Genomic DNA, 144,179 nt, shown 5'->3' on the forward strand with positions numbered 1-144,179 from the left:
AGGGAAATCACCAGGCATTTATTGCTAATTTGGTACTTCAGCCAACCCTTACTGTAAAGGATTAAGACTGCTCATATGAAGGATGCAGAGTTGGTAAAGATCATGGATAAAGTGCAGAGTAGATTGGGGGCAAATTTTAATATCTCAGATGATGGAACTTTGAGATTTCATACCAGGTTATGTGTACTCAATGACGCTAAGATTAAAAGAGCTATTCTAGAAGAGGCGCATAGTTCCCTATATATAGTGCATCTAGGAAGCACTAAAATGTATAGAGATCTATGGGAATCCTTCTGGTGGAACAATTTGAAGAGAGAAATTGCCTAATACATGGAGCAGTGCCTGACATGCCAGTAGGTAAAGGCTGATCATCAGAGGCCAGCAGGACCATTACAACCACTTCACATTCTCAAATGGAAGTGGGAGCACATATCTATGGACTTCGTCACGGGGTTGCCACCAGCACTACATAGGCAAAATGCCATATGGGTAGTCGTTGACCGTTTGACAAAGACTGCCCATTTGCTTCCAATTAGGGCTAACTACTCCATGAATAGGTTGGCTAAGTTTTATATCCAGGAGATAGTTAGACTTCATGGAGTACCAATGTCAATCATATCAAATCGAGACCCACAATTCACATTTGAATTTTGGAAGAGCTTAGAGAGAGCCTTGGGTTCCCAGTTGACTTCTAACATGACATTCCACCCCCAAACCGATGGATAGATAGAGAGGACCATTCAAATATTGGAAGATATGTTGTGGGCTTGTGTTCTGGACTTTGGGGGCAGTTGGATTCAGTACCTGCCACTAGTGGAGTTTGCTTACAATAATAGCCATCAGACCACTATTGAAATGGCACCGTATGAAGCGTTATATGGTCGAAGGTTCCAAACTCTACTTTACTAGTACGAAATTGGTGAAAAGCATAGTTTGGGACCGGAGATTGTACAACATACTTCTTAGAAAATCAGGCTTATTCAGGAAAGAATTAAAACAGCTCAAAGTCGGCAAAAAAGTTTTGCAGATACCCACCAGCGAAAGTTGAAGTTTGGTGTAGGAGATAATGTATTCTTGAGAATTGCACCAATGAAAGGAGTTATGAGTTTTGAAAAGAAGGGTACGCTAAACCCTAGGTATATTAGGTCATTTGAGATACTGCAAAGAATCGGTCCAGTTGCCTACAGGTTAGTGTTACCCCGAACATTATCCAAGATCCACAACGTATTTCATGTGTCTATGTTGAAGAAGTACGTCCCAGATTCGTCACATGTAAAAAGTTATGAGGCACTAGAGCTTGGAGATAATTTATCTTATGATGAAGTGCCAGTTCAAATCCTAGATCGGAAAGAGCAAAAGTTACGTACTAAGAAAATTTCGTTGGTAAAGGTACTTTGGAGGAATCATGTAGTTGAGGAAGCCTCATAGAAATTAGAAGAAGAGATACACCAGAAGTATCAGCAATTAATTGATGAGGCCCCAATGCTAAGTAGTTTAGTGTGACTGCTCAGGTAAGTATTCATTTGTATGTAAGCAGATTTTGTGGAGGGTAATTAGTCGGGTTTAATTAATTGTAAATCTAAATGTGATGGTTTTTATGTTGAGTGGTTTTGGGAGAGTTTTTGTTTAGGCCATTTGTAATCTCCCAGAGCCATTCATGTAACCACGGTATTCTTCCACCATAAGTGAGGATTATTAATAAAATTTGAGACTGGACAACTATGTGGGTGGCTACCGGCTCTTCCTAGAGTCGGGTGAGAATTTTAGTAAATTCCAGAGTTTGGGCTGAATCTTGGTTAGCAAATTTTAACCCCCCCCCTCTCAGCTCACTCTCTCTCCTCTGTCCATCTCTCTCTCTCTCTCTCTCTCTCTCTCTCTCTCTCTCTCTCTCTCTCTCTCTCTCTCTCTCTCTCTCTCTCAAGATTTCTTAGTTGTGTTGGCCTAAAATGACTTTTCAATCTTATTTTGATAATAACAAATAAAAGATGATTTAATATGTGTTGGTTGAGTGATGATGTTTCAGGATTGCTTATAGACAAAGTTCAAAAGAAAAGGAATGGAAAGCTTAGGACTCAAAAGCCACATTTATATGTAGAGAGGTCCAAAGGAAGCATAAAGCAACACCAACATAAGTAAAGAGAATGTGGAAACTTAAAAGCTAACTCAAGCTTAGGTCAAATGGGACATAAAGAAAAATACATTGGAAAAGCTTGAAGATTAAAGTTTTAGACTTTAAGACCATTGTTGTAAGTACTACATGTTTAAATATCTTATGAAATATGTTGAAAGCTATTCTAGGATTATTCATTGACTTAGAGACCCTATTTAAAACCCCAAAAAATATTTTACGAGAAATCAAAGCAAGAGAACAAAAATATTTTTGAAAACTAAAAATGAAAAAAAACAGAAAATGGTCTACCTAGACAACTGAGGTTGACTGCCAGAAGACTGAAGAGTCACCTCAGAAGAGTGAAGTTTAACTTCAGTTTACTAAATAATTTCTTCAGAATACTGAAGATTAAGATCAGTCTACTGAAGATTTTCTTGAAGGAATACAGAAGAGGCAGTACACCCTCAGAAGACTGAACCTCCAGTTCAATCATTTGACCCTATGTCCAAACTAAAATTTTCAATGTTTTAAGGTACTTCAAAAGACTGAGCCCGACACTTCAGTCTACTGAACACTGTTAACAGTTAATTTTTTTTAAATGTTTTAAAATCCAAATAATGGTTTCTTGTGCCCCAAATTTTCTAAAAACTTGGAAGATACTCCAAGTAATCTTGGGCAACACGAAATTACTTTTAGAAGCCTATAAATACATGGTTTTGCAAATCAAATTATACACCAATATTTAAAAATTTTGTTTCAAAGTTGAAAGCACACTTGCTCTTTCAAAGCTCTTTCTTGCTCACTCATTGCAAAATCTGATTTGCTGAGAATGCTGAAGTGCTGATCCATCCTACTATGATTTCTACTGCTGATCCTCATCTAGGAAAGAATATTGGTGAAATCTTACTTGAGCTTCAATCTTATTTCAATTTGATATTTAAATATTGAAGTATCTAGTGTTTGAAATTGTACTAATCAGCTTTGTGTGAGAGTGTATTTGTACACCATCTTATTTCTTGTCTCTTGTAATTTTTTGACAATTCCAAGTTATTGGATCGTTGTACAAAGTGAGGGGTATCGCTTGGATAGGCATTGCTCTAGCCTATTGAAGGAGTGACCGAGTGTGGGGTATCTCTTGGAGAGGCGTTGCTCTAGCCTATTGAAGGAGTGTCTAAGTATGGGGTATCGCTTGTAATAGTTTGTTCCGCCTAGAAAGGAATGGTATAGTGGAATCCTTAGGTGGTATTGGCCTAAGGCGAGGACATAGGCTGGGGATAAGCCAAACCTCGTAAAAAATGTGGTGTCACTCTCTTTCCTTACTCTCTTTAAATTCTAGCATATATTAACTCTATGGTTGAATTTAATTTTTGATCATATACACAACATGGATTGGATATTAAATAAACAAAAGATTAATTTGATTTTGGGATTTGCAGAAACTAAAAGAAAGTATGTTGGTTGATCAATACAAATTGTGGAAACTGTAAAGGTGTACGTTGATTGGTTAACACCCAAGACTCATTAACTGAAAGTTTATTTAAAGTCCAAATTCTTGGAAGGAGTTTTGAATTTCATATTGTGCATCATATTGAGAAATCAATTTCATTCAATACAGAGCTTGAAACAAACTCTATATTCACAAGGCTATAAAAGATGAAACTTGTCAAAAAGTTACTTACCATATATTAATTGGGTATTTTATGGTTGATTACTTTAATTGAAGATTGGTTGGTTGAATGTTTAAGTTGGGTTTACTTGTGGTGTGTTGGTTTGTGGATTGATTAAGTGATTAAAAAGTTTTGCTATGTGTTTGTTAAATAAACAAGAGATTAAGAATCCATAAAATGAATTAAAAGAAAATTTTAATAACCCAATTCACCCCCCGCCCCTCTTGGGCTAACTCCTCAACTTTCAATTGGTATCAGAGCAGGGTTGTAGCAAATCCTAATTAGAAGCTACATAAAGATCTAGATGGCACACCTAGGAGTAGTTGCCTTTGGAGAGGGTCAATCCTTAACTAGGCCTCCCATCTTTCGTGGTTTAAATTATACATTTTGGAAACAAAGAATGAGGATATATATTCAAACCATGGATTGGAAAGCATGGAAGGTTGTCACACATGGTGACTAGATTCCTACTAAACCCGTAGATGGCAAAGAAGTTCCTAAAGAAGAAAAAGACTTGACCGACAATGATTATAAAATGATGCAAGTAAACTCTAGTGTGATGAATGCACTATATTGTGCCTTAGACGTTAATGAGTTTAATAGGGCCATGGCATGTATGTCAGCCAAAGAAGTTTGCGACAAGCTAGAAGTGATCTATGAAGGAACTATAGATGTTAGACATAGTAGAATCGACATGCTCACAAGCGAGTATGAGGCTTTTAAGATAAACCCGAATGAAATCATAAAAAATATGTATACTAGGTTTACACATATCATAAATTCCTTAAACGCTTTTGGAAAAACGTACTCAACTTATGAAATGATTCGGAAAATCCTTAGAGGACATCCTCCAATATGGGAACCAAAAGCCACAGCTATAATGGAAGGAAGAAATCTTTAAAACACCTTACTAGATGAACTTATAGGATCCCTTCTTACATATGAGATGGCTATGAATGAAAGAAGTGGAAAAACTAAAGCTCAAGAATCCATTACTTTTAAAGCATCAAACGAAAACTCTAATGATGAAGATGAAGAAGAGATGGATGAAAATGAAATAGCCTTCATATCCAAGAAACTTCCAAAAATTCTTAGAAGGAAGAATAAATTTACAAGAAAAATTCGAAACTCAAAATCAGATGAAGAAGAAGAAAAGGAAATCAGTAAAAGGAAAGCAAAATTTGAACCTCCAACATGCTATAATTGTAAGAAAGTTGGACATATAAAATCAGATTGTCCACAACTTAAGAAAGATTCCAAAAAGAAAAGGAAAAAGGCAATGAAAACCACTACTTGGGATAATATGAGTACAAGTAGTTCAGATAATGAATCAAGTGACCAAGAGGTTGTTTGCTATATGGCATGGGATGATGATGAAGGACAAAACTCCTCATCTAAATCATTTAATGATTATAGTAGTGACTCAGCAGAAGAATCCAATGATGAAAGTATGCCTTTTTATGAAGAACTTCAAAATGAACTATTCAAGGTGCATAAGATCTTAGTTAATGTGACTAAAAGATATACATCATTTAAAAATAAGAATGAAGGTGTAATGAAAGAGTTGGAATCTCTAAAACTTGCTAAAAGTGAAAAAAACAAAAAGTTAAAAATTCATAGACTAGAAAGCAAGAATAAGAAGGTAATAAAAGAACTAGAATATTTAAAGTACAAAACTTCTATGGATAATGAAAAAGACTTATACATTTCTGAACTAGAAAATAGAATCAGCAAAATGTCTCAAAATCAAGAAAAGGGTAAAAATATATAAATTTAGAAATCTATGATCTTAAGAGAAAATTTGAGGATCAAAACAAAATCATCTACAACTTCACTAAAGGAAAAGAAACTCTTGATAGAATGATTGGTGCACAAAGAATGTCTTTGAATAAAGAAGATATAGGGTTCAATGGAGTTGAAAATACAAGGAAAAAGAACCTTTATATGGGGTACTTTACAAAAGCCTCCAAAGACTATGCTAGCACCTCTTCTAATGCTTATACTCACACTATATGCTTCTTATGTAAGAAGAAAGGACAGATAAAGTTTGAATGTCCATTAAAGAGGAAAGATGTGAAAATTAAACAAGTTTGGAAAATAAAGGAAACATCTCTTGTCAAACCATCCGGACCCAAGAAAGTATGGGTACCAAGATAAAAGACTAGTTCATAAACCAATGATTCCATAGATTTTAGGTATTCCCTTTTAGAAATTAAGAAAGCTACTTAATCCAATTCAATACAAGGATAATGAACTAGTTGAAATAAAGAAAAGCTTATAAGATAATTGACAAAATCACAAAATGTCATTGGTAGCCTCAAATCAAAAGAACCTTAATTGAACATGGCTTATATTCAAAGACCAAGCAAGCTATATGTCTCAAAAGGCAATGCTAAAAAGATTCTTTAAGCCTAATAATTTGATAAAACATAGTAAGGAAGTAAATTAGGAAGGTTTCAGGATAAGAATAGAAAGATTTTTTTTAAATTTACAGACTTCAAACGACTGACCACTAGCACTGAAGGATCAGACGATTGAGGTGCTACCGCCTATTCAGTTTCCTAATTCTAAAAATCTTCAGAAGAATGAACTAAAGCTTTAGCCTTTTGAGGTCATAGGAACTATATATTACTTTAAGAACTTATTGACGACCATAACATTGAAACAAATAAAAACAAAAATGGCATGGTTAGCCAAAATTATAGGATGATTTGTACAAGGCTTAACTTAGAAAGTACTAAGATTTGGAAAGCAATATGAATTTTGGGAATTCATATGAAATCAAAAGAAAAAAAAATTTTGAAGAAAATTGAGCTTATTGCATGAGTATTTTGATTAAGAAAAGATATTTGAGCAAAATGAGAGGTATTTAAACAAAATGAAAGATATTTGAAAATGAGAGATACTTGAGCAACATAAGAACAATTTGAGATAAATTGTAGCACAATACACAAATGATAATAATATGCTCCAAGATTATATGATATGTTGATATGCTACATGCTTACACGCTAAATGCTAATATTCTGATATGCATATGTAGTGAGATACTATTGATATGATGAACTAAATACTGAACTATGACTATGCTAAAATGCTGACATGTATGATATCTTAATGACTTAACATATACATTGAAATTATTGAGAATGATTATGAAGCATGAATCTTGGTATGATATGATATTAGTATTGATATCAATGAAATATATCGATATCCATGAGTATGTTAATTGATACTTGAGCATAACAACATATTTGTATTCATAAGCATGTTATGATATTGATATGATATTGGTATTATTCTTAATATAGGTATCCATAAGCACTTACATGAAATAAATTAATAGTTGAAGCATAGCATGATAAATTTAAAAGCACAATTGGTATCTTCATGAATACATAGTTCACAATTCACGAATGAAAGTCTAAATTTATTGAATATAAAATACATTTCATTCCGGGGGGGGGGGGGGTTAGACTTGTTAAATAATGATATCATGATTTATGTTTATTACTAGAAATCATTAAAAATTATGAAATACAATCTTTTGTATTTTTTCATGCTACTTCAAGACTCTTTGTTAAACTTATTATACATGATACAAGCAAATTTTCTGTTTTGAGTCTTCACTAGATCTATCTTATTGCCTTAGTATTTATATGTTTTTATTGATATCTTACTCTTTTTGATTGATGTCAAAAAGGAGAGAAGTTTTAGGCAAAGATTGAGCATAATAGCTAAACTTTAGAACCTTTATGATGTATTAAGAACTCTTGATGAAAATATTTAAGTTGCTTACATTGCTTTGAGTTGTTTCTATGCTTGTAATGACTCTTTGATGGTTTTTTGCTTGTATTATGACTTTTTGCTTTATCCCCTCACTCTTTTTGAATGATGACAAAGGGGGAGAGAATAGTCTAAGCAAAGATGAATTTTGAAGCAAATATGACTTTTGAGAATATGAATTGTGTGATATGAGCAAATATGAACAAATGACTGTTAAAGCAAAATATGAGCAAACATGATGAAACATATATGAATGATTAAAATGAATGTTAAAGCAATAAAAGCACACCATATATGCTATAATGAAATATAATGAGTTGTGTGCATTTATATGCTTGAAGTACTTAATTGGTGTTCATATGCTTTACTTTTGATTATTGTTTGAACTTTTTGATATCATCATTTTTCAAACTTATTAAAAGAAATGCTTATTGTAAGGGGGAGCCTTTTCTAATGAACCCTCATCATTGCTCCTTATTTGTCATCATCAAAAAAGGGGGAGATAGTTGGCCTAAAATGGCTTTTCAATCTTGTTTTGATGATAATAAATAAAGGATGAGTTAATATGTGTTGGTTGAGTGATGATATTTCAGGTTTGCTTATAGACAAAGTTCAAAAGAAAAGGAATGGAAAGTTCAAGGACTCAAAAGCCACATTCATATGTAGAGAGATCCAAAGGAAGCGTAAAGCAACACCAACATAAGTAAAGAGAATATGGAAACTTAAAAGCTGACTCAAGCTCAAGTCAAATGGCACATAAAGCAAAATACATTGGAAAAGCTTGAAGATTAGAGTTTAAGACTTTAAGACCATTGTTGTAAGTACTACATGTTTAAATATCTTATGATATATGTTGAAAGCTCTTCTAGGGTTATTCATTGACTTAGATACTGTATTTAAAACCCCGAAAAATGTTTTATGAGAAATCAAAGCGAGAGAGCAAAAATGTTTTTGAAAACTAAAAATGAAAAAAAAAACAAAAAACAAAAAATGGTCTACCCAGATGACTAAGCTTGACTGCCAGAAGACTGAAAAGTCACCTCAGAAGACTGAAGTTTAACTTCAATCTATTGAAGAATTTCTTCAAAAGACTGAAGATTAAGTTCAGTCTGCTAAATATTTTCCGGAAGGAATACAGAAGAGGCAATACACGCTCAGATGACTGAAACCCCAATTTAGTCATCTGACACTGTGTCCGGACTAAAATTTTCAATGTTTTAAGGTACTTCAAAAGATTGAACCCGACACTTTAGTCTACTGAACACTTTTAACAGCTAATTTTTTTAAATGTTTTAAAATCCAAATAATGGTTTCTTGTGCCCCAAATTTTCTAAAAACTTGGAAGATTCTCCAAGTAATCTTGGGCAACATGAAAGTACTTTTAGAAGCCTATAAATACATGATTTTGCAAATCAAATTATACACCAAGATTGAAAAATCTATTTCAAAGATGAAAGCACACTTGCTCTTTCAAAGCTCTCTCTTTTTCTCACTCATTGCAAATTCTGATTTGCTAAGAATACTGAAGTGCTGATCCATCCTACTCTGATTGCTACTGCTGATCCTCATCTAGTGAAGGATATTGGTGAAATCTTGCCTGAGCTTCAATCTTATTTCAATTTGATATTTAAATATTGAAGTATCTAGCCTTTGAAATTGTACTAATTAGCTTTGTGTGAGAGTGTATTTGTACACCATCTTGTTTCTTGTCTCTTGTAGTTTTTTGACGATTCAAGGTTATTGGATCGTTGTACCAAGTGAGGGGTATCGCTTGGAGAGGTGTTGCTCTAGCCTATTGAATGAGTGACCGAGCGTGGGGTATCGCTTGGAAAGGCATTGCTTTAGCCTATTGAAGAAGTGTCTAAGTGTGGGGTATCGCTTGTAACAATTTGTTCCGCCCTAAAAGGAACGATATAGTGGAATCCTTAGGTTGTATTGGCTTAAGGTGAGGACATAGGCTGGGATAAGCCGAACCTCGTATAAAACATGGTGTCACTCTCTTTCCTTACTCTCTTTAAATTTCAGCATATATTCACTGCGTGGTTGAATTTAATTTTTGATCATATACACTGCGTGGATTGGATATTAAATAAACTAAAGATTAATTTGATTTTGGGATTTGCAGAAACTGAAAGGCAGTATGTTGGTTGATCAATACAAATTGCAAAAACCGTAAAGGAGTAAGTTGATTGGTTAACACCCAAGACTCATTAACTGAAAGTTTATTTAAAGTCCAAGTTCTTGGAAGGAGTGTTGGATTTCTTATTGTGCATCATATTGAGAAATCAATTTCATTCAATACAGGGCTTGAAACAAACTTATATATTCACAGGGCTATAAAAGCTGAAACTTGTCAAAAAGTTTCCTACCATATCTTAATTGGGTATTTTATGGTTGATTACTTTAATTGAAGATTGGTTGGTTTAATGTTTAAGTTGTGTTTACTTGTGGTGTGTTAAGTGTTGGTTTGTGGATTGATTAAGTGATTAAAAAGATTTACTGTGTGTTTGATAAATCAACAAGAGATTAAGAATCCATAAAAAGAATTAAAAGAAAATTTTAATAACCCAATTCACCCCCCTCTTAAACTAACTCCTTAACTTTCAAGTTGTTTCTCGGCCAAATCAAAAAATGACCACCATATTCGGGTCTCAGCTTTGCTCCAAAATATTTTAACTAGAGTGGATTAGTCATTAGGAAGTCGTAGGCACCACTCTTGGGATAAGGTAAGGGGAATAGATTATGTCAGGTACTTTAGAAAATTTACTCGATTAAATTGAAGCACGTGAATTTAATTAAATTTGTGTTATTGAAAGTATGCCCAATTTAAATTGGGTATGTGAAATTAATTATATTTATGTCCAGTTTTTATTTTAAAAATATGCCTAAGTCAAGTTAAAATTCAAGGATTTGATTATATTAGATTTTTGGGAATATTTTGGAATTGAATTAAATAGGTGAAATTAATTTTACCCTCATTGTCAGCAAAAATATATTTTTCGCAGGTAGTTATTATATTATGAATTATCACTCAAAATGTGTGGCATGAGTATAATTATTTCTATCACAAAAGTGAATAATTATTTTTATCACAAAAGTGAGCTTGTTAGAATATTTTATTTCTATTCAGAACAAGTACGATATGATAATGATTTTCATAAATGTTATAAATATTATGGAATTATGATATGACAATTCAGTCGGCTTAATGACGTGTTCAGTACGATATGACAGTTTAACCGACTTAATGTCGTGTTCAGTACAACATGACAGTTTAGCCGGCTTAATGTCGTGATCAGTATATTATGATAGTTTAGCCGGCTTAATGCCGTGATTAGTATATTATGACAGTTTAGGCCGCTTAATGTCATGATCAGTATATTATGACAGTTTAGCCTGCTTAATGTCATGATCAGTTATGGAATGATGATTTTATACAGAAATATGATTTGATAGTTCTATACAGAATTATGAAAAAATGAGATTTATGTTATAGGTATATTATATGAATTGTATTATATGGTATCAGAGTCCTGATGGATCAATTATGTTCAGAGCACGACACCGTTGTTGTTATGATATAGTTAGTGCCACCACACTTCTTAAATAGAGTGTAGGTGATTGGATAGTCGATTGGGCCATGGAGAGTAGGATGCCCTCTTGAGTCTGGACCAAGGTAGGGGTGGCCAATCGTACATACAGACGCATTATGTTTGGCTTAGTGTGGTAGGCCAGCCATTGCTAAGTCTCGCCTACGAGCTACACTACCTGATCATGTGGGGTTATTACATGATATTATATGATTGTCCATCCAGGGAAAAATTCGGTTATGTATACGTATATCAGATGATTTATGTACTCATAGAAACTTATTATGATACAGTATGTATTTTCCATATATATATATATATGTGTGTGTGTGTGTGTGTGAGAGAGAGAGAGTACAAATTTACCAAATTTATCAATTAAAATTTACTGTTTAAAGTATATATTTATGCTACACAGAACTCATGTTACCACACACTAATAATAATCTATTCCTTCTTACTAAGAGGTGTCTCACCCCAATAAATTAAACATTTTAGGAAATCCAGGTAGTCGAGCGTAATGAGATCCGAGATAGTGGAGGCCTAGGTACTGTAGTTCAGGGTAAGTGTTTTGAGATAGGAATATGTTTTGTATAACTCAGGATGTATTAGGGATTTATGGAGAAATGTGTATGTATTTATGGTAACATTAGAACTCTAGTATTGTATATGAGGATTATGTGTATTATGCTTCCGCTGTATTGTTAGTATGTATTTATAGATAGGTGTATCCCCTGTACCCCACTTTGGATTCGGGTTAGTATAATTTTGGTATCAGAGCATTTTTATATTTATAGCAATATAATTTTTTGGTTGCTACATAGTGCCTCCATCAAATTTTATATGGAGTCATGACCAATCACGTGCCAAAGACAGGGATATGACAAGATGCTTAAAGAGGCAAGAGATAACTTTTCTAAAGTGGCTCGAATGATGAAAAAATATTCACACAAAAAGAGAAGGGATGTTTAGTTTTAAGGAGACATGGGTCTTTTGAAACTAACACCTTAAATATGGAAGAAGATTAGTAAAAAGATAGTGCATAGGGGATTGATCCCCAAGTATGATGGTCCTTTTGAAATTTAAAAGAAGGTGGTAAATGATACTTAATATTGAAGATACCTGATTGATTGAAGATTTGCCTAATTTTCCATATGAATTTCTTAAAGCCTTATTATGAAAACCTCTTAAATGAAAATAAGAGGCAAGCAAAGAGAGATCCACCAGTGAAAAGTAAACAATTTGATAGGGATGTTAATGGTATCCTTGATCACAAAATTGAGATACAAAGCAAGAAGAATCAAAAAACCCATTACTTGGTAAAATGGAAGGGTTTGCCATAAGTAGAAACAACATGGGAGTGGGATGTGACTCTATGGCATTTTAAGAAATAGATAAGGGACTATGTTAATAGCCTCCCAACAAGGACATTGGTGCCTTCTAGTGGGGTTGGTTTGTCAAAAACTTAAGTAGCTTGACATTGCCAAGAGACAAGGCCTTGACAACTTATGTGCCTAGGTAGTAGCTTAAGATGGCCTGTCATGGGTTGTCGTAAAATTCAGTGGTTGGTTAGTTGATGTTGCTAGAGAGGGAACACATAAATGTTAAGATGCCTACTCAATATATGGTCAGGGATGGACATGGTAAGGGGGATGATCATTGACCAAGTTGATTATGGTGGCTAGTTTTAGTTGACATGGTCAAATGGTTAACTTGGTCATTACAAGTGCTTCATTGAATATCCTGCGAGTATTGAAAGCCAACAGTTTAAACTGAGATATTTGAGCCTAGGGTTGTGTTATTAGTTATTATTTGCGAAAATGGAATGATTAAAGTAATAATGTGTATTTATAGTTAAATTAAGAATGAACATGTGTAACGACCTCAAAATTCATACCAATTTTTTTTCATTTTAAAATATAAACTATAAATAGACTGATAATCATATTACCCTGATACCCTTGTAATGACTACTGAAATACACCTATGCAGCGGAAATTATAAAACTGTACAACCATATACACAATACTAGAATTCAGTATTTCCCCAAAATATACATACACAAAAACATAACTCTACAGTATCATCTATCAAAACTCCTAAGATCTACCCAAAAATACTTTTCCCCGAGAAACACTTACCCTTCAAACAAGGCAGTGCAACCGACCTCCCTATCTCCAAGCTTGATCTACTCATCTAGTTAGATCACCTGAAAATTGTTAAACTACTGGGATAAGACAACGCTCGGAAAGACAAAATATGCTATTACCAGTGTGTGGAAACTAAGTTTACATAAATAATTTACTTATAAATAACTGAAATTGAGATAGTCTGTAAAATTATACCCAGTATAACTCACATCTATGTGGCTTAAAATATATCTGTAACATCTAAGCTTTCTATTTAATCATACTTCTAGTATTATAATATATCTGCTGTTATCCTGTAAATCTGTATGTATATATATATATATATATATATATATATATATATATATATATATATCTATGAAAACTACCCTAGAAATTTGTATGTCATGATTTAACCCCTTATGACAGGGTTGTGCGGCCTGTAGGCGAGACTTAACACTGGTTGGCCTACTAGGATAAGTCAACTAATACTCTATCAATCCTCAGGCCAACCTTACTGCAATCCCTCCAAAGGCTCGATAACTGGTCTCTCCCTTGTCAAATTGGCCACCTCTACCCAGAACACTGGGGAGTCTGCAATCCTTCCAAGGCACGGTTGATGGAAATCCACACACTATCTGAGATATGTTGTTGCACTCTGATTTGAAATAGCTATGGTACCGTGCTCTACTGACTGAATCTAACTGAAATAATTCATTAGGGTATGATACTATACAATACTAATATAAATAATTATTTTACTATTTTATCATAATTCCAAAATAACCATAACACTATAAAACAGATCTAAAAATACTGTAATATCTTATTGAAATAACTGTATATCTGACTGAATAAACTGTATTATCTGAGTGTTATGGTTTTGAATTCTAGAAATCGTGGTTTTCTGTAAACGCTATAAAATATCTGTCTATAAAATATCTATCTGTAAAATATATGTCTGTAAAATATATGTCTGTATATACACTGTAATTCATAATTCTGTAAGATCTGGTAAAGCATATTTCTATGCATAAATACTGTAAATCATGATATTCTAAAAAACTATATAAATTCAGAACTATTCTGATATTAACTCAAGCCACACAACTAAATAAATTAAAACCCCTATACTGAAATCTGCAATCTGATAATGAAGATAATTCATATTTTGTAGAATTTACCCTAATACACACACACACACACACACACACACACACACACATATATATATATATATATATATATATATATATATTACTGATAAAATTCTTAAAATTCCTAGCATAACATATTTCCCTTACCTGACTAACTGAACTCGCCTTCTAATTCTAACTCACGCCCACGGCGTTCATAATTCCATAATCCTGAAATTATACACATACATATTTTCCTGTTAATTAACAGAATTCCCAAAATAATTTTCAAACTCACATTTCCTAAATTCATAAACTATTTATCATTTACCTAGGTCCCTGAGGAAAACACCTTCTGAAAATCTTAGCCTACTTGCCGTGAATACACCAACCCAAAATTTTACAAAATCACAATTTCTCAATTTAACCTCATGAATACATTCACATCTAAGCCTATACCTTAAATAATTTAATAATTAATCCAAAAATGCCCAAATAACACCCTTACCTCAATTTTGGAATGGTGCCCCAAAACCCCAAATTGAAATTCTACTCTACCTACGTTGTAGAGAATCCTCCCAGGAACCCCGTTGTGGTTTCTAATCGTAGAAATGAGGCTTATTGGAATAGAAATTGTAGAGAGAGAAGGGAGAGGGTCGTGGGTTTCTGAAGAGAGAGAGAGAGAGAGAGAGAGAGAGAGAGAGAGAAAGAGAGAGAGAGAGAGAGAGAGAGAGAGAGAGAGAGAGAGCAATTTAATTTGTTTAACAAAATGAAGCTCTCTCGGTTCTTTATAACTTTCAGCACTAGCCAAAAAACTATCGCCGGTTTACTATGCTTCTCAGAAAATCGTTGCCGATTTCTATTAACCGGCTCCAAAATTACCGTTTTACCTTTATCCAGCCGCGTTTAAAACCCAAAACCGTCACCGTTTTTCTGATTCCTTCATAAAATCGTCGTCGATTTTCTTCTGTCTGAGCCAAAAATCCATTTTTCCATTTCCTTTTATTATTATAATTTCCAGGTCACTACATTCTCCTTTCCTTATAAAATTTCGTCCTCAAATTTTACCATCTTTGTTATACAACATCCCCTGAGGAAAAATTGACTACTTATTTTATTAATTGCCCTAACTTATGGCAGAGGAATACCATCGTTACATATACAATCTGGCCATACAGCGTTGGTGGCAAACCTGTGACAAAGTTCATAGATATATGGTCCCACTTTTCACTCAGGGATGTGGTGTAATGACCCGAAGAATAATGGTATTTAAATAATAAAGAAAGAGGAAAATGGAATAGTAAAAGGGGGCAAAAGCCGACTTTGTCGACGAGCACGAAGCGTTCGTCGACAACATGGCACTTTGGGCTCGTCGACGAGAAGATACCAAGAGGGTGTTTTGGCGACTCTGAAGTTCGTCGACGAAGGGTGAGATTTTGTCGATGAATTAGCTACCTGACCTCGTCAACAAAGTGACGTGGCTCGTCGACGAAGGCCAGTGTATAAATAGGCCTAACCTTCATTTTATAGTCGAAAATCTTGCGAAAATCTTCTTCTCTCTCCTCAATTCATCCCTCCTTCCTTCTTTCTAAGATCACGGGCCGGATTCTCTGCGGTTCGATGATCTAAAGCTACCACAACGCTCTTGGGAAAGTTCTCTGCAAACCTACCGATGTGGATCAATAATGGAGTTACTTTGGAATTCATCCCTAGTTTAAGGTAAGGCTTTTTATTCAAAATTTGATTCTTCCATAATTATAGGAAATGTTGTACACGAAGAAATACTGAAATTTAGTTGTGAGAAATGTTGATTTCAGGGTGTTGAACGAGGAACCCTACGAGTGTAGGACGAGTGTATTTTTGGGGGCTTTCTTTACAGAAATCAGGTAAGGAAATAAACTAAAGCAGTTATTTTTTCATGAAAATTATTATTAAATTATTAGAAGAATTATATTAGGGAAAGCATGTATTATATTTTTATATTATTAAGAAAATGTTTATTTGGGAAAATACTGCTATGATATTGAAATGTATGTATTAGTATGAAATGAAAAAAAATATGATTTTAGAATAAAATGTATGGTTTTATTCAGCATGATGTGGCATGAATATTATTTTACATGAAAAGTATTATGTTATGACAATTTTACGAATAAAGTATGTTTTCAGAAATGATGGAATATTGCAGTACATTATGGTTTCAAAATACATGATAAATAGATTATTTATTTAGAATAATATGTATGAAATGTTCGGTGCAAGGCCGTGATTGATAGCCGGCGTAAGGCCGTTTATTATGTATGATTTCGGCACACGGCCATATTTATGAATGTTTTGGAAGTGGTTTAGTGAAGATGTCAGCCCATTGTTCATTTGTGCACACAAACTCAAGTGTGGCATCACCTTTTTGTACATGATCATGAAGAAAATGATATCTAATCTCAATGTGTTTAGTTCGTGAATTTGAGATAGGGTTCTTTAAAATATTGATTGCACTAGTATTATCATTTTAATCAGTATTGTATCGTAGTGCAACCCAAAATCCATAAGTTGTTGTTTCATATAAAGAGTTTAAGCACAACAACTTCCAGCCGCAATATATTATGTTTCAGCTGTGGATAAGGCAATTGAGTTTTGTTTCTTAGAGAACTAAGAAACCAGAGATTGTCCTAAATAGTGACAAGTGCCGCTAATACTCTTCCTATCAACCTTACTACCGGTAAAGTCAGCATCAGTATAACTAACAATCTCAAAGGTCGTATGCTTAGGATACCATAATCCTAACTCTATATTTCCAACTAGATACCTAGGGATTCATTTTACTGCTAATAGATGAGATTCCTTAGAAGCAGCCTAAAACCTAGCACACATGTACACACTAAACATAATATCAGGCCTACTAGCTATAAGATATAGAAGACTCCCGATCATGCCATACAAGGCTTTAGACAACCAGTATGCATGATTTGGACATTTATGATTTCCAAAACCGGGTGGTTGTTGTACATACACTTCTTCTTTAATATAGCCATTAAGAAAAATGCTTTTAACATCCATTTGAAACAATTTAAAATTTTTAAAAGCGGCATAAGCGAGTAGCATACGAATGGCTTCCATCCTAGCAATAGGAGCATAGGTTTCATCAAAATCAATTCCCTCTTCCTGATTATAACCCTGGGCAATTAGTCTAGCCTTATTCCTAGTTACTACCCCATTCTTATCTTTCTTATTTCTATATACCCATTTGGTTCCTATAATTGTATAATCATTAGGCCTAGGAACTAAGGTCTACACTTTACTTCTTTCAAATTGATTATGTTTTTCTTGCATAGACATTACCCAATATTCATCCTCTATTGCTTCTTTAATATTTGTAGGTTCTTCTTGGGACAAGAAAGTAGAATGATTCACTAGGTTTTTCAAGGAGGATCTTGTGGTCACACCACGGGAAGGTTCACCTATGATTTGATCTATAGGATTGTTTCTAATGAATTTCCAACCCCTAGGCAGCTCCTGAATTTTATTGTAATTGTTATTATTTTCAGATGATTTATCATTTATTTCTGAATTTTCATTCACATTGTTTTCAAGAGATAGCTTGTCTAAGCATTTTCTAATGTCAATATCATCTTCATCATCTTTCTTAGAAAATGGATTATATTCATCAAATACAACATGAATGGACTCTATGACAGTTAAAGTTCTCTTATTAAATACTCTATATGCTTTACTATTAAGAGCATAACTTAAGAAAATACCTTCATCAGATTTAGAATCAAATTTCCCTAGATGCTCATTATCCCTAAGCACAAAGCATTTACAACCAAAAAAATGAAAATAGGAAATATGAGGTCTATGGTTGTTCCACAATTCATAAGGGGTTTTATTAAGTGATGGTCTAATCAACACCTTATTCATGACATAACATGCATTATTTATGGCCTTAGCCCAAAAATATTTAGGTAATTTATGCTCATTCAACATGGTCCTACCCATTTCTTGTAATGACCTATTCTTTCTTTCTACCACACCATTTTGTTGAGGGTTCTAGGTGCAGAAAAGTTGTGTGATATACCCTCTAAGTCACAATAATCTTCTATGCCTTCATTTTTAAATTTAGTGCCTCTATCACTTCTTATGTGAGTTATCTTATAGCCTTTATCATTTTGAATTCTCCTGCAAAGCTTAGTAAACTCTTCACATGATTCATTTTTATGTGAGAGAAATAGCACCCATGTAAACCTAGAAAAGTCATCAACAATGACAAAAGCATATGATTTACCACCAAGACTTTGTACAAAATAAGGACCAAACAAATCCAAGTGAAGCATTTCAAGTGGTCTAGTGGTAGATATAAATTTTTTTTTCTTAAAGTTAGATTTTGTTTGCTTACTCATTCGACATGCATCACAGATTTTATCTTTCACAAATGGTGTTTTAGGTAAGCCTTTTACTAAATCTTTTCTCACTAGTTTTGACAATAAATCTATGCTAGTGTGTCCTAATCGCCTATACCATAACCAACTAGCTTCATTTATTGCAGAAAAACAAGTTACTTATTGTGAAGCTAGATTGTCAAAAGTAGTAGTATATACAATTTCATGCAGATCTGCAATGAAAAGAATTTTATAATCTGATTTATTTTCAACTATGCATTTATCATTTTCAAAAGAAATCTTACATCCTTTATCACATAATTGACTAATGCTCAACAAATTATGCTTCAAGTCATCAACTAATAAAACATTATCAATAATTAAAGAATGATCCTTACCAACCTTACCTACGCCAGTGATGCGTCCCTTTGCATTATCGCCAAACGTCATGTACCCTCCATCCTTGGGAGTGATTGAAGCGAATATTTTCTTGTTGTCAATCATGTGCCATGAGCACCTGCTATCCAGGTACCACCTGTCCTTGGAGGAGGACGATCTCAAACACACCTGCAAGATAGATTAAGTAACTGACACTGGTCCCCAAATTCTATTGGGTCCATGGGGGTTAGTGACTGGATCACCCTTAACTACCCACACCTTTCTAATTTTTACACGTCTATTTCTAAGTGAGCAATCAAATTGAATGTGACCGATTTGTTTGCATTTAAAAATTTTCATTATACACTTTGGATCTTTATGTGGGATTTGAGATTTTGATTCACGAGTGAAATGTCTCAAGTAAAGATTAGGTCATCTAACATTCTCAATGCCATTAAAACCAAGACCCTATTTACTAAAAAAAATTCTTTGGGCTCCAAGTAGTTTTTCAAAATTGCATTGGCCCTCGGTGAATTTAAAAACAATTTTGGAGCTATCCTCCAATTTTCTCTCAAGCTCAGCAATAATCAAATCTTTTTCTTTCAAAATCGAAGCATAAAAGGTTTTTGCAATTCCAAACAATTGTGACCAATTTTCGCATCTCTTTTTCAAATCATCATTTTCTTTGGTCATTTTATTCAACAGTTTAGAGATATGAATATATTCAAATTGCAATTCTCTAAAAGTAAGCATGCTATCAGATTCATAATCATCAGAAGAATAATATGAAGCTAAAGAGCAAGAAAATGATACCTCATCATCATGTGCCATCAAGCAAAGATTAGCAACCTCTAAGTCGTTGTGGCCTGAGTCTGAGTCACTGCTACTTAGTTTATCCCATGAAGTGCCAGCTTTCATAGCTTTCTTCTTTTTCCTAGCATCCTTTTTCAGTGGCGGGCAATCCGGCTTGATATGCCCAACCTTGTTGCAGTTATAACATGTAGGAACATTTGACTTATCCTTTATTTTACTCGATTCTCCCTTATCAGATGCAGACTCCCTATATCTTTTGTATGGTTTTCTATTTTTCCTGAAGAATCTGTTGAATTTTTTAGTTAGCATGACCATATCATCCTTAGAGTCAGGTTCACTGCATTCACTAGACATATTAGTGGAAGTTTTCAATGCAGTCACCCTTTTCGCCCTATTATGTTCATTGAGTCTCTCATTTATAGCTAATTCATATGTGATCAGAGAACCTATCAATTCATCTAATGTCATGGCCTTAAGGTCTCTACCCTCATAAATGGTCGTAGCCTTTGCTTCCCAAATAGGAGGAAAACCTCTAAGAATTTTCCTAATCATCTCATATGTGGGATAGGTCTTTCCTAATGCATGCAGTGATTTTATAATGTGCGTGAATCTAGTGTACATGCTCTGAATGGACTCACCTACATTCATCCTAAAAGCCTTATATTCACTAGTCAGCATATTTATCCTGCTATCTTTAACATCCTTAGTACCTTCATATGTGACTTCTAATTTATCCCAGATCTCTTTTGCAGTAGTACATGTCATAACTCTATTAAATTCATTCACATCAAGATCAAAATACAAGTTATTCATAACAGTGGCATTTAAACTAATAGCTTTCATATCATCATCATTATATTCTTCCTCAGTTTTTGGAACTCTAGTTATACCTCTGTTTTCATAGGAACACAATTTCCCTAAGAGACAACTTTCCACACCTTCCAATCTATATTAAGAAGGTAGATGTGCATCCTCTATTTTCAGAAGGTGTAATTAACACCACTGAAAATCGAAGGTCGTGAGGATGATGGTTCCTCAAGGAAAGGGGTCACGGTGCTATGAGTCATCTAAGATCTTTTGCAAATTAAATATTAGGTTTATGCTACGTGGCTCTGATACCAATTTTTAGTTTTACCGTAATCCCAAGAGGGGGGTGAATTGGTATTTTCAAAAATAATGCCCTAAGTCAATCCCCTAACAGCAGTATTACATAACCCTAAGGTCAATCTAGTGTAGAAAAATTAAATCAATTTAAATATACAGTGGAAATTAAAATGCACAATTGAATTGACTAAGCATGCACAAGAAAACTGTAAATAAATACGACACCCAGATATGTTATCAAGGTTCAGCAAACTGCCTACGTCCCCACCTTGGCTAACAAGCACAAGGATTACCACTATAAGGCTCACTTAAACGGGTGGAGCGCACCTAATACACCGGGTCAATTAGCGAGGCTGACCTCAACAAAAACAATCCTTCCGGGCTGGATTATCGCTCCATCAGGCCACGCCTGGAATACAACAGTATTTTCACAATATGACAAGGTACAATAATTATGTTTCTCAGTAAAACAGATATATACCAAACGTAATCAATCGTATACACATCAATAGTATAGGCAATGTAAGCTCAATGATGTGAATATTTGTGCAAACAACACTCAACAAGATATGATCACCAAAATGTTCAAGAGTGTTCCAATCAAGTTATATCTTTGAAACAAGTTGTATCAAATCTCAATAAAAAATCAGGGTTTCAAAGATGCTAATCAAATATTCAAACTATCTCAAAAATATTTTCCTTCAATACAATGAGCACAAGAGTAATTTGAAAAATATTTTAGCTTGTAGGAAATATTTTTGCACAACAAAAACAAAGTTATAGGAATCTTACAATAACAATGCAATGATCCTTAAGCTTACTAGTTTATCCTAATACAAGATTTATAAAGTTCAAATCTGTGAGATAAAACTTAGCCAAACTCCCCAAAATCAATATCAAATAATCAATCAATACTATGGGAGTATTAGCAATATCTAGTAATCACAAGCACAATCAATAAACTCTCACACTACTAAGATGTATCAAGGGAATGAAGATTTGAGAGTATTTGGGCAAGGTAGGATTTTGAAAATAGAGAGAATTTTTTTGCTAATGATTTTCTTATTAGTTGCTAATTCAAACAAATGAACCCATATGTATATACCAAGGTCAAATTATGACCGTTTAGGACATGAAAGGTATTATTAGGAAAGTTTTAAAGCACATTAGAACTTTTAACCTAGTTTAACCCTTTTAACCTTGGTAAATAATTAAGTAACCCGAGAGGATTCGGGTGGCTGAACTTTAGTTCGATCGCCTGAATAGACTCATCTCAAAAAGGCCTTTTAAATGGTTTGGGTGTCCAAGTTCAAACTTGGTTGGCAGAACAAAAGTCAGAAAGATTTAGTGCACGGTTCAGGTGCCCGAAAATATGTTCGGTTAATCAAACCAAGGGATTTGGTCGCCCGAGGCTTGTTTTGAACTAAAAAGTTCAGCAGCCAGAGTTGGTGAAAAGTAACTTTCTAAGGGTTCGGTTGCCCGAGGAAAATAGGGTCATTTTAGGTTTGGTCGCCTGAAGCCTAGTCAAATCGTTGACTTCCCAACGGTTCAGTCGCCCAAGGTGATTTGAACACCTGGGGTTTGGTCGCCCGACCTCTCTCATTTTATGCTTATTATGTTCAGTCTATGTCAATTTAATTCCCTGATTGAGCAAGTTATTATGGGGAGTGATTGTGCATTAGTGTTGGGACCTAAGGTCTCACTAGGGTCTTACTGAGCTTACAGTATATCTTATATGCATGACATGCAAGTAATTATTACAGACCTTATATCCTAATTACAATTACCTACCCATATTACATAAAATGAATTACAACATGAAACTAATCTTTAGGGTCTTTATGCTTTGCTTTCATGTGCCATTACTTAATCTGCTAAAATGAACCTGCACATACACTTGAAAGCCATCAAATCCCTGATTATTTGTCATTATCAAAATCGGGTGTGATCTATATGGTCAACAAAAAGGATGAAACCCTCTCTGTTATTGTATTTGCATTAAATTTTTATTGGGTTTATAATATAATATGATCTATAATAATGCATCAGCATGCATGATAGGACTAAATGCTCAAGAGGCCATAAATCGTCTATTAGGTCCCTAAAACATCACTTGCAAAATCCCCTTAAACTCGCAAGTCATATCTATGCAAATAGGGGTAAAATTTAAGCAAAAACAGGACCTACCTTTAATTTTGAAAGGGCTTTGGCAGACTAAACTCAGTGCGTTAAAAACGTCTTGATCGACAAAATAGGTAAAAGTCAATGAGTTGACTTGGCTCTAGTGACCGATCCAAAATAAACTAACCGTCCACGGTCGACTGAACCTTAAAGTTAACTTTTCCCACTGTCTCCGGGCGACCGAACTTGTAGTTCAAAATAGGCCAGGGCGATCGAATAGTAAGGTTTGGAAAACCGAATAACTCACCGAGTGACCAAACCTCAATCGTTTGGAAAATTGCCTTGGCTTTAATCAACCGGACTCACCCTCCCCAAACCCAAAAGTTAACCTTTTCTCTGTGTGTCTGTTTGGGCGACTGTCCCTAAGGACCAGGCGACCGAAACTCTCGAGTTGCCACATTTTTATTGCTGTAATTGGGGTTAAAACTTGATAAAACATTTTTAAAATACCAAATAAGTCCCTAATGGCTATAATTTGTGGAGTACCTATAAATATTCATTCATTTGCTTTGATTAGCAACAAGACTAGCAAATAGATTAGCAAAAAGTTCTCTCAAATTTTTACACTCCTATTTGCTCATACTCCATAATTTTTCAAGAAAATATTGTTCATACTCTCTCAAACTCTTATTTGCAAAATCCATCTATGATAAGAGAGTGTTTATTACATTCTTTTCATTTGCATTATTGTTGCAACTTGAAGAGTGAATATATTTGTGTGCTTCATACATTATCTTAGAGCCAGTATACTCTCTCATTCATTATGGGTGAAATTATTTTTTAGATAATTAGCTTGAGTTGATCCCAGATTATTTCATTGATAAATATTATCTTGGGATAATTCTTTTCAGCTTGAAGATCTTTGCATCATTGTTGTAAGATTCAAAAGCTAGATTTTGCGCTTATTGCAAAATATTTTTGAGAAGCTAATCTTGACTATCTTCTCATTTTATTGCTGAAAATATTTTGTGGAGATAAAGTTATTAGAAGTATAGATCTTTGACATATCATCTCTTACATCTGGTGTTGTAAATGATGTCGCTCCACCCGGTAAACGAGCATTAGTGGAATCCTCTTACTTGTGAACTTGAGGCGGAGGTAGTATTCGTCGATTGCCGATATCATATCATGTGTTCCTTTAATTTTTGCACTTCAATTTCCTTATATGTATACTGTTATTCATTGTCTTATTTTACATACATGGTTTGAATGTTTAAGAAACAGTGAGATTGGTTTATTTGTTTAAATACTTGCTCAGTAGTTTTTCTGTGATATTGGGAAAAGTTTAGACAGACTTTAAGTTGTGTATTATTGCTACTGGGTTAACTAAACCTAAGAAGAATATTTTTTTAAATATCCAATTCACTCCCCTCTTGGGATTACACCAACGTCAACAAAATCATTGTATATATAATTTTCAATAAATAAACTAAATGAAAAAATATCCCTAATTTGCACTAGTTTTTCATTTTCATATAGAGTAGGATTGTTCTAGATTACTAAAAACCAAGTTTATAAATAATATTAATTAAAGTAATTATTAAGTAACTCATATTTTTATTATGAAATATTTTGATAAGCATTGTATTGAATATTTTCATATTCTAATTATATTCTAATTTATTGAAACTATAAAGTTATTTTGATTATTTTTATTTGTTAAGATTTAATAATAGCATGAATAAATCACTAAGTGATTGATGGTAAAAAATTCTAGGATAACAAAAAGGGAATATATCAATTAATTGCTATTTGTTTAAAGGATATAAATTGGGTTGGAGTATATTTTTAATATTTTTCTACTAAGTGTGCATAATCAACCAGCAGTTCTAGCTATTATCTATCATAATATTTCTTTTAAATTTTTTACTTTCATAATTTTTAATTTTTTTAAATTTTTTACTTAATAATTGAACCTTAAGACATTATAAATTATTTAAATCAACCATGTGAGAAAATGATTCGGTCAAGGATTAAAAAGTATGCATAAAAGCTTCTTATTTTAAATATTTTCCTATACACTTTTTTGTTTTGTTATACTTTAATAAAAACACGCCTCAAGTTTGTGAAAAAATTCCTCTTCATCTTCATGTGAACCTCTTTGTTACAATTCAAAAATAATTCAATATAGCAATATAAAAACACAATAAACGTTTTTTGAAAATAATTTTTTTACTTTTCTTTTTATTTTAAAAATTATAAAAATGACGCATCAATTTTCAATTTCTTATCATCTTTAATACTATAAAGAGGATTCTCCCTTTGGTGTCATCTTTCAAAAATGTCAAATTTATCCCTATAACTACCAATAATTATTCCAAAATACTCTTTAACTGCTCGCAACTATTCCAAAATATCCTTATAATTATATCAAAATTATTCTCATAACTACTCATAATTATCCCAAAATACCTCTATAACTATTTACAACTATCCCAAGATGTCCTTATACTATTTAATTTTTTGTTACTTTTTTTATAATTTTTTAAAAATTTAAAAAATAGAGAACCTAAAGCATACGCATAGTGCGTGCCCATGGCTAGTTGATTCCTATACTATATAATTTTAAAAAAAAAAATAAGGGATAGTTTATATATATATATATATATATATATATATATATATATATTGAAAATATATTTATTTTTTTCACAATGTTTACCCGGATCTATTTTTTCTTTAAAAAACATCACTTTATTTTTAGACTAAGAGGATGTTTGTTTTACAACATATTATTTGTAGATTTTTTGTGTCAAAAATATAGTTATTTTTTATATATTGACTAGGCAGATATTAAGGATATAATAATAATTATTTTATTTTAAAATGCAGGTCATGATTCCCATATTTAACTTTTAACATGGGCGTCATCTTACAGTACAAATTAAATAGAACCTATTTTATAATGCTAATATTTCATGCTTGAAATAAAAGAAAACATATTAATAGATATTTGGTGAACAAGAAATTCACCATTTTATTTATTTATTTATATATTTTTGGAGTATCCATATGTGCATGGGCCCCAAATTCGTGTCCACGGGTCTCAGCACGTTGACCAACTATGGCTCCATTTAATGGAAATCATGGGCAAGGAGTGGGGCGGAACCACAATGATTCGAATCCTATGATTGACCCACTTGGCGGTTCAGAAGTAGAACGGTGGGACCCACTTTCCTCCTTAGGTTGTTGGGATGATCGATGACTGTGTCTTGACTTTTGAGTCTCGTCCTCGCTATGCTTTTGTATGGTTTGAAGAATCAAATGCTGCCCATCTCAGTTATATTGCTCAATCAAATCCTACCACATCGTGGAGTGTTTTACCGTTTTTAATTTTATTTTATATAAAAATATTTAAGAAAAGTTTTTTGAGGAGCCTTATTTCCTCAATTGATGCGTCCTTAAAAATTATGGATCATATAACATTTTTTAAGCAAAAGACATTGGACTATTAAACATTTTTCAAACAAAGGGCATTAGATGCGCTAAGTTGAAATGAAAACGGAGAAAATGAAAACGGCTTAAATGGAAACGGAAAATTAAATGGCCTTAAAGAGGATAAGTTGTAGATGAAAATGAGCTGCGGAGAAGCCAACTTTCATGCACTGGAATGATAATGCCCATGTGCTAAAATAACCCATTAAATATCTCAATTACTCAATTCCTTTCCTATTCATTCAATATGACTATATTGTACTAATTATGTATCTAAGAAAAATTTTGTCTAAGAAAGTAGGATTTAAGCGGTCCATTGTGACCCTCACTTCCCGGAGAATTTACCTGGTATAATTTAGTACAATCATCATTGAGCCCCACTGCTACGTCATTAGATACGTCAGTAGTGCCACGTCAGCACTCGGCCCCACTGTCACAACAGCGTCAGATCATCATTGGGTCCCACCTACCACGTTAGCAATTAGTTAACGGCGTTAATTAACGTGTCGTCAAAATATTTTGTTAAGTGGGAGTATATTCCGTTAAATTTAATGGAAAGTTGACCGATTTTGATCAGAAGTTTAGACCAGGTTTTCAGAGTCATTTCAAGTCTGTTTTTTGAACGACTTGAACCATTTTTTAGATTTTTGGTCATTCCAAATCCAATTGTGCTATCCATTTGAGCTGATTCCATTTCTAGATTAAAGAATCGAGATGACGAATGAAAATAACTCAAAGATCGAGATGTTTAACAGCACCAACTTCGGTTTCTGAAAGATGCAGATCGAGGACTACTTGTTTGGTAGGGAGTTGCACTTACCATTGAAGGGAAAGCCAGAGTTCATGAAGGAGGACGAGTGGGAGTTGCTTGATCGAAAAGCTCTCAGTGCTATCAGGATGAAGCTGGCAAAGTCTATTGCCTTTAATATCAAACACATGACAACCACCAAGTCTCTTATGGATGCGCTCTCCAACATGTATAAGCAGCAATCAGCCTCCAATAAGGTACACTTAATGAAGAAGTTATTTACCATGAACATGTCTGTAGATGAAAGTTTTAGTAGACATCTAAATAATTTCAATGAGCTGTCGAATCAACTCGCCTCAATTAAAATAAAGTTTGATAGTGAGATTCGTGTCTTACTGATTCTTAGTTAGTTGCCTGAGAGTTGGAAATGTATTGTTAATGCGATCAGTAGTTCCGTAGGAAAATCAAAACTAAATTTTGATGAAGTCATCAACATGATTTTGACGAAAGAGATCAGGATGTCAAACACTGCTTCCACTTCAAGTTCAACATTGAATGTGGAAATCCGAGGGAGAGGTTCATGGAAAGGAAGTAGGCATGGCCGATCAAACAATTGCGGCAGATCTAGGTCCAGGTGATCCAAATCCAGAAATCCCAAAGGTTCCCAAGGCACAAAGAATATTTAGTTTTAGAACTATGGAAAGTTTAGTCATTTCAAAAACCAATGCAAAGGTCCAAGAAAGGAATATAAGGCGTAAACACAAGGAAATGTTGCTTCAAAAGAAGGTGATATGTTGATATGCTCTTTGGAGAGCAAGAAGGAGTCTTGGGTCTTAGACTCGGGAGCCTTATTTCATACCACTTGTAGTAAAGATTGCCTAGAGGAGTATATATCAGGTGACTTTGGTAAGGTATACCTTGGCAATGATCAACCTTGCAACATAACTGGCAAGGGAATTGTGAAAATTAAGATGAACGGGGTGTATGGAAGTTGAAGGATGTCAGATATATTTCAGAGTTGAGAAATAACTTGATTTCAGTTGGTCAACTGACAGATGAGGGATACATCACAACATTCATCGGCGATGAATGGAAGATTTCAAATGGTGCACTGTCGATTGCACGAGATAAGAAAAGTATGCTTTATGTGACTTCTAATGCATGTATGTCTACTTCAGTTGCTACAGGAAATGTCGATAGCAACATTTCGCATCAACAATTTAGTCACATCAGTGAGAAGGGATTCAAAGTGATGCACTCAAAGGGAAAGTTGAGTGAACTATGATCAGTAGAGATTGATAAATGCGATGATTGTATACTCAGAAAACAGAAGAGAGTTAGTTTTCAGACATTCACCAGTACCCCAAAGAAGAGAGACTTGAACTAGTCCACTCAAATGTATGGGGACCGACGACCGTCTCATCCCCAGGTGGAAGGAATTACTTCGTGACGTTTATTGACGATCATTCTCAGAAGGTATGGGTTTACTTACTGAAATACAAATCTAATGTCTTTGATGCTTTTAAGATTTGGAAAGTAATGGTTGAAAATGAAACTGGTTTGAAAATCAAGAAGCTGAGAGCCAATAACGTTGGTGAGTATGATGACACCAGGTTCAAGAAATTTTGTTATGAGCATGGTATCAGGATGGAAAGAACTATGGTAGGTATGCCTCAACACAACGGCGTAGCCAAGCGGATGAACCGAACATTGACTGAAAATGTAACGCCTCGAACCCGAAACTAGAGTTCGGAGTGTTATTTGAAATATAACTCTAATTCCACCTTGTGACGCCCTAACCCGCCAAGTGGGGCCCGGGTGCCACATGTTCTATTACCTATACCTGGCTCCATATCAATTACGCAGCGGAATTAATAACAACTCCTCAATAATATATTAGAGTTTCTACATCTATATAATCTCAAGAGTATACACCAACATCCAGTATTCACAACATTCACAACTCTGAAAACATAAATATATTACAACCCCAAAAATTATAATCAAAGTTTATACCCTCTCTCTTTATCAAAAATGTAGAGACCCAGAGAATTATAGCAAATAAATAATAAAAGAAAGAAAAAAGAAAAAGAAAAAGGGGGATTCAGTAGGGCCTCATCAATGAGTGCAGAGTGCTCGTCGACGAACAGGCTTATTGGGCTCGTTGATGTGGACGCTTGTCTCGTCGACGAGAACTTACCGAGGGTGGTTTAGAGGAGCCTAAAATTCGTCGACGAGGATTACGAGTTCGTCGACGAACTCTCTTCATGGACTCGTCGACAAGGTGACATGTATCGTCGACAAATCCGTACCTTATAAAAGCACCAACCTCAGGATTTCAGCGAGCAAATCTCATGCAGCTGGTCTCTCTTTCTCTCTAAAATCATCCCTCTCCCCTTCTCTCTAGAATTCAGGCTTTGTTAAAGCCTAGATCGACGATCGGAAAGTACCACACTACTCGGGGGAAGATTCTCTTCAAATCTGCTGGAGTAGTTTGTCGGTTAGGCGAACTTGGACACAATCCCAAAACCAGTGAGGATTGATAATAAGATAGAACACCTGATGTAAATGACCAGCAGGGAGAGGGCCGACGCAGACGGCAGCCACCCCGTCCCCGGAGACGACCTCACTGCGGCACTGAGTAGTGTAGCATTGTATTTATTTCATTTGTATAACATTGATTATTTTCATTTCATTTGTATAGCATCGTCGTATTATTTATGTATAATTAGGAATGTTTATTCATTTTCTCCAACATATATATAAAAGCATGGGTTCCTATATACACTCATACGCATTTTCACAATGCTCTCTCACCATAGCTATAATTTTTTTCAATTTTTTTTTTTAAAAAATATTCAAAAGAGTGACACTAAAATTTACGGTCAACATTTAAGTCAATATTTAAAATTTTTAATTATATTGAAATAAAATCTTATTTTTGGTAATATGGGATGTGGATTCAAAATTTATTATTCAAACGGATCTTCCTATAAGGATGAAAAAGTGAAGTCCATTATATGTGTGTGTATATATTTCAAGACATCCAAACAGAATTTTAAAAAATCAAAATTAGTAATGGGCGAACAAGCTAACCTGAATTGGAGCCTGTTGTGCACGTATTCCTGAATTTGGTTAACGCGTGACAAATCTCGCAGTTTGGTCTTGCGATATTTACTTAAATCTCATAGGACCAAGCTGCAAAATTTAAATGACCAGGACTATCAGGTTTTGACGCATGGCAAATTTCGCAACTTGGTGCTGCGAGATTATGTAAGCATTAAACTAGGAAAATTTTTCCCAAACAAAGTATTATTTTATATTTTATTTTAAAATTATAATAAAATGGGAAAAAAACTCCTTTCTTGCCCATGCAACCAGGTTAACTTAGTCGGATTCGTGTCAACTCGAATCTTTTATCCATATGCACATTACACTGGGGTCAAATCCGGCCCGATCAGACCCATTTTTATTATTTTATTTTATTTTCAAATATATATATATATATTTTAAAATTCATTAAAAATGACAAACAAGCTCAAAAAACTCCCAAAAATTTCTATATACTCATAAAAATATTAGAACAATTTTGACATCATTAATTTCTAAAAATTATATATTTATTTTTCATATATTTTGGGTTTTCAATAATTTCATGATACTTGAACAATTGTAAGTAATTCATTTTTAAAATTAAAACATCTTAAAAAAATAGATAAAAATCTCATAAAAATAGAAAATTCATTCTAGCGACTAGGTGAACCACTTTTGGATTCCTACATTGTGTGAATCTCTTGAAATGATTGCACAAGTCTTTATTTATCAATCATTTATGCATTGCTAAATGCTAATTGCTTAACATTGGTTATTAAAAATCTAATTCAAAGTAATGATGAGATAGAGATAAGATTTTATTGAAAAGTGGTTTTTTCCCTCGGCCTGAAGATTCCTAACTCTTGAAATTGGATGGTTGGTGGAGATTAAATCGAATAAAGCAAGATGCAAGATGTTTGTAGAAATTCTGACCTATAATCGGATAGGAAAAAGATGTTACTGCATAGTGTCTTTGTGCATCTATATCTAGACAATGTAGGAGTTGATTCCTTGAAAATCAGATGATCCAGGGGTATCAATGCCTTGACCAAAAGGATTGGGTTGGAAGGAGTAAGATTCTCCTAGTGTGCTACAATTATTTCACTGATGAGAATCACCAGCTTTCAAGTCAATAACTATTTTCATAAAGTCTTCTTGTTTTTAATGGATCGATGATAAAACCATAGATTTTTTTTATTTTGTTTTCATAATTTTTGTTCCTAAATAGTCCATACCTCATAAGGACATGATGAAATAATAATTGTACATGAATTTAATAATTTAAAAATTCATTCATGCAAAAGTTAATGTTATTCCGGCCAACATAAAATAAGGAAAAGGCACACCCAAAATTAAGAATAATTATTTCTTGTATACTCCATCATAAAGAGCTGTATTGGATAACAAGCAAATATAATTCATATTTCTAGAGAGGTGCTCTGATATTTCACTCGTTTCACAACAGAATCAGCTTCAATCAAATAATGTTTCTCAAGGACTCCCAAGCCTCTTCACCTTCACATTAAACAGAAATGTAACATAGAGAATCTTCAGCCAACTAATCACACATTCCGATATTGCAAAGGGAAACATCACCTGCCTCGTAAACTTCATGGCACATTGATTGCAAGTATTGTTCTCCATCAACATTTCAAGAATCTAGCAGCAACATGTTCTGCAATTGCCATGCTTGAAGTTAGGCCAGGCGACTCAATTCCAAAAAGGTTCACAAGACCAGGTAACCCATGGGTCTCCTCTCCCTGTATGGACAGGAAGTTTGGAGTCAATAACTGAAGAACTCAGACACCAAGAACCAGCTTCGATGAAGATGATGATGAAAAGAAATGTGACAAAGGAGCATAAGAAATCGTCCATAGAAACTAAAAGAACTAAAGGAAACAAAAATCAAAACACCACCCACTAGTCATGCTGTAAGCCTGAAAAGAACAATCCTCTGAAGCAGCCAGCAGCAAAAGCCAATGTCGAGGCCAAAAGCTGGATCCTATCCCAAAGCATAGACAAAGACATCTTTCCCGTGAATGTATGTGCATTTTGCTCCAACTGAATCCCCCACAAAACAGCGAAAAAAACATACACCTCTACAACGTCAAACCATCTCTACTCCCAAATCCAGAAAAAGAGATGGCCAAAAGATCCTTCAACAACTACGGACACACCAAAGTCTCTCCAAAGAAACCAAATAAATTATTCCACACCCTCCATGAAAAAAAGCAATGAATTAACATAAACAAAATACATCCAGAGATAAAAGCCTTAAAAGGCCTCCAACTATGCAACAAATTGTTAAGCTAAATAAAATCCTTGATCTTATAGGGAACTTTGGCCTTACAAATAATATGAAAAATCAAGAAAAAGATAGTAATGTGTCAAATGCTCAAAACTAAATTGCAAGAATACTCCCTCGAAGAACCATTATATTATTTAAACTTATCATTTAATTTGACCCAAAAAAAACAAGTAAAATAATTATGGTGAATGGGTTTGTCGCAGAAATTTCATATTAAACTAGTCAAAAAATTCTTAGGACTACTGATGTAGGACAAGTGAGAAACAAAAATAAAAGAGAACTGAGGGAGAGAAACTGAGAAGAGAAGAACAAAGAAGGGAGAAGGAAGGAGGATGCTGCAGCCAAGAAACAGTTTTACAATGAGATTGAAATTCTAGAAAGGTAAAAAACCTTGAAAGCAATAGTTTTAGGGGATTATTCAGTCTTGGAGGAAAAGACATTCTTCAGGAGCTTGTTATGTTAGATGGTCTTGCAGAATGGGAGGCATTTTCAAAAGAAGATGTAAGTAGAAGAATTTAGTTGATTAATGAGTTTGAACAACTTCTTCTGGAAGTTATGAGTTGGAGGCAAAGTCTAGGAAGAGTGGGATAATGATGACTGTAATACGAGATTGTTTCATAGGGTGGGCAGTGACAGAGAGAAGGAATTTTAATGAAAGAACTGGAGGATGATAGGGGTTTGGTAAAAAGGAATCCATGTTATACTGTGGGTCTGACTACATACTTCTATCCTGAGGATGTATGAAAAGCTATAATTGAGAGGTGGGATTGGTGCCCTATCTTGAGGGACAAAGCGGATTGTCTTGAGAGGCCTTTCGAGGAGGGGATTAGAGTCACTGTGTTCATATGGATAGAGAGAAAGCTCCAGGACTGGATGGGTTTATAATGGGTTTTTTCTCAGGATTGTTGGGATTTTTTAAAAGTTGTCTTTTTAGAGTCTCGTGATTTTTTTGACAGCAGGGGTGGTTGGTAGAAGTCTTGACTCAACATTTATTACCCTGGTCCCTGAAAAGGATGGTGCTACTAAAGTCAATGACTTTAAACTTACTAGTTTGGTTAAAAGTGTTCATTAGATTTGAACTAAAGTTTTATACAAGGGATTAGCAACGATCTTGGTGGGGACCACTCCCATAATCAAAGTGCTCTTATTGGTGAAAAACAAATCCTTGATGCAGTGTTGGTGGCTAATGAGGTGGTTGAGGATGCTGTTAGAAGAAAAAAGAGGGGCTTGATTTTGAAATTGGACTTTGAACCTATGCTTGGGTTAGTTGGGGTTAAAAGGTTTTGTAGAAAGGAGGAAGTGGATCTGTGGTTGTCTCTCTGCTGTTATCTTCTCTAAAGTCTAAGTTAACAGGGTGGCTAAGTCCTATTTTCAAGCTTCAAGGGGTCTGAAGCAAGGTGATCCGGTGGCTAAGTCCTATTTTCGAGCTTCAAGGGGTCTGAGGCAAGGTGATCCCCTATCACTGTCCCTTTCCACTAGTGTGGCAGGCAAATGCTTCAAGAACATTGATTGATAGAGGGGTTGGAAGAGGCTTCATGGAAGGGATTAAGGTGGGCAGGGAGGACTTGCACATTTCTCATCTTCAATTTGCAAATGATGCTATTTTCTTTCGAAGGATAGGAATAACTTCCCTAATGTGCTCCCTACTGTGGAGGTTTTCAAGAAGCTGTCGAGGTGAAAAATTAATTTCTCAAAGAGTGGCCTGGTGAGATCAAGTATGGACCTGACCCCGTTTTGAGAGAATTTCTAGGAGATTGGAAGGGTTGAAAGGACCATTTTTCACTTTAGAGGGCTGCATTACTCTCATTCATGACCGTCTCTTCCATTCACTTGCATTATTTATCCCTTCTTGTAAAGTTGGAGATGGAGGAGAGAAAAAGAAAAGAAGAGAAGAGAAGAGAAGAAGAGGAAAGAAAGAGACTGAGGCGGCAGTTTCCTGGAGACTTCCATACAGCTCCAGGCCTGCCCTCTTATATATTAATAATAATGGAACTCCAAAAGATTAAAATACCCCCCACTCAAACAAACTAATTGCTGAAATAACCTATTATCTTCTAACCCTCCCCCTCAAGCTACAGGAGTATAAATATCACCCAGCCCCAGCTTGTTACAACCATTAGACAAGGTAGGCTTAAATAAAGGCTTTGTGAAAACATTGCCAAACTGATCCACAGATTTCACAAAAGGAGTCCTCATGACCTTCAATAGAACATCCCTCACAAAATGACAATCAACTTCAATGTGCTTTCTCTCATGGAATACTGGATTGCTAGCAATATAAATGGCATCTTGATATCAAAAAACATATCCATTGGCTTCGATATTGAAAACCCCCTGTCGGATATAAGAGATATTAGCCACATGAGCCCACTCACAATATGAGTCATAGCTCGGTATTCTGCTTCAGCACTAGATCTTGCTACAGTAGTTTGTTTCTTACTACACCAAGTAACAAGATTACCTCCCATTAATGTACAGTATCCAGTAGTAGACCTTCAATCATCAACAAAGTCAGCCCAACATGCATCAGAGTATCCCATGATCTCACTATTTTTATTACATTTATATAATCAAACCTTTTCCAAGAAATCCTTTGAAATGCAACATAATCATATAAACAGCATCCCAATGTGGTTGTTTAAGATTTATACATAAAGTGACTCACCACCCCTACTACAAGAGATATGTCAGGTCTACTGACGGTCAAGCAGATCAACTTGCCAACCAACTTAGATACCACTTTACCCAAAAGTTTAAGCTGTGAGGTTGTGGGCCAAAAATGTATATCTATTTTTAACACTCTCCCGCACATGCAGCCCGACAGCACGTGGAGAGACAAAAAATAAACAAAACCCGTTGCAAGGAATGCAATAATTTTCTAAACACCACACAATAAATACCGGCAACAAGACTAGAACCCAAGACCTCCTGGTCTCCAGCTCTGATACCATTGTGTAAAGTTAGGGATGGAGAAGAGAAGAAGAAAAGAAGAAGAAACAAAGAGAAAGGCTGAGGCTACAGTTTCTTGGAGATTTCCGTACAGCTCCAAGTTTTCCCTCTTATATATTAATAATAATGAAAGTCTTAAGGATGAAAATTTCCCCACTCACATAACCTAATTTCTGAAATAACCTATTCTCTTCTAACATCCCTTTTCAGAATCTTGGTGTGTGTGTGTTGCCCGCAGATTAGATAAGTTGATGAGAAAATTTTATGTGGTTGAGCGATAGCAAGCAAAAGAGAGATCATTTAGTGGATTGCAACATTGTGAGTACATTTAAAAGGAAGGAAGGCCTGGGTCTAGGTAATTTGGTGTATAAAAATATATCTTCGGTGGGAAAGTGGTTATGGTGTTTTCCCTCGTAACCCAACTGTCATTGGCACAAGGTTATTTGCAGTAAATTTGATCTTTCAAAAAAATGGATGGGATGCTATTGCAGGAATTAATATCGCTTACTCTAGTCCTTAGAAACTTGCATCTCAAATCTATCTATCTTTATTTCCTTATATCCATTATAAAGTGGGAAATGGGGAGAGAATCCATTATTGGGAGGACAGTTGGATCAGAATCTGCCCTTGTCTATTGATTTCCCTTGCTTTTGTTTCATCTTTCTAATCTTCATGAGTCTCCTATTGTGGCCTATCTCATTTTGCAAGAGGACAGCCTTTCATGGGATTTTTATTTTGGGAGGAACCTCAATGAGTGAGAAACTAATAAGCTTGCTTCTTTGACTATTATGCTTGATTCTTTTTTGTCTAGATAGGGAGTGATAAACATGCTTGAAATCTTGATTTTTCTAGGGATTTCTCATTCAAATTTTTTTTCTCTCATCTAATCCATGATCCTAATGCTAGTTTCTTTGGCCTCTATTCTCTAGTCTGGAAAGCTCAAGTTCCTTCAAAACCAAGGCATTTTCCGAAGTTGTCATTCTTGAGAAAATTAATATTAGTGATCTATTTCAGAAGCAAAAACCTAACAAGGCTCTTTCTCCCAATGTTTGTGTTCTCTGTTTCAAGAATGGGGAAACCTGGTCTCACTTGTTTCTACATTGTCACTCCTAATGGGGAATTTGGACTAAGTTGTTTGGAATATTTGGATAAATTGGGGATGACAGGCCTCTTTGGATCATTTTTGTATTAGCATGTTTGGAGGCTTTGGTAAGAGAAAGGAGAGGTAAATTTTATTACTGTTTGGCTTATTATTTGGTGCATTTGTGATAGGATTGGCAAGTTAAACAATTGAGAAAGTAAGCGAATGATAAAAGAGAAATGCAAAAAAAATAAATACAAGATAACATGGTTTGGCCTATCGCCTACATCCATGGGCGAATATGGCAAAATAACTCCACTATTGGGAAGAGATAGAATATAAAAGCATCTAAGATGTTATGCTGTTTAACACACTTTCCAAAGATCCACAAAGACACTTATATATACATCCTGTCAAGAATAACTCCCTCTTAAATCAAATTAATTCTTCCTCAAATCAAGAATGCAAATTAACTCTCTTTGAGCTCAATTCTTTAACTTTATTTCTTCAAAAAATAAATAATAATAATAATAATAATAATAATAATAATAATAATAATAATAAAAACTCTTCATTTCAATTAGAGAATAAATTCTCAATTTATTACAAATAACTCCTATCTTGAATGAGAAATTTATTACAAAACATGAATGCATTGACCAAGGCATGGGAAGACAAGTACCGTCTCACTTGAATGAGAGCTTAAATAAGAGATTTATGTGAAGCATTCATATGGGGCTAGTCCATCATTTATAAATCTTCCCCTATAGTCACGTATGGATGATAATTTTCTTCTTCCATCTTCTCAATCTTACGTCCTCATAGGCATATTTCAAGAACAGCAGATTTCAATCAAATCCAAGCAATGCTTGAAAGTAGCCAACGCTAGAGACTTTGCCAACATATTTGTAGGATTATTAGCAGTTCCAATTTTCTTTAGAATAATTTATCCTTGTAAAATAATATCACAATCAAAATGATACCTAACATCAATATGTATTGTTCTTTCATGAAACATTGATTTTTGTCAAATGAATAGCACTCTAGTTGTCAAAATGAACTATATAAGTCTTGTCCCAACAAGATGTAAGCTCACTAATCAAATCCCTTAACCGAATAGCTTCTTTGACTGCCTCTATTATTGCCATGTACTCTGCCTCAATAGTGGTAACACAACAATATGTTGTAGCCTTGTCTTCTAACTTATGGCACTTCTTCCAAGAGTGAATACATAACCAATAATGGATCTGCTCTTGTAAAGATCCCCAGCAAATTCCAAATCAACATAACCAATAGCACTGGACTTATGTCTCCGAAAATCTAAACAAGTATCAAAAGTACCTCTTAGATATCAAATTATCCATGTAACCACTTGTCAATGCTCTTTACATAGACTAGTGTCACGAGCTAAGCTTGTTCAGGGCATTATGCTTGCCTATGACCTCTTATCTCGTGTGCTTGGGATGGGTTTCCATTATGTAAATACTAGTGTAGGGTTATTTTCTGCTAGTAGAGTCTTTGTATGCCAAATAAGGCCATATGACTCCTCGGTCACTTTGATGTTTCCTAGTGCTAGGATGATAATTACATAAAAATCTCTTTAGGGGAGGGTGAGTGTTCATCAGTCATTGTAAAACTCACTAGATACTATCAACGTGTTTAGCCTACTTGCCTCCCTCACTAAGCACACAATGTCAACGGAGGTGTGGTTAATGAATTATGTTTGCTTCAATGTTTACTGCTTGCTTGCCACTGCTTTCATGAACGCTTACTGTTTTTGGTGCCATTTGATTGAATGCTAATGAAAGTATTTCGTGGATGAATCTTGGTAAACGATAGGCTGGCTAGTTAAACAAGAGTGTTTTAGCTAACGACACACGGCCCTTCACAACGGTGTGAAAATAGTCAGACCGTGGCACTTGGTATTAGAGCCCAAGGTTGAGTTGCTACGTGAGTTCGATTGCCTTCGTTATGGGATTTGGAAAGCTTTGGTAAGTGACCATAGCACCAAACAATGCTGAGGATCAGCGTGCTGGAAGCACAGGTTGAGGCAACAACCAATACTGTGGCCACGGAGGTGGCTCAAATGAGAGAACTTGTTGATGAAGTTATGGGATCACAAAAACATCAAGCAAGTTTGATAGGCGACATGTCAGAGGACTTTCGCTACATAGTTGAAACTTTGCAGTCGCGGATGGCTGATCTGGATGCAAAGGTGAATCTAATGGTTCTTGCTATGGGGAACTCCAACACTCTAGGAGTTAGCAAGACCAAGGTACCGAAACCCAAGACGTATGGGGGTGCCCGAGATGCCAAGGAGTTAGAGAACTTCTTGTTTGATGTGAAGCAGTACTTTCACGCTGTGAGGATGGCCTTATAACAGGCAAAGGTGGATACTGCAACCATGTACTTGGTTGGTGACGCCAAACTATGGTAGCGCACCAACTACAGAGAAATTGAAAATGGAAGTTGTGTAATCGATAATTGGGTAGACTTGAAAAGAGAGCTCAAGGCCCAATTTTTTCCTGAGAATGTTGAGTATAATAGAAGGAGAAAGATGAGAGATCTCAAGCATACGGGGTCGATCAGGGAATATGTGAAACAATTTTCTGCTTTAATGTTGCATATTCGGGATATGTCGGAGAAGGACAAGTTGTTCTATTTTCTTGAGGGGATGAAACCATGGGCAAGAACTGAACTTCATAGGCAAAGGATTCAAGACTTGTCAACTGCACAAGTTGCTGCAGAACGCTTGACTGACTACACTGGTGATGATACCACTTCGTCCAAACGGTTTGGCGGAAAGGGAAACAATGGAAAGTCTTTCAAGAAAGGCAAACTCAAGAGTGGGGGAACCGACTCTAAATCATCAACCTTAAAGGAAGTTTTGTCGTCTCAAGGATTCAACACACCCAATGGAAAGGGGAAGAGTAAATTTTCATGCTACTTGTGTGGTGGATCTCACAGAGTGAATTGAGTGTCAACACAAGGGATTACTCAATGTCTTACAAGCTTCCACTTCGGGAAAAGTGGTGGAAAGCGAGGAGGAAGAGGATGATGCCCCGAGGGTAGGTTCAGTGCAGCTAGTGAGCCCATTGGAAAAGCAGGCGAAAGCACCGAAAGTTACACGAGCAAAAGGGTTAATGTTTGTGGACTTGAGGATCAATGGGAAGAGTACACGCACTATGGTGGATACGGGAGCTACTCATAATTTTGTTTTGCAGTTGGAAGCATGGAGGCTCAACTTATCCCTACAGAAGGATACAGGATGCATGAAAGCAGTTAATTCTGTAACCCAACCGACTCTAGGAGTAGCCAAGCAAGTGACTGTGAAACTTGGACAGTGGGAAGGTCAAGCGAATTTCACAGCGGTGCCATTGGATGACTTTCCAGTCATTCTAGGAATGGAGTTCCTAAGGGGGACGAGGGCAGTGCTGATGCCTTTGGCTAATTCCCTATGTTTGATGGGAGATCACTCGTGCATGGTGCAAGTCGTTGCGATGAAAGGAAACAACGGGAAGTCCCTTTCAGCCATACAACTCAATGAGGGATTGGGTCAGGGTGAGCAAACACGTCCAGCCACAGTGGTGGTAGACAAAGAAGTAGGCTAAGAGCTGGAGCCTACGACCATCCAAGCGGTGTTGGATGAGGATAAGGAGGTGTTGCCAGATAAGTTGCCTCACAAGTTGCCTTCACGATGGATTGTGGAGCATGAGATCAAGTTGTTATCAGGAGTGAAACCACCAGCTAAAGGGTCATATCAGATTGCGCCTCCAGAGATAGTAGAGTTGGGGAAACAGCTTGATGAATAGGAAGCGGGATGTGTTCGCCATTCCAAAGCACCGTTAGAAGCATCAGTGTTGTTTCAAAGGAAACATGAAGAGCATCTACAGAAAGTGTTTGACAGGCTGAGGGGAAACAGTTTGTATGTGAAGAAAGGGAAGTTCTCTTTCGCTCAGTAGAGCAACAAATTCCTTGGTCATGTGGTTGAACAAGGTCGTATCCGGAAGGGTATGGAGAAGGTAAGGATGATTCAAGAACGGAAGATCCCCACGACTATGAAGGAGTTGTGTTCCTTTCTTGGCCTTACTAGATATTGCAGGAAGTTCGTTGAGGGGTATTCGTGGAGAATGACTCCAATGACAGAACTACTGGGGAAGTATTGTTGGCCGCACACGCAGGATGATGTGGTTGATTATACCAAAACTTGTCTCACTTGCCAACAAGACAAGGGGGAGCAGAAGAAGTATGGTACTTTCATGGTAGCACCAAAGTACTGTTCAGCAGAGGAGACGACACAATTGTTCCTTACGACTATTGTGAAACACTGGGGTGTTCCCCAAGTTATTATTTGTGACCGAGACTTAATGTTCACTGACAACTTCTTGACAGAATTTTCAGGATATTCAGGTCACATATTGAAATCTCTTCGAGTTCTCGCTGACAGACAGATGGACAGATGAAGAGATTCAGAGAGCTACTAGATGAGTACCTGCGCTATTTTGTCAACAAGAACCAGAAGAATGGCATGCAACTACTTGATGTGTCTCCGTTCTGTGGCAATGCCCAAAGGAGCTCAACAACCAACAAGAGCCCTTTTGAGCTTGTTACAGGCCAGCTGTCGCTGTTACCTCACACAGTGGGCGAGCGGTACAAACGAAAGAGTCCCAGGGCGAACATCTTCACCAAAGAATGGAGACAGAATGCAGAGTTTGCCCGAGCCTATCTGGAGAAAGCTTCTAAGCATATGAAGAAGTGGACAGATCAAGGGAGAAGACCGCAGTTTCATGTTAGCTGCCTCAAGCCGTTCAACGCCAACACCAATGACCTGAGTAGAAGTCAGTCGAACAGATCAAAGTTGAAGACAGTGCAACCTGACAAACGTGAAGTTGAAGAGATCTTTGCAGACAGAAAGTTCATATCCTTAAAGCGACAGAAGTTCCTAGTGAAGTGGAAATGCCTTGATGACAAAGAAATCAGCTGGATTTCTGCAAAAGATATTCAACCGTTCATGGACAAACTAGAAGTGTGCCTACCGCCAAAGTCTATGAGAACGTCGACCGCATAAGTGGGGGAGAATGTCACAAGCTAAGCTTGTTCAGGACATTATGCTTGCCTGTGACTGCTTATCTCGTGTGCTTGGGATGGGTTTCCATCATGTAAATACTAATGTAAGGTTATTTTCTGCTAGTAGAGTCTTTGTATGCCAAATAAGGCAATATAACTCCTCGGTCACTTTGATGTTTCCTAATGCCAGGATGATAATTACATGAAAACCTCTTTAGGGAAGGGTGAGTGTTCATCAGTCATTGTAAAACTCACTAGCTATTGTCAACGTGTTTAGCCTACTTGCCTCCTTTGCTAAGCACACGATGTCAACGGACGTGTTGTTAATGAATTACGTTTGCTTCAATGTTTACTGCTTGCTTGACACTGCTTTCATGAACGCATACTGTTTCCGCTATCATTTGATTGAACGCTAATGAAAGCGTTTCGTGGATGAATGTTGGTAAAAGATAGGCTGACTAGTTAAACAAAAGTGCTTTAGCTAGCGCCGCACGGCCCTTCACAACGGTCTGAAAAGAGTCGGACCGTGACAATTAGCCATGTACCCACTCACAACATTAATGGCATGTGAAATGTCTAGACGGGTAGAAATCATAGCATGCATTAGACTTCCAAAACAGCTAATAGTTGGAAGTGAGTAGCAAGTGGAGTGCTGATTGGTTTGGCATTTGTCATGAAGAAATGCTCCAAATATTTTTCAACATATTTCTTGTGTCAAATACAACAATCCTTCCTTTTGATTCTTGTAAATTTCCATGCCAAGTATCTTTTTTTGTTACTCCTAAATTTTTCATTTCAAATTCCCCAGCAAGTTGGTCCTTAACTTGTTGATCTCAGATTTATCTTTAGAAGGAATAAGCATGTCAACAACATATAACAAGAAGTAAATAAAAGAAACATTTTTATGTTTCTTAAAATACACACAGCTATCACACTTGCTCCATGAATAACCATTGTCCAACATAAACAAATCAAACCTTTTATACCACTAACAAAGAGATTGCTTCAATCCATATAATGATCTTTTTAATAAACAAACATGGTATCAACAATAAAACCTTCAAGCTAACGCATGAAATTATTTCCTCGAGTCTACCATGCAAAAAAGTTACTTTAACATCTAGTTATTCCAATTCCAAATCATTCACAGCAACAAGAGATAATAATACACGTATAGAGGCATGTTTAACAATAGGAGAAAATACATCATTAAAATCTAACTCTGCAATTTGACTATAACCGTTAGCAACTAACCGTACCTTATACCTTGCATCCTTAACTCCTGGAAACCTTCTTTATTCTAGAAGACCCATTTGCAACCTAGAAACTTCTTTCCTTGAAAGGCTTTACTAATTCCAGGTGTTATTCTTGTGTAAAGACTCAATCTCCTCTTGCATAGCCACTAACCACTTAATGGAATCAACACAAGAAATTACTTCTGAATATGTTACGACCTATCCAGCTTCATAGGTTTCTTGTGCAACCGCTAAAGCATAGTCAATAGGATTAGAATGACAAAATTGTTCAAAATTACGATACCTCGAAGGTAATTTGATCTCTTTTCTAGGACTCTGTTTGGCAATGCTATAAGATTCTTCGTGCTACATTTTTTCTACTTTAGTAGTGTTCTCAACTAAGCCAATTTAACTAGGAGTAGTCTCCTGCAAAGTAATAGTGTCATCTTCTATCTCCACTTTCTTGATGCTATTCTTAACTTGATTAATTGCAATGGTATCTTTCTCCTTCTTTGGGTTAAACATTAATGCCTCATCAAAAATAACATCTCTACTGATAATAAACTTGGGTGACTTGGAATCAGAACACCAAATTCTATAACCATTCACCCCAGCTGCATAACCAAGAAAAACACATTCATTGGCTCTTTGCTCTAATTTCCCTTCATTAACATGCACATAGGCACGACATCCAAAAAATTTTAGATTAGAATAATCAACAGATTTACTAAACCATACCACTTATAGGATCTTGAACTCTAAGGCTAAGGGCGAAGAATAATTTCTCAAATGGCAAGCAGTAAAAATAGCCTTTACCCAATAATCCCTCAATAAATAAACATTTGAGAGCACACAAGCAGCTCTCTCCAAGAGGGTTTTGTTCATGCACTCAACTACCCCATTCTGTTGTGGTCTGATTGTCTTATGTCTGACAATGCTTTCATTTTTAAAAAATTCTTCAAGTTCGAGTGAGCAAAATTCCAATTCATTATCAATTTTGTTATGTCTGATTGTCTTATGTCTAACAATGCCTTCATTTTTAAAAAATTCTTCAAATTCAAGTGAGCAAAACTCCAATTCAGTATTAGTTCTAAGTCGCTTGACCTTCTTTTCAATATGTTTCTCGATCATTGCTTTTCATTGCTTGAAATATCTTAATACTTCATTCTTATGCTTCAAAAAGAGCACCCATGTCTTTCTTAAGTGCTTATCGATGAAGGTAAGGATGTATCGAGCTCCACCTTTAGAAGGAACATGGGAAGATCCCCTAAGGTCAGAGTGTATATAGTCCAGATTACCTTTGGTTTTGTGGGTACTAGTGTTGCAAGTGACTCTCTTCTGCTTTCCAAACACACAACGTTTGTAGAATTCAATATTTACCTGTACTTCAGCCACAAAAAAAACCCTCTTTTTGCTCAGTAATATTAGCCCTTTGTCACTCATATTTTTCAACCCCATAAGCCATAATTTGGTAATATCAGAATTTGGCAGAGGATTGAGTAACAACAACACTTGAAACTATAGCACCTTGCAAGACATAAATTAGGAAGTAATTTCTTTGCTTTTAGAATAACAAGGACACCTTTTCTGACTTGCGTAACTCCACCTTCAGGGGAGTACATCTACCCTTTGGAATCAAGGGCTCCAAGAGAAACTAGATTCTTCTTCAAATTCGGAACTTGTTGAACTTCAGGAGAGTTCATACACACAATTATACATTTTGATTCATACTATTCCGATCCCAACAATTTTCCAAGTTGCATTGTTGCCCAACAATACAATCCCAATTGAAATTGATTCATATGAGGAAAACTAAACTTTATTGGGACATGTGAAATGAGAATGGTGAATCTATCAACCAATGATCTTTAAAGCATGCATCACTACTAGTGGAAAGAACAAATTCAGCACCTTTGGATTAATTATTGGCAACACTTGCCTCGACGTCTTTCTCATTCTTTCTTTGATTTTGGCCTTGTTTGTTCTCTCCATTCTTTGTCTTCAACTTGTAGCAATCTACCTTGATGTTGTTATGGAAATAATTTATGATAAATTAGGCTGTAAATAATTTAGTTGAAATATTTTAGTTTATATTTAGATTGTATATAGCAGAAAATTAGGCTGTAAATAATGCCGAAAATCTAGCAGCATTTAGGAGCTGAAAATGTGCTGAAAATTAGGCAACAACTATGTAAATTTCTTCTATATATAATGAAAGCAAACCCGATGGAAAGGGCATTCAGACCAAAATTAACATGGTATCGAAGTCCCTCTTTTGATTCCGTTGTTTTGGTCTTAATCACAGGGTGCGATTCTCATCGCTGTTTAAGCAAGTTCTTTCTTGCTTTTCGTGGGTGTTGGCCTTCTCTGTGGTGTCCACTTTGGTGGTTTTGAGTTTTGTTGGGGGCTGCCGGAATTTTTTTTTTAGTTGCACACGCTATCCTTGGTTGCGAGCAACTCATCTTGATGTTTTTCTCGTGGTGGCTGGACATCTTTGTGGCTGTCGCCAATTTCTGTGGTGGTCAGCAGCTTCGACTTCTCCTGGTGTGATCAACGAAGGTGCTGTGTTTCTTCCTCTGCTGTGTCGTTTTCACACAAGGCAGGTATTTCGAGATAGGCTTCTGTGTTTGATTTGGACTTTTGTAATCCGGTAGTGTCTGTGGACCTCTTATTATTTATATTTGGACCTGATTTGAGTTAGGCTTGCCATTTATTTGGTAGACTGCTTGGGCTTCTTTTTTTTTAGTGCCTTTCATCATGTCTATTGAAAAGACTATTGTTCGATTTACTAGAAAGAATTTCCCTATGTGAGAATTCCAATTTAAAATGTTCTTGAAAAGGAACGAATCATCAAATCATATTGATATTTCTGCTCAAGTTCCCACTAATGAAAAGGAATTTGCACAATGGGAGGTCAATGATGCTAAGGTGATCTCTTGGCTGTTGGGGACGATGGAGTCTCACCTTGTGACCAATCTTCGCTGTTTTACTACAGCTCAGGCTACGTGGGATTATCTCCACCGTATTTATCACCAAGATCACAGTGCTCAGAAGTTTCAATTGGAGTTGGAAATTAGTAATTACAATCAAGGTAATTTACCTATTGAACAAATTTATTATGGTTTTATTAACCTTTAGAACGAGTATTCTGCTATTGTTCATGCTAAAGTTTCCCCCACGGCACTCACAGCTCCCCAAGCAGTTCATGCTGAGAGTCAATGCAATCAATTTTTTAAGAAACTTCGACCTGAATTTAAGCCTGTTCGAGCCCGTTTATTGAACCGTAATCCAATTCCTTCTTTGGATATTTGTTTAGGAGATTTATTGTGTGAAGAACAGAAGTTATCCACTCAGATGGGTATGACTTCTGAGAAGGTATTTTCGGAGGTTGTGAATGTAGCATATGCAGCACAAGGGAGAGGGAGGAACAAGTTGCAGTGCTTCAGTTGCAAGGAGTTTGGTCATATTGCTCACAACTATCCTAAGAAAGTTTGTAACTATTGCAAGAAAGAAGGCCATATCATCAAAGACTGTCAAGTGCGGCCTCAAAATCGCCAATCCCAAGCTTTTTAGGCTGCTGTTCAATCCTCTTCTTCTTCTTCTACGCCACCCACTATAAGCTCTTATTCATCTATTCTTACACCAGCAATGGTCCAATAGATGATTTGTGTATGCTTTTGCGGCCTTAGGCCTACAAGATACAGCTATTAACTTAACTTCTTGGATTGTTGATTCGGGCGCTTCTAATTATATGACTGGTAATATGACGGGTCTCCATGGTGTTCGTAAGTATAGAGGCACGCAAAATATTCAGATTGCTGATGGCAGTATTCATCCAATTACTATTGTTGGTAATTTGGGCTCTTCATTTCGCGATGTTTTTGCCTCTCCTGGATTGTCTACCAATTTGATTTCTGTTGGACAATTGGTAGATAATAACTATGATGTTCATTTTTCTCGTGGTGGTTGTCTTGTGCAGGATTAGGTGTCGGGGACAGTGATCGCAAAGGGGCCTAGAGTGGGACGTTTATTTCCTTTACAATTTTCTATTCCTAATGTTGTTTCTCTCGCTTGTACGGCTACTGCCAATAATGATGAAGTCTGGCATAAGAAATTGGGTCATCCTAATTCTGTTGCCTTGGCTCATCTTATGAAACATGGTTTTTTGGGCAATAAAAATTCCTTTGCTTCTTCTCTTGTATCTTTTGATTGTGCTACTTGTCATCTTGGTAAAAGTAAAACTTTACCTTTTCTTGCGCATAGTAGTCGTGCTTATAATTGTTTTAAGATTGTGCATACTAATGTTTGGGGTGTGAACCTTGTTTTTTCTCATGGTCAATATCGTCATTTTGTGACATTTATTGATGATTATAGTCGATTCACTTGGATATATTTTCTCCGCTCTAAAGCTAACGTGTTTTCTGTATTTCAAAAATTTGTTGCGTTTGTCGAGACATAGTTCAGTACTTTTATCAAAACTTTACGCTCTAACTCAATGGGGGAGTACATGTCTCCTTCTTTTCAAACTTTTCTTCAGCAAAAGGGGATCATTTCCCATCGATTTTGTCCTTATACCCCTCAACCAAATGGAGTCATTGAGCATAAGAATCGTCATATCTTAGATGTCATTCGTACTTTGTTGATTGATTCTTCTGTACCTTGTAAGTTCTAGGTATAAGCTTTATCTACTGTTGTCTATTTGATCAATTGTTTGCCTACCACCACTGTTGGATTTTTGAGTCTGATCCCTATTTTGATGTTGACAAAGCACAAGTCGCTTATGTGTGTATTTAGTGATTGAACAGGTCTTTAATTCAAACACACACATAAGGGGAAGTGGAAGCCAAGAGGAACTTCAAGCTTATCATCATTCTAGCATATTCCATGAAGACTGAAGAGCAAAACGACGAAGACATTCATTTTTATTTGTATTGCATTTAAGCTCTTGTATTATTTGGTCTGTAATAATGCATGCATCTACATGATACGGATTGATTGCTTAGACGACCTTCGATTGACCTTAGGGACCTAACCGTTCACATAAAACCTTTTTCAAAATTGCCTAAATCACACAAAGGTTTTCAAAATAAATTAAGGTCAAAAATTAGGGCTAAAATGATTTTGACAAAGACTTCGGTCAACCAACGTTGGATTTTTCAAGCAAAATATTAATTGTTAATGCCCTCGGTCAATCGACCAGTTCGAGCATTGATTAGCTCAGTCCACTGAATGTGCCCGAAGTCAAAATGTTGACCAATGCTCGGTCGACCGACCTCCTGATGTGTTAAATGTCTTGGTCAACCGAACAAGGAGAAAGTCAACAGTTTGACTTGCCTTGTTCGACCGACCTATTTTGAACTAACCTTCCTCGATCAACCATAATATAAAAATTTACTTTCCCAGCTACTTAGTCGACCGAACTCACAGTTCATAAACACCATGGTCGACTGCACTTCATAGATGGTCAACCAGACCTTTTACCTTGGTCGACCGAACCCACGAAGGGTTCAAAATCACCCTAAGATGGGACCATCCTTGTAGTTTAAAATTACCTTGGTCGACCAACTTATAAAAGTAGTCGACCATCCCTTGCCCTTGGTCAACCAAACCTTTCAGGTTCCGCCATTTTTAAATGTTAAAAACACGTTTAAAATTAATTAAACTTTTCTAATAATACCGAGCATGTCCCCAATGGTCACATTTTTTACAAAGTCTATATATACCCCTTCATAAGCTGAGATTAGCAACTTTGATTAGCCCAAATTTTTTCTCTAATCCATTGTTAATCAAAGTTCCCCCAAAACGTTTTTTATTGTTAAAATCAATTCCTTTAGGGCAAAATCTTTTATACAAATCTTTTCAACTCTCTTTCATGCTTTTATTTCAAAATCATTTGTGAGGAGAGTATTTTATTTAGGGCATTTTATTTGCATATACTCTTACTTAGCACTTAATCTTTGAAAAACATTTTTGAGAGTATTACTAAAGTTTCCTCCTGGTTATTTCTTTGATAAAAATTTTTGGGAAAAAATTATTTATTGCACAAATATTTTTCTTGAACTTAAACTCTAGATTCTCCAAACGCTTTTATTTGCTAAATGTTTTTTGGAGAACATATTTATCATTTATATATATTCATATATTTTTATTTGTGCAAAACTTTGTTGAAGAGCAAAACCCTAGGTTCTCCTATTTTTATTGAAATATATTTTTGGAGAAAATTTCTTATTAGGGTTTAAATTTATTTTGAAAGCACCCTTACTCTACTGAGCACATTTCATATCATAAGAGAGTGCATGTATTTGAACCTTTGATGTGTACATCCATGCTTGTATTTAGAAGCGTTTTAATATGTACAAAAATGTTTTCATGTATCGGTTGGATTCAGCCCAAAATTAAACTGGGGAGTCTTAGCCCCGTAAGTAAGACCAGTTCGATTCAGCCTGCAAATTGCACTGGGGTGTCTCTACCCTGTAAGGGAGACCAGTTGGGCTTAGCCTGGTAATTGAGTTAGGGTTGATTACACGCCTAAATTGCGTAATTAGGCGTTTAAATTCATGCATTAAGAATTATATTTTTAATTAAATGCCTAATTATGCTCAATATTTTAACATTACGCTCTATTTATAACATTTGGGTTTTATTGAATAATTTATGAATTTTTGGTATTTTATTATTACAGGGTAAATTATGGACATTAAAACCGACACTATTTCGTAATTTGGGCATAATTCTCCCATCCGAGCTTCAATCGAGGTGATTTGAAATGCTATGGAAAGCCAAGAAAGTGCTCTACAACTTTCATGTTTTGAGCTTTGAAAGTTACAAACTGTAGGAAGGCCAAAATCAGGTTTGTGCGCTGGGAAACAAAAAAAAAAAAAGGAAGAAAGATGAAAAGAAAAAAATAATATATATATATATATATATATATTATTGGCTTGATTTGACCCGGCCATGCAGCCGGGTCCTCCTTTTTCTTGTGCGCTTGTAGGGTTTCTCAAGGGGTTTAAAATCGTTTTTTTTTTTTATCTTTTCTGGCCCCCTCATTCTCCCAGCCTCTCTTCCCTTCTTCCTTCTCCTTTCTCTTCACTCTCTCTTCTCAAGCCGGCCCCCCTCTCCTCTCTGTTCCTCTCCCCTTCTCTCCCTCTCTTCTTTGTTCTCCTCTCTCTATTCTCAACCCTCTTGTCCTCTCTATCTTTCCCTCTCTTTCTCATCTCTTCTCCTCTCCTCCTTCTCTCAACCTCAATCTGCTCTCTCTCTCACTGCCAACCCGAGCCCTCCCTGCAATCCTGCAACCCGAGAAGGCCACCACTGCTGCAGCTTTCTTCTTGCCACTGCATCCTCCTGCTTCCCCTTGCTGCTGCTGCTGTGAAGGAGGTACCCGAGTCTCCTACTTGCTGAAAATCCCAGCAACCCGAGAAGGCTTCTCCCATTGCCACTGCCCCGTTCTGCTGCTGTCGGAGGAAGACCCGAGCCCATTGCCACTGCTGCTGCTACCAGCCCACGAACTCGGGCCAGCTTGCTCTCTCTCTCTCTCTTATTCTTTCTTTTAACTTGTTAATTGAATATTATTATTTTTCATAGGATTTCACTTAAAGTTTTAAACTTTTAATTATTTTTTGGGATCTTATTATTAATGTTTATTTATTTTCTTTCTTTTCTTATTTAATATTATCATTAGAATTAATTTTTTTCTTGGGTTATTTTTTTTTGTTAAAGTTCGGTTTGATCTTTAAAAAAAGAAAAAAATATATATCTTCTTTAGGATTTAAATTTGTTGTCTTCTCTAGAATTTAACTTTTGTTGGGCTTTAATTATTTTAATTTCAATTTAATTAAAATCTGAATTTTTATCGTGTTTGCGTTTATTGTTTAGTTGTTACAGTTTTAATTTTGGTTTAAGTTCTTGATTGCGTTAAAAATTTGGTTTTTGTTTGTGTTTGTGTTTGATTGAGTTTTTTTTAATTGCATGCTAAAATTTTTGCTTAAAGTTATCGTCTTTAGTCTATTTCCGAAGTTCAAACGTGGGTTTTAATTCTTGCTTGACTGATTAAACGCAGGATCGTTTCCCGTTATTAATTTAGTTGTTACATTTAGTTCGTGTTAGGATTTATAATTTAAATTGCACATTCTTTTAATTCGTCAAAAAAATTTCAAACATCCCAAAAAACCCAAATCTGAACTGTATTCCGTAAGTCTTTGGTTTCTTATTTTCTGTTGGAATTACACGAAATTTGGAATTGGACTGCATTCCCTGAGGAGACGATCTGACCTTTGAGCTAAGTATTACCCGAATAAACTCTTATACTTTGGATAGCTTTCGAGCTGCTCATTTTTTGAGTGAGTCAGGGGTTTACCTCACCCCGTAAGGAGAGGTTGTAACGGCTTCTACTCCGCCTGTTTAAGTGAGCAGGGTTAGCGTAATCCTTGGGGGGTATGCCCAAGACAGTGACATAGGCTGGTTTGGCCGAACCTTAATAAAAAATATCATGTGTCTCTCTCTCCCTATCTCATTTAATTTATGTACCTTGAATTGAATATGAGTATGCTTGCTTATTCATTGTTACAATCATTTGCATGCACACATTTGAATTAAATGAGATTGGTTGCATATGTATGTATGGACTCATGGCTTAATTACTTTACATAAACGTTTTAATTAAAATGGGATATGATGTGACGTTCGTATGCAAATATTTAAATTGTCTTATTTGTTTTAAATATTTGCATACTTGATTTATTTGGGGGAATTGTGAATGCTTAGACAAACCCTAGGTTGTGTAATACTATCTGTAATTTGAATTGAACCTAGGAAGAAATTTTTAATACCCAATTCACCCCCCCCCTCCTTGGGAATACACCAATTCCAACAGTCACTCTAAATTATGATTCTCCCTATTTTCTATTATTTGGCATATCTCCTGAGTATCAATCCTTTCATACTTTTGGGTGTGTTTGTTTTGTTCATCTACCACCTATTGAGCGTCACAAGCTTGTTGCCCAGTCTGTCACATGTGCCTTTATGGGATATAGTCCTACTCAGAAAGGATTTGTTTGTTATGATGCTCATGCAAACAAACTTCAAATCTCCCAGAATGTGATTTTCTTCGAAAATTAATATTTCTTTCAGTCTCAGGTAATTTATGATACTCCTCTTACTCTTCTTCCCGATTTTGATGATGTGTCTTCCTCTATTGAGCACTATAAACCAGGTGTGATGTATCATCGACATCCTCCACCTTCTTCAACGCCCCTTCCAGACACTGATCCATCATATGATTTTGCGGTTCCTCAGCGCTCCACCCAAGTTACACATCCACCGGATAGGTATGGTTTTCCTCATACCTCACTTACTGCCACTCTCGACACTGTTTTTGTTCCTCACTCTACCTAGGCAGCCACCTAAGCATGTTGGCAATAGGCCATGCAAGAAGAAATCCAAGCTCTTCAAAATAATCACACTTGGGATCTTGTGACTTGTCCCTCTAGTGTCAAACCTATGGGTTGTAAATGGGTGTACTTAGTCAAGTTTCGGTCTGATGGGTCACTAGACAAATATAAGGCCCATCTCGTGGCTCTTGGGAATCGACAAAAGTATGGTATTGATTATGAAGAGACCTTTGCACCTATTGCCAAAATCACTACTGTGCGGATTATCTTGGCACTTGCTATGTCGTAAGGGTGGTCTCTCCGACAGATGGATATGAAGAATGCTTTTCTACATGGGGATTTGAAGGAAGACATCTATATGTCTCCACCTCCTAACATGTTTGCTACACCTTCCTCGGAGGTTTGTTGGCTACGCCGATCCTTGTATGGACCGAAACAGGCTCCACGTGCATGGTTTGATAAAGTTCGCTCTACCTTTGCTTGCTTTTCATTTTACTCAGAGTCAGTTTGATTCCTCTCTTTTTCATCGCAAGACTTATGGAGGAATTGTATTGCTTCTGGTATATGTTGATGACATTCTTATTACTGGCTCTGACACTGGGTTAATTAAGCAATTACAACAGCTTCTCAAGGCCTCTTTTCACATGAAAGATATTGGTTCCCTGCAGTGCTTTCTTGGCCTTGAGGTGCAGCTTACTCCGACTGGTATGTTGTTACACCAGCACAAATTCACACAAGAAGTGATTTCATTGGCTGGTCTCCAATCAGGTAACTCTATTCTTACTCCCTTGGAGGTAAATCTTAAGCTTCGTCAGGAGGAAGGCAAGCTTCTATCAGATCCATCCTTGTATCGGCAGCTTGTTGGGAGTTTGAACTACTTAATGATTATTCGTCCTGATATTTCTTTTGTTGTGCAGCATGTCATTCAATTTATGCAGGCTCCCCGACATATTCATTTAGCCGCTATCTATCGCATTATCCAACATCTGAAGGGAACCTCTACACGCAGGTTGTTCTTTCCTAAGGAATCTTCCTTACAGTTGGTGGGGTATAGTGTTGCGGATTGGGCAGGATGTGCAAATACTCGTCGCTCTATTACTAGCCAGTGCATGTTCTTAGGCAATGCACTCATTTCTCAGAAGAGTAAGAAGCAAGACAGAGTTTCTAAGTCCTCCACTGAGTCTGAGTATTGTGCTATGTCTTCCACATGCTCTGAGATCACATGGCTTCGTGGGTTATTAGGTGAACTTGGTTTTTCTCAACTTCATTCCATTCCTCTTCATGCTAATAATACCAATGCTATTCAGATCACCGCTAATCCTGTCTTCCATGAGCGTACAAAACATATTGAAGTCGATTGCCATTTCATACGTGAATCCTTTGACAAACAAGTGATTACTCTCCCTCACATTCCAACGAACGTCAAACTACAGACATATTCACTTAAGCTCTTTCTTGGCACCGGCATCAGTTCTTGGTTGACAAATTGATGCTTCTTGATCTACCAGCATCAAATTGAGGGGGGATGTTATGAAAATAATTTAGGATAATTAGGCTGTAAATAATTTAGTCGAAATATTTTAGTTTATATTCAGATTGCATATAGCAGAAAATTAGGCTGTAAATAATGCTGAAAATCTGGCAGCATTTAGGCGCTGAAAATTTGCTCAAAATTAGGCAACAACTATGTAAATTTCTTCTATATATAATGAAAGCAAACCCGATGGAAACGACATTCAGACCAAAATTAACAGATATGCCCTTTCTTCTTGTAGTAATTCCAAAATTTACTTGCACACCTTGATCTAAATCTGAATCTGTTATCTAAATTTTTTTCCATGGTCCCTCCCCTTGGCTGTGAAAGCATCTCCCTATCTTTCACTATTATTTCCTATAATATGTTTCTTAAGCAACTCTTTAGAGAATAATGAAACTTTAACATCTTCTAAAGAGATGGTATCTCTACCAAACAAGAAGGTTTCTCTAAAATGATTGTATTGAAGAGGTAATGAACATAACAATAAAAAGGCTTTATCTTCTACTTCAATTTTGACATCAATTGAATTCAAATTTGTAATGATGGAATTGAATTCATCAACCTAGGTTTTAATGGACATACCTTCTATCATCCATATACAAGCAGCGGAAATATAATTTGTTGGTGAGGAACTTTGTCATGTACAATGACTCCAATTTAAATCATAAATAAATAGTGTCTATTCTGAGAGGAATTCTCTCAGAACAATGTCTGAAAGGACTAACTAGATTGTTGTCAGAGCTTTTTCATCCATTTCATCTTTCTAATCATTTGTCAAAGTACTCAGCATTTTCTCTTTTCCAACAATGCTTTCATCAAACCCTTTTGAGTCAAGATAGCATGCATTTTTACTTGTAAAAGATCAAAATTGCTAAAACCATCAAATTTCTCAATCTTGTACAATGAAGAAACCACCGGGAACCTTGGTCTAGTAACACTTGTTGGGATTGGCAAGTTCAACAATTGAGACAGTAAGTGAATAATAAAAGAGAAATGCAAGGAAATATATACAAGATTTACGTGGTTCAACTTATAGCTTACATCCATGGAAGAAGATGAGAAAAGAACTTCACTATTAGGAAGAGAAAGAATAAAAGAGCATCTAAGATGCTATGCTCTCTAACACACTTTCCAAAGACCCATAAAGGCACTACATACACCCCATCAAGAATAACTTCCTTTCAAATCAGATTAATTCTCTCTCAAATCAAGAATGCAAATTAACTCACCTTGAGATCAACCCTTCAATTTTCTTTCTTCAATACCCATAAAAAAAAAAAAAAATTTTAAAAATCTTCTCTTTAATGAGAATAAACTATCAATTTATCACAAATAACTCCTATCTTGAATGAGAGATTTATTGTGAAACATGAATGCATTGACAAGGGGCATGGGAAGACAAGTAACTCCCATCTTGAAAGAAAGCTTAAATGAGAGATTTATTGTGAAGCATTCATATGGGGTTGGTTCAAGCATTAATATGGAGCTGGTCTATCATTAACAATTTGAATGGAAAGAAATGTTAAAATCGTTAAACAGCCTGCTGCTTCCAGTAATATGCTTCAGAGAAAAGTGGTCTTTTTTTGGCATATCTTTGGTGTTTGGCTAATGATTCTTCCAAAAATCTGGCATGTTTCTTTGGAAGTCATGCAGCGGGATTGGCTATCTCTACTTTATTGATTTGCTTTGTATTTACTTTCTGTACTTACTTCCTGTAGTTGCTTTCTTATTGTAATGGGAGGATATCTCGTTTTCCCTAGTTTTTTCTATTATCCTTTTTTGTTATCTTTATTTTAATCCTACCTTCTTCCTTTAATACAATTCTTTATCAACAAAAATGGTTGTAACAAGCTGGGGTTAAGAGAGAGTTATACACCCAGCTTGCGGTGAAGTGTTACAAGAGAAGAGAATATTCTATTTTAGTAATTATGTCGTTTTGAGTCGGGGCATTTTTGTCTTTTGTGGCTTTTTTTATTATTAATATATGAGATAGCAGACCTAGATCTGTACATTTGCTCCAGGAAACTGACGCCTGTGTTTTTTTTCCCCTTCTCTACTTTTCTTCCTCTTCTCATCCATTCTTCTCTTCTTCTCTTTTTCTCTTCCTCTTCTTATCCATTCTTCTCTTCTTCTCTTTTCTTCCCTTCTCTTCCATTTTTCTCTTCTTCTCTTCTCCATCTCTAACTTCACAAAATAAAATGCAGCTTCAATGGTATTACTTTTGCATTATCCGTTTGGAACAAATCATAGAAAGAAAACATGATATGCATTTGAATTCTAATTAAATGTTTTAAGAGAAGCCATAATACTAAGACTGCAGCACCTCTAATTTCAAGAATTCCACTCCCTGAGGCACATTTCAAGCCTCAATATACATCTTATCATATAACAAGAAGAACTAAACCTTTGTCTGAACCACTTCAGCATTAGTTTTTAATATTTATAACCAGTAATTTGGTGTGTACCATAAGTAATAAATAAATCATGAAATGCAGCGGCATAAATAACAAATATCAAATGGCAATGTATGTATTGTGCACATGAAATGAACAAGGTTGTTTCAGTAAAACCATCTTGTAGTGCAACTAGCCCCAAGTTTCATGCATGCAGCGGCCACTCATTGATCATTCCCCTAACCAACAGTCTATCACCGTCCATCGCAGCCATTAATATGGACCATTTTATGCTCATATTTCTGCAGCAGCAAGAGGAATACGTCTTTAATCATGGACATCAAATAGCCAGCATCAATGGCCCGGCAAGCATTTGGAGGCAGATATGTTTGTCATGTGATCAGTCAACAGAATGGCTACTAATGGGCAAGAAAATGCAATATCTTTTGTCAAGTCAACATGCACATGTTTTCTAATCAATCAGAAGGCATGGAACAGCAGTTTTCTCTAAAAATCGCACAAATTCTATATGTGCAAGTTCACACAACAAAGGTAGCATGCTATAAATAACCTGTATTACAAAATCAGTGGGTATCTGTCTGGGCCCAACAAGTTTCGGCCGGATGCCTGCATAACCTGGCTCAAGTGATCCATCTTTCAGGTTCGGGTAGTACTTCCTTATCTGTGAATAAAATTGCTCCACACGTTTGATGCATACAGAGTAGTCAAACCTGGAACAATATTAAAATTTTTCAGTAACTATCATATTCTTTTCCTGTCAGCTATTGACTATTCTTCAATTATACACACTTAAAACAAGAAGAGTGCTGTCTCAAAAGAAAAGACAATGGCTTATTTTGTTTATGTGGCAGAAGTTCAATGAATTTGCATCACTTTTTCAAACATCAAAGAAGAGAAAAAACAACTGAAAGGGTACTTGAACAGTTTGCAAAAGTTTACTCTTCAATTTTTTTTTTTAAATCTTCAATAGCACTTGAAAAGATTTCATTACACTCACTAGCAGCATTTTTTATAAGTTTTCTCTACTATAAACAGGATAATTTTACAAACTCCCATATATTAAATTATTCACTCCAAAATCATTTTTTATGACAACCCATCTTCATTTTGCAATGAATGCTCACAAAAACAGGCTCAAATGATTTCAATATATGGGACGTAAAAAAACAACCTTATGAAAAAATTATGGGAAAGGGCATGGCAAAGTGAACTTATCAAATATGCTAAGATATAAAGATTATTGACAGATTCTTGGTGCAATGCAACATAATTGACAATGCAAAAATTTAGAGTTTCCTGCAACTTCAACAAGAAGTTGCTTAGACGGAAATGTAGTTAAGAACTTGAACTGCTACAACTTCTTAACCAAGTGGCAATCACATTGGCTTTGTAAAAGTTCCCAAAAGAACCAACTTGTCCAGTTGAATCCTTGAGGAAAGCTGCAGGCCTATTACATCACAATTTTTTGTTAGTGCACGCTAAAATATTGATGTCAATATTGAAATTGGAACCTCTTTGTAGCGGCTGCATTCCATACGATGTTTCAGAAGGAACCTCAAAGTAGCCCAATTTCATTATAATCTATCCATATCCCAACTCCATGAGTTTATTATCCCTTTGGGTCATTGACAAAAGAGATTTCATTTCTAGTCCTTCAACTCTTTTCCTTATTCTCCTTGTGATTTTCTCTTTCTTCTTATCCAATTTGCCTTTCTATCTTTAATAATTCTCCGTTTCTCCAAAAAAAAATATAAAAAAAAAAAGGTCTATCGGTTTTAATGTTTTTATATACAAAAAATTAAAACCATCTTATAAAAAATACAAAAAAAAATTGTTATAGAAAATAAAAATGGAAGTTTGATGTTTTTCTCGTCATGTAGCCATATAGTTGGAATTTTCTTTTTCTTTTTTTCGATAAGGAAACTTTATTGAAGAGGCATCAAGGGGATGTCAGCCTATGGTACAGTAAATCAAGCACCCTGAAGTGTGTCACACAAATCAAAGATTACATCATAATCATTAATAACAATCCCACTATGCCAGCTATTGACTGACGTAAACCAGTGTCCTTTGCTGTTTTGGATTGTTGAGGTTGAATTTTTTAACACTCGCCTATTCCTCTCTTTCCAAACACAATAGAAAATTGCAAGGGGAATGAGGGACATAGCCTTCCTCTTGTCCTTAGTTGCCCAAATCCCTTTCCAGGCCCAGAATTCCCCTCCCACAGAGTTAGCAATAACCCACCTTTGTCTGATCAGAGTCAGTGCCATACTCTATAGATACCTTGCCCAAGCACAGTGAAGTAGGATGTGCTTAACAGATTCTGCATCAACCATGCAAAGGGGACATTTGTTGGCTACTGACAACCCCCTTTGCAAATTCAAAGTCAAAAGCGTACCATGGGTTGCCTCCCATGCAAGGAAGACAACTTTTGTAGGGGCTGCTGTCTTCCAAATCTGAGTCTAAGGGAAATTAATGTTGTTCGACTCCAAAGGGAAGTGCTCCCCATAGACGGATCTAAAAATGAAGTCCCCCTTCTCATCTAAGGCCCTAATAGGAAGATCAGTGCTATTATGGCGTTAAAAGCTGTAAAGAAAGCTGCAGAAGTCCGTGAGCTGGTTGAGTTCCCAATATTCCACATTTTTAAGGAAGGAAATGTTCCAAAAGAGACCCTGATCTGAGGTTAGAAGGTGATGATTGACGCAAGCATCTTTACCACATGCAAAGTTATAGATGGCTGAAAATAAGACACCAAGAGCTTCTTGATCATGCCACAAGTCATGCAAAAAATAAACATTGTTCCCTTCCCCACTTGAAACTTGATACAACAACAACAAACCAAGCCTTAAGTCCCACTAGGTGGGATCAGCTACAAGAATCCTTTTCCGCCAATTTATACGATCAAGGACAATTTCCTTCAACAAATTCAGGGATATTAAATCCTTATTCACCATCTCATTCCAAGTTATTTTAGGTCTACCCCTACCCCTTCAACTTTCCATTAAAGAAACTCACTCTTCCTCACTAACACATTATGTGGCCTACGCTGCAAGTGCTCAAACTATGGTCTTAAATTTCCACAAAATTGCCAAAATTTTGGTTGAAATATTCAATTTTCATCACCCTCAAAATCAAAATGGCAGTTGACTTCTGTGTTACATAATTACCATTGAAATTTCAACATATCATTTGAAATTTATCAAAATCTCAAGAGAAACTTGTCAAAATTTTAACTATAGAATGAAATTTCATCGAAATTCAAATAAGAGATCTAGGAGTGAAGTGAAATTTCTCTCCATTTTTTTTATTGAAAAAAAAAAGATACAAGAGATTTTGAAATTATATGAAAAAATAAACTTGCAACAACATCTTTTATCTAAGCATTAATGTCTAAATTATCATTATTTGTATAAAAAATAATATTTAAATGATTTAGGAATTCCATTTGTATTAACTGAATAATTTTAATGCACATTATCTTATACACAAATTATATTACAACTTTTCCACCTTATACATAGGATAGATGTATTTAATTTGTAATATATTAGTCCTAAAACTTATGTTATTACATCTATTAACCATTTCAAAAGTTTCATAAAAGAATTCTAAGATTTACTACTGATTTCAATTATTTTTTAAAATCTAAATCAAAATTGACATCGAAACCGAAATTTCCGTAGAAATTTTTGTACTTTTGGAGCTTCAAAGTCAAAATCAAAATTTATGACCTTAGCTCAAACCATCTGAGTCGTCCCTCCCTTATCTTATCTTATACAAGAGCTATGCCTAACTTACAACAAATATGTTCATTTCTTAATTTATCTTTTAACATTATTGCCCTCATCCATCTAAGCATTCTCATCTTAGCAATTTTTACTTTTTGGATCTATTGTTTCTTAGTCGCCCAACATTCTGATTCATATAGCATAACTGGTCTCATAGCAGTCCTATAAAACTTTCCTTTCAATTTTAAGGGTATTCTACGACTTGAAACCTATAACTAGAAGCAAAATCATTCCAGCCTTTCCTAATGAAATTCAACACCTCTACACCTAGTGGTCCTCTGCTAGCGTAGGAGATCAAATCATTATGTTCAAGCCTATATTTCGCAACAATGATTCCCCACCAAAGGTGGTCTTTCTCAATCATGAATCTCCATAACCATTTCCCTAACGGGGCTTTATTGAAAATGTGGAGGGACTTCAAACCCAAGCCTCCTAAATGAAACAGTTGTTTCACCATGCCCCATTTGACAAGGTGAAGTTTGAATTTTGCTTCGAAGCTCCCCCAAAGAAATCTCCTTTGAATTCCTTCAAGTCTCTTGGCAACTGAAATTGATAGGGGAAGTAAACAAGGAGATTTGTCAAGGTGCTTTTGATAAGAGTGAGCCTGCCAACTTTTGATAAGAATTTCCTCTTCCATCCAACCAACCATTTTTCAAATTTTTCAATGATGGGATCCCCACTCCTTTATCTTTGAATTTGGCGCCGAGAGGTAGCCCAAGGTAGTTAATAAGGAAAGTACCCATTTTGCAGCCAAAAGACCAGCAAGGAGAGGCCCATCTACATTTTCTCCAACTGGTATGATTCACTTTTTCCAAGGTTAACTTTCAGACCCGAAACCGCCTCAAAGCCAACCAAGATACATCTTAGATTCAGAATGTGGAGAGGGTCATCCTCACAGAAAATGATAGTGTCATCAACAAACAGGACATGTGTGACCTCCATAGACATACCGTGCCTACCAACTCTAAGGCCTTTGAGCAGCTCTTCTACTGTAGCTTTTACAACATGAGGCTCAACACCTCCACCACAATGAACATAAAAGGGGATAAAGGGTCCCCTTGTCTCAGACCTCTAGAGGAGCTGAAGAAATCAGTGGGGGCGCCTGCTGATTAACACTGACAAGCTTGCTGTGTTGATGCCATGAACGATCCAACTATACCAACACTCCCCAAAACCCATTTTTCTGAGAGTAAAGAGAAGTTCCAGTTGACATGATCGAAAGCTTTCTCCATGTCAAGTTTGCACAGCACTTCATTTTTCTTTTCCCTCCGGCAAGTATCCACTACCTCGTTAGCCATTAGGGCTGCATCCATGATTCATCTTCCTGCCACAAAGGCATGTTGATATTGCCCAATGACTCTCAGGAGTGGCTTTTATAAGCCTCGCAGCAAGGACTTTAGCAAGGATCTCATAGATACTTCCCACCAAGCTAATTGAACAAAAGTCATTAATGTTGGTTGCTCCAAGTTTCTTCAGGATGAGGGTAAGGAAAGTGGCATTGATGCTGCTCACAAATCTACCCAATCTAAAGAATTCCTCAAAAGTGTTAACAAAATCCTGCTTAAGCTCACCCTAGTTTGATTGGAAGAATGATAAGGAGAACCCATCTGGCCCTAGCACTTTGACTCCATTGCAATCTCCAATGGCTTGGAGGATTTCAGCTTCCTCAAAGGGTCTCTCAAGCCACTCTGCAGTGGAGGGGCTGATAGATTTAAAATCGATGTCATCTACTTAAAGTCTCCAGCTTTTGGATTCAAAGTAAAGAGCTTTATGAAAGTTTCAGATTCCCCTTTTGATGTCTTCCTCTTCAACTAAGGTATTTTCCCTGATTTCAATGTTGGAAATGGTGTTCAGTCTATGATGGGCATTCTGGGTCAGGTGTAAAAATCTAGAATTCTGACCTCCCCTCCGTTAGCATAAGGCTCTAGATTTCTGCCTCGAGGAGATCTCTTCAAGGCTAATAGCCTCAGTCAGCTCCTTCTTTATTCTTCAAAAAAACTCTTTTGGTCATTTAATCGGAACTAAGCCCTTTCTTAGCTCTTGCTCATCAAGGATCTTGATGTCATTCAAAATAATGGTCTTCTTTGCTTGACTGTTTCCAAAAGTGCTTTTATTCCACACTTTGAGCTTCTCTTTCAAACCCTTCAGTTTTGAAGCTAGCACGAAGCTTGCTTTCCCCTCAATGTGCAGTGCGGACTACCACAGCTTAATAAGATCCACGAAGCCATTGTGCTTTAACCATATTTTTTGAAACATAATGGGGTCAGTCCCCATTTGATTTTCCACTTGCGTCAATGATGAAATGGAAATGATCCAATGTGGGCCTAAGTAGATGCTCCTAAGTGGTTTTGCAAAAGTGAGTATCCCAATGGATTAAATAAGAAATATGTCAATTCTCAAGAAGGAAGGTGGGTCCCTAAAGTTGGAGGGAGTTCGAAGGGCAGTTTTTTATATGGATAGAGATAAAGCACCAAGCTCCAAATTTCATGATGTTCTGTTTTTAGGACAATTAGGAAGTGTTGAAAGAGGCTGTCATAAATTTTTTTTTTAGGAATTCCACAGGAGTGACGTGATCTGCAAGAGCATCATCTCTACCTTCATTACTCTTATACCGAAAAAGGATATGTCCAAGAGGGTGAAGGATTTTAGACCTATTAGTCTAGTACTAGTATTTGTCAGGTGTTAACAAAGTCTCTTTCAAGAAGGATTAGAGAGGAGCTAACTACTAGGAGATGCAGTGCCTTTGACCCAATTTGCTTTTGTTAAAGACGGATAGATTTTAGATGCAACTCTGATAGACAATGAGGTGATTGAGGATGCGACGAGGAGAAGTAAGAAGGTTGTGGTTAGGGGTGTACAAAAATTACCGAAAAATCGAAAATCAGACCGAAAACAAACTGAAATCACAAGTGATTTGTTTTTTCAGTATTCGGTTTCGGTTTCGGTCTTAGAAAATGCAAATTTGCGGTTTCGGTTTCGGTTTCAGTTTCCAAAATATAACTGAACTGATAAATCAATTTAAATTTAAATTTTATATATATATTAATATAATTACTTAATTAGTATGTTAATACATGATTGGTCCATCTAATATTTAGAAATTAAAATGCGCAATAGATTCTCAACAACCCTTGTGAAAAGCAATTGTTGAATATTTAGAAAATCGGTTAAAAACTAAAAAAATCGTAACTGAACAATCAAATGTTTGGTTCTCCAAGGGATAATAATTTTGGTTCGGTATCGATTTTGGTTTGGAAAGACTAAAAACCGCAAGGTTCGGTTCGATTTTTGGTTTTGCTCATAACCGAACCGTAATAAACCAATTGCACCCCTAGTTGTGGTCTTTAAATTGGTTTGTGAAGATGCCTTTGACATGGTTGATTGGCATTTCCTAGTGAACATGCTAAAGAAAAAGGGGTTTAGGAATCTATGGTGCAAGTGGATAAGAGGGTGCCTCAACTCTACCAATTTTTCTGTGATCATTAATGGTCAGCCTAGGGATTGGTTTATTGTTTTGCAAGAGTTTAAGCAAGGGAATTCATTATCGCCTTCTTTTGCCTTGGTAGTGGATAAATTTGAGTAGGATGGTTTCTCAAGCCTCATGATTTGGGGGTAATTACCAGCCTTTCAATAGGTAGGGAGGAAGTTGAGGTGTCTCATCTTCAGTTTGTGGACGACACTATTTTTTTCCTTAAGAATGATGTCGAGAAATTTCGCAAGGTTCTAACTTTGATTAGAATTCTTAAGAAAAATTCCGAGTTGAAGATTAATATGCCTAAGAGTGGCTTACTAAGTATCAACTAGTGAAGTAGGGATTTAGACACTTTTAGATCTTTAGTAGGTTATGAATCCCTAGCTTGGCCTTTATCGGATCTTCCTTTAGAAAGTAATCCTCCATCCAATGCTTTTGGATCTAGTGATTGTGAGAGTGCTCAAAAGATCTAGAGGGGTGGACGAAATCTTGTTTCTCACTGGGGGTAGAATCACTCTTATTAGTGCTTCTCTTGCTAGTATTCCCATTTATTTTTCATCCCATTTCAAATGACCTTCTAGGGTGGCTAGGAAGTTAGAGAAGATTATGAGAGATTTCTTGTGGTTAGGTACGAGGAGAATAAGAAGGACTAACTAGTTGGCTGGGTAGTTAGCAGGCCTAAGTCGGAGGGGGCGGTGGAAAGGGGAGGGGGGTTGGGGCTTGGTGTTGTAGTTTTAAAAACATCTCCTTAATTAGGAAATGGTAATGGAGGTTTCCATTAGAATCTAATTCCTTACGACATTACGTAATAAAGAGTAAATATGCAATGAAAAGTAGGATTCTAGAGGGAGTGGCAATGCTACTACTACAAGCCCTTGGAAGTTTGTTTCACAAATAGCTTGCCTCTTCTTTCCTTTCAAGCATTTTTAAGTGGAAATTAGGGATAAAATTCACTTATAGGAGGATCCATGGGTTGGTGATTGGTGCCACAATTGTTTAGACTTCCGTTTGTTCATAATGCATCAATTTCAGATTTTTATTTCACTAAGGGGTCTCTTTCTTGGGTTTCCAATTTTCTAGGAGTCATGGACTCGTGATGAAAGAGAGATTGATAAGTTAACTTGCTTACTAGGTGTGTTGGATTATTTATTGCCAAATTCATAGGGGGGACGCAAGGCTTTGGATTGGGATACTTCAAGTCTTTCTCTTCAAAGTCTTTCTTCTCTAATCTTACAAAATCCACAAATCCTAGTCCCTTCCTTTTAAACAAAGTTGTTTGGAAAGCAAAAGTTCCATTTAAAATATGGGCTTTCATCTAGACTCTAATTCTCGACTATATCAATATGAAAAATGAGTTGTAGACTAGGTCTTGATTTTCAACAAAAAGTTTGAAATTTTCGGGTTCCGCCACGTTCGAAATAAAAAATGGCAGTCAATTTCCATTATACATAATTTCCGTCGAAATCTCAATGAATCATCCGAAATTTATCGAAATCTAAATTTATCGAAATCTCAAAATTTTAACTATAGAATGAAATTACTTCAAAATCCAAATAAAAGATTTAGGAGTGAAGAGAAATTTCTCCCTTATTTTATACTTTTTATCGAAACAAAAGGTTATTACGATAGCTTTTGAAATTATATGAAAAATAGACTTACAATAACATTTTATTTAACCATGCATGTCTAAATTATCATTATTTGTATAGTAAATAAATTTTAAATGATATATGAATTTCATTTGTATTAATTGAATATGTTTAATACACAGTATCTTACAAATATGTTTGAAATACATATTATATTACAACTTTTCCACCACATACACAACATAGATGTACTTAATTTGTAATATGTTAGTCCTAAACTTACATTATTATGTCTATTAACCATTTATAAAGTTTCATAAAAGAATTCTATGCTTTACTACTGATTTCCGTTGTTTTTTCAAATCGAAATCGAAATTTCCATCGAAATTTTCGTATTTTTGGAGCTTCAAAATTTGTGTTGAAATTGAAATATAAGACCTTGGTTGTAGATAAGAAGGCTGTTAAAAGCCCTTAGTCCAGGCATTAGCATGCTGTGCTGTAAATCAAACGAGATTTCTAACCATATCTTCATTCACTGTAAGATTGCGTGATGCAAGGGCAGCATCGAGGTTCAGCAGTCATGGAGAAATTAGAAAAGCGGAAGGGAAGGGGAGGAGAGGGGAGATACAAGGGGGAAAACTCACGTTCAATTCAATTCAAATTCATCAACTGCTGCCTACATCATGGCTTTCACACACTATTTACAAGAAAGTCACTAAACGCTGAAATTACATATATACCCCTAAAACTACTTTGCATGACAAACATAGCCCTAGAATATAAAATTACTACAAACAATCCCCCAATATACATAATCCTAATACAAGCAAACTACACAAACATACTTAAATACAATGTTTTAAAAGGCGAATGCGTAAGGCGAGGCTTTTTAACCGTTAAGAGGCGATGCATAAGCCTTAAGGTGCTGGTGCGTAAGTTTTCTAAAAATTTGTTTATAAATAAAAATATGTAAAAAAAAAAAAATTTACATATATATTAAAAATGAAGAAAAAATGAAATAAAATCACAAATATAATGTAGAAAATATCAAACATAATTTGCAAAGCACTTGTTGGCCATTTAAAAATTGCTTAACTTCATTATGTAAATCATGATGTACAAGAGATGGATATAACATTACAAAGTTCAAATTATTTTCGAGATCTAAGACTCAACTATTTTGGGAAGGTTGAGATTCAAGAGTTTTAAAAATCAACTCATAGTCATCTTATGACATTCCTTTTATATAAACATGGAGTTAAAATTTTCTATCCAAAATATCTAACTTGAGAATCACACACCCAAAATGCATAAACCTCAACTCAAAGGCGCAAAAAGCGAGTCCACTATACAAATGCATAAGCCTTGGGGGGTAATATGTTAGCCTTTTTGGAATTTTGGTATTTAAGATTGAGTCTCAAGGCATTTTTAAGCCTGCCTTGCCTTGAGGCGATCCTCAAAGAAAGCCTTAATTAAGCCTTTTAAAAAACTGCTTAACAACTAAGCACATTTGGGTTTCGGACCCAATAAACCATTGACCCTATTCTTTGACACAGGCCTCCTAATTGGGTTGAAATGATCCATCCAAATACCTACATCTCATCCTACATCAATTCCCTCTTTCCGAAAAGAACTTGACTCCATTGAGTTGGAGAAACTAACAAGGAGCCCAATACCATGAATAGAGTCATCTCGTTTCATAAGAAAGGAACCAGCAGTATGCTTCAACTTGGTGAGTGGGACAATTCGTGATGGCATCAACTTATACTTCTTGTTGTCAATGGAAAGGGAATAAGAATTCTCATATCCATCATGCTTCACCTTCCTATCAAATAACCATGGTCAGCCCAAAAGGATATAACAAATTTTGAGAGGAAGGATTCTCGACACCTGTGAGCTGGGATCCAATGCCTCGACGGAGATGGCTATCCAATGAATGTTGTTTAATACCTTTTATCTTGCACTTTGTAGGTTCATTGAGTCATCACTAACCTTTTTTGGTTTAAGTGTGGTTAAGTTCACTTAATCACTATCAATTGATTAGTCTCTAGCTAATCCTAGGGTCTAAGGAACCAATAGTCTCTAGTCTGGGTTTCAGAGTCGTATTTAGGAGTTCGGGTATGTGAGGGGAAAGTATTAGGCCCCCCACACTCATCCTTTCGAATGGTACCATGATAAGCTCAAATTATTCAAATATTAGTCAAGGTGGTCTTTGAATCTTCGTAAAGTTAGATTGCCTTTCCTTTACATATTGCTCCACCTTACAACCATCGAGCAACCTGCTATTGTTGTGAGGCTTCCCTCACCTCAAGAAATGCACAAAGAACAAAAACAGTTTCTTTAGGAATCCATCGTCGATTTAACTAAATGTTTTAGGGTTTTCAAAACATTCAATATATGATCATATAAGATAATAAACCAAAGACATCTCACTATAAAGTAAACCATATCACAATACAACACCCATAAACATTATTGACCTTACGCGTACATTCTCAATCAACACATGCTTCAAAAGGAACATTCAATATATGATCATATAAGATAATAAACCAAAGACATCTCACTATAAAGTAAACCATATCACAATACAACACCCATAAACATTATTGAACTTACGCGTACATTCTCAATCAACACATGCTTCAAAAGGAACATTCATGTTATCATTCTACTGACTTAGACCTAATTGAATCGCTTATAATTCATACATTGATAGTAGTGCACAAAACAAAGAATTGGGAGATCCTAGGATTCAATATTTTGCATTTTCAAGCTCTCGTATTCAAACATTAAAATGAAATGAAAACCTATTCAAAACACTTGGAAAATCCTAAGAACAAAATACAAACACTTTTGGAAAATTTTAGAATTTTTCAAAATTTTTCTGTGACTTTTAAGATTTTTTATCAATTTATCAATGGCTAAAAATAGAAGAATATATGGGCAAAATAAATATAAAATACTTAAAGGTCTAAATATCCAACTAAAAATCCCTAAATGTTGAAAAAGGGTTTGCCTAAAATTGCCAAACAGAAAGTTAAAAAAAAAAAAAAATACCTAATAGAAAATACTTTAAGAATTAGGGACAATCCAATTGAAAGAAAAATAAATAATAAATAATAAATAAAATTAATTAATTAAGAAAACATAAATAAATAAATAAAATAGAATTTTATCTAGGCTGCCCCCTATTTTTTCATAATTTTCTGAAACTGAAAAGTATTTTTATGAATTTTTTAAAAGTACAACATATTATTAAATTAAGTAAATAAATCAATAAAATAAAAAAGGATGAAGTTCATAACAGTGCCACACACACATGATGCCTGTGGGAGGGGTCGCCAGCTAGAGGTCCCTCGGGTCATATTCTCCGACAAAACGCCAACAAAGATGCCAAAAACCTAGAAAATTGAAATCACTATATCTTAAACTACAAATCGAGCACCCATTTTTTTTGTTCGAATCCCTTTCGACCCTAAGAATCTTTTCCAATCAAAAAATCACCATTCAAAAACACACCTGTTTCAAACTTGGCTAGCCATCGCCGGCGACCATGGTGACAATTGGATAGTTTTCTAGAGCCTTTTTCCTACATTTTTCTACCTATTTCCACCCTAGCGACCTTAGTTAACCTATTCCCTACCTTTTTCGCCCTTCTTGCACGTAAAAACCCTATTTTTGGACACTCTCCTCCCTCCTCTCTTTTTCTTATTGGTGAAATTCTAGCAAGCCCTCTTTTTATTTCTCTCTTTAAAACACTTTAAAATCATTGATTTTACATAATAAGGCTTTACAACAAAGGTAATCCGAGTTTTAAAACATAAAAATCTGAACTTTCGATAAAAAAAAATAAAAAATCCCACCTTTAAGCAACCTTACTTCTTGCGCGTATCGAATCATATTAAGGATAAAGTTCATATCAGTGCAATGCACACACGACGCCTGTGGGAGGGGTCGCTGGCTAGAGGTCTCTCAAGTCATATTCTCTAACAAGAAGCCAACAGAGATGCCAAAAACCCAGAAAATTGAAATCACTATATCTTAAACTCCAAATCGAGTGCCCATTTTTTTTGTTCGAATCCTTTCAACCTAGAAATCTTTTCCAATCAAAAAATCACCAAAACCTTCAAAAACACACCTGTTTCAAACTTGGCTAGCCATCGTTGGCAACCATGGTGACAGCTGGATTTTGAGTTTTCTAGAGCCTTTTTCCTCCAATTTTCTACCTATTTCCACCCTAGCGACCTTGGTTAACATGTTCCCTACCTTTTTAACCCTTCATGCGCGTAAAAAACCAATTTTTGGACACTCGCCTCCCTCCTCTCTTTTTCTGGTTGGCAACGCTCTTGCAAGCCCTCTCCCTTTGTCTCTCTCTCTCTAAAACACTTAAAAACCATTGATTTTAGATAACCAAGGCTTTACAACAAAGAAAATCCGAGTTTTAAAACATAAAAATCTGAACTTTCAAAAAATAAAATAAAAAAATCCCACCTTTAAGCAACCTTACTTCTTGCGCATATCAAATCATCATCCTCTGCTGTAAATCAAGGTTTAAACATACCAGATGTTGGATTTTGATGAGAAATCATGATAAAAAGACTTACCTCATATCATAGTACTTTGAATCTTTGAGATATCTCATGTTTTCGTAGGCTGGCCTTTCAATTTCAGCAGAGTCTACTTCTTCTTTTCTTCTTTTCTGTCCTCGCTCTCTTTAGCTTGGGCATGTAGCCTCTTTCGTGCTCAACGTATGTGCTCTTGCCTCCAACCCCCCCCCCCCCCCCTTTCCTCCCTTTTGCCTTGAACCTTAAGCCCCTTTAAATAGAGAAAGGTTAGGGCTTCCTTCTTTCTCTTTTTTTCCAAAAAGCCCCTAAACGTAAAAAATTCTCCCTTTTACCCTATTCTTGTCCATTTTCAAATTAAAATGAGGATAAACCCCTATTCTTGATTAAATGAGTCTCAAAACATGAAATTAAGGCTTCACAACACTTTGAATGCGAGACTTGCACATTGAAATACAAGGAGAGAGAATGTGCTTTCATTTAATTGTTCTTAAATTCACATTCACTCTTAATTGCTCCTTGAACTCCAAATTAGCCCAGATTTTGGCTAAATTGACCCTGAACAAAATAGGGTGTCAACAAGAATATCACATTGCATTGTCTCCATAATGGAACCAAAATCTTGAAGGTAAATAAGCAGCGATCATGGACCTTCAAGTTGGCATCAAGCAATTTTGTATGGTTCAGGATAAGGCTCAACTTCCAAATTTATCTTTTTCACAGCTTCTTCAGAAACTACATTTGTGCAACTTCTAGGATTAATAACCAAAGTACAAAGTTGTTTTTGGCATATAGCTTAAGTTTAAAAGATGCTGGTCCACCTCCAATCCTCTGTTTCTTTAACCTTGTGGTAAGAGAGCATATGTTGAAGCACTAAAGAGGTTTTCAAATTGCCATCATCATCTAGGTTACTTGGAATTTCTGTTTGAGCTTCAACTACTTGAGTATCATCATCTTCTTCTTCTTCTTTTTCTGCAACAGCCATGAATTGGTGAGGACATTGTGCAGCTCAATGTCCAAAAAATAGTCCTAAGTTTCCATGAAACTACAGAAAATTTTCGTCAAATTTCCCGTTTCCATCACCTCAAAATCAAAATGCCAGTCGATTTCCGCCTTACATAATTTCTGTCGTAATTTAAAAGAATCATTAAAAATTTATCAAAATCTCAAAATTTTAGCAAAATTTGTTAAAACTTTAACTATAGAATGAAATTACCTTGGAATTCAAATGCAAGATTTAGACGCAAAGTGAAATTTCTCACTTAATTTTTCTTATTTTTTAAATTGAATAAAAAATTATTACAAAAGACTTCTGAAATTGTATGAAAAATTAAACTTACAACAATGTTTTATTTAACAATTCATGTCTAAATTATCTTAATTGGTATAATAATAATATTTAATTGATTTATGAATTACATTTATATCAACCAAATATATTTAATACACATATTTACTCAACATATATGTCTCTAACGTTTCACAAAAGAATTTCATGCTTTACTACTAAGTGCCATAGTTCTTTAAATCAAAATTGACATTGAAATCAAAATTTCTGTCAAAATTTTTCTACTTTTGGAGCTTCAAAAATTTAATCGAAATCAAAATTTTAGATCTTGGTCCAAAACCTTGACATTTAAAGTATTTGAGTGATGATTGGCTCTTAGAAGTTGTTCTGAAATGCTCAGGAGTCTTCCAAGAGGTATCAGTCTCTACACTTTTAACCAATTGCTAAACTGACTTCTCTCGTACAACTCCACTAGTACTCTTCTCAAATAGAAAGGACTGATGTAGCTCTAGGAGGATTACATTACAAATCATCCTCAATCTGAGTGGCAACCTATGTTGCATCCCTAGTTGTAATGAGACAACATGCAATAAGTTTGGAGGCAATAGATGCAGCCCTTTTCTATACAAAGATATCATAACGTCCTCTTTCCATTCCAATACCGGCACGAGTAGCCAAATGATAGAATCTACTATTGCACTCCATCATTGTCTTTTCTTCTTGCTTCAAGTAAAAGAGCTAGAGAAGAACACTCTGCTAATGATTTGGGGGCACAAATTGGTCCTATATAGCTCACTTCATCTCCATGCCATGCTGTAATCTCTCCAAATCTCCTTTTTCTAAATATGTCCTATTGTTTAATCCACCAAATTCGAGCAGTTCCTTTCAATTTTGATTCAAAAAAGCACACCTTTCTAGCCTCATTCATTTCATACCATCAGAAATAGTACTCCGAAGAATACACCCAATCATCAAATTCATTACAAGAACCATCACCATTGAAATTTGAGACTCTAGTTTAATTCATTTCGGCCTTCACGCAACTCAAAAGCATGAGGGACAGCAGCTATTCCACCATCATGCTTGGTAGGAAATTCCATGGGCCTTTTTCCTAAGGCTGCAACTTCGGTTATTAGCCTATTCAAAGCACCAGTAATAGTTTCCAAAGCATTTTCCATGTTTCGTACCCTACCGGACAACAGCTCCACCTTTGTAGACAATTCAACATTGGTCTCCATGATGCAATTTTATGGTGCAAATCATAAACTTCACTTTCAATTATTTAAGGACAATCTTCAAGTAGCCTTTAATTTTGAGTATCATGCAAAAAATAAACAAATTCACTAACAGAACTGACAAATGCAGCAATAAAACCTGATTTTATGCTGGCAGCAGCAATTTCTTGCTTCTTGTAGCAAATTATCGCACTCACTTGCACAATTTCAAGTTGGGAACCAAAATATCATGCTGCAAATCATAATATCAGGAGAAAACACCATTTCTCATAGCTGGAACCAATTTCTTGCGACTCTGGCAGGAGCAGGGGAGTCTGGCAGAATCCCACTTCAGGTCGAAGCACGTGGGGGCACGTGAGTTGCCACCGGAGAGGCTCCAATGATGAAAATTTGGTTGAGGGGAGATCAGGGGATGAAGAATTTAGTGGTGGTGGCAGTGTGTTAAGAAAATCACCAGAAGTTAAGGATTCAAGGGGGCTGATGGCTGGAATTCTTTTGGCCAATGTGTGAGGCCGTTCTGGTAATCGGAAGGCGATAACATTGTAGGGGAAGGGGTGTCGGGGTGTTCTGTCTTTGATGGCGTGGGTGGTGTTGCAGGATAATCATTGGAAAGTAGTGTTTGAGATCTGGGGGCATGACACGAATTTTGGAATTTGTTCAGAAACTGTTTTCGGTCCTTTTTTCTTCTTTAAATACTGAAGTGTCAGACCAGATATTGAGATGAGAGACACATAGAGAGGAAGAGATTAATGGAGAGAATGGAAGAAGAAGAAGAAGAAGAAAAAGGGAGAAATACAGAGCAGAGAAGAAGGGAGGATTAATAGTTTAATACAAAGAGTGAGAGAACAGAACAAAGGCAGAATAGAAAGCCAGAGAACAACAAAAGAAAAAGAAGCAGCATAGAGGAAGCGAGAAGTTACAGAACAGAGGAGAGAAGGAAAGAACAAGGGAGGGAGAAGAAGAATATGGTAGGGGAGAAGAGAAGTGAGAAGGGGAAAATGGGGGATTTAAAATGGAAAAATAGAGATCGATATTGGGCTCTGATACCAAATGATGCAGTGGCAGCATCAAGGTTCTGCAGCCATGGAGAGAGAAAAAGAAGAGAGGAAGGAAGGAGAGGGAAGGAGAAGGGGGACACCAGAGGGGAAAACTCACGTTCAATTCAATTCAAATTCATCAACAACTGCCTACATCATGGTTTTCACACACTATTTATAAGAAAGCCTCTAAACGCATGAAATTACATACATACCCCTTAAACTACATTGCATTACAAACATACCCATAGAATACACAATTACTACAAGCAAGCCCCCAACATACATAATCCTAATACAATCAAACTACACACACATACTTAAAAGTTAAAACAACCAACTAAGAATATTTGGGTTTCGGACCCAATAAACCATTGACCCTATTCCTCGACATAGGCCTCCTAATTGAGTCGAAATGGTCCATTCACATGTGGAACAATCTGTTTTCATAATTTGGAGAGGATTGGTGGCTCCAAAGACTATTAATGACTTTTTGATGGTGAAGTTCTGGGGTTTTGAAAACAATAAAAGAGGAAGGAACTTTTGGGACTGCACAACTTTTACGATGCTGTGGTTGCTTTGACTCAAAAGGAATGCTAGAATCTTCAAAGATCATAAGACTTCCCCAATTTTGTTTTGGTAGAAAGCTACTTTTTTTGCTTCATTTTGGGCACATTCTTTTAGGGTTTTGGGGGGTTCTAACACTGTCCAATATCCAAAGGAATTGGAAGGCAGCTTTGATGTAATTGTTTTTTAGTTTGCTTATTTTCTAACTTCTTTCTAGGAGGATTTCTTATCCTCCTAATTATTTCTTCTCATTAATAGGTTATGTTTTATAATAAATTTTTATTAAAAAAAATCACAAACTAGAACACAAAATCACCCCATCCTATTAATCCTGTTTAGCCATAACAATCCAAATCCTATTTTACCAAAACAATTCAGATCCCATATAGTCTCGTAAATTAGCAGGGTGCATCAATAGGATCATGATAGGATCATTCCTATTATAAATTATGTTAAATTTCCACAAACTTTCAAAATTTCCAATTTCCACCACCCTTGAAATTAAAATGGTGGTCAATTTTCATCTTACAGAATTTCTAACGAAATTTCCATAAATCTATCAAAATCTCAAAATTTCAACCAAATTCATTCAAAATTTGGCTATATATATGGAAAATTTTCCTTGAACTTGGATTTTTTTTTTTTTTGGATAAACAAAGAAATTTATGTGAGAGAGAGAGAGAGTACAAACAAAGGACAGGCCTTGGATCAACGGTAAGGTTGCTACTTTGTGACCAGTTGGTCACGGGTTCTAATCCAAGGAAACTGCCTCTCCACATAAAATCAGAGCTGAGGCTGTGCACACTAGGGCTACCCTCGCAAAGCAGGGAGCCTTGGGGCCTCAGAACTCCCTTTTCTATTAGAGAAAGAGTACAACAGGAAAAAGAAGCTAAGTGAGGAGGATGAGAAATATCATCCCCCCCACACCCCCCCCCCCCAAAAAAAGACCAAAAAAAAAAAAAAAAGCAAACTAAAAAACCAGAAAACCAGGATTACAAATCAGCTCTACACGAGCAAAGCAACCCAGTCACACTAAAAGAAACCATCTGAAACCCACAAGCACACAAGAAACACCACTCTATTCCAAAGCAATTTGAGAGGAGCAACCAAGTTCCTAAGGATTCTAGCATTCCTCTCTATCCGAATTCACCAAAAGATAGCACTGGACATGCCACAGAGCTTTTCTCTCCTTCCCCTTCCCAAAGTCCTTAAACATCAAAGCACATAATGCCTCCAGGAAGGAAGGACACACTACATTCTCTCCAAAAACACCAAACTTACTCCAAAGGGTCCAAGAGAAATGACAGTGTAAGAAAAAATGTGATAAGTCTCCACTTTTGAAACAAAGGACTTGAACATCATACAATAAAAACTTTTCAGTCTGCATTTCAAAAGCAAGTCATTGCTATTAATTTTTCCCAAGATCCCCGTAAGGTGCTCACCTTAGAAGGACTTTGACTTTCCAAATGAAACAGTAGGGGCAAAAGGAGTAGCATTAGGAACATGAATCAAATGAAAAAAGAAAGATTTACAAGAAAACCCCAGAAGAATCTAAACCCCAAACTTTTTGGTTACTCCCCAACTGGAGCTGAAGAGAATGAAGCACAATGAGCAAATTGAAAAGCTCACTGGTCTCTCTTATTTTGATTCCTCACAAAATAAAAATCCTAAAAATACATTGTCTTGCAAGGGGAAGAATGTAGATTTAGTGGAATGATGAAAAGAAGATAATTGATAGAGACGACGATACGTAGCAGCCAAAGGAGCCTCCCAAATCCTAGTTCTCCCTAAAACAAATAATCTCCCAATCACCAACACCATATCAAACAAGAGGGAAAAATGAGTGATAAATCTAAGACACAAATTTCCAGAGACTTGAATGGGTTATATTAACCCCAACTTTAGCATCCCATATGTTTTAAAGAGGACAAAAATCACTGTGTATTACACTGTGCCAGAGAGTCAGGTTCTATAAGAAAGTGCCACAACCACTTCCCCACCAAAGAAATGCTTTTGGAACCAAATTACCCAAACTCGGACATCCCACCCTTTTGGATCTACTCACAACCCCCACCCCCCCCCCCCTCTCCCAACTTACAAGACGATCTCTCTCACACCCACCTACTCTCAACAACAAGAAATTCCTCATCAATTCCTCTAGTCTACGATCCACTCTTACGAGAATTTTGAATAAGGATGAGTAATACAAGGGTATGGAAGAAAGACAAGCACAAATACAGGTATGACCCCCAAGAATGAAAATGCCTCCTTTCCACCCATCCAACCTCCTGGCAGCTCTTTCAAAAACCAGGTCTCAAAAGATTCAACAAAAGGGTAACCACTTAAGAGAACACCTAAATAAGTGTCAAACCAACTCGGAACACCACAGTTAGCTATCGAAGAAAAAGAACTTTGTTGATCCCAATACCCCTATTGTCACTCTCAAAGAAATTAATCCTATGATATCACACTTTTTCAAACACCTGCAAAATGGTTAACATATTGAAGAATACCCATATCCACAAAAAGAAAAAGAATTGGTCTCATTTGGAAAAAAATTGCAAATGCCATATGGGTAAGTTCTCAAGACCTGCCTTAATTCCTTCCACCAAGCCCCTATCAACCCCATGGCCATCAAAATCCCGATCTTGATTGTGCGATCCTACAATCCCAACTTGCCTAATCAATCCGGATCTTAAGAAGAATCTAAATTAAGTAGGATCCCATAGGATCCTATCTGGATGGTTAGGATTTTAGAATCACGATCCTACTTGAGCAATGGAATATGGATTTTTCCTATTTAGGGTTTTAAAGAAAAATGCCCAATATATATTTTTATTGGCCCAAACACTTTGATTTTGCAAGACACAAAATTTGTTCTAGTTGGCCCAAATGCATCAAAATTAGGGCAAAATAACAAGCATGTTCTCGGATTTGATTGACCCAAGTCAAGAGAGCAACTGAGCATCCCTTAGAAGCTCTCTTCCTTCAGAATCAAAATCTCTCTAAGAGCTTAGAGTTCTTGATAGGCAAATCTCAAGTTGTCTATCAATAGCCTCGGATTGTTCCTTCTTCCAACAATAGTCAAGGCCAGCTAAGAGCATTGAGATAAGCAGAGAGCTTCAACAAATAGAAAGTCGCAATGAGGTTGAAGTTGCAAGGATGTAGCAGTTATGCATTATCTATGTAGTTTTTATTTAAATTTCTTCCTCTTCTTTTTCTCTTATCATCGAAAATCCAGAGACCTACAGTTTTTCTTTTCCCAAAGCAGAGAGCATATAGAACTTTCTTCAACAAAAAGCTTTTCTTTTTCTTTTCTTTCTCTTCCTTCTCTTTTTCCTTCTCCTTCTTCTTCTGCTTATGGTCCAATGAAAAAACTACAGAAACAAAAATGTTTACGTCAGTTCATTGAATTAATATTAGCAATTTCTTCTTCCTTTTTCTCTTCATTCTTTTTGCTTTTCTTTTTAATACAATTATTAAATAAACAAGCTAGCAACAGTCTGCCCTTTGCAGTTCAAACTATTCAGATTTTTTTAGGGCCAAATTGATGAAGGAAGAACTTACTAGGTCCTAGCTAGCAAGCTAGATACATTCTTGAAAGGGGATGGAGGATCTCACTGAACTGTCTTAGACCCTTAAAGGCTCTAAACCAGGGATTAGCCTCCCAATTCAGTACAACAAAAAAGACCATAGATGACAGGCACCCCCTTACTCCAATTCCTCCATATCACTCTAAATCCTTTTCTGTCTAGCACTTTATCCAAGAAACCCCAACTAATATAGCCATAAGCACTTTCAAAATCTGATTCCAAAACCAAGCCTATCTTATTTCTTCTAACAGCATCACCAACAACCTCATTACCTTCCAACGTTGCATCTAAAATCTGTCTATCACCAATGAACACACTCTGACCAAGGGAAGTAGTATCCACCAAGACACTACCTCCATGGAAAAAGGCACCAATCCAACTCCTCAATCATAGCCCTACCTCCATCCTCAGAAGAAGAAAAAAAATCCTGTAAAAATCAATAATCACATTTGCAATGCAAACAGGGTTCCAGTAATCACGCCCCTATCATCCTCCAATTCTTTTATAAAATTCCTCCTCCCATTCGCCAACCGAAGGAAGTCATATTACTGTCTCCCTCCCTAACACAGTTCAACCTTTAGACTTCTGGTGCCAGTTAACCTCTTCCCACAAAAGAACCTGCTCAAACTCATCATACAACAGAACCCTTCTACCCACTAAATCTTCTGGGGAGAGGCCCCTCCTCAACTAACTGGTCATTGCGCCAAGTTCTTGTAAAATATCTTTTTTTTTTTCTAGAGTGCACATCACCAAAAACCTCCAAATTCAAAGTTCTAAGTTTATCTTTCAAAAAATTCAGCTGTCTCACAAAAAAAGTCCTTCTCAAACCTCCACATTACACTCTATCCACCACTCCCTAGCTAGCCTCCGAAAGTCGTGATGTGTCAAGTGTCTACCACTTATTTTCAAAATGAATTGTTGATGGACCCCACTTTATAGCATATGATTCAAGTACTGAGGGGCAGTGATCAAAAACCACTATATAAAGAACTTCTTGAGTCAGGTTAAGAAAGGCGTCCTCCCAATCTATAGAAAATATGAATCTGTCAATCCTAGTAGCTATGGACCTATTACCAGCTGCAAACCAAGTGAAATGAACATTAGCGCCTAGCGCGAGCTGCAATCTTTCTAAAGATCCCATGAGCAAGAAGGCTAAAGACCTTACTCTAGATAGGGTGCCCCTTATTGAAAACCCAAGGAAAGATAGATAGAGGCATCCCTTAAATCACAACCCCTAAAGAAAGGAAAAAAAATTGATAATAAAAGAAGATATATTACGAGAGAGAATGTACAATCAGAACAAGGATACTAAATCCTCAAAAACAAAAAAAAAAAAATCAAAGCACTAAAAAGAAATATATATATATATATATATATATACATACATATATATATATATATTAATAAAATAATTAAAATAAAAATAAAATCTGAAATAATCCAAGAAAACCCCTCTTTAATCCCTTTCCGTCATAGTTCACCAAACACTTCAAATTCGCTAATTCCCTGTAACCCTTCTTCGCCTTAGATTTATCCCTATTAAGCCTAACTTCGTTTCCTCCATGATCAGCCAACGTGAGGGCCAAACTATCCAAAAAATTATGAGTTTGAATGTCTTTATCAATGGATGCTTGAACTGGAGTGGGCAGAATTCCATCTTCTACCTTCAGTTCTTTTATAGAAACATCATTCTCAAAAATATTAATTCCATCTGAACCTTCTATAGAGGAGGCAGCATATAAGTTAAATCCCTGAGACAATCAAAAGAAGAGTTGGAAGAAAATCCTTACTACTCCCGAATTTGATCCAAAAAGTAAACCCTTGTCATCATACATCCCCCCATCTCTTACTATCCTTCCTTGTATTAACCCTCTCACGTTGGCTACTCCACTGCACTCAAAATTACTTCCTCATTTCAAAACCTAATTGCACACCCTTATGACGAGTGTAAACCTTTTGACTCTTCAAATTATCCAAATTGACACCCTCATGATTTGAATTCCCTTCCAAACCAACAATAGAGTCCTGATTTTCAACTTCACAAGAATCAAAATTCCTAGAAGAAGATCCCCCAAACTCAATCCTAGAACCCTGCCTACTATCATTCTTCTCCAAAAGAAGGAGTTACATCACTCTCTAGAAAATTAGTAGAGTTTCTAGCAACCCATCTATATGATTCCTCCTCATCTTTTTTTGCTTTCTTCTCTCCTCTTGACTACCATAGATCTTATTTGAAGACGATTGAAGCACTGAATTGCCTGCATCTTTCTTCAATTCATGGAGATATTAATTCCCGTAACCTCACAAGTTTTCAGAAGAGGGAATACTTTTTTACTAGAGACCTGACTAAGCATTTGCCTGTTTGATTAGCCCAACCACGATTTACCCTGCAGAATATTCCCCTCTCTAAATTGGCTCAATATAGAATCAAAGTATGCTCTTGGGCCTCCTTAACCAATAGGCCCATCAAAAAAATTTAAAAGGCCTTTATTGCTCTCACACATCCAGCCCATATCTATATTAATTGTCAAAGACTCAGGCCCAGCCTACCTAACTCTCACCATCCCTTCGTCCATGCAAGAAACCCTAGCCACCTCTGGTCCAGCCTTCTTTGTTGGAACCTTCTCCCTCAACAACAATGATTGATCGTGCAAAGTCATTGACAAGGTCTCCTCTTGCATCTTTTCCCCACAACAAACACACACCACCTCCAACACATCCTTAGGGATTGGTCGTACTCCATCCTTGAGAATCAAACAAAGTCCATCATTAGGAATCGAGCAAGCAACAACCTCAAGAATCGATTGAACTCCATTAGCATTAGATTTTCTTGATACTATCTGACTACCATGATCGTAAATACCTAACAACACCAAGGTCATGACCAAAAGAGCGAGGAGAGTGAGCAAGGGTCCTTTGCTCTAGGGAGAGAGCCATCCTTCTTACCATCCCTAGGTGTGACTCACACAGGGGCCTTTACAGCTTCGGATGCATGCAATGAAGCAAGGTAAATGATGGTGGTACTCGTGGCAGACGGCACAACAATAGGACGGAGGCACTGTGGTGGCATTGACAGCTTGCGTGCTAGTGACAATGGTGCTGTAAAAGGAGATCAAGGATGGTGGTTCCTTGTAGTGAGAGAGAGCGAGAGAAGCTCCAGAGAGGCCTCGCAATGGCAATAAGGAGCCTGGTGACTAGCAATGGTGACAGCGGCACACAATAGTACACGCAGGAGCCCTTAGGGCTGCAGCTCTTCTCTTTTTTTACCCTATATTGCGTAGTGGCCTTATCACACCGCCCTAATGAAAGAATCAAAACCCCCATGCAAGGAGAGATCCTAGAATCTCCCAATTTTTCATTACTGGATCTAATGACATTAAAGTCATCACCAAGACACCAATTAGGAGAACACAAACCATAGGCTGCAGCAAACTCATCCCATAAAATAAAAAATAAAAATAAAAACCCTCAATCGAGGACAATTGGGACCATAAACCAAAGTAAGCCACCACAAACCTTACCTTTAATGTCTAAAAATACAGACATAGAAACGGAAAGAAGCAAATGCCAGCTTGCAAGAAAAGCTAGTACCCCAAGTAATCAAAATACCAATTAAGAAACCAATAGAAGCTAACCACACAAAATTCTTGAACCTAGAATCTCAAAGACTTCCAATAAGAAACTCATTCACTTGCACTAACTTAAGACTCTTGCAACAAGACAATATTAGGGGGAACTTTGCCCATAATCTCCTTGATCTTACAAGGATTCCTCAAACTTCCAAACCCACTAACATTCCAACTCAACAGCTTTGTCAAGACACCTCACTAGCCCCAACTCTCTTACCTTCCTGCCTACAAGACCCCTTTACAATATATGTACAAATAGACTCCAGATAATATTTTTCCCTAATCACTAATAAATTGACTAATTAATATCATGTTTCTATAATCAATTTGATCCCCCTAATAGGATCAAGGGTAACTGCTTTTTTACTTATCACTTACATAAAAACACTTAATTCAAATAATTAATTTGAATGAAACTTGACTTGTTATAATTGAACAAGGATTTCAATTTTTGTAGTCCCTTCTCCACTCTCTTTTTCCCCCTCGTAAGTTCTAGGGGACGCAACAACCTTCAAAATCTGACCTAGAGGGTTGACTACTTGCACTGCATTTTATCCATCCTACGGGTCTAGTTGTCCCTCTCATCACCCAGTGGATCTAAGGTCATGATCCTCCCTATAAGAACTATCTCTCCTTGGCACAGCGCATAATTCTTTTCAATTGAGGCATCAAGACAAGTAGGCAAAATACCACTATCAAAGTTAACAATATCATTCTGGATGCCAGGGGATTCATGCAAAGAAAAATAAATTACTCAATGGAAAAGGAACATAAAAAACAAGAACTAGAAATTTTTTGGATGGATACTCAAAGCCAAAGTTTGTTGCTTAATGTAGAGATCCTTGAAACATTCTACTGTGAAAATCAAAACCCTCCAAATTGAATTTGTTTGTGTTAACAAATGTACTTCATTTACTAAAAATATAAGGATGTCATAGCTTTAAGACACCTACAATTTTATGCAAACTTAAATTGTTGCAAAAAAAAATTATGCTGATTGAACTCAGATATTAACTACAACATTTTGAGGACGGGTGTTGGATCAATGTTAAGGTTGCTCGTTTATGACCGGTTGGTCATGCATTCAAGTCAAAGGAAACAGCCCCTCTACACAAAAGCAAAAGAAATGCTACGTACATTGTGATGACCCTCCCTCTACCCTTACAAAGCAGGGAACCTTGTGGGCAGGGGACGCCGTATTAACTACAACATTATATTCGACCTTTTATGTCTAAATAGGTGCATTTGCATAAGAACTAGCATTTAACCGAGTTATGAATTTCGTAATATTAACTGAAGATGTTTAATATGGTTTTGGTCATACAATGATTGCAACTTATGCACCACAAACTTGTGATTGATGCTTTTATTTACAATATTTTAGTTCTAATCTTGCATTATGTTGTCTATTAAAAATTTCAAATTTTTATATAAAAATGCCTGTCTCACAACTGATTTTATCATTTTTTAAAATTGAAATCAACATTGAAATCTCCATCGAAATAATCATATTTATGAAGATTCAGAATTTTAGTCAGAATCAAAATTTAAAACCTTGGCTGAATAGCTTGCACAAGGACAACTTAAGGAATGATTTGATGTATTTAATAATAAAAAATTTATGGACTCAAAATTTTATGTCTAGATTTATGTTCATTAAATGGTTCAACCTGTGAAACTTTAAACATCGATGTTTAGGTTGAGGATGTAGCAAGATATTTAGTACACTAATGCATTTGATGATAATAACAATAATGATGATTTTAATTAAATGAGCTTGGAGGCTCACATTAATGTTAAGGAGCTACCATGATAGTTTGGCTTTTTTTATATAATGTATAATGTTCATGTTATATGGTCGCTTGTCAACTGATTTGCATTAATATATATATATGTTTTCCCTTCCATAAGTATTTATTCAATATTTTTTCATACAAAAGTATTGACTTTGATAATAAAACAAATCAATTAAATAGAAGACACAATTACAGTGGAATGAGGATAAGAAATCCTCCAAGCAAAAAGTGCAAAAAAAAGAAAAAACTAAAAAATTACATGAATGCTGCCTTCCAGTCCTTTTGAATATGGGACAGCAAAAGACCCCCAACAACCCCCAAAAGAATGAACCCAAAAAGAAGCAAGAAAAATAACTTTCTACCAAAGCAATCTTGAAGAATTCTTATGATCTTTAAAAACTCAAGCATTAAATTCCAAACTAAAGTGACCAAAGAACTGTAAAAACAGCATACTCCCAAAATATCATCTCTCTTCTCCTTCCCAAACCCCCAAAGCTTCACCTTTAAAAAAAGATACTGAATGGTAGCCGGGGCTGCCTAATCCTCACCACCAGAGTATGAAAACAAATTGTCTCACATGTACCTCACTACCTTACAATGAATGAACATATGGCTAATAGCCTCATTAGACACAGTACACAGTATACAAATATCTGGGCTGAGGTTTTGCTAAAGACATATTTATTCCTTCACATTGTACATTGATTTGATTGAATTAGGAATCCAACAATTCAAATACTTGATCTCTTTGTTATATGAGGGCTTCACTGTATGAGCCACTTGTTATTTTCCTAGTCCTAAAGGCTTGCTAGCTAGCCAACTTTTTTTAGGTTTATAATATTGAAATTGATGAAGAAATAACATGAAAAAAAAAAACAAGTGTTACATTGATTTTATATTGCTAGTAGAACCCTACAATCCTTAATCTGATGCTTCATTCCAATCCTGAATCTCAATTTTAACAACCTTGACAGAACCTGTGACTAATTTAATTATGTTAGAAGTTCTAAAATGTGTAGAATGAGAATGAGGATATAAAGAAAGAGTACTTGTTCAAGAAGCTTGAAATGTCATCTATGCTGTCAATCCATTCAACATCAGGGCCAAATTTGACTTGGCCATTTAGATCCAAAGTAACATGCACTCCGATGCCGCCATCCTCAGGCATAGGATAAATCAAATGTTTGAAAGGACATTTAGCATTTGATAGAGTGAAGTAGCAACCACGAGCATAATATGCAGCTGGAATAACCCCACTATTTATGCCGTCAAATCTCTTCGCCAGGGCTATGGCACTCAAGCCTGCAGAGTTCACTACAAGCTTAGGAATTAAAACAAGCTCTGGGCGCAAAGAAAACCTCCCATTCAAGTTTTCAATAGCATTTCTTTCAGTGATATGTAGGCAAATACGGTTGCTTTCAAGATGGCCACCAACAACAATAGTATTGTAAGAGAAAGTTGTTCTATGATTTTCAGCTTCCCCCTGGACACATGTTGGGGATATATCCTTGTCATTGATGTTATAACTAATAAAAAAAAGGGTAAATCAGAAGAACAAGACATGCAGCAAAGAATATGGATATAAAGATTCTCTATGAACACAAAGTTAATCTAGGTCTGTTTAATATAGAGAAGAGCAAGATGGAAAGGCATACCACTAAAGATAGCATCAGGGAATGGCTATCGACAATACCAGAAGCAGGTGACCACAAGGCTTTCACACATTGCAATTCTGGTTCCATTCTCATGGCTTCAAAACCCTCCATCATTCTCAAGCCATCAACGCCATTTTCAATCCCACGATTCATCAGATAATTCAACTTTGGAATCTCTGAAGGTCCAGTAGCAACTAGGAGCTTACCAATCGGTTTATGAGACACCCCATGATCCAAGCAATACTTGTACAACAAGTCTCTTCCTCTTACACAACAAACTGCCTGCAAAGCCAGTCAAAAGTTTGGACCAAACAAGGTTTTAATATAAAAAGTATAAATTTTATTAAAGGAAGAACAATATCAACACATCTAATTCAGAAGATCAGAAAAACAAAAAATCGAATAGATAAAATTAATTAAGTAATTAAAACACCAAAGCCCTCCCTGCACATCAATGAGCCATAGCCCCAAATAAAAACAAAAGCCAAACACCACCAAAGACCCCAGATAAAGAAAGCTACACCACACTAAATTTGATTTCATCACCCTTCCTCTAAAATTTTAGAATTGTGCTCTAACCAAATACACCACAAAACAGCAAAAGTTGCACATCTCCAAAGCATGTTCTCTTGCTTATGACCTCCAAATCCCATATACCTTTGAAGGAAAAAATCTTCCAGAAAAAGGGCGCACCTACTTCTCCCCAAACATGCCAAAAGCTTGAACCCAATGCCCCAAGAAAAAAGGCAATGCAAAAATAAATGAGTTTTTGTTTCGTTGCTTTGGAAATAAAGAAAACAAACATCTAGAGACAAAGCTTTCAAAGGTCTTCTAACATGAAGCCAATCATTAGTGTTTAACTAATCAACAAAAATGGATTAAAAAAAAAAAAGCCCCTAAGCTTAGATGAAGTCATAGCTTTAGAGATGAAGGAATTCAAAGGAAAAAGACAACCATTAGAACCACAAGTGAGATGATCAAAAAAAATATTTGCAAGCAAACTCCCCCAACCCATCTAAAGCACAAACTTTAGAATCAGAACAAGTAAAAGTAATAAATGAATTAATCACCCCCAAGAGTTGGGCTAACTCTACTTCCCTCTCACTCAAATTCCTCATGAAAAAACTCCAAGAAACAATAACTTCTCAAGGACTGAAAAATTGGAAATTGGAGTGTTGTGACGATATGAAAGAAGGTAAAGACGAGGATATGCAATACAAAATTTCAATTTTGACTAAAATTTTGAGGCTTCAAAAATACAGAAATTTCAATGTTGATTTGAAACAAATCAACTTTAAAAAATGATGGAAATTAGTAGTTAAGCATGTAAGTTTTTCATAAAACTTCAAAACTATTAATAGACATAATAATGTGCAATTTAGAAATGAAATATTATGAATAAAATACATCTGTGTTATTGACAGCATCTACTCTCCACCAAGAGAGCACTAATAGTACTCCTCTGGCAATCAATTTTACCTCGAGTTGGTTAGGAACTGGGTTTGATTCTCATATTATGGTTTTCCACAGCAAGATAGCTATTCAGGGGGTGAGCTGCTATCCTCCAGTGAATTAGTTACAGTCAAGTTGATTTTGATGGACAATTCTGGGGCGTTCTGGCATGCTGTCAAAGAAGGTAGGAAGATTTTCCAATTTGAAACATGTTTGGGTGTTATGAGCTGCGTATCAGGTGGAAAAACATGCCTTTTCATATAGAAGGTTAATGAGATTTATTGGTAGAGGGATCAACTCTGACAATCCTGGTCAAAATCAGTCTACCCATGGGTTAAGAAATTTAGATTTCAAAATGAAGTCACTGTGAGTGTAATGAAGTTCAAAGAACAAATTTGGCAAATTAATTTCTATTGAGAAGATTTTTTATTCTGAGAAGTTGTTTTCACTGAGAATTCCAGACAGGCGACAGGTTGGTCACTGTGAGTGTAATGAAGTTCAAAGAACAAATTTGGCAAATTAATTTCTATTGAGAAGATTTTTTATTCTGAGAGGTTGTTTTCACTGAGAATTCTGGACAGGCGACAGGTTGGTGAAAATTTTTTCTGTAAAATCAATGAAATATCAAAAGCCCAAGGAAGAATAAGCAATAGGGGCATCAGAAATGCAGGAATCTTGGGTCTTCTAATATCATGGAAATTCACAATCAGGGTTCAGTATTTCAGAGAGAAGGAATAATCAAGGCTGAGAGCCAATCGGACATGGAGAGGAGTTTAGCTGGAAACTTTGGCCGGAATTTGCAAAGGTAGATGACAAGAAGGTCGCTGGAGAGTTCAGTTGGAAGAACAGATTTGATGGCAACAATCTCGGAGGATTTTCAATTTCAATTCCTCCCAAGATTTCTGGGAGAATATAGGGAATACTAGTTCATATGTGGGTGGGCCGGAGCCTCCAGTTGGTCAATCTATGGGCCACCCCATAATGGGCTTGCAGCTGTTGGTGGAGTTTGTTCAAGGCCCTTCATTGTTAATAAGGGCATTGGGCTTGATATTACTGAGCCTAATAGGAGATAGGTAATACAGAGGAATGCTGGAGGAATGAAGATAACAGGTTGCATTGTGGAATCAAAGCCAAAATAGCAGGGTTCTGGAGAGGCTGAAGATGAGGGGGAAGAAGTGGAAGCTGTGGAGGGATTTCATGATCACAGGCGCAAGAATTCACGTATTGAAGATCAATCTCACTAGATTAGTGATTTTGTTAAGGACAATGGGAGTCCTGAAGCTTTGCAATGTCGAGGTGTTCCAATGGCAGTAGCAGTATGTTCAGGAAATGCAGGGAAATTGCCTGTTCATAATAACTTGAGTACTAAGGAAGTTAATTCAATAGCTATTCAGGTCTTTTCTTTGTATGGCTGAAGCAGAATCAGTCAACCAAATTATTCTCCACTGGCCCAGGACAAGGAATTTGAGGAATTTGGCTCTTTCCTTGACTAGACAGCAGTGGGTTACGGCAAATTCAGTTGGAGGGGAGACTTGAGCTTGGAAAGGCATCTGAGCCACCAAGGAGAAGCAAAAGGCTTTGAACCACATCCCTCTCACCATCTTTTGGTGTGCTTGGAAAGAAAGAAATAAGAGGGCCTTCAAATATTCAACTACTTCACTGCAGACTTGCAAAGACCAATGGATTGTTGCTGTCTCCAGCTGGCTTAGTGGGAAAATTGTTAATGATCATTATGTAATCCTTGACGTTTGCGACACTCTACAGAGTGATTGATGTTTTGTACCATGGGTTGGCATCCCCTTGATGCCTTGCTAATATTATTTACCTTTTTCTGATAATAAAAAAAAAATTCAATAGCTGTTCATAAAATTGAGTTAAATTTGCTGAAAATTAAGGAGAAGGAGGTGATGAAGGAGGATGATGGCTATAAGTCTCCATTGACTCAAGAGCTCATTGACAAGGATGATGATGTGTGTGACAGCATGTGTGATTCGAAAGGGGCCTTTTGTTGGAAACTTAATAGAAACATTGATCTTGGAGAAGAATATGTAAGTAAGGAATCTACTCAAGCTAATGAGATTTCAAGCTCTGATATTGTGGAACTGAGGAAATGTGATATTTTTAAACAAATAGAAGGGGTGGCAGTGGACTTCAGGGGAATCTGTGAGAATGCACAGGTTGTTGTTTACTTGTTTGCCATCGAAAAAGGAAGATGCTGGCATTTAAAATCCAGTAGTTCAGGAAGGATCTTTCACCATTGTTCCTTATAACTAAAATTCAGCTTCTAGTTCACTTTTAGCTACCATTTCACATTCAGTTTCTTCTTCACATTCTGATATTGCTGTGCCTGAGGATAGTAAAGAGGGATTCAGATAAATCTCAAATGGTATCTCTTATATCTACTCAAGGGGTTTCTAATCCTGTGAAAGGTATTCTTCCCATTTCAAGAAGTGAGCACAATATGCTGAATTATACTTTGTGAAGGGAGGAAACTAAAGGGGAAAGTAACATTATTATTAGCTCTATAAGGGTTAGAGAAACAACTAAGAACCACAAGGCCTTTTGGATGAGATAGGGTTTAAGTTGATGAGTCCTTTAGGTAGGGAGCTTAAAGTGGTTGTGTCACCAAAGACATGAGAAGAAGAAAAGAATTGAGAAAGCTTTAGAAAAAAAAAAAACTTAGAATCCTCAATTAATTTTTTTGGGCCGGGGGGGGGGGGTGGTGGGAAGAGGGATCCATAAAGGGCTAAGATTGTTAAAATATGAGGTCAAAGAGTTGTAATGTTAGAGGGCTGGGTGATTCTACGAAAAAGGGAATTGGTTAGGGAAGAAGTTATTAGGTATTCTTCTGAAATCTTAATGCGACAAGAAACAAAGTTAGAGTGTGCTGATGAGTTTTATTAGTGAAATTTAGCCATGCAGAGGTAAAGAATGGAGTATTCTGTATTCTAGAGTGGGGGCTTCTAGAGCTATCTTGCTCATTTGGGAAACCTGGTTGGCTAACTAAGTGGATTGTATTAGAGGTTTTCTTTTCCTTCTCTTAGAGGATAGAGGGCAGTGGTGGTTTACTTCTGTCTATGGTCTTTCTAGACCCACTTTTAGATCACAGTTTTGCAAGTAATTGGGGGCTCTTTATGGGTTGTGTCAGCCTAGATGGGTGGTAGGGGGAGACTTCAATATTGTGAGATTCCACTCAGAGAAAAAATGGTGGAAGCTTTTCATCTAGTATGCAGTTTTTTTATACCTTTGTGGATTTATTAGAGAGTGGTTTGACAGATGGTCAGTCGCGGAATGCTCTGTTTACTTGGTCAGTAGGGGGGATAGGACTGCAGCTAGTAGATTAGATCTTTCTCTTTTTACTAAAGAATGTGAGGATGAATTTCTCAATCTCACACAAATATTCTGATCATTTTCCTGTATGATCATTTATGGTTTTCATAATTTGGTCAAGGAGTTTTGGAGTAATTGAAAGATGTTGAGTGGGAATGTTTTAGATATATGAAGACGCTAAAAGGGTTGAAAGAGGAGTTTTAAAAGTGGAATTTAGAGGTGTTTGGAGATCTTGGAACCCTCTTTTCTTACACAGGGAAGAGTGGGTGGCAGTGTGGAAGGTGGGAGAGCTTTTACTGGTTAACTATGGGGTCTTTGGAAAAAATAGAAATGGTAGAGCTCTTTGGAGCGCAGCAGTCTTCGCCATTCTTTGGACCTTGTGGATTGAGAGGAAAGCTATGAGTTTTAAGGATCACACCAACTGCACAACAGCTACAATGGGATAGAGTGATATTCCTCTCTTCCTTTCGGGTGAACTCTCGCGGTCTTTTTTGGGGTTTATTGCTTTCCAATCTCTAAAGGGATTGGAAGGCAGCACTATCATAATTAAACACACGTATTTTTTCTGTATTTTTCTTCTTCTTTTTTCTGATCTCTGGATATCTTTTGAGGACTCCTTGTCCTCCAAAGACTGGCTTTCTGGATATTGATAAATTGTCTTCTTCTAAAAAATTTTTTTTTTATAAATAAATAAAATTTATTAGAAAGGGCAGAATGTACATGAAGAAAAAACAAAAAGGAAAAAAAGAGAGAACAAAATCCTACATTTACATAAAAAGCAAATAATTACAAATTCCCCATTCCAAAAACCAAAATCAATGCAAGAGACCTAACCAGTCCCACTGCATGTTTTCCAAAGAGATGCGGCAAAAAAAAACCATTTGCTAACACCAACAAAGACGAAAGATAAGTCACTCTACTCCAAAGCAAGTTAGCAGACATAGTCACTACTTTGAAAATTCTAGCATTCCCTCCCATCCAAACACACCAAATTATAGCCATAATTGAGCATCACCATAAAGTTTTCCTAACCTTTCTGTTATCAAAGCCTCTAGCCGTGATGGAGCAAAATGCCTTCAATGCTTTTCTCCTTGTGGAAGAAAAAAGGCGAGAATAGGAGTATCATGGCGATTGATAAACGGAAAAATGAGGGAATTTAGTAGACAGACACCTATCCCCCACCAAATGGTCTTCCCAAAAACGAGTTCGCTCCCCATTACCCACTGAATACTAGACCTTAGGAAGGAAATAGTCATAAATTTGAGTTACAAACTTCCATGGACTCAAATAAGTAATATTATGTTCCACTCGAGCATCCCACCCATTTTGTAGTGCTCCATATTTTACTTTGAATTACCATATGCCAAAGAGAATTAGATTCTAAAGGAAAGTGCCACAGCCATTTTCCCACCAAAGAGATGTTTTTGGACACCAAACCACCCAAACCCAAGCCTCCTCCCTTTTAGGCCTACACACAATCTCCAACCCTACAAGATGATCTCTAGTCCCCTCTCCCCCACTTGCCCAAAAGAAATCCCTCATTAGCCACTCCAACCTCCTTGCAAACCTAATAGATATTCTAAACAGAGAAAGGTAATACAAAGCTATAGAAGATAGGCAAGCGTGAATGAGGGTAATGCGACCCCCTAAAGTGAATAAAGCTCCTTTCCAACCCTCCAATCTCCTAGCAACCCTTTCAAAAACAGGGTCCCAAAACAAATCAGCATTAGGATTACCATGTAAACGGAGACCTAGGTACATAATAGGCCAATTCATGACAGCACACTTTGCTAACCTAACAAAAGGATCCACATTGATACTTAAGCCCACCAAACCAATCTTAGAAATATTACTTTTCAGCCTAGACGCTTTCTCAAATATCTGTAAAATAGTCAACAAGTCAGAGAAGCAACATCATTATTTGAGAGGAAGAGAATGGTATAATATGCAAACTAAAGGTGTGAAATTTCAGTCTCCAATTGTTGGCACCATGGGCACACGGCCTAGCATCAACAACCTACTCGCACAGTTTCAAATTTTAAATGTTGGCAATCCCTCTCTAACGGCTGTGTATTCACTATATTCCTCACAGGAACCGCATTCCGACGTTATACCTCCTTTTATTCATTTCCAGAATCCCCTTCAAAAGGCTGCATCAAGCCATCCTCTCTTACAAAGTCAAAATAAGCTCTTAATTGGCCAACAGTCCCTTCTCTGAATCACACAGGCTACTCAAATCATCTCCTGAATCAAAGAATGAATCTTCCTCTAAGATTCCCTCTATCGTAGCCCCTGTTAAATGAAAAGTAAGCAAAATTAGTAAGCAATTTATGAAAGCAAATAGCAAGCAAGCAGTAAACATTGAAGCAACATAATTCATTAACAACACCTCCATAAGCAACATATGTTTAGCGAGGGAGACAAGTAAATTAGACACCTTTACTAATACTAGATTGATGAACACTTAGTTTTACAAGACAAATGAACACTCACCCTCCCCTAAAGAGTTTTATATACTATTTTAGCTCTGTCACTAAATCAAATTGTCCAGGGAGTCATACTCCCACTTTACAAAAAAGGCTTATACACACTCAAAGCATAAAATCTATACTACTATTTACATGATGTAACCCATCCCATATACACAATGAAAGTGCTCACGGACAAGAATAATTCCCTAAACAAGCTTGGCTCGTGACACTCGGGGATGCATAAGACTTTCTTACGCCCTCCTTCAATGAAATTCTCAAGGCATAGAAATCTTCACTTCCCATTTATTCACAATTCCAAACATACACATCCTCCTTCTCTAAGAAACAAACCTACCCCCTTCCCCCCCCCCCCCCCCCCCGATTCATGGCTTCAACCCCTCAAGTTCGCTCACAAATCACCCCTAAAGTTCTCGGAACCCATAGACACTCCTCTTTCTTCAACAAAATAAAGGAAGCATGCCTAACTACAAATTCGAAGAGCCGAAACACTGTGGAATCAAGATTATCCATATTGAAGACATTTCATTCAATTTTCATTGTCAAATTAACACCCATAACATTCCCTCCTCTCAAAATAGCAAACTAGAAAAAACTGGTAATAGATACTAGTCTCAAATCACTAACATCCCACCCACGATCATGACAACAAAGAATGGAGAATAAAGTGATCGACAAGCAGCATCTTTTTTCCTCCAGATTTCAAGCAAGATGATGGACATTAGCATAGAGTTTTTTACATAATTATTAAGGAAAAAAAAAAAGGAAAAAACACAAATATGTACGGTGGGGGTAAAAAATACGCAAATGTACCCAACCGACTTGGTACTTTAAAAAATAAATAAATAAAACACATGCACGTGTCAACGGACGAGACAACTGACTGGCGCATTGCCAGTCAGCGCACGGAAAACAAAAAAAAAGTAAAAACTGAGAGAACCGACATTTGGACAGCACGAAAAGCAAAAAAAAAAAAAAAATTAAAGAGGCAAAACTAACTTTCCAAAAGTTAGTTTGCCCCTGACATGGCCAAACCCCAGTCGTTCCTCCCTTCTTAACTCCCCACGCATGCATGGTTAGTTGTAATTAAAACCGACTTTTGGAAAGTTGGCTTTAACATGCACTTACCAAACCATGCAGCTCGTGTTCTTAGCTACCTGCGTGCCCCATCTCCCCCCACCCCCGTCTCCTATTTTTTCTTCTTTTATCCCCCACTTTCCACTCATCCTTTCTCCTTCTTTCATTTCATTCTTCTTCTTTTCTCCTTCAATCTCCCTCACCACTTTCTAGTGTTGCGTGAACTCGTTAGAGATTTACTCTTAGAACTACTCTCTTTCAAGGGTCAGTAACGAGAGTGTCAGTGACAGTTGAACTAGATTTTAGTTTTTACTTTTTTTTTGTAGATTATCTTCATTTGATATTGAGGTATTAATATATATATATCTGAGATAATTGTTTATGTATATGAAAAAAATTTGTTCCATATTGTTGTGATTCACTTAGAATATTTATTATTGTGATATAATTTTGTTTATGTTGCAGATAAACTCTATTTTGGAAAATTCAAAATGGCGTCAAGTTCGTCAGCTAACAAAGTTACGATCTTATTATACATTGACAGTGAGATTATACATGGATCAATTGGTATTGAGTACAGCACAAGGCCAACGAAAGCGATTCAGTAAGAAGGAGGATGAAGTTAGAAAGTTTTAAACAGAAAATATAAGAAGGATTAGATATTGTTAGAATTGACAACAAGATATCCGCAATGAGGGGGTGGTGGAAGTTTTTTGTACATCAACATCCCAATAAAAGATTATGCAGATGTCCTAATTGTGTTGGACCCGCAGAGTTCTTGTCCGAAGGTGTATATAGTTGAGATTTTTGTTAAACGCATTCCTTGAAGCAGGAGTATGGGTGGAGCGCCAATTGTGCAGGGGGGGGAAGCATTTCTCCATCTTCAATCATATAACGAATATGAGACTGTTGAGACGAGCAGACTATTTGATCACCATTCATAGGTGACAGCAACTTTAGATTTGAATGACGTCCCCAATACATCATTTCAGCCAAAATTCTTGTCAACAAATGTTGGACGTGAGGAAGCTAATTTGCAAGGATTCAATGTGGGAAGCAGTTTTTATCACGAAACACAACCATCAACTAAGTATAGGCATGACCAAAGTTCAGCTAGAGTTGTTTCTATACCATACTTCCAAATGGTTTCATCTATTGTCATGAATGAGAGGGGGGCATACACGGTCCGGCCAATGCAACCTTGACTGTGACCGTGAATTAGAGGAAGAAGATGATTTACAAGAGGACTTTGATGAGGCAAACGTAAGGGTAGATGAGATCGGTGGACGGAATGATTATGGGGTTCAGCATGAAGAACCTTGTGTTTTTCCTCCTAAGAACACAGTTGTGGGTCAGAGAGGGAACGTGACGTGCTGCCATTAGCTTACATGATCGATGTCGAAGCGAGTCATATCAAAACTGAATTTGAAAGTTCCCTTGAGGGCACTCGATAGGGTGGTGTCTTGGAATTTGGTAAGGGTGTGATTTTCGACACGAATGACGATCTGATCCACTCTTTGCGCATCCACCATGCGCAAACACACCACAACTTCAAGGTGGTGCAATTAGCCCAACAACATGGGTGGTTAGGTGCAATGCAAACGAGAGCTGTGCTTGGAGGTTGCATGCATATCAACATAGAAAGCATAGGCTCTTTGAATTTACACAATGCAGAGGGCCACATACATGAATAAATTAAACTCTCTCACAAGACCACCCACAATTGAAGTCGAGCTTAGTTGCAAATGAAATCATCGAAATTATCAAGAGTGATGTCGATGCTTCAATTGCAGCTTTGCAAGCACACCCGAGGTCAAAGTACCAATATCATGTATCGTATGGAAAGCAATGGCTCGAGAAGCAAATGGCAATTGCAAGGGTTTTTGGAGACTGGGATCTTTCATATCAAATGCTTCCAAAGTGGAGGCATGCTATGTGTGAATCAAATCCTGTACAAAGGTGAAGTGGTATGGACAAAAATTCCTAATGCTAATAACTCAGCTATTTTGACATGTGTATTTTGGACATTTTGCATAATCAATTGAGGGATTTCATCATTGTCCTCCAATTCTTTGTGTGGACGAAATGCACTTAGACAGGAAATATAAAGGTAAATTGCCAATTGCAACGGCCCCTGATGCAAACCAACAAATATTTAATAGCGTTCGCAATTGTTAAGGAGGAGAGTCTGCGAACATGGTCCTGGTTCCTTAAGTGCATTCGAGATGAAGTGACTAACCGTGATAATTTGTGTCTTATATCAGACAAACAGCCAGGTATTATTAGTGTCGCTCGTCAGAATGTTGACTGGCAACCGCCGCGTGGGCACTATAGGTTTTGCTTGCGTTACGTCATTAGCAACTTCAACAAGAGGGTGCACAATACCATACTAAAGTGCATGGTTAAAATAGCTGGTAGGGAACACCAAGTTAGGAAATTCAATAGTATGATAGAAAGAATCCTAATAGAAGGTGGGCCAACTGCGAAATCTTTTTTTGAAGAGATCCCTCTTCGCATGTGGACGCAATGCCATGATGATAGTCGAAGGTATGGAAACATGACTACGAATCTGGTTAAATGTTTTAACGTCATCTTGAAAGGAACTCGCAGTTTATAGATAACGGTCATTGTTCAGATGACATTTTATAGCGTTGCACAAGACTTTAGTGCTCGGCGAGACGCATCTCACCAAGCAATGGAGTCGAGGAATGGTTACACCCCACATATGTTGTTGTAAATGCAAAGGAGGGAAATGGCGTATGCTGGACATGAGGTTATCAACTTCAATATTGAAAGGGGATTGTTCAGTATTCAAACTGCACTACGCCAGCAAAATAAGGGTCGAAATATTCAAACCGTTGACATAAAGAAATGTCAATGTACATGTGGAAAGTGGTAGAATCTACACTACCCTTGTTCACACTTGTTAGCTATCTGCGGCTCAAGGATATTGGGGTCCAGTCGCTATGTTGACCCTTGTTTTACAGTGGTTGAGCAATATGCTACATATGCAATGGACTTCATCCCCATCCTCCATGAAGAATATTAGGCAAATCCAGTGACGCCAACATTATACGGAAATCAACAATTACTTAGGCAAAAAGGACTACCGAAGCGTTCCAGACTGCGTAAGGAAATGGACGTACGAGAAGGCAGTAGGAGGATGCACTACCAATTTTGCCACGAAGAAGGTCACAACCTTAATCGTTGTCCAAGGAGGGCTGGAGGTCATAACAGAGCTGGACCATCATATTGATCTGTACCTAATGTGTATATTATAAATACTTTTTTCAAAGTGCGTTTTTCAAAAGCTTTTTAGCTTTTGAAATTTGTGAGTTCTACTTGAATTCAGCTTGTTAATTATTTTATTGTTAGCAATATTCAAAATATATACTAATTTTATTGTTTGCAATTTTCAAAGAAAAAACTAATTTGTTTTCAAAATTGTTGATTTTTTTGAGTTTTTTGTCACTTTGATTTTGTATAATGTTTTTCAATTTACATTTTTACATATAAAAAACAAAGCATATCAACAATAGCATTTTGGTAATTTTGAAAAAATACATGTTTTATTTGTTGCAATTTTCAAAATATATACTAGTTTGTTAATTTTTAAGAGATTATGCACGTCGGGGACTTAAATGAGAGATTAATTTTGACATATAATATATAGTATTAATTCAAAGGGCTATTCTCAAAGCATAAAATACAAGTTCCAGCACGTGTCATATGCTCACTGTGAGTAGCAAATCATTTTTAAAAGAGCAAGAGAGAGAGAGAGAGAGAGAGTGTGAAGAGCCATGTGGAAGTGTGGAAAAGCATGCATGAGCCATGCATGCATGTGAAGTGTGTGCATATGTCAACTCCCACATAATATCCTTTTCTTCTAGTTCTGTGCATTGGTTTGTTGATTTCCCCAATGACACCATGTGATTTATATTCCAATTAATTACTAATTTATTTCCATTAAGAATACATATAAATAATATATATAATTAAGGTTTGAAATTAATCACTTTTAGTATACATAATTTTATCTTTAAATTTTTTAAACGATACAAGATAAATATTTTCTATATAAATATTTAAATAATAAAGAGTTAATGTATACATGTATATTTATATATCCGTATCTCTAACCCTATGTGTATATATCTATAGATGCATATAATAGTATATTACAAAAAGTTTAATAGTGTGGTAATAATACAGTTAAGTACCACATGGTCGTGGTCTCCTCTATCTCTGCGACTGTTGACGTTGCCGTCTCCCACGTCCATATGCACCTTCATTCACTTCTGCTATTTGTGGGATCTGTTGCTACAATCCAGCATCATGCGAGCCCCAATCACCGAACAGATTGAATGGGATCGGTGATGAAATCAGGAATTGTTGGGATTGTTGTTGTTGCCGGTAAACTGGGGGTGGGTGAGATGGAAAGGATTGTGGTGCCCTTGGCACATATGGTGTACTATTGGACGCTCCATATTGATCCTGCTACACCCCATAAGAAGAAGCCCCATATGCTTCTTCCCATATGGCATTTGGGAAGAAGAAGCCCCATGTGGCATATGGAGTGGAAGTCAAAGCATGCCAGGTGGAGGCCTGTGCAGGTGTGAACTGTTGTGTCGATTCTCTCCCATCACCCTCAGTCCACTGTGCTGGTAGTGGGAGGGTGCTCCCCCCTCAGCTTGAGTACGACCCCCCCCCCCCCAACGGCTTTTGTAAGGTCCAGGACAACGTCTCCTATGCAACACCTGCTCAGCAACTGCAGCGTCATCATCCGATTCAACACCCTCCACGTCGGCGGCATGGGCAGACCTATGAACTAATAGGTAAGCTTCATCAGCGACAAACTACATACAAGCCTCCGCAATCGGTCTAGCTGGACATGTCGAGACGCAGTCAAATAACTGGATGTTTCTCATCATATGCTCCTGTAGGCAAAATGTTATTAGACTATTAATAAGCTATTCAAAATAGTTGTATATTCACTACATGCATTGAATAATTTATTCACTCACCACTATCATATGCAGACTGGTAGTCCTGCTTATACAGCGACTAGTGATGCACTGGTACCATTCACTATATCCATCCTCGGCCCGTAGAGGTGTAGGCCTAGGGAGTGGAAGCTCCCTCAGTAGGTGGACGACATAGTCCAATCACCGTTGCCATCTTTGGAGGGTATGCCCGTACATAGTGCGCCAGTCGGTTTGATGATTCCCGCGCTAGTCACATTCGTGCAAATCCTAATAATTGCTGTTGAGGTCGTACACTGTCTGAACTGGACAAGGGATTTGCTGCCTCAGCCCAAACTGCCGCAATACTCAGTCCGACAGGTGCCACTACATTACCTGAAAACAAATCAGGGGAGTGCGAACAAGCTAAACTTGTACTCTAGTGATGCATATAGACGGCAAATTAGCATACACATCCGCTATGTATGTCATCCATATAAACTGCTAGCAAACAATTTATGTAAGAAATATGCTAAAAATACTAAACATTAGGTAACCACATTTTACGATTCCAATGAAAATAAAACTACATTATCTGATCCTCATGCATCATATCAATGTCATGTTGATATGACCGCAGAGTATGCTGAGGGACGTGCGAGACAAAAAATGAAGCTCGTCATCTGCAATATATTATATTTTTATTACGTTACACTTAAATATTTTAAATTTATGAAAAAAAAAACACATATAACCTGACCGCAAGTGGGAATGGGTCATCGCCGACATCAGTAGAAAGATATGGCATATCAAGTCTAATCGGAGTAAGAAATGGTATGCGCTCCCATGCCCAAACCTGCAGGAGGAATAGCGGACCTCTAACTGATTACGCCCCCACATGACCAACCTGGCACATCTTTCTGTATAGCCATGCAAGTGCAACGCTACTCCAGCTATACGTGGGCGTCCTCTCCAAGTCGTTAGCAGAGGTAGGAACATCAACAACGCATGGTATTGCGACTTGTTCACGACTAACAAGCCGCACATAAGTCGTAGTATGTACGTTCAAGCGTACTACAGTACTTGCTCCTCCGATGCATTATTAGGAAGATTGGGTATAGCGTTGTCCATCCATGACATAGGCAGGGATGAGCCAAATCATCCGCTCCGGCCGGTGGGGGGGTCGCATCTAAGTAGTCTAACACACAGCATGGCTCAGTCCTACTGTTTTACTCCCATAACAACATTGCCATCTATAGGTAATTCTATAATGATGATGACATACTGCAGCGTTATCGTTGCCTCGCAGCAAGGAAAATCAAATGTGTGTGTCTCAAGCCTCCAATGCTCCAAAAATGCGCTAATTAAGTGATGGTCGAGTTGAATGTATCGAATCTGGTACAGTGGATAGAACCCCGCTCGTTTAATCCACGGAATACCTCTAGGATCAACATGCCACTGTGTTTCTAATGTGTGCGCACACCGACGCCCTTTAAAGGCATCAGAATGATCCTCCTCCCATGCCTTGTAGGGAGGGATGTAGGGTCCCCAATGTCAAGACGGAATCAATTGGACCAAACTCCATGCCTCAATATTAAATATAATGAATATCTAAAATGAAAGTCAAAACTAAAATTTATGAAGGTGGTGGGGAGTGTGCAGGAGAAATGTCTTTGATGAGTAAATGAGTAGATGAGGAGCCTATGGAAACTAATGCAGTATAAATAGGGGGTTTTTTGGGGGGGGGGGAAGCATGCTGGGTAGGGGTGTACACGGTTCGGTTCGGTTCGGTTATTGCCAAAACCGTCAACCGAACCGAACCTCTCGGTTTTTAAAACTACTGAACCGCAACCGAACCGTATACCGTCGGTTTAAAACCAAACCAAACCATTTATTTTACGGTTCGGTTCGGTTAATTCGGTTTTACCAAATTTTAAACTAACAAAATAAAAAAATAATTACATAAAGCCAAGTCAGGCCACGGCCAACTGGGCCACAGCTTTGAGTGCAAAGCCCAACACAAAGAGATTAAGCAAATACTTCAATAAATAGGGTGAGGAAAATTTTTTCTTCCCATTTCCAACCGATGTGGGATGGCCAGAGCACCAAGATAATGTGGGCGTGACCGTGAGCGACTGGCGTGGGCGATGGGCGTGAGCGTGGGCGTTGCTGTGTGCTGGTGTGTGAGCGTGGGCGTGGAGAACTGGAGATGTGGGCGTTGCTGTGTGTGTCTGTGTAAGCGTGAGTGTGGGCGTTGCTGCGTGTGTCTGTGTGAGCGTGAGCGTGGGCGACTGGGCGTTGCTGTGTGTGACTGCATCGGCGTGGAGATGTGGGGTGGGCGTTGGCGACTGGCGTGGGCGGTGGGCGTGAGCGTCGTTGGTGTGGGCGTGAGCGTCGAAGACTCGGAGGGCATGGCAGTCAGCAGTGTGCGGTGGGCGTGAGCATCGTGGAGATGTGGGCGTTGGCGACTGGCGTGGGCAGTGGGCGTGAGCGTCGCTGGTGTGGGCGTGAGCATCGGAGACTCGGAGGGCATGGCAGTCGGCAGTCTGCACTGTGCAATGTGCAGGTTACCAGGAGATGGAGAAGATGATGCCTGGCGCCTGCTGTGGTAGTAGCAGTGTAGCACTGTAGCAGGCTACTATTGGTTCGGTTCTTCCCAAGCACTCATCCCACATGGCCAAAACGGGAAGCTTTGGTTCTCATTATCCTCTATAAAATCCTTCCCCACTCCTTGAGAAAGTATAAGCCAATAATTTAAATTAAAAAAATAATGTAGGTATAATTTTTTTTTTTCATGTACTTGTAATCAAAGTTCCCACAGATATAATTATTTTAAAATTATAATCGGTTTTCGGTTTTTGAGTGAAATCAAAACCGAAACCGAAAATCTATTTTTTATATATACAAAACCGAAACCGATTACCAAAACCGAAAAACCAAACCGAAGCTTCAAACGGTTCGATTTTAGTCCGGTTCTCAGTTTTTCAGTAAATTTTGTACACCCCTAATGCTGGGTGCAGGGGGGGCACGCAGGCGCATGATAGCCTGTCACCGACTGTCAAGGAGGAGCACGGGTGAAGGAAGGAATGGCTGGCGTTTAGCCACATCAGGGCAAACCGACTTTTGGAAAGTCGGTTTTGCAGCTTTACTAATTTTTTTTTTTTTTTTTGCTTTCCGTGTTGTTTAGTGTGCAGTCTGCGCACACTGTCATTTCAGGAAGAGACCTCGATTCTCTCACTTTTTACTTCTTTTTTTTTTCCATGCACTGACTGGCAACGCACCAGTCAGCTGTCTTGTTCGCTAACACACTCAGGTGTTTTATTTTTTTTATTTTTTTTAAATACTCAACTGACATTTTTGGAAAGTCGGTTGGGTACCTTTGCGTAATTTTCCGCCCACCGTACATATTTGTGTTTTTTCTTTTTTTTTTCTTAATAATTCCGTAAAAGACTCCATTAGCATAAGTGCCTTCAAAAAACTGACTGCAACGAAGTTAAATTAAAAGTTCAATGACCAAGGGTGATATTACCCATTAAATTACTACACGACCATAATTCCAACTGTGAGGAAAAAATAATTGGACCATATAAAGAATAAAGTAATGAATCTTGATCATGCAGACTCTTTATAAACAAACATACCGGAAAAAAATCAAAATTGGAAAAATAATATGCTCCACTTGATAGCTAGGAAAAGAAATGCATCACAAAATATATGAATCTCGGTGCATCATTTAGCAAACAATTCAAAAGCACGTTTCTCGGTTTTGGCGCCATAAACTGTAAATTTTAGGCTGAGCTTAAAACAAAAAATTTTAATCTGGGTTTTGACTATTGAGGGCGAACGCAGACCTTGAGAGAATTGCGAGGGTAGTAGATGCCAGCGTGGATAACTTCGCTGTTGCGAGAGCTAGTGCCGGTCCCGAAGGTTGAAGCAGATTCGAGGACCAGGACTTCCCTGCCCCTCGAGGCCAACTCTCTTGCCACCGCGATCCCCACCACGCCTGCCCCTATCACCACGCAGTCCACCGTCTCCTTAGGAACTGCCCTCTCCATTTTTCCACTGCCTGCAGTGCTGGTGGTGGTGGACGCCGCCGCCGCGGCTGTGAAATTCTTAACTGATGATGAAAATGGCGGGGTTGTAAACCAACTACCCACGCACCGGAACGAGTGTTTCAGCATTCTTTTTCTGCAGAGGAAAAATCGGAAAAGAGTCTCCAAATGCGCCCTTTTCCTTAAGGCTCCGCTGAAGTAGCCGCAGGCACGGTGGGTGGGCTGCTTGCGGTGGTCATGGTTAATTATAAAGCCCAAATCTGCTGGGGAAAAAGGACCTCTCAGAATTTTGAGATCACCAGTATCTCTCGCGCTTGTCATCTAGTAGATACGTCAAGCGCAGGTATTCATTTAAGTGGTACCGGTTGCCTCCCATTTTTAAAATATATTATATTAAAATTATAATGATTTGTCAGAATTTTTATATTTTTATTTAAATTTTAAAAGAATGGAGTAAAGGAGCTGTTTGATATTATTGTCAAAAATTATAAAAATCAAAATCAAAAACTAGACACTAAAAATCAGGCTTTCACTCATTGTGAAAAATTCTCCACTGCTACCCCCCTAGGAGTTTGGGTCATGTCTTCGTCTCAGTGTGATTAATCATCCTCTCAAACCAACTACTAATCATTGCCTTAATAAGTCATTTCCTCATCAACTAGTTCTTCAGACGTGAGCTCCTCCTCGACCGGATTATCCCTTTTGCTCCTCAGCCTACACGGGATATTAGTAGTCGTTTCCAGTTGTTGTTCCCCTCCCAAGGGCAGCTTCTTACGTGTTACTCACCCGTCCGCTAGTGGAAACACCACTTCCCGTCCGACTTGCATGTGTTAAGCATGCCGCCAGTGTTCATCTTGAGCCAAGATTGAACTCTCCATAAGATAAACCTACAAACTGTTTTGTTAATATTCATAAAATTGAAACAAATTAAAAATTGAAGTAAAAAATGTTTGTTTTCATCTTTAAATCAAATAGCATTATAAAAATATAATTAAAATAAAACAAAAATATAAAATAATGCACATTAAAAAAAATAGGACAAAAGACACTGAATTCCCCTCAAAATTGCCAAAAAGACGATGAACTCCCCTTGAGTTTCAAAAATTATAATAACCTCCCCTAAGGTTTCAAGAATTCCAAAAATCTCTCATGATGTTTGCTAAAAAGATGCAAACCTCCCATTGTATTTTGCAAAAAGACCAATTTTTTAAGAGGAGTTTTGTACCTTTTTGGCACCTCAAGAAATGTCTATGGCATTTTTGAAACCTCAAAGGAAGTCTCTTTCTTTTTGCCAAACCTCAAGGGGGGAGGGGGGAGTGTATTTTGCCCAAAAAATTATTGAAATAAAAATAAAAAATATTATAATTATTTTACTTAATTGTTATACTTTCAAATTTTACTTTACAATAAAAATTTTCTTGGACATAACAATTGAAAAATAGTAAAAATATATTGTAATTGGCTTTATATTATTTTTTGAAATGTATGTATATATTTATTTTAATTAAATTTAAATACATATGACCATTTTATTTTAAGTTTAATTTAAACGTGTATAAAATGAATGATTTAATTCAAACGAACTATTTCTAGAGTTAAAATTTTGTTAAAACTATCAAATCTGGTTTTAAGCTTTTTTCATAAACAGCTAAAAATCGACAACGAAAATAGAAAATTGACAACATGAACAAAAGTGTTCTAAAAATTGACCCTTAATTGTTGAATGCACCTAACTAGAATAAATCCTTGATTTTAGCTCTTAAATTAAGGTTGACTTTTGATTATTTATTTTTTCTTCTGTGAACTCCATTTGGTAGGTTTTTGGGTCAAATGATTTGAATGAATTATTTGACACAAAGGGTTCGAGACTTGCCATAATCTTTGGTTATTCTGTGCTTGCCTTCATCCTGCTTATGAGTTAAAGGTCAATCTTCATTGGCAAGTATGGTCTTGGTAAATGAAATTCTAGCAAGGCAAGGGTAGACCAAGACTTTCAATTGTTGGACCTTTTTCCATTATTACAATTGCTTGTTGTCCTATGTGCTCATGCTACTCATTATTCGTGACTTAAGTGTTTAAATTTCTAGGGTTTTTCTTCACCGTGCTCAATTTAAACCCCTTTTTCCTTCTCTCTTTCACAGCCTCATCCTTTTCTAAGTTTTCCTACTCATTTCGTAACGTTATGGGTAATTCAACTTTGTCTCCCCTACAGGCAGGCAATTCTCCTTTTCCCATGAACGTATCCCTTCCATAAAACCAATTATTGTTTCTAATGCAAGCTAGAGGCTCCATGGAGGTACTCTTTGATTCCCTCCTTCAAGATTCAGAGGTACATGTCATCCTTTCGTTCTCGGCTGCTCCTTCAAAGGTGACATTGGCAAAGGTGCTCCATAGATTGTTCTCATTACTTTTTTAGGTCATTTCACTTTGTCATATGCCTTATTTAGATGATCTCCATGTAATTCCATACACGATTACCTTGGTTAGGCGATTATCACCTTACTCCAAGGGGGAGTATAGACAATAAATTAATATAAAGATATAATAAGTGCAGCACAACGAGGTCGTCCCTTATTATTACAAAGAAAATAAAAACAAGTTGTATAGATCATATTTAATTCTAAGTTGGAGTTTATTAGAATGAGAAGAATGTTATTAAATTGGTCTTTAGAGATGCTAGGAAGAAGGTTATTAAAATGGGAAGAAGAACAGGGTTATTTAAATGGGAATTTGTTGGCCTTACTAGGTTTGATACTCCATTTTGATGCTAACAAACAAGTAAGATTTAACATATTTTAGTTGAGTGTTGTGTTTTCTCATGAATTCATATTGAAGGTACTCATATAGCATGAATCAAAGTCTGATAGTATGGATCAAAGTCTGAAGAACATAAGAGCATGATGATTAAAGAAGATCTACACGAGAAATTAAAGTTCAGATTATTTTGAGAGATCAGAGATTAGCAACAAAGAAAGTTCAAGAGCAAAGGAGAATTTTTGAGAACTTAGGACAAGTCTTTGTAAGTACTCTAAGTTTATTCAAGTATGAAGTTTTCATTTTGAAACTCATTAGACAAAGAGACTTAAAGACCTTAAGATAATAACTTGGAACATGTTTTCAAAGTTAAAACAAATTTATATTCCAAGTAAAAATGAGATAGAAATCAAAAAGTGACTAAGAAAGAAATTTATTCAGTTGACAGACGACTGTGTAGTTATAAACAGATGACTGGTTAAATTAAAAGCTTAAAATTGAAACACAGAAGCCTGACAGACGACTGTCAAGGCTCCCACAGACAACTGTCAGTGGAAAGTGAGAAGTTTGTGAACATTTTACCAGATGACTGTCCACCTTTTATGTTACTGAATGGTTTAAATTTACATATAGATAGACGACTGTCATCATATGGACAGACGACTGTCACCTTATATTTTGATGATAGACGACTGCCACTCAAGGGACAAACGACTGTCACCTTTCTACCTATGATTCTTACCATTATATTAAATGGATAGATGACTGTCAGGACTTCACAGTCATCTGCCTTGCGGCAATTCTCAGTTTTCCAATGGATATAATTTTTGAAATTTAAATTTTTGGAAACTTAAATAAGTGTAATATATGGAAACAAGTCTGAGTATCCTTTGGGGAATAAACAAGAAGGTTTTATACATATATAAATACCCCCAATACTCATTGAATTAATCACCAAGATTATTAAGAGCTCACAATCTGCTGTCATACTCTCTCTCAGTCTAAAATTCTGAAAGTGCTTCATATTGCTCTAATCCTTGCTCGAAATTAAGAGAAGTCCTTGATGAATTTCACTATGCTTGATCATTGAAGTTGTTGATTCTTTCATTGAAAGATACCCACGGTGATAAATTCCTAAGAGCTTCATTCTGAATTTACTGAAGTACATTAGTGTTTTAAACTTGTACTAATCAGCTCTTTGAGGAGCAAGTTCTTGTACGTATTGTTTTTCTATCTTTGTAACAGGGCTTGTTGATGATTTGAGTAGTTGAATCGTTTGACCAAACAAGGGGAGATTGTTTGGAGAAGGCGGGCTCTAGCCTTACCCAAGGAGTGCTTGTAATTGGTTTTGTTCCGACTGATAAAGGAAAGGTAATAGTGAATCCTTTAGCGGTTTGGCCAAAGGCGAGGACATAGGCTGTGTTGAAGCCGAACCTCGTAAAAATCCTTGTGTTCTTCTTTCTCTACTCTACTGCTTATTTTTCAAGGATATAATCTGCGTGGTTGTTTTAAATTTCAATTCTAAACGTTTGGTAGTTAAATAGACCGGAAGGTAATTCGTTTTGGATAAATCAGCATTGATTGCGGAAACCAAAAAGGACTATGTTGGTTGATTATCCTTGACCTATTAATCTGAAAGATTATTTAAAAACTAAACATTGGGAAAAAAAATAATTGTGATACAGGGCTTAAACTGGGTGCAGCAAATTTTCACATATATTGTTACTTAAATTGAGAGTTTGATCGTATTGTGATTGATTGTGATTGTTTCTAAGATTTGCAACTTAAAAGAACTAATTCTAAAGGAAAATTTTTTTTAAACCAATTCACCCCCCCTCTTGGGAAGTTATTCCTAATTTCAGAATTGTTAATAGTTATTTTTTGACCAAACAAACAATTACCCAACTAAACAATTTATAAATCAAGTTAAAACAAGGAGGTAACAAAAATTGTACAAGGCGGTCAATTGGCCCTTTTCCTCTGCTTATTTTTTCACCACACATGCAAAGAGTATTGGTGCCAACCCAATAACAATCGACTAGTCTCTATATAGGAGTCAACAAGTCTTGTTAAAATTCAAATTTTGAATTTTTTTTCTTCTAATTGGTTGATGGATTTGTGTATGCCGTATGTCCTAGTCATTTCCACATTCAAGCAACAAGTTAGAGTGCAAGTAGTTTCTCGTTGGAACTTTTCAAAGTTACAATAATTTATCATTTTGGGCATGTCGTGGTGAGGAAAATAAAGGCTTGTTCGCACAAAAAATACATGAGTTTCATGCATTTTTTGAGATAGATTAAAATTTGATCTTTTTAGAGATACGTATTCTCATCCCATTTCATTCCTTATCTCACCATTTGCTTTCTTGTGAGTCTTTTTTTTTTTTATGATATAAGTTATCATCTTTTTCTTTTGAATTTCATGTTTACAGTTTAGTCATGTATGCATAAGTGTGCATTGTTATGGATTCTTTGTATAGCGCAAAATTTTGAATGTCAATTCGTGTAAGATGATGTATTAATGTCTTGGTAAAAAAAAGCACAAAAGGCTCCCAAAACAATCGATCACAATATCACTTATTAAAAAAATCCAACTTCCAAAAATTAATTTGTATATCTTTTCTACCCATGTTCTCACATATGCATGTTGATTTTTTACATTAGCATGTTATGTAGGATAAGCACAAACTAGATTCATATTCTAATTTCATAGAGACATCCATAAAAATTATGAAATACTAGAAATTACATGTAGATGGTTGACTAGCCTCGATGGCACAATTGTCTAGTCTTCTTTTTGTAGGCAGTCAACTTACTAGTCCAAAGGCTATTTTTGGCCATTTTTCTAGATTTTTCTTGGTGTTTTGAGTCATTGCTTTGTTTATACACTCTATGAAGTGTCTGGTAGAGTTTTTTGATCATACACTTGATGTTGGTTTTATAGTTTTCTCTTTAAAAACCAAATTTATTTTTTCAAGGTTTTCTTTCAAAAGAGCGATTTTTTTTCTAGAAATGAATGTCCGTGATGTGGCTTTTGGACATTTTTTAGGATGAGTTTTCCCGAAATTCAAGTGTTTTTCAAAGTAGATTTGCAGTTCTCCCACTTAAAAACGCCAATTACTTAACTTTGTTCAGAAAATAAACCATTTTTAAAGTGATCACCCGTGATGCAGCTTTAGGGTAGAAAAATGTTTGTTTTATAACATTTCAAAGCTTTATTAATGTAGAAATTTTTTCCATAAAATCATGTCTTTCTCAAAATTATTGATTTTTTTTTCTCCAAGATCTAAAGGTTTCTTTCAAAACTCCAAAGTTTTTTTTTAAGTGAAATTTAAAAGTGTATTGGGGAATTAAAAGTGGTTTGGTCCCTCATTTAAAAAGGGTATGCAGGTAGTATATTACAAAATAGATGCAAACATAACTTCAGAAAAATATAAAAATACTTTTGCTTTGTTTATGTTATTGTGTGTTTTTTATTTTATTTTTTTGGTGTTTTTGAAAAGGCAATGAGTAGTGGGGTCTCTATGGGCTTAAACATCTACAAAGACTCCAAGAAATCACTTTCAAATGGTTGGGATGGCTATAAATTTTTAAAATTAAAAAAAAAAAAAAAAGGGCGACAGTATGGTGCAGGCAGTTAATCACCTATCAGGGGATGGTCAACTAGCCTTACCCAAGATCAAAATAGGTCGACCAACATCTAAGGGTGATTAATTGGTCTCTACCTTCACTTATTCTTCTCTTAGACGCACACACAAGGTAAGAGGAGTAACAATTCTGAGACTGAATGTTTTAGGATGATAGCTTCTTAGTGTTTGTTTTAAAATATTAATGGGTTACCTTCCCTATTCACAAAGGTACTCTCGAACCTAAACTGTTAGAATATATATATATATATATATATATATATATATATATTCCTTTATTTTACCTTTTCAAAAATAAAATGAAGTGGCGACTCAATTTATAGAATAAAAAAGGGTGAGTTAAAGAACTAATGGTTTAGTTTTCTATACCTCATTTTTTTTGTTTTTTGTCAAAATGGTCACCAAACATGTTGGTAACAAATAGGTCACTCAGGTCCAATGTCAATAACTTGGCAACTCCACTAGGGATTTGTGAGAGTTGAACTGCTTTTTGCATGTTTATATGTTTGTTGGTGTTGCGTTTATGTTTTCATGTTTGTATTTATTAATTGTTTATGTTTTTGTACATGTTGTATGTATGTATGTTATGATATTATGTCATGTTATATATGTATGTTATCCATGCCCATGCATCTGCGTTTCATATTGCTTTGATTCACATACGTGTCACTACATAGCACAAGTCCTATACTCGAGCTCTTACTCTTTAGGACAAAGGAGAGGGAAGAAATAGTAGGGCCTATGTGTGGCTTTGTCTTTTGTATAGATCTCATGAAAATTCCATCACTCAGTTTTTTTTCTCTTCAAAGACAATCCATGAGCCTTTAGATGTTGTATTAATTAGAGCTTCTCCATGCACTAGGCAACTACATCTTTTTCCTCTAGGATAAATCCTTACTCTGTGCTTGGAGATAAACAACATATTAAGACACATGTAGGTATAGACATGATCTTTAGGAGCATGTTAACCTCTTATCATGTGCATTTTGTTCCTATTATCCTAAAATTTGATGGTATAGGTATACAAACAACTTCTTTGAGGAGCAGGGGAAGGTCTCCTTGCTCTCCTACACTTAGTTGCTTTATGTTTGGTTCCTTGGATTTATGGCTCCATATTTGTTCAATAGTGCTTTCATGGGAGGTAGGAATCCACTTCTAGATTGTGCTTCAAGACATTAGACGTTTAAAACTGATAAGGTGATGGAGAATTTAAAGAATAATGAGGTTAGATGGATATATCATAGATCCCCTTTTTTGGAGCTAGAGGGTGTATCAACTACATACCAGCTCTAGTTCTCCTAAAAAATGTCATTTTTAGTTGATATCAATAATAGTTTGTCTACATCAGCTTTAGTGCAAGTATCGAAGTACTGCAGTACCATAGATGATTAAGGAAGCTAAATTAGCCTGGTTAACTGCAAAGGTACCTGAGAAGGAGGTCTGCACTACTCACAAATTTCCTGGCTATTAGACTTGGCAAATGGAGAGGGTTAATGTAACGACCTGAAGAATAATAGTATTTAAATAATAAAGAGGGAGAGAAATGGAAACATTAAAAGAAGGAGGCAGTCGATGGCGTTACACTTTGGGATGTAATGACCCAAAAGAATTTATCAGGTCCTCGTCAACAAACACAGGGGATTCATCGACGAGGGTACAAGAGGGCCTTGTCGACGAAGACAAGTTTCGTCGACGAGAAGATACCAAGAGATTTTTGGAAGTCTGAAATTCATCGACGAGGTGCAGGTTCGTCGGCGAACTTTCTTCAAAACTCGTCGACGAGGTAACGTGTCTCATCGACGAATCTGGCTCTATAAATAGCTAAAACTTGGATTTTTATGCAGCAAATTCACAGAAACTCTCTCTCTCTCTCTCTCTCTCCTATCTCTACGGTCTCTCCTCTTCTCTCTTTGATTTCAGCCCCATCATTCGCCGGATCGGCGATCTGAGGTCACCACAATGCTCCTGGGGAAGTTCTCTCTAGGTTTGTCGGAGCGAATCATCGGTGGGACGAAGTTGGATTTCATCCCAGATTTAGGGTAAGACCTTTTTGTTGAAATTTGACTTTCCAGTAGTTGTATGAAATGTTGTAGACGTAAAAATAGTGATATTTTGTTCTGGGATATATGGTTTTCAAGGTATTGAGTGGAGAACTTTGCGGGGGTAGCACCCATTATAATAGGGGATTTTTAGCAGGAATCAGGTAAAGGAAATATGTTTTGCTAGATAGTTCTATAATGATTTTCAGTATGAAATGTATTTTTTTTACCAGGTTATTTTTCACATCAGAACTTTATGCAGTTTATAAATTATGAATAATATGTTTTAAATTAATGTGTGGCTTGAGAATATAAATATAGTACGAAAACATATTTTATGGTATTTTCCAGAGTTATGTTTTACTGAATATACAGACAGTGGATATGTTTTATAGCAATTACATAATACCATGATTATAAAGTTTTCAGTACCATGACATACAATTTTACAGTTCATTTGAGAAGTACAGTTGATACAGATACAGTTTATCATAGCGTCATGGTTAATACAATTATTATAGAATCATGGTAAAACAGATAATTGTATATAGAGATGTATTATATAGTATTAGACCCTGATGGACCATTACAAATATAGTTTACAGAGCACGGTATCGTTTCTATATACAAAATAGAGTGCAACCACCTATTTAGATAATACATGGTAAGTAGGTCGATCAAATGCCTATGTATGGACAGACTCCCCATCAGATATAGGTTGAGGAGGGCTGATCAGACTGATGGAGTATAGTAGTTTATCCTGGTCAGCCAGCCAGGATACATCCCGCCTACGGGCCGCACAACCCTGTCATGAGGGGTTAAATCATGACATATAGTTTTCCATCTAGGAAGGTTTTCAATTATTATTATGTATATACAGTTTCACAGAAACAGAGAATATATGTGTATATATATATATATATATATATATATATATATATATATATATTAAAAGTATTATGTATAGAAACCTAAAATACAAATATGTTAAACAACATGGGAAAGGTGGGGCTAATATTATTTGTACTATATTTACAGATTCAGTTATACATGATTATATAGAAATAGATCTTCATAGTATTGCAACTCATTTGACACACACTAGTAATAGCATATTTCATCTTATTGAATGTCGTCTCATCCCATTACTTTAACATTTTTCAGGTGATCCAGGTAGACGAGCATATCAGGCTCGCAGATAGAGGGGCTTCGGTACTGCCTTGTTAGTAGAGTGAGTATTTGTGGGAGATTGATTTTTGTATAGCTGTAGTATTAAGTTGAGGGTATTTTATGAAAAAATCATATATGTATATTTTGGGGAACATTTTAGTACTCTGGTGTTGTATATTTTCTTGATTGCGTTTATATGAATTTCGCTTCTCGCTGCTTAGGTTGATGATTTGGTTTAATCTAGTAGGTATCAGAGCATTATAAATTTTACAGTATTATAAAAAAAAAAAAAACTAGAAAATAAATAGCAGATAGTTACAGTTAAGGCTTATAGGTTTCCATGAGCTTAAGTACAGGATAAGCCCATGGCTTATCTGAATGAGTTAATGATTACTATGAAGAGTTTTGGGTTAGACAATAGGTTTATCACTAGGAGTGGTAGGGAAAGGTCACCAGGTTGAAAGAAGCAAAGGGGAGATCGACTAGTGTGCTAAAGAAGTTGAAGAAGGATAGCGCTTGAGGGCTCGGGTTTTTGTGTTATACGTGCTTAATGATGACTTTAAAAGACATTATGAAGAAGCAATATATATATATATATATATATATATATATATATATATATATATATATATACATAATGAAAGGTAGTTAAGAGATGACTTCAGGTTGAGGTAGATGAGCTTACCAAACCTAATTAAGAGCTCGAAAGGAAGAATACTAAGTTAAAGGTTGAGAGAGTTGAGCTAGCTAAAAAGGTTGCATAGGTGGAAAGATCAAAGAGTTAGATATAGAGGCATGTAGCTTTGAACCAGGAATTGGAAGTCAACCTGTGGGAACCCAAAGTCTAGATCCATGGAAAATAGAAGGAGATGGCAGCACAACAAGTTCACATCTAGGAATTGGAGTTGGTTATAAGTTATAAGGAGAATTAGTTTGCCAAGCTTTTGGCTTGTGAGGAGAAGCCTTGGGATAAGCTTTAGATTATCATACCTATCTACCATGCCATGCAAAAGAGGCTATGGGCTTTGAAACCTATGGTTCAGCAAGCTAGTAGATTAGCTAATGCTCTTTATACCTATTTAAAAAAGGCTAGTGATGTATCTAAGGAGGAGAATTCAAGAACACTTCTTTCTAAAGAGTAGACTTTGCACTAGCAGTTGCTGCAAGGGAATAAAATGATAAACTATATGCCTTTTTCTAACGATTTTAGTTGTGTAATTTCAATTTCATGAAAATTACTGTCCGTTCCAGTAATGCCTCGAAAATTCTGATATTTTTTCCAAATAATAATAATAATAATAATAATAACAATAACTCTGATACCATTAAACATAAACTAAATCAACCTGGACCCCCAAGGAAGCCGAGGATATACTTGTCCATGCATACATGACAACTACGCAACAGAAACCATAATATCCTTAACCTTATATACAATACCAGAATTTTATTGTAACAAAAAATACACACATACATCCCAAAAGAAAACCAAAAATATCCTAGGGTCATACCCCAAAAATCCATCCTGATCTCAAGCCAACTACTTACCCTTCAGCCAGGGTAGCACTAACAACCTCCTCTATCTCGGAGCTTGCTCCGCTCATCTGTCTACGTTTCCTGAAATGTTTGTATTGCTAGGGGGAGACACCTCTCAGTAAGGGAGATAGACTAATATCAGTGTGTGACAACACGAGTATTATTGTGTTATAAACATGTAACGACTCAAATTTAAAATGAAATTTAAATAATAAGGAAAGGGAAATGGAAACCAGAAACAGAAGGAGGACGTAGACTTTGTCGACGACATTGCATTTCGGAAGGGAAAAACAAAAAGGGGTTCAGCAGGATTTCATTGACGAATACAGGGGATTCGTCGACAAAGGCTTAAGAGATTTCATCGACGAACACAGGGCTTCGTCGACGAGAAAATGCCGAGAGGGGTTTTGGGGTCGACTAAATTTCGTCGACGAAATTTGTGAAGGACTCGTCGACGAATCCAGCAGGTTTATAAATATGAAAAAATCCGATTTTAACTTAACAATAAAGAAATTTTCATTCTCTCTCTTTTCTCTTCTATCCTCTCTCCTTCTTTTGTCGATTTCGGGCCAAATTTTTGCCGGATCAACAAACTGAAGTCACCACGACGCTCCTGTGGAAGTTCTCTCCAAATCTACTGGAGTGAATCATCGGTGAAAGTAAGGAGGAAACCATCCCAAATCCAGGGTAAGACTTTTTACTTAAATTTTGGAGTTTTGACAGTTGAGAAAAGCGTTCTACGCATGGAAATATTAAAGTTTAATACTGGGGATTTTCTTTTCCAGGGGTCTTGATTGGAAACGTTGGGAATCATCCCTGAGTTGAGGTAAGACTTTTATGCCAAATTTGACTTAATGGTAGTTATAAGAAATGTTATACACGTTGAAATACTGGGGTTTAATTCTGCGAGTTTTCAATTTCAGGGGTGTTGAGTTAAGAACCTTGCGGGTGCAAGGAAGAGTTTCTTAGGGGTTGTTCAGGGATCAAGTAAGGGGATAAACTAAGCTAGTTCTATTTTTGAGAAAATGCTTATATATATATACTTAGCATTTGATTTATGGAAAATGTAAATGTTTATATATATGTTTTATATTTGCAAAATACTGTGAAAATGAACGTATGTTGAATATGTGGAAAATCTGTGGTGTGGCATGAGTAAAAATGTTGTGATATACTGTTTTCTGGGAATGTGGATGGTATGAATTTTTATGATGAAAAATCGGCGTACGGGTCGAGATTTTTTATGTGTAGCTGGCGTACGGGCCAGGCTATGTGATGTGATTTGCCAGCGTATGGGCTGTGCTATGGGTAGCTGGCGTACGGGCCAGGCTATTTGGTTATGATTTGCTAGCGTATGAGTTGTGTTAAGTGTAGCTGGCATATGGGCCGAGCTATGATAAAATGTGTAATACCGGCGTACGGGCCGATGATTTCATGATACACGTATATATATGTGAAATGATATGATTGATGTGAGAATAAATGATATGAGATATTTATGTATCATGGTTTCAGTATATGTATATGATATCAGAACCTGGTTGGCTTGGTTTAGGCTAGCACTTGCACGATACCGTTGCTATGTGTCCATGGTCTTCGTGATCATGATATTTGTGTTAACGCTGCTGTACGGAGTGGTGTGAGATTGGATGGTCGATGTGGTTATTTTCAAGAAGTGTGCTGTTATCGCCCCTGGTGTACGGACCGGTCTGGGTAGACCCATCGGACCTAGAGACTAGACTATTGACTTGGCAGTGGTCGGCCAACCATTATCGGGTCTCGCTTTCGGGCCACACAACCCAGTTATGTGGGGGGTAATACATGAAAACAGCCAGCTAACCTACCAAGATGGTTTTTATGTTATTATTATGATATGAGATGAGTTATGTTTATGAAATACAGTATGTTCTTCCATGTTTTGATATACATATGTTTTCCCATATTTGATAAACAGTATTGGATATGTTATGTATGTTATATGTAGAACACGGATTACTCATGTTGCCACACACTAGTATTAGTTTATTCCCCTTACTGAGAGGTGTCTTACCCCTAAATCTTATACATTTTTCAGGAGCCCCTGATAGGAGAGCGGGAAAAGCCCCACTGTTATAGAGCAGTTGTTTGCCCTCTCTGGAAGGGTAAGTTTTTGGTAGGGACTGATAGGTTTTGTGGGGATTGACCCTAGATTTTTTTGAGATGTATATACTATGAGATAGTGACTTTGGACTGTGTTATGCACATTATGATGAGATGTATATGATTTTATACTTTCAGCTGCGTAGGCTTCTTCTATATGTTTTGTTATATCCCTGGTACCCACGGGTCCAGGTGGATGGTGACCTGCTGAGTTGAATTGTGGGATATGAAGTATTGATTTTATGATGTGGAATATATATATATATATATATATATATATATATATATAATGTGTGAAAAATGAGCAGGTCGTTACAGCTTGGTATCAGAGCCTAGGTTGCTAGGTTCTGTAGACTTTAGAGTGTAGCAGAAACAATACCAAAGTTTAGGAAATGATTCGAGGTTTTGTTCTACAGACTAGAGGCAGGACTTCCGTGGTAGCTTCTATGCTTTTCCTGGGGTGACGATTTCAGGAAAACCATAGTAAGCTATTGTCGGGTTATGTTCCTAAAATGTAGGACTGGGGATTAGAAATGAGTTGGGGATGTTGAGATAAGTGGCGAGGATAGGTGGATAAACTATAAGGATAAAAGTTCTAAGTCGTGTTTGTGGTTTCAGGATGGATCCAGAAGGAGGGAATAGTGCCCATGCGAGTGGCAGTGATAGTGCAGGACCATCAGGTGCAGCTGGGACCGAATTTGATGCGGTATTACGTAGCGTGGCTCAGCAGGTTTTGGCTGAGATCGCTAGGAGTTCGAGGGAGCAGAGTGGTCCATCTGCAGGCCATGGATGCACCATAGAGAAGTTCACGAAGATGAATCCTCCAGCGTTCTCAGGCGGAGTTGATCCTGTAGCTGCCGAGAACTGGATGTAGGAGATTGAGAAGATCTTAGCTGTACTACAGTGTATTGAGGAACAAAGGGTCCTCTTTGCCACCTATAGACTGACAGGAGAGGCTAAGAGGTGGTGGACTGCAGTGAGACTACTGGAGCAGCAGAGGGTGACTCCTATAGCCATGACATGAGACCGATTTAAAGATCTGTTCTTTGATAGATATTTTCCAGCTACGGTCAGGGAGGCTAAGGTAGAGGAGTTCTTGAGTCTGAAGCAGGGACAGTTATCCATCCAGCAGTACGCAGCATGCTTCATCGAACTCTCCTGTTTCAGCCCATACATTGTTCCTAATAAGGTGAAGAAGGTGAGACAGTTTGAGAGAGGCTTGAGACGGAGTATATTCAGGCAGGTGGTGGTGCTGCGGATCCAGGACTTCGCTGAGTTGGTTGATAGGGCAGCTTTGGCTGAGGTTGGTGAGCGTCTTGATGCAGAGGAGCAGGGACAGAAGAAGAGATCTGCATCTACGAGCTACCAGCAGGGGGACAGGCCTGGTCAGTGGAGGAGAGGTAACTATGGCAGAGGACGGAGATAGGAGACGGGAGGACGTGAGGTGCAGACAGGGCAGGGTCCTCCAGTTTGTCAGACTTGTGGTAGGAGGCACTGGGGGGAATGTCGAGCTGGTGGTATGGTGTGCTGCCGTTGTGGTAGATCGGGGCACATGGTGCGAGACTGTCCTACCCCACCAGATGCAGTTTAAGCGTGTTATCGCTGTGGTAAACCAGGGCGTATTGTACGAGACTGACCTACGCCCCCAGATGCAGTTCCAGCTTCTAGGCCATATCGGGGAGGTTACCAAGCACCACGTAGGGGCCAGCAGAGGAATACGGCTCCAGCCAGGGTGTTCACTTTGACGCCGGGTGAGGCTGAGACGATAGGTGACGTGGTGACAGGTATGGTGATTATGCTTTCTTTTAAAGTTATTGCATTATTTGATTCAGGAGCTACACACTCGTTTGTGTCTTCATGGTGTATTAAATTATATGGGGCTGAAACACAGTCATTAGATGTTGAATTGTTGGTATCTATGCCGATTGGATCAGTAGTGAGGTGTAGTAGGGTACTCTGCGATTGCCCAGTAGAGATTCAGGGGAAAATATTGTCTGTTGATTTGATAGTGCTAGACATGCACAGGTTCGATGTTTTATTCGGCATGGATTGGCTAGCGGCTAATTTTGCCAGCATAGATTGCTGTGCATGAGAGGTGATATTCAAATCTCCAGGGGAAGCAGAATTCAAGTTCGTAGGGTCACGAGTGCAGTCCCCGCCTCAGCTAGTTTCAGCTATTCAGACCAGGAGATTACTATTGAGTGGGTGTCAGGGGTTTGTGGCTGTTGTGAAAGAGATAACATAAAATGAGTCAAAAATTGCTAGCATGCCTGTAGTAAGGGAGTTTATAGATGTTTTCCTTGATGAGTTACCAGGCTTTCCACCCGATTGTGAGGTAGATTTTTCTATTGATCTACCTTCCGGTACAGCGCCGATTTCTAAAGTACCGTACCGGACGCCAGTGGAGTTAGTAGAGTTGAAGAATCTATTGCAAGATCTACTTGATAAGGGCTTTATATGGCCCAGTGTATCTCCGTGGGAAGCTCCAGTTTTATTTGTGAAGAAGAAAGATGGGACTATGAAAATGTGTATAGACTACAGGGAGATTAATAAAGTGACCATCAAGAACAAATATCCTTTACCTCGTATTGACGATTTGTTTGATCAGCTCCAGGGTACACGGGTGTATTCGAAGATTGACCTCAGATCTAGCTACCATCAGGTGAAGGTGAAAGCAGAAGACGTCTCGAAGACGACCTTCAGGACCAGGTACGAACATTACGAGTTTCTTGTTATGCCGTTTGGTTTGACGAATGCTCCTACGGTATTTATGGACTTGATGAACAGAGTCTTCCACCGATACCTAGACCAGTTTATTGTTGTGTTTATTGATGATGTATTGGTCCATTCGAGGGGTTATGAGGAGCATGAGACGCACCTGAGGCAGGTTTTGCAGACACTTCGGGAAAAGAAGTTGTACGCCAAATTCAGTAAATATGAATTTTGGCTTGATAGAGTCGTGTTCCTGGGGCATGTTATATCTGGAGATGGTATCTCTGTGGATCCTAGTAAGATTGAGGCGGTAGTGAACTGGGCTAGACTGAGGAATGTCCAGGAGATCAGGAGTTTCTTGGGGCTAGCTAGCTATTATCGTCGTTTCATTGAGGGATTCTCAGCTTTGTCAGGGCCCTTGACACGACTGACGAGAAAGAATGTCAGATTTGAGTGGGATGACAGCTGTGAGCAGAGTTTTCAGGAGCTGAAGCAGAGATTAGTCACAGCTGTGATCAAGTATTATCACGATGAGCATTCGCATGTGACACTGTGCACGTACACGTACCGGGTTTTATATAAAACAAAAAAAAATAATAAAAAAATAAATAAAAAAAAATCAAAAAGAAAGAGAGAAAGAAAGAAGGAGTACTGAGGAATTACGCTACATTATGCCATGCTTAACACTGATTCATACCCTTTTACATACTCATGTATAACTTAAGAATGACACACTTGAGTCAATCATGCGTAGTTTCTCTTTATATGATCTTATGATTCCATGAAGAATCGATTGGTAGTACACTCGTGTTAATTTGGCTATATAATTTCTTGTATCTACATGCATCTCATGAGGCTAAATAAACACATTTACGTGATTCATTGCACTTAGGGTTCCTTGTGAGCACTGAAAGAACACCCGTGGCGACTATGACATCTTGTGAGATATCCTTGAGCTATTTATCATCCTTTTGAGCGTTAATATCAAATTAGAGTTCATAGAACTCAATTCTTTTTTTCTCGATGATTCCTTTGTACACTAGTCTTTGTTTTTGATTTGCTAGCCTAGAGGTGACACCTAGTGGGGAGATAGAAACCTAGGTCTTGTAGCCTACTCAAAATGAGAATGCTGAGCCACCCCTAAAGATAGACTTAATTCATGAACTCCTATTCGAGCTCAATTCCCATTAATGGTATGAAGATTACAAAAGAAGTGTTATGATTGTCCTAATTGATCAAGAAAAGACAGAAAATGAAAAATGAGCAAAATAAAGAATAAGCAATACACATGCGCATGAAATGAAATGTCAATGCCGGTCCAAATACATATCACAAGGACATGACACATATTTTCCATGTATGAAGATTCTTCAACCGATTAATGCCTCAGATGTATTCACGACAAGTTTATGAGTAAGTTGATCTAGGGTGGTCTTAGTTGGATATGGCGAGTAGGTGAGAAGATGCTAGGGTGAAGGACCCGACACCTCATAGATGGGCTAGATCCTTTCCAGACTAGTCCACTCCATATACTTAGTGTTGTTCCTTTTAATATGTGGGATGTTTGATCGCGACACTCCTCCTCACATATGATGAGTGAACCCATTTTCTTTGAGTGTTCTTGAGGGTATACCAGTTAGGCCGAGTCAAAGCGACCGTTCTGTAGGTGTCCACTGGCGTCCTAGGTGTACTGAGTCACACACATCACACACACCTCGAGAGTTTACCTATTTATACTCGAACTTATATGATTGCATTAACTCTGAATGTGCCTTTGATTAACTTCATGTGAGTATACTGCTCTTAAATGACATATAAACGATGAAACTTGCATAAGTGACGAGCTTTGGAGTTGTGTATACTAAATATGAACAAGCCTGTGTGAAATTTAGTAGTATTCTCGTATGTGAAATGGTATGCTTGTGTTGCATGTGCATTGATTTCACGATCACCGAAGTATGTAGTTGTAGACACCGCCCTGAAATTCATTCACATCATTTGCTAGAGACTAGCAAAACGTTAGTTGGGGAGTGTGATTACGCGTCAAAACTGCATAATTGGGCATCTTAACCCGGGCTTTACGGTTTATATTTTTAATTAAATGTCCAAAATTGTCCAATATTTTAATAAAGTGCCAAAATCATCATTCTTGAACTTTATTGCACTATTTATGAAGTTTTGGTAATTTTTTGTTGCAGGAAAAATCTCGAAAACCAAAATCGACACCTATTTGTATTTCGTGTATAACTTTTCCGTCTGAGCTCCGATCAAGACGATTCAATTTTTGGAGAAAGAGGAAAGGATTATCTACAACTTTTGTGTTTTGCATTTTGCAAGAAACGGGCTCTAGAAGGGTCAGATTTGCGATGAACAGAGAACAAAAAAAATGAAAAAAAAACTAATAATAATTCGGGTTGGGTCAAGTTGCCGGGTCAAGTTGGTCTCGTGGGTTTAGGGCAAGCCAATTTTTTCCCATTTAAATACTCTCTTGTTCTTCTTTTTACCCTGTTGGGCGCTGCCCCCAGCCAAACCTCTTACTCTGTTTTTACTTCTTGTCTCCTTTTCTCTTCTCTTAACCTCTCTTCCCTTGCTCCTCCTTCTTCCCTAGCTCTTCCTCTTTATCTCTCACTCAGATCCCCTTCCTCTCTTAATCTCCTTCTTCCTCCTTCCCTCTGTTCTCTTTTCCTTTCAGTTCCCTATCCTCCCTTAGCCTTTTGCAACCCGAAAGATAGCAGCTCCTTATTGCTATCCCAGCCACACCAGAGTTACAGCACACTAGCAGGCCACCTGAACCACCAAGGCTTCCACCCGAGAGCCCCCTCCAACACAGCCCTGTTCCAAGCTTCTCCATCCTCTCCACCAGCCACCCGAAACCAGCAAGGCTGCTCCAGAATTTCCCTGTTGCCACAACACCACTCTAATAGTAGTCCTCGAGCACAACAGCAGCAACCCGAGCCATCCTCTCCAGCAGCAGCTTCAACAGCTCCTTCTTGCAGATCTCTCTCTCTCTCTCTTCTGTATTCTTTTATTTTCTTTCTTTTGTTTTCAATTGCAACAAAATATTTCTTTTCTCTTCTTTAGTTGTTTATTAGAATTTTGAAGATTGTTTGAATGGGTGTTAAGTTATTTTAATTTGTTTTAGTGGAGTTTAATATTTATTTATTTATGTTTCTTTTAATTAATGTTATTATTAGATTGGACGGATTTAATTTAACTCCTTTTATTTATTTATCATTCCCTTAGTTCCTTTTATTTATGTTTCTATTGTGTTTTATTCTCATTTAAGTCAATTGATGGTTAAACTTTGGTTCAAGTTCTTGGTTTGTATTAAAGTTTTAGTCTTTTAATCTGTGTTTGAATTTTGTTTGTGTTTCCACTACGTGCTTTAATTCAATGATCAATGTTACCATTTTTAATTAGCGCGTGTTTTGATGTCTCCTTAGGTAGATTAGAGTTTCCATTCGTACTCTTTAAATTGAAGCATGCTAGTTTTAGGACTTTAATTTAAGTTTTTGTTTAAGTCTCCAAAATTCTAAAAAATCCTGAATCGGAACTGAGTTTAGTACATTTTTATTTTCGATTAGGAGATCGTGAAATTGAGATTAAACGCATTCCCTAAGGAGACGATCTAGTCCGTGGGCTTAATATTACACGATAGAACTCCTATACTTGGGATAGCTTTCGAGCTGCTCATTTTTTGAGTGAGTCAGTTATCCCAGCAGGAGGTAAGGGGTATGTCATATATAGTGATGCGTCGTTGAAGGGATTTGGCTGTGTATTGATGCAGCACGGCAGGGTAGTTGCATATGCATCCCGACAGTTGAAAGAATATGAGAAGAACTACCCTACCCACGATCTTGAGTTGGCTGCAGTAGTACACGCGTTGAAAATTTGGAGGCATTACCTGTACGGCGAGCAGTGTGAGATCTTCTCCGACCATAAAAGTTTGAAGTATTTCTTTACGCAGAAAGATCTGAATATGAGGCAAAGAAGGTGGTTGGAGTTGATTAATGATTTTGATTGTACCATCAATTATCACACAGGGAAAACAAACGTGGTAGCTGATGTGTTGAGCAGGATATCCAGGGAGCCAGTGTTGGCAGCTATGGGGATCTAGCATCCGATCATGATGGATCTGGAGAGACTCGGCATAGAGTTGGTAGAGAGTGATCTTCCAGTGTATATTGCCAGCTTAGTGGTATAGCCTACTCTGCAAGAAAGAATTAAAGCCGCTCAGAAGGAAGATCTAGAGTTAGTGGAGGTGATAGACATAGTACAGACTGGGCAAGAGGAGAATTTTAGTATTGCAGATGACGGAGCTTCACAGTAAAATTTATACTCATGCCACACACAAGTGAGTACTACTGTAGAGACCCAAACCCATAAATAAGGAAAATAAATAAGAAAAGGATAAAAGGGGTAATTTAGCAGGGTTCGTCGACGAAGGCAGTATGTTCGTCGACAAAGTCCCTTCAGCTCTTCGTCGCCGAAGTTCAGAGAGTTGTCGACAAAGAAAGACCAAGCGAGCCAAAGAAAATATCCGGATGGGATTCATTGATGAAGGTAAAGCTTCATCCACAAACTAACGGCTAGCTTGTCGACGAAATGTGGTATGGTTCACCCTTAGAACTTAGGTTTCTAGGTTCTGTGATTATACTTTACCAAAGTTTAGGATATGGATAAAACATTTGAGTTTTGCTTTGTATACCTGGAGACAGAAATCCATTGACATACTTCTGTGTTTTTCTAGATCAATCGAAAGGTTTAAAAAATCACTGCAATCCATTAATGGTTTTGTTTCCAAGTGGAAGGGTGGAACTTGAGTTAGAATGAGAAGGTTAAATTAATGGAGTACGTTAATATTAAGAACATGGATTTAGGGAACTAAGTCTATAGTATGGTAGTATTAGCTAATACTTAGGCTAATACCCTTCTAATGGATGTTCATGATTACTTTTCAAGATGGAATCTAGGGACAATACTGCCAACGAGGGAGGCAGTAGCAGTGAGGGTGCTGGCCATGAGGCTGGCAGTGACTCTACAAGTGTATTACGGGATTTCGCATAGCAGCTTATGGCTGAGGTGGTGCGAACGAATAGGGGACCGTCCACAACTGAGATGGGGTGCTCCATTGATCAGTTCACCTGACTGAAGCCTTTGGTTTTCATAGGAAGTGCAGATCCAATTCAAGCTGAGAATTGGATCTAGGAGATCGAGAAGATCTTGGATGTTCTAAACTACACAGAGAAGCAGAAGGTAACCTTTGCAACGTTCAAGTTGTCTGGGGAGGTAGACAGATGGTAGGGGTCGGTAAAGAAGATGGAGGAGCACCGACTGATACCAGTAGCAACGACGTAGGCTTGTTTCAGAGAATTATTCTTTGAACGGTACTTTTCAGCCATGGTCATAAACGCGAAGATGGAAGGATTCATGAGCCTGATGCAGGAGTGACTAACAATGCAACAGTACGCTGCTAGATTCCATGAGCTATCCCGGTTCGCTCCATTCATGTTACCAGATGATACGATGAAGGCTTGGAAGTTTCAAAGGAGTTTGAGGAAGGAGATCCAGAGAAAGACAATGATCTTGCAATTGTAGGACTTTGCTACTATGGTTCATGGTCCTGCGTGTGTTTTGGCTACTCATTTGGGGGGGATCTAACGGGGAAAACTATAGGTTTTCATAAGTATAACTTTAGGAAAAAGGGGGCGACAAGCTGCATCCCTAGTTTTGTTGAAAACTGAATGTATATGTTGATTTATATTGTCTTATAGGGATGTTTGTGCCTTAACTTATTTAAACTATATGTGTTTTGAAAACCATGATTTTAGATTACCAAATGGGTGTGGTTTGTTTGGTTATATGAGCATGCATGTTTATGCTGTGTTTGGTTGAAATGCAAGTTGGAACGGGGTTTCAAATTTGTTCCAGAAACTGTGAGTGTCCGGCTCTATATCCAAGTGTGTATGAAATCGCTGGCCATGTTTGGTAAGAGTATCCGACTCTATATCCGAGGGTGTAAGCCTTACCAACTGAACACCGAAGGGTGTGGATCCACCAGTTTAGCACTGATATGATGCCATGGGAGTTTGGGACTAGCCATGTGCCAGTGGCACCGTGTTTTGCGGGATGGATATGGGCCAATGCCGTATGTCGCGGGCCGGCTTCGGGTGGAAGGGTGTGATGACACCGGGATTGCTGATCGTGTGTGTGTGCATGTATACATTGTTGTGAAATTAGTACTGGAACTACATTTAACTATATATGTATTGTGTCATAATAACACTCAAATGCCACACACTGATATAACCTGCATTCTTCCTTACTGAGAGGTGTCTCACCCCTACTGTACATACATAGTTTTTAGGTCCTTCGAGTAACCAGTACTAGCGTCCTTGTGTTGGGAGCGTAGTGGCCGGTGTACTGTGGGTAGCGCTTAGGTAAGTGCTAGGACTTGTGTTTTTGTGGGTTTTCCGCTTTGAGATATGTTGGGCACCCAGTTGTACGTTGTATGATATAGCTTTGTTTTTGCTTTTGTATAGACTCTGGTATGGCACCATGTATGTATAGAATGACCTTTTTTCGCTGCGTATATTCTGTTGTGTTTGGATATGTATAGGTTTCCTTGGAATCCCACGAGGTCGGACCCTCATCCTTCGTACTGTATCTTTGGATGTTTTGTTGGATACAAGGACAGGTTAGGTTACATTCTCACCCCTGGGTCCCATTTTTGGGTTCGGCGCATGACAACTTGGTATCAGAGCTAACCAAGTTGCTAGGTCTTGTAGACTTGGTTAGGTGTAGCTATGTGTACATACCAGAGTATAGGAGGAAGGAAGTGGGTAGAGTTGGTTGAGGGTTTTTCCGTTGCTAGACCGGGACTTGTCGGCGATATTCCGTGTTTTTCCTGGAATGACGATTTCAATAGAGGCAGAGCAAACCATTGATGACTTTCATGTCGGTGTTATAGGATAGATCTAGACCTGGCAGGGAGTAGTTAACATTATTAGTGTTTGATAATTGTGTTAACTGTACGTTTGTACGTGTTATAGGAGTATTGATAAGATCCCTATTGTGTTTCAGAATGGAGCCCAAGGATAATGACCTCGGAAGTGGCTCTGAGGAGACTGTGAGTGATGAGTCTCCATCTATGCTTCAAGGTTTGACGAGGTAGGTTTTGCGGGAGATCGGGCGGAGTGTGAGGAGACACGAACGCTCTCCTATTGCTACGGGGTGCACCATTAAGAGGTTCACATGCATGCATCTCTGGGGGACATGACCCAATGATAGTAGAGGACTGGGTAGAAAAGATTTCGAGGATTTTGGAAGTCCTGCACTGCACAGATAGGCATTGAGTCCTTTATGCTACGCTCTAGCTATCTGGGGAGGCAGGTCAATGGTGGACTGCAGTGAATTTACTAGAGAAGCAGAGGGGCAGTCCTGAGGAGACGAGGTGGAGCCATTTCAAGGAGGTGTTCACAGATACTTCCCGGCTTCAGTACGTGATGTGAAGGAGGATGAATTTTCTGCTCTGACTCAGGGGAGTTTGACGGTGTAGGGGTATGCGGATCGGTACATAGAGCTATCCCGATTTGCACCGTGTTTGATCTCGAGTGAGTGTGAGAAGACTCAAAGATTTGAGAAGGGCCTAAGGAAGGATATCCACAGACTAGTGGGTATGCTTCAGATCCGCGAATTCTTGGTGTTGGTGGATAAAGCCATGGTGATTAAAATCGATATCTGAGAGGATGAGGTGGATCAAGAATCGAGGAGGAGGATAGTACCTTCTGGTTCTCAGTCAGGATCTCGTTAGGGATTGTGGAAGAAGAGGAACAAAGGCTCAAGTTACCATCAAAATACTGAGTGCCATGGTTCTCAAGGGAGCCAAACTAGTGGGCGTTCTACCAGATGCCACAAATGGCGCGAGGGCGAGTGCCGATCAATTGGGGGTAACTGCTACAACTATGGCCAGTCAGGTCATATGTTTCGCGATTGTCATGCACTGAAACGAGATGTGCTTGCATCCAGTATGAACCGGGGGAGCAATCAGATACCTCAGGGAACCATTCAGGCGAATACATCTCTGGCCAAAGTACTCTCTTACTCTAGTGGACACTGAACATGCGGGGAATGTGGTGACAGGTACCTCATTATTGCTTTCAAGTAAATCTTCTATTTTGTTTGATTCGGGTGCGACTCATTCTTTTGAATCTGTGAGTTTTGCTAAATTGTGTGGGGTTGAGACCCAAATCGTGAACGAGGTGTTATCTGTTACTACACCATCTGGGAGTATATCATTCTGTAGGAAGATGTTAGAAGATTGCCCAGTGGTAATTCAGGGGAAGTTGCTACTGGCGAACCTAGTAGTATACAACATGTCGGGGTTCGATGTTATTCTTGGGATGGATTGGCTGTTTTCCAGTTATGCTATGAACGACTGTCGTAGGAAGGTAGTAGTGTTCAGACCTCCTGGGGAGTAGGAGTATGAATTTGTGGGATCGTGCGTGCGTTCGATGTGACAGATTCTATTGGCACTACCGGCGAGGAGGCTACGCTTGGACGGATGTCAGGGGTACGTAGCAAGTTCCCGGATGTGTTTCCAGATGATTTACCCGATTTACCTCCGAATCGTGAGGTGGAGTTTGCGATAGAGTTGCTTCCTGGTAAGGCACCGATCTCTAAAGCACCATACCAGATGGCTCCAGCAGAAGTTTGGGAGTTAAAGGAGCAGTTGAAGGAATTACTGGATAGGGGTTTCATTCAACCTAGTGTTTCGCTCTAGGGAGCTCCAGTATTGTTTATAAAGAAGAAGGACGGGTCAATGCGGATGTGCATTGATTACTGTGAGATCAACAAGGTGACTGTGAAGAATCGCTATCCTTTACCTTGTATCGATGACCTCTTTGACCAATTTCAGGGGACGCGAGTCTTTTCGAAGATTGACTTGCGGTTAGGATATCATCAGGTGAGGGTTAGATCTGAGGATGTGGTGAAGACTGCTTTCTGAACCAGATATGGCCACTATGAGTTTTTAGTCATGCCTTTTGGCTTGACGAATGCTCTGGCGGTGTTCATGGATCTGATGAACAGAGTTTTCCATGAGTACCTGGATCGATTCGTGGTGGTATTCATTGACAACATTCTAGTATACTCAAGGAGTTCGTAAGAGCATAAGAATTATCTGAGGTTAGTATTACAGATTCTACGAGAGAAGAAGTTGTATGCTAAACTGAAGAAGTGTAAATTCTGGTTGAATCAGGTGGCATTCTTAGGCCATGTGGTAACTAGTGATGGTATATCAATTGATCCTAGCAAGATTGAAGTTGTGGTCGACTGGGTGAGGTCGAAGAATGTGCAAGAGGTGTGGAGTTTTTTAGGACTAGCGGGTTACTGTCATTGGTTCGTGAAAGGGTTCTCTAAACTGTCTGGGCCTTTGACTCAATTGACTAAGAAGGGAGTGAAATTTGAGTGGACCAGTGATTGCGAGCAATGCTTTAAGGAGTTGAAGCACCGGCTGGTTACTGCTCTAGTTTTGACCATTCCTTCGGGGGATGGTGGGTTTGTGATTTATAGCGACATGTCTCTGAAAGGTTTGAGATGTGTGCTTATACAAAAGGGTAAGGTAGTAGCATATGCTTCTCGGCAACCGAAAGAATACGAGAAGAATTAACCTACGCATGATCTGGAGCTGGTTGCTGTTGTATATGCACTGAAGATTTGGCGACACTACTTGTATCGTGTGCAATGTGAAATCTTTATTGACCACAAAAGCCTCAGGTATTTCTTCACGCAGAAGGAGTTAAATATGAGGTAGGTACGGTGGCTTGAGTTGATTAAGGACTACAATTGCACCATCAGCTGTCACCCGGGAAGAGCTAACGTGGTGGCTGATGCATTGAGTCAGAATTCGGAACCTACTGCTGTATCTGCGGTTATAACTCAGTATCACATCAGATAGGATCTAGAGAGCTCAGGTATAGAGTTAGTGCATGGTGATCATTAGGCTTATCTTGCTAGTCTGGTGGTCTAGATGACTTTGTTTGAACATATAAAAGCCGCACAGGCTAGTGATGCAGAGTTGGCAAAGGTTATGGAAAAGATAGAGCAGGTACTAGCTATAGAGTTTAACATCTCTGAAGGAGGTGTGTTGAGGTTTGGTACCAGGCTGTGCGTTTCAAATGATGACAAAATTAGAAGGACAATTATAGAGGAAGCGTATCATTCGTTGTATACGGTACATCCTAGTAGCACAAAAATGTATCGGGACTTGTGCGAGATCTTTTGGTGGAGTGGTATGAAGAGGCAGATTGCTCAGTTCGTGGAGCAATGTCTGACGTGTCAGTACGTGAAAGCTGAACATCAGAGGCTGGTAAGGCCGTTGCAGCCTTTGCCTATTCCGGTGTGGAAATGGGAGCATGTTTCCATGGACTTTGTCACAGGATTGCCACCAACACTTCACGGGCAGAATGTTATCTAGGTGATCGTGGACAAATTGACAAAACCTGCTCACTTCTTACCGATGAAGGTTAGCTACCCTTTGAGTAGGCTAGCAGATATGTATGTGCATGAGATTGTGAGAATGCACGGAGTACCGGTGTTGTGTCAGATCGGGACACCCGAGGCTTACTTCTCGATTCTAGACGAGCTTGCAGGTGGCACTAGGGACGAAGCTTACTTTCAGTACAACGTTCCACCCCCAAACTGATGGACAGTCAGAGAGGACGATAGAGATCTTGGAAGATATGTTATGAGCCTATGTGTTAGACTTTGGTGGTAGCTGGATATAGTTTATGCCACTAGTAGAGTTCGATTATAATGACAGCATCTAGGCTAGTATCGGGATGGCACCATTCAAGGCTTTGTACAGTCGGAGGTGTCGATCTCCTTTGTATTGGGATGAGGTTGGTGAACGTCAGGTCTTAGGACCTGAACTTGTGCAGCAGGCATCTGAGAAGGTGGGTTTGATCCGGGAGAGGATTAAATCATCTCAGAGTCAGCAGAAGAGTTATGGAGATGTTCGCCGTTATGATTTAAAGTTCAAGGTGGGGAGTAAGGTATTTCCGCGAATTGTCTAATGAAAGGGGTGATGAGATTTGGGAAGAAGGGCAAGCTCAGCCCGAGATATATCGAACCATTCGAGGTTCTTGAGCTAGTAGGTCCGGTAGCCTACAAGATTGCACTGCCCCCAGCACTCTCGAGGGTCCACGATGTGTTTCACGTGTCCATGTTGAGGAGATATGTGTTGGACCCATCACATGTTATCAGTTATGATGATTTGGAGATTGGGGATACTTTAGCGTATGAGGAGATACCCATTCAGATTTTAGACCATAAAGTTTAGAAGCTTCGTACTAAAGAGATACCGTTAGTGAAAGTATTGTGGCGAAACCACGAGGTTGAGGAAGCTTCTTGGGAACTAGAAACAGAAATACGCTAAAAGTATCCACAGTTGTTTTAAGTATGTGTACGTCATCCCGCTTTGGGTTGGGATAGGTGATTAGTCGTCGGGAGTGTGTATATTGTGAACTCATGAGACAGTTTATGTTGTAACCACGGTATTTCTTTACCATAAGTGAGGGTATGTATGTATGTGTTATGATAGGGCTGCGTTGTAGTAGTCGCCAGTTTTCCTCTAGAATTGAGTGTATGTGTGAGTGTTTGATAGTATGTATGAATTCATGAATGAGAGATCGCAAATTTCGAGGATGAAATTTTTGTAAGGATGGGAGATTGTAAGAACCCGAACTGTGATAGGTGGGTTTAATTAAAATAAGAGAGGGGTAAAAAGGTAATTAAACAGGCTTCGTCGACGAAGGTAGAGTTCGTCAACGAAGGCCTCATATTTGTCGTCGAAGAGGAGCAGGTGTTTGTTGACAAGGAGAAACCGAGAGGTATTGTGAAGTGCGACGAAATTTAGGGCTCGTTGACGAGGAGAAGCCGACGGGTTTCAAAAAATCGAATATCCAAGGCTCGATGACGAGGTCATGGTCTCATCAACAAGAAGACCATAAGGTCTCGTCGATGAGGACACAATTCGTCGACAAGAACTACTGAGTCAAGGGTATTATAAATATCCATTTTCATTACTTCTCAGGTAAGAAATCTCATTTTCTCTCTCTATCTCTCTCTCTCTCTCTCTCTCCCTTTCTCTTTCTCTCTCCGGATTTCTTCGTCACCCATCGTCTGATTCGACGATCTAAAGTTACCACGAGGATCGTGGAAGGATTCTCTACAAGTTCTATAGATCAGATTTTTGATTCGACTCTTTTCGAGTTTTGGTGTAAAATCGAGGCAAGGCTCGATTTTCAATTCTAATCTGGTAGTTTTGTAGAGAACAGTCTTGTGAGTATCTTCTGTACTAGGATTTGTAGATTTTGGAACTCGGTTCGCTATTTAGGGGCTTAGAGTTCGGGATTTGCCATTTGGGGGAAAGGTAAAGAGAATCTGTTTATGTTAGTTATTTTCGAAATCAGACTGAGTAGAACTGTGGTTCACAGTCCTATATATGTTTTGGCTACTCATTTGGGGGGATCTAATGAGGAAAACTAAGGGTTTTTCATGAGTACATTTTTTGGAAAAGGGGGGCGACAGGCTGCATCCCTAGTTTTGTTGAAAACCGAATGTATATGTTGATTTATACTGTGTTATAGGGATGGTTGTGCTTTGACTTGTTTAAACTGTATGTGTTTGGAAAATCATGATTTTATATTACCAAATGGGTGTGGTTTATTTGGTTATATGAGCATGCATGTTTATGTTGTGTTTGGTTGAAATGCGAGTAGGAATGGGGTTTCGAATTTGTTCTAGGTACTGAGAGTGTCTGGCTCTATATCCGAGGGCGTATGAAATCGCTAGCCATGTTTGGCAAGAGTGTCCGGCTCTATATCCGAGGGCGTGAGCCTTACCAGCTAATCATTGAAGGGTGTGAATCCACCAGTTTAGCACCGGTATGATGCCATGGGAGTTTGGGACTAGCCATGTGCCGGTGGCGCCGTGTTTCGAGGGTTGGCTATGCGCCAACGCCGTATGTCACGGGCTGGCTTCAGTCCAAAGGGTGTGGCAACACCGGCATTGCTGATCGTGCATGTGTGCACGTGTATGCACTATTGTGAAATTAATACTGAAACTGCATTTAATTGTATATGTATTGCATAATGATAACACTCAAATGCCACACAGCGATATAACATGCATTCTTCCTTTCTGAGAGGTGTCTCACCCCCGCGGTACGTACATATTTTTCAGGTCCGTCGAGTAATCAGAACTAGCGTCCTTGTGTCAAGAGCATAGTGACCGGTGTACTACAGGTAGCTCTAGTAAGTGCCAAGACTTGTGTTTTTTTGGGTTACCGTTTTGAGATATGTTGGGCACCCGATTGTACGTTTTATGATAGAGCTTTGTTTCTGCTCTTATATAGACTCTAGTATGGTACCATGTATGTATAGAAGGACCTTTTTCCACTGCCTATATTCCATTGTGTTTGGATGTGTATAGTATGTGTGGGAACCCCTTGGGGTCGGACTCTCATCCTTTATACTGTATCTTTGGATGTTTTGTTGGATAGAGGGACATGTTAGGTTACATTCTCACCCCAGGGTCCCATTTTCGGGTTCGGGGCGTGACAACGGGGGCTTGTATGTGTGTGGTAAGCAAAGACATCAAGAGAGAGATTGTCGTATGCAGGGAAAGAGCAGAACCCCACAATAACCATACAAAGGAGATACACAGGCACAGCGTGGTGGTCAACAGGGGGGTACAGCCCAAGCTAGGGTGTATTCTCTGACTCCAGGCAACGTAGAGAATGCTGGTGGTGTGGTCATAGGTATCATTTACATTCTTTCTCATAACGTTGTTGTATTATTTTATTCTGGGGCAACGCATTCCTTTATCTCCCAGGGATTCATTAAATTGTGTGGATTAGAGGTGCAACCGTTAGATTATGAATTGGTAGTGGCTACGTCATCTGGGTCTGTAGTCATGTATAGCAAACTAGTCCGTGACTTCCTAGTAGAAATTCAGGAGAGGGTACTACCAGTTAGCGTTACTGTGTTTGACATGTATGACTTCGATATCATCTTTGGGATGGACTGGTTATTTGCTAATTATTCCAGTATCAATTGCTACAAGAGAGAGGTGAGGTTTAGACCGCAAGGGGGGCAGGAGTTCAAGTTGTTAGGGTTGTGTGTGCGTTCTGCACCACGGATCCTTTCAGCTATGCAGGCTAGGAGATTACTCCTGGAAGGATGCCAAGGGAACTTAGCGTTTGTGAAAGACACGCCAGAAGAGGAGTGCAAAATTAGAGATGATACATGTAGTACACGAGTTCCCTGACGTGTTTCCAGATGACTTGCCATGATTACCTCCATATCGTGAAGTGGAGTTTGTTATAAAGTTGGTTCCAGGTACGACACCGATATCAAAAGCTCCATATCGTATGGCTCTAGTTGAACTGAGAGAGTTAAAAGAACAACTTTAGGAGCTACTAGATAAGGGATATATTCGACCGAGTGTTTCTCCTTGGGGAGCACCGGTGTCATTTTTGAAGAAAGAGGATGGGTCGATGAGGATGTGTAGAGACAACAGAGAGCTTAACAAGGTGATGGTAAAAGAATAAATACAAGGTACCCAAGATTGATGATTTATTTGACCAGCTACAGAGCACGCAGATTCTCTCCAAGATCGACCTACGATCTGGGCATCACCAGTTGAAGGTGAAAGTGGAGGACATTCTGAAGACAGCATTTTGAACCCGGTATGACCATTACAAATTTATGGTTATGCCTTTTAGTTTGATTAATGCACCTGCAACAATTATGGATCTGATGAACAGACTCTTTCACGAATACTTAGACCGGTTCATCGTGGTATTTATTGATGATATCCTGGTGTATTCTAGGAGTGCTGCAGAACATGAAGTTCATTTGAGATTGGTACTTGTTGGCCTTACAAAGCTTAGTATCCTATTTTGATGCTAACAAACAAGTAGAACTTAACATGTTTTGTTTAAGTGATATATTTTCAGGACTCAAGGATAGAACATTAAAGAATTGATGAAAGCTTGTACTTCAAAGAATGAATTCAATATGAAGCTTAAAGCATGGATTCAAAAATGGATTTAAAGTTTAAAGCTTGAAGATCATGAGAGCATTGATATTAAAGAAAAATCTTCAAGAATAAAAGCCCAAGTGATCAACATGGAAAGCTCAAAGAAAGATGAAGCAAGCATAAAGACCTCAAGGAATTCAAGGATTGAAAATTTGAAAAAGTCTAGGAAATTTCATGTAAGTATTTCAAATAATTTCAATATGGATACATGAAACTCTTAGGTTAATGTCTTGGACCTAGATACCTTTGAACATACTTGGAAAATATTTTTATAAGGTCAAAAACTGTTTCAAAAAGGTTAGAATCATTTTTGGAATGAAAAGCACCAAAAAGAGGATTTTCAAAATGCTGTTAATTTTTCTACATCTGCATTGAAGTATATTTTTCTCTATTAAAAACTATATATTTTAAAAAGTGTTCAACATGAAAGTTGTAGTATTTTATCATAGCTTTCATTTGGCATGAAGATAATCAAATTTGGAGTTATAAAAAAAAATTTATTACTGAAAAATAGAAGGCTACTTGAAGTTGACAGCAACATGTGTGCAACCAGTAGACTGGTTGAACGTGACAGGCGCCTGGGTGGCTATGACAGGTGACTGGCTTAGTTCTGGTAGGTGACTGCCAGGCTACTACCTCTACTATTCCTTTAAAAATAACATGGCAGGTGACTGGAGGATTGGGCAGGCAACTGCTACGTGGCTGTTTTGATTTTTCTCAAAACGGTCAAATTTTTAAATGGGGTTGTTTGTGGCTCGAAATTTATGGAAACTTGGGGGATATTTCAATACACTTGGGCACCAAGTTACTTACCTTTTAAAGTCTATAAATAAGCTTCAAATATTATTGAATCACACACTAAGAATTCAAATTCAGCAAAAATTCAGCATCTCTCTCAAATTGCTCTCAAACTCTCAAGTCTCTCTCTTGCTCTCAACTTGCACGAAGCTTACTGAGTTCTTGTTGATTTTACTCACCAAGTTTGTGCTAAAATTCTGAAATCTTTCATCCATTGAAAGAATTAAATTGGTGATACACTTGCTTGAGCTTCAAGTTATATTCCATATTGTTATTTACTTTGAAGTATATTAGTTTCTAAATTGTTGTACTAATCAGCTCTTTGTGTGAGCAAGTTCTTGTACACAAATATGCGATTTGTATCTAATATACATAAGTATATCCTTTGTTTTTGTAAACTGTATATACATATAAATACTAAAAAACTTCCCTGTGGATAATTGTATGTCATGATTTAACCCCTCATGACAAGGTTGTGCGGCCCGTAGGCGGGATTTATCACTGGCTGTCCTACCAAGATAAATAACTATACTCTTTCCGTCAGACCGGCCCTCCTTAACCTTATCTGATGGGGAGTCTGTCCACAACGTAGGCACCATCAACTTATCTACCACATATTATCTGAATAGGTGATTGCACTCTGAACTGTATATAGCTACGGTACCATGCTTTATAAACTGTATCTGTAATGGTCCATTAGGGTCTGGTACTATATATTCTGTAATAGATGTATTAACCATGATGCTGAAATAAACTATTTTGATAACAATTGTATTTCTAAAATTAACTGTAAATCTGTTTGTCATGGTACTGTAAAACTGTATAATCATGGTATTCTAAAATTGCTGTAAACATATTTCCTGTTTGTATATTCTGTAAAACATAATCCTGAAAATATATTCTGTAAAACATAGTCCTGGGAATTACCGTGAAACAAGTTTATGTACTATATCTATATTCTCAAGCCACACAATGATTCAAAACATAATAAACATAGTTGATAAATTGTATAAATTTCCTCTATGAATAATAATCTGGTAAAAACGAATACTTTATATTGAAAACATACTAGAATTGTCTAGCATAACATATTTCCCTTAGCTGATTTGTGCTAAAAATCCTCTGCTGAGACGGGTTCTACACTCGTAGGATTCTCCACGCAACACCCTGAAAACCATATACCCTAGAGCAAAATATCACTATTTCTATGTCTACTACATTTCCTACAACTGCTGAAAAGCTTAATTTTAACAAAAAGACCTTACCCTGAATTTGGGATGAAATCCAACTTCGTCCCACGGACGATCCGCTCCAGCAGACTTAAGGAGAACTTCCCCAAAAGCGTCGTGGTGGCCTCAGATCGTCGATCTGGCTGTCGACGGGGCCAAAATCGAGGAGAGAGAGAGAAGGAACCGTAGAGAGAGAAGAGAGAGAGAATCCCACTGCATTTTTGCGTAAAAATCCTCGTTTAACACTATTTATACTGTGGGTTTTCTTGTCAAGCCACGTCATCTCGTCGACGAGGCTTAGAAGCGGATTCATTGATGAATCTATTCTTTTTGTTGATGAAATTCAGAACTTGAAAAACAACCACTCAATATCTTCATGTCGACGAAACATGTCCTCGTCGACGAGACCCTCTTGTACCTTCGTCGACGAACACCCTGTTTTCGTCGATGAGGACCTGATATATTCTTTTGGGTTATTATAGCAAATACTTAGGGAAAAGAGATTATATGCTAAACTTAAAAAATGCGAGTTCTGGCTAGAACAGATTGCATTTCTAGGGCACGTAGTATCCAAAGATGGTGTATCAGTGGATCCGATTAAGATAAAGACGGTAGTGGACTGAACGAGACCGAAAATTGTTCAATAGGTCATAAGTTTTCTGAGTATTGCAGGTTACTACCGTCGTTTCGTTGAAGGGTTCTCTAGTTTACTAGCTCGTTTGACATGACTCACGAGGAAGAACGTGAGGTATGTTTGGACTGATGAGTGCGAGTTGAGTTTCTAGGAGCTGAAACGGCGACAGGTTACTACTCCAGTTCTGACCATTCCATCCGAGGATGGTGGATTTGTTATGTACAGTGACACCTATAAAAAGGGTCTTGGCTGTGTTTTGATGCAGCAGGGCAGAGTAGTTGCTTACGCTTCTCGTCAACTCAAAGAGTGCGAGAAGAATTACCTGACACATGATATAGAATTGGTAGTTGTAGTGTTTGCCTTGAAAATCTTGAGGCACTACTTGTATAGTGAAACGTGCGGGATTTTCACTGATCATAAAAGTATTAAGTACATTTTCACACAAAAAGAGCTGAACATGAGACAACGTAGGTGACTTGAGTTGATAAAAGACTACAACTGTACTATTAGATATCACTCAGGAAAGGCAAATGTGATAGCTGATGCACTGAGTCGAAAGTCAGTTGATGCATTAGTCTCTGCAGTGGGAGTTCAGCATCATATCTGTGTGGACCTGGAAAGGTTGGGCTTGGAGGTAGTGAAGGGAAATCATCAGGCTATTCTTGCCAACTTGGTGGTATAGCCGACCTTACACGAGAGGGTCCAAGTAGCGCAGAAGGATGATCCAGAGCCGGTCGAGGTTATTAAAGAAGTCTAGAGTGGGTTAAATTTGGATTTCAGTATTTCTGGTGATGGGATTTTAAGGTTCCGTAACAGGGTATGTGTACCATATGATTTCAGGATTAAACGAGTCATTCTGGAGGAGGCACACCGTTCGCTCTACACCATACATTCTAGTAGTACAAAGATGTACCGAAAGCTTAGGGAATATTTATGGTGGTCGAACATAAAAAGAGAGATCACCCATTTCGTAGAGTAGTGTCTGACATGTTAGCAGGTCAAGACAGAGCACCAAAGGCCAGTAAGACAACTTTAGCCACTTGACATCCCCAAGTGAAAGTGGGAGCATATCTCGATGGATTTTGTCATGGGATTACATGCAGCAGTGCATGGGCTGAATACTATATGGGTTGTAGTTGATTGGCTGATGAAGACCACACATTTCATTCCAATCAGAGTTAACTATTCTCTGAATAGGCTGGCAGAGCTATACGTGCAGGAGATTTTATGACACCATGGTGTTCCTGTTTCTGTTGTTTCGGATCGAGATCCACATTTTACATCTCGTTTCTGGAAGAGTTTATAGGATGCTTTGGGATCGCAGGTCACATTCAGTACATCTTTCCACCCGCAGACAAATGGGCATTCTGAGAGGACTATTCAGATGTTGGAGGATATATTGTGGGCTTGCGTACTGGACTTTGGTGACAGTTGAATACGGTATCTACCACTTGCTGAGTTTACGTATAATAATAGTTACTAGACTAGCATAGAGATGGTACCTTACGAGGCTTTGTATGGTCGTCGGTGTTGATCTCCGTCGTACTGAGATCAGGTAGGTGAGTGGCAGATACTGGGTCCTGAATTGATTTAGTAGGCCTCTGCAAAGGTCGAGTTGATTAGGGAGAGAATCAAGGTAGCTCAGAGTCAGTAGAAGAGTTATGCTGATACTCGTCAACGAGAGCTAGAATTTGAGGTAGGAGATATGGTGTTTCTGAGGATCACTCCGATGAAAGGGGTGATGAGGTTCAGAAAGAAGGGGAAGCTAAGTACTCGGTATGTCGGGCCTTTCGAGATCTTGAAAAGGATAGGTTCGGTTGCTTATTGAGTGGCTTTACCCCCAGCACAATCTAGAGTCTATAACGTGTTCCATGTGTAAGTGCTGAGGAAGTACGTGCTAGATCCTTCGCATGTGCTCAGTTATGAGCCTCTAGAGATCAGTGATGCTTTGTCGTATGACGAGGTACCTGTATAGGTTTTAGATCAAAAAGTTCAGTAGTTACAGACTAGGGAAATACCGCTAGTGAAGGTATTGTAGCGTAACTATGCAGTGGAGGAAGCTTTTGGGAACTAGAGTCAGAAATATACAAGAAGTACTCGCAGAAATATACGTAAGTATGTATAGTAGTATACGTGGTTCAGATTAAATAGTATGGTTTCGGGAGAGTTTTGTATGTGTATGTAATCTTTCAAAACATAATATTGTAATCACAGTATTCCTCCGCCATATGTTAGGGTGTGTAATAAACTTGGGTCGGAGCCGCTATGCGGGTCGCTACCGACTCTTCAGTAGAACAGAGTTATAAGATAAGATTATGCTTAGAAACGGTTAGTAAATTTTGAGGACAAAATTTTTTTAAGGAGGCGAGATTGTAGAGACCCGAACCCGTAAATAAGGAAAATAAATAAGAAAAGGGTAAAAAGGGTAATTCAGTAGGGTTTGTTGATGAAGGCTGTATGTTTATCGAAGAAGCCTCTTCAGCTCTTTGTCACCGAAATTCAGAGAGTCGTCGATGAAGAAATACCAAGCAAGCCAAAGAAAATATCCGGATGGGGTTTGTCGACGAAGGAAGAGCTTCGTCCACAAATTGAGCAGCTGGCTCGCGACTAAGGCGCCGCCTCGTCAATGAATTTGACTCGGTCAAAGGCTCTATAAATATCATATTTGGTTTCTAAAGGATTAAGAAAACCCAAAAGCTCTCTCTCTCGCTAGAACCAAAGTGTTCTCTCTCTCCCTCTCTCCCTCTCTCTCTCTCTCTCTCTCTCTCTCTCTCTCTCTCTCTCTTTCTCTCTCTCTCTCTCTCTCTCTCTCTCTCTCTCTCTCTCTCTCTCTCTCTCGCTCTCTCTACAATCCTTCGTTGTTCGTCATCTATTTCTACGATTGGAAGTTTCTGCGTGGATCAGGGAAGGAAACTCAACAAGTATAGTGGATCGGATCGTCGTTTTGAAGATTTTCGGGACTGTTCCTAAAATCGACGTAAGGATCTGATTTCAGTTTCGATTAGGTAGTTATATAGCAGTCGAGATTATGGGGAAGTAATGTTCTGTGGTTTTTAGGCTTCGGGGATCCCGAGTCATTGTTTTGGACCAATCCGATTGTATTTCTGTTTTTGGGATTACGGTAAGGGGATTTTTTTACACGAGTATTTTTATAAAACAAAGTCGCTAAAAAGTTAGCTTATATTTATATGTATGATATGACTATTTATTTGCAAAGTTTCACTAAGTAAAAGTGCTAGTTTTATGATTTTACAGTTTTGGTAAAAATAAGGGTTTTGGCATATGATCTCCAAACTTTTCAAAACTTCTTTATTTGCATTAATATTAACGTAGGAGATGCTTGAATCCCTTATTTTCCATTTAAATGATATTTATCGAGTTATATACTATATAGCGGATTTTTGATTAAATGAGTGTGACAAATGTTATGAAATGGAATATGTGAATTTGTTTCAATACTTATATGAACTATGGGAACTATAGTTCCATTTTGCCTTGTGAAAATGTGGAAAACAGGTGCCGGTTATATACTGAGCTATATACGTAAAAAGGGTTAAACCGAGAGGGTGTGTGCCGGTTTATACCATTGTGCGATTGTATAAGTTTGTGAAAATACTGGAACTGTACAGGTGATTTGTGAATGTGAAACATGTTAATTCGTTTTAACGTAAATTGTATATATGATATTTGAAACTACAACTTCTTTCTAATATTATATCAGAGCCTTAAAAAGCTCACCGTTATATGTGAGCCTTAAAAAGCTCGCCGTTATAAGAGCGCCTTAAAAAGCTCAACGTTAAGCGCAGTTTCGTTGCAATATATATATTGGATACAGTGCAACCACACATATGATTTTCAGTGTGGGTATCAAGATAGTTGGCTAGATATTGGAGTGGCCACTGGTGGATTAATGGACCAAGTGGTACTAGTTAGACTACAGTAAATTGCACAACCCGTAGGCCAAGGGGTAATGTGTTGGTAGCTTGTTATTATTGTATCTAAGCTTGACAGTATTTTAAATATGCATATTTATGATTTGAAAACTAAAATGGGCAAAGTCATAGGTTTGAGTATTGGGCGGAGAGATCGTACAACGTATGGGCCTGTACCCTACTCTAACCTCGGGGACTCTCGGTTGTTATAATGCTAAACCATCTATCATAGGATTGATGTCTATATATCTCCTATATTACATTATTGGGAATATGCTATATATGTATGTAACTGCTTTCTACAGGTTTGAATATGTATGGTCACACACTAATGTAATATCTTCTACCTTATTGAGAAGTGTCTCACCTTAACATACAACCTTTGTTTCAGGTCCTACAGGACGTCGGTCCTAGTTGCTAGAGGAACCTGAAAGGGTCGTTTTGTCTTTAGCTTACTTAAGTTATTTTGTATATGTGACGGACTAGTTCAGAATGTTTTTGGGGTTGTAAGAACTGGTTATGTTTTAAGTATGGATATATGTATTTGAGAATATAGTTAGAAAACTCTGGTATGTCTTTTAGATTTCCATATGAATGTTTATGTTTTCCGTTGTGCATGAAATTGCATATCAATATGAAATACCCGTATGTCCTTATTCAGGGTGGGTCGTATATGTATGTATTCAAGGACAGGTGTATTAAACAGGTGTCGTAGCACTTTGGGGCCGTATAACGGGCCAGGGCGTTACAACTACTTTGTAATATATTATCTAGCCTGGGAAAAACATATTTTGTTGACAAAATAATATTAAATTTGTTTTCAAAGTTTCCTTAGTTAACATTAGTATTCGCAAATACTATACTAAATCATATATAAATTTCTGAATCAAATAATGTATATTCAATAATTAATTTTCTGAAAATACTTAATTTAATCTATCCTCTTACCTGTTTCCTGATAAGCCTGTTAAAAATCTCAAACCACGCCCGTGGCATTTAGAACTCCAAACCCTGAAATCGTATTATCCTTAGTTCAATGAACTCAACCCCAATATATTTACCATCTAACACATTTCTTAGGTCCACATATCCTAAATAATCATTTAAACCCTAAAATAACTCACTTACCCTAATTTTGGAGTGGTGCCCAAAGACTCCAAATCAACAATCCGCTCCGGTCGACTTGTAGGGAATCGCCCCTAAATCATTGTGGTAACTTCTGATCGTCGATTCGGGTGAGAATCGGGCCGAAATTGAAGAGAGAAGGGTGAGGAAACCTAAAGTTAGAGAGAGAGAGAGAGAGAGAGAGAGAGAGAGAGAGAGAGAGAGAGAGAGAGAGTGAGTGAGTGAAGAAAAATGAACCCTCGCTAAAAAAATGATTTGAACCTTTATATAAACGACAGTCCATGTGACCTCATCGATGAGACACGTGTACTCGTCGATGAGCCATAGAAGGGCATTCATTGACGAAGAATGGGTTCGTAGATGAGTCACATAAGACCATTTGTCAATGAAGATAATGGGTTTGTCAACGAACCTTTAATGGCTTGAAAGTCTCTTCTCTTGGTATCCTTTCGTCGACAAGACACATCTACTCATTGATGGAACGAAGAGGGACGTTCGTCGATGAAGACCATGAGTTCATCGAAGAGTCCCTGCCGACGCCCCTTTTAAATTCTTTTTCCCCTTCTTTTCTTTCTCTTTCATTTCCTTTATTATTTTCATAAATTAAAATTTTCAGGTTTCTACATTCTCCCCTTCTTATAAAATTTTGTCCATGAAATTTGCTATCTCTCACCTGTATCACTTTCTGAGGAAAAACTCACTGTAATTTTATTAAAACCCTCACTTATGGCGGTGGAATACCGTTGTTATTCTTACGGTCCTAGGAGATTACAATAACCAAACAAAACTCTCCCAAAACCAATCAAAACATAAAACTATTACATACACTTGATTAACCTGCATAAAACCTACCTATTTACATGATTTCTTACCTAAACCATTACCTTTCCTTTCTGTCTACTGCTGAACCCCACTGAATAGGTGTGGGTACCTCTGACGCATCTCCTCTTCCAATTCCCATGAGGCTTCCCCAACTGTATGGTTACTCCCGAGTACTTTCACTAGTGGGATTTTCTTGATATGTAATTCCTATTCTTTATAATCTAAGACCTAAATTGGTATTTCTTCATAAGATAAGGTCTCACGAATCTCCAATGTTTCATAACTTATTATATGAGATGGATCTAGGATGTATTTCTTAAACATGGACACATGAAATTAATCATGAATTCTAGATAGTGCTGAGGGTAACGCTAACCTGTAGGCAACTGGGCCAACTCTTTCCAATATCTCAAACGATCTAATATACCTAGGGCTATGCTTACTCTTCTTCTCGAATCTCATTACCCCTTTCATCGACACAATCTTCAAGAACACTTTATCACCCTCATCAAATTCTAGCACTCATTGACAAGTATCTGCATAGCTTTTCTATCAACTCTGAGTTGTTTCAATTCTCTCTTGGGTAAGCTTGATTTTCTCAGACCCCCCTTGAATTATCTCTGGCCCCAATATTTGCTTATCTCCAATTTCATCCTAATATAATGGAGATTGACACCTCCGTCCATACAATGCCTCGTATGGAGCCATCTTGATACTGGCCTGGTTGCTGTTGTTGTAAGCAACTCCACTAATGTCAGGTAATGAATCCAGCTACCTCCAAAATCTAGCACACAGGCACATATCATATCCTCTAATATCTGAATACTCCTCTCAGTATGTCTATCACTCTGAGGATGAAAAGTCATGCTAAAAGTCAATTGGGACCCCAAAGCTCTCTATAAGCTTTTACAAAACTGAGACGTGAAATGTGGATCTTGGTCAGAAATAATAGACATAGGCACTCCATGCAGTATGACTATTTTCTGTACATACAACTCTGCCAATCTACCCATGGAGTAATTTACTTCAATGGGAAGAAAATAGGTAGGCTTCGTCAGTTTATCAGTGACCACCCAGATGGCATCTTGTCCATGTTGTGTTGGCGGTAACCCCGATACGAAGTCCATAGCACTATGTTCCCACTTCCATTCGGGGATGTGAAGTGGTTGCAATGGCCCTGCTGGTCACTGATGTTCAGCCTTCACCTGCTAGCATGTCAAACACTGCCCTACATATTCAATAATCTTCATTTCATATTGCCACACCAAAAGGATAACCTCAAATCCTTGTTCATTTTCATAGTCCCTGGACGTACTATATACAGGGAACAGTTCACTTCTTCCACAATTGTTCTTTTATTCTCAACATCTACAGGCACAATATTAGTATTTATTCTGCTTGAGCCACCTCCTCTGTTTCATATTCAACGCCTTCTGTGTGAAGAAGTACTTTAAACTTTTACAATCTGAAAATATTTCACACCTTCCACCATACATATAACGCCTCTAGATATTTAAGGCGTACACCACTACAACCAACTCTAAATCATGTGTTTGTTAATTCTTTTCATATTCCGTGAGTTACTAAGAAGCGTATGCCACCACTTTTCCTTGTTCAATCAACACACACCCAAGTCCTTTTAGGGATGCATCACAATAGATCACGAAATTTCCATTCCCTGATGGAATGGTCAAAACTGGTGCGGTGACTAGTCGTTATTTCAACTCCTCAAAGCCTTACTCACAATCATTATTCCATTCAAACTTAGCATTCTTCCTGGTTAGGCGTGTCAAAGGCCCTGATAGTCTAGAAAATCCCTTCACAAACCGGCGATAATATCCCACCAGTCCCAAGAAACTTCTGATCTCCTGAACATTCTTCGTTCTCACCTGATTCACCACTACCTCTATCTCAATGGGATCTACAGAGATTCTAGACCAGGATATTACATGCCCAAGGAATGCAACTTTCTCTAACCAGAATTCACACTTCTTGAATTTGGCATACAGTCTCCTTTATCTGAGCATCTGAAGTACCAACTTTAAGTGCATCTCATGCTCCTCGAAACTCCTCGAATAGACTAGTATATCATTTATGAAAACCACTACGAACTAGTCCAAGTACTAATGGAAAACTCTGTTCATCAGATCCATAAATACAGCAGGAGCAATTGTCATTCCAAATGGCATGACCAAAAACTCATAATGGCCATACCAAGTTTGGAATGCTGTCTTGGAGATATCCTCTGCCTTGGCCTTCATTTGATGGTACCTAGTGCTTAGATCAATCATTGAATATACCTGTGTACCTTAAAGCCGATCGAACAAGCCATCTATATGGGGAAGAGGATACTTATTCTTAACAGTTACTTTATTTATTTCTCTGTAGTCTATACACATTCTCATCGTCCAGTCCTTTTTCTTTACGAATAGAACTA

General features: G+C 37.5%; 1 protein-coding gene across 2 annotated transcripts; it reads right to left on the bottom strand.

Annotated features, from left to right (window-relative positions):
• Positions 1–31,898: 31,898 nt before the first annotated feature.
• Positions 31,899–102,421, bottom strand: LOC131144064 (L-2-hydroxyglutarate dehydrogenase, mitochondrial). 2 transcript variants are annotated; one of them, XM_058092431.1, is made up of 6 exons: positions 101,901–102,418; positions 84,741–85,022; positions 84,135–84,568; positions 57,077–57,236; positions 32,143–32,306; positions 31,899–32,061 (listed from the first exon to the last, which is right to left on the bottom strand). In XM_058092431.1, exons 1-5 carry the CDS (start codon positions 102,228–102,230, stop codon positions 32,190–32,192), a joined length of 1,323 nt encoding a protein of 440 aa, XP_057948414.1. In that variant the 5' UTR covers positions 102,231–102,418; the 3' UTR covers positions 31,899–32,061; positions 32,143–32,189. The 2 variants fall into 2 exon arrangements, with proteins under 2 accessions (XP_057948414.1, XP_057948415.1); XM_058092432.1 differs by having other exon boundaries at positions 31,899–32,306; positions 101,901–102,421.
• Between the last annotated feature and the right edge of the window lie 41,758 nt (positions 102,422–144,179).

The sequence above is a fragment of the Malania oleifera genome, chromosome 12 (assembly GCF_029873635.1).
Source record: "Malania oleifera isolate guangnan ecotype guangnan chromosome 12, ASM2987363v1, whole genome shotgun sequence".
Taxonomy (NCBI): domain Eukaryota; kingdom Viridiplantae; phylum Streptophyta; class Magnoliopsida; order Santalales; family Ximeniaceae; genus Malania; species Malania oleifera.

Excerpts from the sequence above, each read along its gene's own strand:
- LOC131144064 (XM_058092432.1), bottom strand. The coding sequence starts at position 102,230 with ATGCTGAAACACTCGTTCCGGTGCGTGGGTAGTTGGTTTACAACCCCG. Across the intron at positions 84,569-84,740 it reads CCCTGATGCTATCTTTAGTG|GGGGAAGCTGAAAATCATAG; the intron begins GTATGCCTTTCC and ends ACATGTGTCCAG. Across the intron at positions 57,237-84,134 it reads ATTTCAAGCTTCTTGAACAA|GTTTGACTACTCTGTATGCA; the intron begins GTACTCTTTCTT and ends ATATTGTTCCAG.